At 47.7% G+C, this 141,987-nt stretch overlaps 3 protein-coding genes across 6 annotated transcripts in view; 1 reads left to right on the top strand and 2 right to left on the bottom strand.

Moving 5' to 3' along the window:
- HPRT1 (hypoxanthine phosphoribosyltransferase 1) overlaps nt 1-2,661 on the bottom strand; it is a 22,908-nt gene extending 20,247 nt beyond the window's left edge. The window contains exon 1 of the mRNA XM_087727223.1: nt 2,543-2,661. Coding sequence (XP_087583349.1) covers nt 2,543-2,575 — 33 coding nt within the window. The 5' untranslated portion in view covers nt 2,576-2,661. The remainder of the gene's footprint in view (nt 1-2,542) is intronic.
- Nucleotides 2,662-7,688: 5,027 nt separating this feature from the next.
- Nucleotides 7,689-19,253, bottom strand: PHF6 (PHD finger protein 6). 4 transcript variants are annotated; one of them, XM_087728431.1, is made up of 11 exons: nt 19,071-19,253; nt 15,536-15,722; nt 15,028-15,129; nt 13,541-13,674; nt 13,378-13,421; nt 12,625-12,785; nt 12,366-12,509; nt 11,754-11,858; nt 11,358-11,491; nt 10,657-10,789; nt 7,689-7,872 (listed from the first exon to the last, which is right to left on the bottom strand). In XM_087728431.1, the coding sequence occupies exons 2-10, from the start codon at nt 15,671-15,673 to the stop codon at nt 10,657-10,659; spliced, it is 1,095 nt and encodes a 364-aa protein (XP_087584557.1). In that variant the 5' UTR covers nt 15,674-15,722; nt 19,071-19,253; the 3' UTR covers nt 7,689-7,872. The 4 variants fall into 4 exon arrangements, with proteins under 4 accessions (XP_087584557.1, XP_087584556.1, XP_087584555.1 ...); XM_087728430.1 differs by lacking the exon at nt 7,689-7,872 and adding an exon at nt 8,378-8,671; XM_087728429.1 differs by lacking the exon at nt 7,689-7,872 and adding an exon at nt 8,791-10,263.
- A 34,554-nt stretch (nt 19,254-53,807) lies between these two features.
- On the top strand, nt 53,808-141,293 carry GPC3 (glypican 3). Its single transcript, XM_087727112.1, has 8 exons — nt 53,808-53,958; nt 54,514-54,675; nt 92,606-93,300; nt 105,394-105,527; nt 113,912-114,037; nt 116,870-116,990; nt 123,272-123,428; nt 141,088-141,293. The coding sequence occupies exons 1-8, from the start codon at nt 53,808-53,810 to the stop codon at nt 141,291-141,293; spliced, it is 1,752 nt and encodes a 583-aa protein (XP_087583238.1).
- The last annotated feature ends 694 nt before the right edge of the window (nt 141,294-141,987 follow it).

The following is a 141,987-nucleotide window of genomic DNA, read 5'->3' as shown; positions in this document are numbered from 1 at the left end:
CCGAACCGCAGATAACAGTCAGCTGAAGTAGCCTACAGTACAGCACTCTACCCACGGCGCCACCTCGGCTCTAATAGCGTTTGTTAAGATGTAATGATGTACTTGTTGCTACTTAACCGTATTTTTCGGAGTATAAGATGCACCTTTTCCCCCCACTAAAAGAGGGTGAAAATTTGGGTGCGTCTGATACCCTGAATATAGCTCTACCCAACCCTTTGGCCTCTGTCTCCCAGCAATTTACCTCTTTGCAGCAAATGGGGGCTTTAATAGGCCATAGCAATCCCTGCAGCCTGTAACAGCTGATGATCGGAGAGAAAGTGAAAGTGAAACTTGCTGCTTGCTGGCAAATTCCTAGGAAACAGATTTTTTTTTTCTTGTGCTAATCAGGCTGTTTGCTGCAAGGAGGTAAATCAGTAACTATAAATGCCTACTGAATGTTCAATTTATTAGACTTATTTTTTAAAGGCTGCTTTATTATTATTCTAGACAACTTAACAAAATGAAGAAGCTTTTTAAAACAAATGCTTGATCTGAAGAGGCCCCCAGCTATTGCTTTTAAAATTGCTATTCTTTTAAATAGCAGAGAGTACCGTATACTTCCAGAAAGCACATCAATTTTAACAGCATCTGTACAAGTGCAGTTTGAAATATAACACGACAAACAGTGTATATTCTCTGTGCTGTTTGTTGCAAGGAGGCAAATTGCTAGGAGGCAGAGGCCAAAGGGCTATATTCAGGGTATAAGACGCACCCAAATTTTCACCCTCTTTTAGTGGGGGAAAAGGTGCATCTTATACTCCGAAAAATACAGTAAATATCCACAAGTACATCATTACATCTTAACAAACGCTATTATGTATTCTCCCTTGTTTTCCTCCCCAAAATCTAGGTAGTCTTATACTCTGAAAAATACGGTAGGTGAAAATAGAAATTGAAAAAAAGCTTTTCAAAAAAAATAATAATAAAATAAAAGCAGAGAGTCTGGTTACGATAAATGTCTTCTCCTAACCATTAACCTACTTGCACAAAAGACACAGGATTACTTTTAAAAAAAACAACAACCCTCCACGTTGTTATAGCTGATATTTTTCTCTCCTTATCAATTCTGTCCGAGCAGCGCCAATACTTCCCGTAAGAGTATCTCCCCCACCCCGCCAGTTTAAAATAAAAAAGAGAATAAAATCAAAACAGAACTTCAGAGAGGAAGACCCAGCGGACCGATGAGGAAGCAGCAACGTCCAAGATCTCACATGCGCTCCTGTATTTTCAAAAAAAAAGTTGCTGCCTTATTGGGGTGGGTGGGTGGGTTTGTGATGACCAAGGGGGTCCTCCAGTCTGCCTTTCCTAACTCCTGAAGGTTCGGCTTCCTCACCCAAGCCCCCCCCCCCGGCCCTTTTCCAGGAAGGATGGAACGGGTTTCCCCCGCAAAGCAGAGCCAGGTATCTTCTCTTAAGCCCGGAGCAGGAAATTGCTCATCTCAGCACGTGTCTGATGAATGGAGGCAGTAGAGGCTGTTTGCCAGGGAGGATCCCATCCACCAGGCACACGCCAGCCAGCCAGCGGCTTTCCAGGATTCCGAGCAAGCGGATCTTGGGATCTTTTGTGCAGGGAATCTCTCTCTGTCTCTTTAAAGCATCGCTCTCGTGCTGCCAGGCATGCAAAAAAACCCAAAACTTTTCGAATTTCCCTTTGGTCTCGGGACAAGGGTGGGTGGGATGGGGAGGACGGCCTAGCTGGGCACCTGGGTGGCACCCACCCACCCACTCAACCCCCTTTAAAGGTTGAGGCCTTTAAAAGGACACGCCGACAGAGGGTGGTGGTGGTGGTGATTGGAAAGACTTCTCCTGGCTCCTTCCTAACAAGGTCTCTGGGGTGGGGAAGAGCCCACCTGCCCTCCCTCCCCGGCTGCTTCTTCCTGCAGCTGGCAAAGTGGGGAGGGGGGAGAACCAGAGCCCCTCCTGGCTGTTTGGGGGGGGAAGAGGTCGGATAAGGTCCCCTCTGTGCCCTGTCTGCCCTGAAGGAACCCCCCAGCCCCTTCTGTCAGGGTCTCCTTCTCCCCCCACAAGGGGTTTCTCTGCCCCCCCCAACAAGGGATGCCCTCCCCCCCCACACTGGCAGGGTCTGCCAGGGCACAGAGGTCACTTTGCAGGCCTCCCCCAAAATAGATGGCCCTCTCCTGCTTTCTGCTGACCATCCCGCCCCCCCCCGCCCCTCCCCAGGCCAAGAGGGTGGGCAGGGTCTTTGGGGAGAGGGTGGGGGGGGCAAAAGCAGCAATGAATGGGTGGAGTTGATCCAGAGGCGCTCTGGACATGCCCAGAGACCCTTCGCCAGGGGCTTCGGCCTCCTCCCTCCCGGCTAAAAGGCCTCCCCGCCCCCAGGCGTGGAGGGTGGGTTATCTTACTCTTCCCCCCCCCACCACTACCACCACGAACAGAAAACCCCCCCCGCTTCTTCCGCGCGCCCGGTTGCCAGGCAACGCTGCCAGGACGCCCCCTCCCACCCTCCCTCTCTCTCTCGCCCCCCCCCCCCGCCAGCTCCTCACCACGATGCAACGGCCTCCGCTGTTTCCGGCCATGGCGGCAGGGAAGGCGGCCGCCGCGCTGCTCCTGCCGCCCCGCAAGGAGCCGATGCCGCCGCTGCTTCTGCTCCTCGCCGCGGGGAGGGGTGGGGAGCGGCGGGGAAGGGGGGGGCGGAGGGAGGCGCGCGCCACGCCACGCCCCCCCAGTGGGCGGAGCATGGGGAGGAGGGAAAGGGTGGGGTCGGGGGCGCGCGGACGCCCCTGGCGGGAAACATCCCCCTTGCCTCTCCCCCCCCCCCCCGGGGGTCGGTTGGGCGCGAGGAAAGAGCGGCGGTTCCCGCCCAAAGGTGCTTTTACCTCAGATGAGCCGCTCGGACTGAGACGCCCCGGGTGGCTAAATAAATAAATGTATTATAAATGACAAATGAAATGAGAAATGAAACAAAACGTAGACAACCGGCTGCCTAGATAATGATAGATAGATAGATAGATAGATAGATAGATAGATAGATAGATAGATAGATAGATAGATAGATAGATAGATAGATAGATAGATAGATAGATCAAATTATTATAAAGTATAAATAAAATGAGAAATGAAATATAGACACTGGCTGGATAGATATAAGAAATAAAAAATAAATACGATTCTAAATTATAAATAGAATGAGAAATGAAAAAAAAACCAAGACACCGGCTGCCTAGATAATGATAGATAGATAGATATCGAATTATTATAAATTATAAATAAAATGAGAAATGAAACAAAACATAGACACCGGCTGCTTAGATAATCATAGATAGATCAGATTATTATAAATTGTAAATAAAATGAGAAATGAAATGAAATATAGACCGGCTGGATAGATATAAATAATAAAAAATAAATACGATTATTATAAATATAAATAAAATAGATATCAAATTATTATGAGAAATGAAACAAAACATAAGACACCAGCTGCCTAGATAATGATTGATAGATAGATAGATATAATCAGATTATTATAAATTATAAATAAAATGAGAAATGAAATGAAATAGACACCGGCTGGATAGATATAAATAATAAAAAATAAATAAGATTATTCTAAATTATAAATAAAATGAGAAATGAAACAAAACATAGACACCGGCTGCCTAGATAGATAGATAGATAGATAGATACATACATACATACATACATACATACATACATACATACATACATACATACATAAATACACACACACACACACACACACAGATGGCAGATAAGATAGATAGATATGATAGATTAGATAGATAGATAGATAGATAGATAGATAGATAGATAGATATAAATAGATAGACAGACAGAGAGACAGACAGTATTCTGCAAAAGTTTTAGGCAGGTGTGAAAAAATGCTGTAAACAAAGAATGCTTTCAGAAATATAAATAATGATTGTTTATTTTTGTCAATTTTCAAAACACAAAGTGAGCGAACAAAAGAAAAATCTAAATCAAATCAATATTTTGTGTCACTACCTTTTGCCTTCAAGCCAGTATCCATTCTCATAGGTACTCTTGCACAAAGTCAGGGATTTTGTAGGATTATAGTCAGGTGTATGATCAACCAATTAATACCAAAAAGGTGCTAATGATCATCAATGTCACACCTAGGTTGAAACCCAGTCATGAACTGACACAGAAACAGCTGGGTAGGAGGCGTAAAACTGGGGGAGGAACAGCCAAACTCAGCTACCAAGGTGAGGTTGTGAAAGACAGTTTGATGTCATGGCAAGATCGAGTACAGCAACAAGTCACAAGGTTAGTTATACTGCATCAACAAGGTCTCTCCCATACAAAGATTTCAACGCAGACGGGGGTTTCAAGATGTGCTGTTCAAGCTCTTTTGAAGAAGCACAAAGAAATGGGCAACGTTGAGGATCGTAGACGCAGTGCTCGGCCAAGGAAAACTTAGTGCAGCAAATGAAAGACACATCAAGCTTATTACCCTTCGAAATCGGAAGATGTCCAGCAGTGCCATCGGCTCAGAACTGGCAGAAACCAATGGGACCCAGGTACACTGTCCGGAGAAGCCTGGCCAGAAGTGGCCTTCATGGAAGAGTTGCAGCCAAAAAGCCATACCTCCGACGTGGGAACAAGGCCAAGCGACTAAAGGATGCACGAAAACATAGGAACTGGGGTGCAGAAAAATGGCAGCAGGTGCTCTGGACCGATGAGTCAAAATGGGGAATATTTGGCTGTAGCAGAAGGCAGTGAGTGTGTTCGTCGAAGGGCTGGAGAGCGGTACAGTGGCAACAGTGAAGCACGGTGGAGCTTCCTTGAATGTTTGGGGCTGCGTTTCTGCAAATGGAGTTGGAGATTTGGTCAGGATTAACGGTGTTCTCAATGCTGAGAAATACAGGCGGATACTTATCCATCATGCAGTACCATCAGGGAGGCGTATGATTGGCCCCAAATTTATTCTGCAGCAAGACAACGACCCCCAAGCATACAGCCAAAAGTCATTAAGAACTATCTTCAGCGTCAAGAAGAACAAGAAGTACTGGAAGTGATGGCATGGCCCCCACAGAGCCCTGATCTCAACATCACCGAGTGTGTCTGGGATTACATGAAGAGACAGAAGGATGTGAGAAAGCCTACATCCACAGAAGATCTGTGGTTAGTTCTCCAAGATGTTTGGAACAACCTACCAGCCGAGTTCCTTCAAAAACTGTGTGCAAGTGTACCTAGAAGAATTGCTGCTGTTTTGAAAGCAAAGGGTGGTGTCACCAAATACTTATTTGATTTAGATTTCTCTTTTGTTCATTCACTGCATTTTGTTCATTTATGAACATAAACGTTTAACACTTCCATTTTTTAAAGCATTGTTTATAGCATTTTTTTCACACCTGCCTAAAACTTTTGCACAGTACTGTAGATAGATGATATATATGAATAATAAAAAATAAATACGATTATAAATTATAAATAGAATGAGAAATGTAGATATCAGCTGACTAGATGTCTCTGGCCGACTCTTTCCTTAAACCTGGTTACGCTGAATCCGTGTTTAGGTAAAAAATGTCCCTTAACAATAATGAAATATAGGCAGCCCACTCTTCCCTTTTTCATATAGGCTGGTATGTTTAATTCTGCCCCGTGGTTTTGAAGGTTTGAAATGCTTTCAGGTTTTGTTTTGTTTTTTAAAAAGGATGATTGGAAAAATGTGCCTTTGAGGATAGGGATTTATTTTTATTTGAATCCCTTACAAATAACTCAAGGCAGCGGACATATTTAAACATACCTTCCTCTTCCTATTTTTCTCACAACCACCCTGTGAGGTGGGCTGAGGGGGGGACTGGCCTAAGGTCACCCAGATGGCTTAGCTTTCATGGCTAAGGCAGGACTTGAACTCATGGCCTTGTTTTCTAGCCTGGTGCCTTAACCACCAGGCCATCCTGGCTAGGTTTGCTATCCCCTTTGCCAGTCTCAGGGTCCCGACTAGGTAGCCCTGCTGGAAGATCTCAGAGCTGTTAAGAATTAAAAATCCATTTCATCTATATATTAGTTTGTTCCAGCAAGGTAAACTATGGTCTAGGTGAATAGAGGGCTATGCAATTGGTAGACCGAAGGGTGCAAGCACAACAAAAATCCTTCCAAAGATAGGACTTTTTTTCAAAAAATATGTGTTCTTCTGAATGGCGGATGCCTGGGAATAGTGTCATTTTTTTTAATTTAACAAAAAAGTGTTCAATTGTCCTTCTTTATGACAGACATTTGACCTGTTTCTTGTACTGCCTTTTGCTTTATTCATGCAGAAACCATTGGTACGGCTTGCGCGTGTGTTGCTATGGTTCTCTTGGCGTGTGCTAATTTGCACCCACTTGGGAGAACACCTGTGAGCTGCCAAACCCATTGATCGGGGACTCTGTCCTTTGTTCAGCAGGTAAGACAAGGAGGTCTTGTTAAATATTATCTGTGTTTCTGTTTCCAGTGGTTGCATTGGTAATTCAAGGCCGTTAAGTCAACAGGAGGATGAATCCTACCATCCTTCTAAGTTTAAATTTGCAGAGTTTGCTTGCCCTGAGATTGCTAAACAAATGACTGCGGGGCCTAAAGAGGCAGACTTCTACCTCTCTTTGCAGCCGTCCATGGACGAATATGTATTATATTTACCCAAAGTTCTCTTCCAGATGCCTACCTTAAATAAAGTGGTGATATCCTTCAAATTACTCATGGATACTTGCATCATTGTTATCAGATGTGCTAGATCAGTGGTCTCCAACCTTGGCAACTTTAAGACTTGTGGACTTCAACTCCCAGAGTTCCTCAGCCAGCTTTGCTGGCTGAGGAACTCTGGGAGTTGAAGTCCACAGGTCTTAAAGTTGCCAAGGTTGGAGACCACTGTGCTAGATCATTACTCTTTTATTTCCTAATATATTTTGGCAACTATCTGTTCTAGGTCTTATCTTCATTGTTGTCTGCTCTCTCTTTGTTCTCTGCGTGTATAAATTTGCTTTTGGAGATGTAATAAACTTGTAGTTATCATTGCTTCTGTGCCTTCTAAAGAATAAAAAATGACAGCTTCTATACAGTATGGAATAGAACATACCTTGTGTTTCAAGAGCAAACCCTTGTTCTAATGTGGCTGATAATTCAAAGAAATAAGGAATTGTTTGGAGCATGATGACACATATATTTTCAAAAGATCATTGTTTTTCCAGCAGAATGAAGGCAAGTCAGACTTTGTCTGAAACCCCAAAAAGCCACTTTTCTTTATATGACTGCATTTAAAATAAAACCTGGATTAGTTCTAATCCAGTTTTTTAAAAAATGCAACAAAAGCAGAACTAAAGAGCTTTTTAAGGCATAGCCAAGAATTACAGGTATTTCTGAAACAAGTACAACACTATCATTTGGTCAGAAATAAATCTTGCCATGTTTAGGATGGCGTATTTCAAGTGAGCACAAGATTACACTACATGCCTTATGAGCAGGAACTTCTACCTCACATACTTCTTCATCTGTTGCCTCTTGAGATCAATTTTAGACAATAAACTTTTTAGAAGCAGGGACGATTTTTTTATGCTCCTAAGGAATACACACACACACACACACACACTGATAACACTATACAAATGAATATTTACAATAGTATTGAAGACTTGGTGGGAAATAATAGTCTGTGGAGTGGGTACAGTAGACTAACTTCCATTCTTCTGTAGGGCTCTTTTGTCCTAGAAGCAAAAGTGCTGCTTAGGAGAAGCTATGTTCCGACACAGTTGCTATGACCCCAGTCAAGGAAAGTACAAAAGCAGATTTACATCTGCAGCAGGACTTGATGAGTATAACATGGCTGAATATACAACATGCTGTAGAAAATTCCCTGTTAAGCAAGCAAAAAATAATAATAATACGGGCAATGAACTGAAATAGGACCTCTTCTGAATCCAACAGAATTTACTTACAAAGTTTTACATATGGCTGCAAATGATCGATATTGACATTTTCATCTTTGCATCTTTTTCTCTTGAGTGCTCCTCCATTGCACCCTCAGCAAATAATTTCTAGCAGTGAGTTGGAAGGGAAACCATGTTCTCTATGGCCTAAAAATGACAGCATTTGCATGTAACCAATTTTGCTAGTTCCAGAAAACCAAAAGGCTATTGAGCAGACTCAAGAAAGGACCCTTACAAGTGTTAGGGTGCATTGTGCCTTTCGTTCTGGCAACTGTGGTCTACTCAGAGAACACAGAAAGCAGAGTTACACCTTTTATTGTGAAAGGCCATTTTTGTTTTAAAAGTAAAACATCAGTGATGAAATTCTAATATTATTTCAGGCAAATCATGGAATCTGATCATTTCAACACTTTGCCCTTTTATGAACTTTGCTGTGTGGAAAGCTACTGCAGATAGAAATAAGACTGGAAACAGAATTTCCCATTGAAGTGGCATGTATAACATCACCCCATTTTTAACTAAGTCCACAAGGCAGAGTTTCCATAGCTGTCAGCTTTTCTCGTGCATATCAGAATTAAACAGGAAGTTACAATGAGCGTTCATGGTCTTCACATCCAGAAGAGAAAGAATGTTCTACCGATTAGTCCTTTTAAATAAATGGAATGGAAAAGGGAACTCCCACTGTGGCTTTTTAAGTATGTGAATCAAAGGACAAAGTATAGATGTCTGAGAAATAAAAATGAAAGAGGGTACTGAGATCCTGCGAAAGAAATGCAAAATCTTTACACATTTAAAGACCACAACACAACCCATTTTTTTGAAAAACCGCACAGCCTGCTAAAAAATCTATTTCAGTACAAGTGGCGCCTTTAATTTTGAAAGTTACATTACAAAATAAAAAAAATTGGTCAATGGCATAAGAGCAATTAACATATTTATTTTTATACACAACTTTCCTACTAAACTGCATTCTTCCAGGAAGTTTTCAAACCCAAATGGATTAAATTCCAACTTGAGAGCCTTAGAGGTTCTATGCACAATAGTTGAGTCCCTCAAGACAATGAAATGCATTTTTTTAAAAAAAGCAGACAAAAGGTTAAAAATAAAAAAATAAACAAGACTTCATAAACAAAGATATCACAGAGGGGTTTTTTTTGCAGTGTCAACTGCAAGTGAAAAGTTCTCAGCTTTTCATCCAACTATCAGCCTGTTCCAATCTGCTGCCTTGATCTGACATTTGAGAGATAAGAAAAATATCTGAAGAGTGAAATTGGCAGTTTGCTAACAAGTTTAACTTTGTTTTTAGAATAGTTTGAACCAAAACACCTGAAGCAATTACAAGAAATATCAGGATTCTATGATGTCAAAACTGGGATGTTAAGACTTAACATAATTTCAGCCATCCTTGCAGGTTAATAGCACTCACTGATCTGCCAGGAAACTTTGATGAAATATCAAAACATTCTCATATAGTGGTCACACGACACAAAATAATTACTGACCTCTTACCTCAAAAACAAAAACAAAAAGACAAGACTCGGTGTCTTATTTCATTCTTCTTACAGCATATAGGATCTGCTATATATATATTTGGACAAAACTTGTGTTCTACACAGCACAGAGCACTTGAGGTATGATGTCCAATAGAGGGGATTAAATTCCAAAGTAAGCATTAAGCAGTAACTTGGAAATCTAGGAGAAATGGGCCAGCACTGAACACTCCCAGAAGACAACACCTTGTTTTCAGTTATTCCAGCAACAGGGTTCAAATAAAAGGAGACTGGAAAGAAAGAAAGAGCCATCACAGCCTTTTGGTATAACTCTCAAATCTCACATCTTACAGTCAGCAGCGGCCGGAGAGGTCTGCGGGCAGTAGAGTCCTCCCAAAAGAACCACACCAAAGACTCAAAGCAGGTATCTGGAGCTGAGAATTGCTTTTTGTACATTGGCCGTTTTGCAAAAGGGATCAGTTCATTGCCTTCTGTAATTTGCATGGGAAGGATAAAGGTAAAATGCACACATTCTAACAGCCCTGCTCTCGAAACAGGCACATCCAATTTGCAAGTAAAAACTTCTGACGGTCGCTGTGTTCACAAAGCCACAGAGTGTTTTCCAAATCTGAGAAATTTAATTCCAGGTCTAGGAACAGAATTTACTATTACATCATCTGCCACAGTGTTGACATTGTATAATTTACATCTCATTGATATCGTGTTTCTCCAGGCACTGCAGATTACCTACATAATATTGACATGTGAAACAACTTCTGCTGAAGGCTCATCATACACGTGAACGTTTCTGGCAGTTCAAGGATATTTCTAACAGGCAGTAGAAAAAAAGTTACTAAGCATTAAAAAAGGTTAGTAGTTATGGATGTCTTATTCATTCCCAGTTTAACTCAGTCACTTGAAACCTATTTAATAGATGATGAGGAAAAGATAAATTTTAAAATAGTCGAGAATAAAAGCATGATCGAACATAACAGCAATATTTATTGACCGATGAGTGGAGTCTTCTTTTAGAGTTAGATGAATTTGAGAAATCTCCCCAGTTTTTGTGCCAAGGGGCTCCAGTTTTTTTTAAAAAATAAAACAAAACCAAAAACCACTTATTGGCATATGCTCGGCTTAAAATGTCTTACCACTAACAACAACTACATCAATTGTACAGTGGTAACTCAGGAGGAGGACTGGCAGGTGGCAACTTCATACCTAATTTCCATTGAGCTGCTGCTGCTGAGGAATTGCACTGTGATCAGCTACCGACTTTGCACGGCTTTTATTTTCTCGCTCCTCATCCTCTTCGTCTCGTTCGTCATTTCCACTATGGTTTTTACAATAAAGCCTGGAGGAAATTTGAGAGAGGGATCTGTTATGGCAGTTTAAACAAGGGGCTGACCTGGCAGCCTGTAATCTCAGCCAAGGCACACCCTGGCCTGGATCTCATGCACCAGAGGCTGCTAGGTAACTTGGGTTAGCACATCAATTAATGGCACTTTATTCAACTTCTACTTAGATGAGGCATCTGCTATACATAAGCCCCAGTTCTCAACATCAGCTACCTAGGAAAGGTTCAGTTAACAGCTTGAAAGGAGGAAACACTGATAGTATTGCATTAAAAGCCACATAATGAACTCAGAAACAGTCACAAAAATGCAGCACAGTCTCCTAGACATGTTGTCTCATGTCCTCGAGCGGCCCATGTTTCCTAACCAATCTAAACAAATGTAAGGCAATTTCTAGCAAGTATGCTTTCCAGGCCTTGACCTGAATATACTTCCTGGTTTAGAACTCCTTCAGCCGAATCAGTACACCATTAGTTTTTACCAATGTCCTAGGTTTACAGATTTCTTTAGAAAGAATAATGTAGCTGCCCAGAATCAAATGCACAGAGAGAGATACAACTCACTTACTTGTAAATGCCCCGTGACATGTTTTCAATGTATTTTGCTTTGTCCTGTACTCCACAATGGTAATGGTAAGTCTTGATACAAGCTTTAATTTCACATCCAATCGTAGCGCCAGACTGACTACAGAGGGTACACTTCTGTCATGAAGAGAGAAATAAGAAGAGGATGAGGAGGTGAAGTAAGGCTGGGCCTTTCCTCCAAGCTGAAGGTTATAGGCCCGCACAGGAATAACGGCAAGACTAAAACCTCTGCTTAACCGCCACTGTAACTGGGCCACTCTGGTCATGTGCTCACCGTGAGAAAAAAAGGGGAAAAGGGACTCCTACAGGCATCCCTCAGATCTTTGCATGAGACAAAACAGAGGTGTAACAGGTCAAGTTTCAAACTGAAAGGGCATACCATTCTTTTTCCGCGTTTGATTTCTTGAAGTACAGTTTTAATATCAAAATCACCAAACTCTGCCCTGGAAGTTGTTGTCAGTTGCACAGTACCAGAAGAGAACAGCTGGGAAGAAAAAGAGACACAAGGCTTCAGAAGCACAGCTGAAACTTGGCTGAAGGCAAAAACCAGGGGCAGCTCTCGGACCAGGCGGCTTGACTAGGGAAAGGGGCCCAGAGGGGAAGCCACCCAGATGCTATGCGAGGCTGGAGGGCCCATTTCTTGAGTGCCTCCCAATCTTCTTGGCAACAGTCCTTGGGTCTGACAGGCGCTGAATGCCAAGTGCCCCAAAAGCCTAATTGCTTACCTATTCCCTGCTTGCACCCGAATCAGACACATATGTAACACTAAGCCATCTTTTAAAATTACAATTTTCGAAGAGTTAGAATCATAATGTTCTAATTCAAGGTTAGGGTAATAATTACGGAGCCTAACAAGGACAGATGAAATATTTTGGAAACTGCTGGCTGAGGAACTCTGGGAGTTGAAGTCCACAGGTCTTAAAGTGCCCAGGTTTGATTTAGGACTACCCAGTGAACCAGAAAAAAGGGAAGACACCATTCTATTTCTCACCATGCACTTGTAATGTGCTGCTGCCTTTTTGGCATTGAATATATGAAGCTTCCCTCTAGCTTCATTTTCTTCTTCACCTGCATGACAGAATCCACATTTAGGTTTTGTATCATTGGGGCTGCTTCTGTGGGGTGATCTGTCTCTCTGAAAGAAAAAGACATATAATATGCCAGAAAAACAAATACAGTTTCCAGAGAAGGCAACTGAGAGAGAAAGCCTGGTGCTTCTTTGAAGAGGTTTTAACACACAAACTCCTTACATAAGAACTGCTCTCTACGTCATCTGTGCCGTGCGAAGAGGTTGACCGAGCATCTTCCGACTGCCCTTTAAGGCTTGTCTTTCTGGGCCTTCCTTTGCGCCCCCTTTTCTTGGGAGGAGACGGATCCAGCTCATGTTCATTTAGACCTTCTTCTAAATCTGCTGGAGTGGAAAAAGGTAAAACACAAGAGACAAGGAACTTGAAGGGTTTGACTTGTGATCCAATTCTGTAGACACACTAGAAATTCTGGGGCCCCGTCTCAAAACAGCAGCTCCATTTCACCATTAAAAAGACCGAAGGCTGCTAGGAAGAAGGTTACAACTATCAAAGCAAATCTTTTATTATATCCATCCTGATTTAGAGGTGGGCTATTAATTCCTATATCCCTCTCTCTGCTCACTTCCTGTATTGCCTCTGAGCCAAAAATTAGAAATTGCCAAAGCAACACAATTCCTCTTCCACCTTTCAACATTCCTTGCAAGCACTCCTACACAACCCATTGCTCTTAAAATGGGTTGACTGCAATTCCCATCCCTCCCAATCCATTCAGTTGCTGGGGATTATAGGAACCCTAGCCGAGTGTATCTGAGAGGCATACGGTTTGGGGAAGAACTCTCTAGAAAGGAATTTTAAACTGATTCAAAGACAATGCTTGTTTTCATGACCACTCTAGACACTTTTCACGGAGGGGGAAAAAACCAGAGTGTTTGATCCAGAGAGCTAAGAACCATCACAAACTGTGTATGGCTTTACCTTCAGAATTGTGTGGTGCTTTCTTGTGTTTTCGACATAATATCCTAGGAACAGAACACAAGAGAAAAACCAAGTTACTTAACTATTCTGGGGCTTTAGCTAAGATGGCAACCATTTAAAAAAAACAGTGCTGGATCCCTTCAATTTCATGAGACATACTCACATATATATGCCCTGCGAAGGTTTCTCTCGGATTTGTGCTTGATCATGCAATGCACAATAATAGTGATACGTCTTGTGGCAGGTTTTTACATCACAGCCAATGGTTGCCCCTGGGCAATGGCATAGAGAGCACTTCTGAAAGAAAAAGGATAACTACCCCATTAGGGCTTCTGCTCTCCCGGTGGACAGCAACAGAGGCGGGGTGAGATAACCCGGCCTGCCCTTTAACTGCTATTTTAAAATGAGAGCAGGCAAGGCTCCAGTTACAGCCCCAAAATGAAAAGCGGAAGAGCATCTTCAGAAGCCGGGCAAAAACATTCCACAGCTGACCTTCTACCTAGTAGCTGGGAGATAACCACACTGGACATCCAGCACAATTTAACCTTCTGGGAACTAACTGGCCATGAACCACAAGCCGGGATTTCTAAGCTTCTTCCATCTCCGGACTAATCTTGAATGGGCTGATAACCCAAATCACTGTCTCCAATTCTCAAGGTCTCTTCCACTGAGATGAGAATAGTAGCTCCCACTTCACTGGAATTAACGGCGATGCCACCACTGATTTTGATAGAGCCAAAATTGTACTGCATCTACCATAAGAGACTGACTGTGGGGTACAAAACAAAGCAAATATTCCCCGTCTAAGGGTTTGAACTCTTTTGACAAGACAAAGGACGACGTTTGTGTGCACAAGGTCCCACATTTATCTGCTGGCATCTCTGCTCAGAGGAATCTCAATTTCTGGTCCACAATCTTAAAAAGCCACTGTTACTCAGGGTTCCTAGGCAGCAAGACCACATAGCTTCATGTGTTCATCAGGCATTTCACTGCAGTGTCTCCCCACACATGAGTATATATTAAACGTTCTGCAGCTAGGACTACTGCAAGATTGGTCCACTGCTTATCTGATTTGAACATCATATTAGTGGCAATTTAACTAGAGTCTGCTGATAAATTGTGTAAAATCTCACATGGCCTGGACCCCATTACTTTTATGATTGCCTTTGTCCACGGTCTGCCCTACATTCATAGATCTTCAAGGGGTTGTAATTTGCAGCTCCATCACAGACATATTTAACATCAAGCTTTAATCGTGCCTTTTTGGAGGAGCAACATAGGAGAATAGCTAAAGCTAGCACCTCCCTGCGCACAGTTTGAAACATCTCTCATAAAATGCTCTAAACCACCTAGAGCTCCAGGTACAAATTGACAGCAAATAAAAATTTAAAACAGTCTATCCTTTTCAGAATATCTGATGACTCGAGGAAACCTCTACTTAGGAATTTTCTGTTCTATTGACCATATCACAATACAATACACCCAATTCTTTGAAAAGCAACCACAGAGCTACTTCTAAATAGAAGAACAGCTTAAATATCCATTTCTTCCACATGACTGCTCAGATTAGGGAAGGCTTGTACCAAGACGAGATTTTAACAATGAACATCCCATGTTTAGGTTCTATTACTACCAGCAATGCTAACTTACCAGTTTTGTGCCTCTTTTCATTTCTTTCTGTACATCTTCAATGGAAAAACCTCCAAGACTCTCATTATCAGTGTGTGAAGACACCAGAGCAGACGAGAAAAGCTGGACATACAGAAAAACATTACTTGGAACCTTGTTATGCTCTTGCAGATCGGAATACATTCAATCCATCATAGGTGAGCCCAGTGCAGGAAAGTCTTTGTCACCGTCGCAAAAGCATATGAGACTAGCAAGGCCATCGTTCTGAAATTGCCTTCAATGTAACGGACACAATGGGCAGCCTAGTCCTCCTAGGACTAAGGCAGATGTTAGCTCAGGAATCAGACATAACAGCTGGGCAGAGGTTAAAGTCACATGAACACCAGCTAGGCTAAATCACAACGAAGAAAGGCACACCCTAAAAGCAAGCACAGAGGCTTCTGGGAGAAGAAAGAGGCAAGGAAGAATTGTACACCTCTTTCCTCCTCTGCCACCACCTGCACTGGCCCCCCTCACTTGTGGGACTCACCATACATTTATGATGGGCTGCCACCTTCTGGTTTTCAGAGAGCAACAGCTGCCCACATTCATCTTCTTTGTTGGATCGGCAAAAGCCACACTTGCGCTGCCTCCTGGGGCCCTTCTTCTGCCCAACAGTACCCGACATGGTTTTTTAAAAATGGCTTGAAGGACACCACTTCAATTCTGGCTAAAAGCTAGGAAAAACAACCAACAGAAATGTTACTTTTATTTACGGAAGTGCAGGGAAGCTCCTCAGTATCCCTCATCAAAGCCAGCTTTATCATTAACAGACCTGCATGCTTCCAAAAGTGTCATTCTACAAGGGGGAAAAAAACTGTGACTCAGTGAAAAACAATAATTCTCCAAAGACAACCTGCAAAGACTAGGACTGCAGGAGAGGAGATGTCACGATCTTTGGCCGATGGGAACAAAGCAGCCTTATTTTAAAGTTTTCTTCTTTTCGGAATTTCTGGAAGTGCCCATGGTATCCAAATTCTAGAAAGCGGGAATCTGAAAACGAATGTACTGAATATGGACATTCTTTGCATTCAAAGATAAAGCCGTAAGTAATCGATTTATATACAAGAGGAAGTTGGCTTACTGCCATGTTACAAACATTTTTAAAGGAATAAAAATTAGTGGAAAATTTCTCCCCCAAACAGGAAAAAAAATCAAAGGAAAATCATTCCATATTGCGATGTCCCAACGATGATTATCTGATTTTGGATCCAGGCACATCCAATATGGCTTCATTCAGTTTTCTGGGCGACCCTCCCCATAATAATGCTCTTCGATGGCACATAATTCCATGCCCTCAAAGAGCCTTAGGTCGAGGAAGCCAGCGCATGGCTCTGGTCTTGGTAATAAGGGTACTTGTTTTGAACAGAGATTAATGTTTTTAAAATAACTCTACACAGCCTTAGTTTACTGGCACCAGGTTCTTTCCCAAACCTGTTTTGTGAATGATTTGGGTCATAGCCCAATATATTAGAAGTGTTCCAGATAGCAGAACATGAATACATTCTGATAAAAAAAATAATAATCCAGATATGCATTTGTGGTTTTGGTACTGAAAGCTCATTTGACAAGTTCTGAGCTAACAGTGGTTTAATGCTTCTTTAAAAAAAAAAAAAGCTTAGCAATGTTTTCTTCGCTGTGGCAACACAGCCTCACCATCACTGTGAGATGCATATTAACGTGACGTGAATTCCAGAAATATTTCGCACACAAACCCAAGCCTTACCTTCTCACGCACAGCACCACTCAGCACCCCAGCTAAAGACATCCTAGACTGGGCCCTTCCGTGGGGCCACTAAGCTGAGGACATCCTTCTTGACTTTAGCTTGGGAAAATCAGGGCTGTCTAGGGAAGCAAGACTATATTTGGTGCAAGAGGCTTCCTCATAAGAAGGCAAGCTTGATTCCCCTTCTCCCCCCCCCAAATATCAGCTGCATGGTATGCCCTTCGGGTAGCCTCCACTGCTTTCCGAAATGGATGGTTCCAAAAGCAAGGGAGGGGGGGAGAGAATGGTCCTAAAAAGACAGCTCCACAGCAGCCGGCTTTATTCAGCCCCAAAGGAGGGAGGGCAGCAGTGATGTCACCTAAGCTGAGGGCAAGGAGGGAAATTCAAGAGCTGGTCCACATGCTGGCTCCGTCTGAGCTGCCAGTCAAGCCTTAGCATGTCCCTTTTCCAAGAGATTCACACTTCCTAGATCTCAAGAAGACCAAATACCTGGAGGAATTCCGAGATATTGACTTATAGGCGAGCTTTCAAACACGGGTTTCTTGGATTTGCGACCACAGTTGCAACTGTGGAACCTTTGCCACAATAGATACACTGTACCAACCTCGTTTCAGAAATATAGAGCAAATAGCTAAAAATAATATTGTTCACTCTATAAATAAACACTGTAAAATCTGTTCCTCTACATGGCTGGTTTTGTCATCCCACCCTTAAAATCTCTTTCAGGTCTCTTGATTATTCAGACCATTCACTGCAGTTAGAAGGTAGAAAAGACAGGTGCCCACGGCATCACCTTAGCCTTAAAGACTTGCAGAATACAGGTAATGACAAAGCCAATCCCCCCCCCCAAATATGATGTTGGACACCTAGGTTAACCGTGTGAAGAAAACATTAAATACTGGTGCATACTTTCACACCTATGCAGGTGTACAGGTGGCACCTCAAAGGATTAGCAGGGTCATTTCTTGAATTAACCAGCAATGGGGAGGAAGCCTCAGAAGTCGAATGCCAAGTTGGCACATTATCCAAAGGGCATCTCGATCAGCCCACAGAGCCTGCACATCGCACGCTTTCACCCCTCGCCCCAATTTCTTACGGGCACCCAGACATTAAATCAAAGGCGAGAACTTGGGTCTCTTGTGGGTTTGGACACAATCTTTTGAGAGCCCAACTCCTTCCGTGGTTCCTTCGCAGTCGGAAGGCGATACACTCAACTGAGATGAGAATAAGGCCCCTCTGGCCAGACTCCAGGGACCCCCCCCCCCCGCAAAGGTGGGAAGCGGGAGAGAAGCCCTATGGGGGCAAAGGCACCTCCTCCCTTTGAGCCCTTGAATTACAGAGTTTAGGGGCGACATAAGACCTGGGAGGGGGCCGTGGTAGTAAACCATGGATTCAGAAAGGGCATTCCGCCCCCACCAAAGCCACTGGCACCCCTTCAGCAGGGGAGGCTCCGGTTCAGGAGGGAGCACTGTGGGGAATGCCCTGCACCAGCTGGGCTGGGCGAAGCTGGCCTTTCCCACTAGCTCTGCTGTGTCCTGGCTGGCACTTTCCCACAACTCTCCCATCCGCCACAGGGAGAGCCCACCGGCCCACCTGAGGAGCTGCAGCTGCTGCAGGGCTGCCCCAGGGGCCCAGCTCTGCCAATGGGCCTTTTCCTGGCATCCCCACCTTAGGAGGCCATCCTGTGCCCCTCCTCTCCTCCAGGCTGCCTCCGACACCCCACCCCTCCTGCAAAGGAGCCCCCAGGGAGGCCGGGTGGGGGGGAGGCAGCCTGGAGGAGAGGAGGGGCACAGGATGGCCTCCTAAGGTGGGGATGCCAGGAAAAGGCCCATTGGCAGAGCTGGGCCCCTGGGGCAGCCCTACAGCAGCTGCAGCCTCTCAGGTGGGCCGGTGGGCTCTCCCTGTGGAGGATGGGAGATCGTGGGAAAGTGCCAGCCAGGACACAGCAGAGCCCCCCCCCCACCCGCAAGTAGGTCTCTTCCCCCCAGCTTGGCCTGGAAGCCCCCTGCCCAGGGCCCATCAGCTCCCTCCTCTTGGAGGCAGCGCCCCCTTTCCTTCCGAGGAGCCTCCTGGGCAGGATCGGGCTCCCCACCCCCGGCCCTCTCCCCGGGGCCTGCGGGGACCCCTCCACCCCCAGCAGCAGGAGGGCTGGGCCGGCCTCCCCGCGTGGCCGGGCAGGGTCGGAGCTCCCCGGAAGCGGCGGCCCTTCTCTCTCGGACCCCTGCCCCCCAGGGAAAGGGGGGGAGGGGGGCGGTTTCCATAGCAACCTGCCGGGGTGGCGTCCGGGCGTGGGACTCACCGGGCGGCTCAGGCCGAGGAGGCCGGCGCAACCGGAGGAGGACTCGCGGGAAGCGCCGCTCAGAAGCCGACCGGGACCTCCGCCGCTCGCCCGCTCCCTTTCATTCGGAGGGGCAGCAGGAGAGGCGACGCTGCGCCGCGGAGCCTGACGCCAGCACGCAAGGGACGCACGGCGCGCCGCCAGCGAGCGAGAGAGCGTCGGCCGCGCTACCGGCGTTCTACGTCATCCCGCACGTCGCCCTCCCTCTTCCCCTCCCCTAGCGGACGCCGTCGCTGCGCATGCGCCTAGGGAAAAGGGGAAAGAAGGAAACGCCCCCAAAAGGCAGCGGGGGGGGGGAACGGTCGACGAGGCGCGTGCGCAGAAGGCCGCGCGACGGTTGGGATGAGGCCAACATCCTATCTCGCGTGTGGAAGGAGAGTCGCGCGTGCGCATTTGCTTTCGCTTTCCGGGAAGGGTTGAAGCGGCGCTTCCGCGCAGCCGCATCGAAAAGGAAGTAGGCGCCCCATGAGGCTGCGAAGCAACTGAGCATGCGCGAAGATTCCTCTTGTTAATTTTTTTTTAATCCATTCGGTGTCGGGCTGCTTTCAAACGCGTTCCAATCAGCCGGGAACTTAAATGATGTATTTAAAATATAACGGTATTTATTTTATTGCTTTGAAAAACAAAACACAAAACCACGCGCCCCTTTACATACATATGAAAAGTAATGAAGTCCCGTGGTGCCTGATGCCACACATGCTTGGCGTGCAAACACGTGTCAAGGGAAACTCGGCGCGTTTAAAACTTTTGCGGGCTTTTTGTGCTGCAAAGCCACGCCGTTTCTCGAGCTGCGGAAGGGGCTCCCCCTCCTGGCCGAGCGCGGCCATGACAAGCAGACTCCACACGGGAGAGATCAGTCATCCAAAAGTGCTTTTTCAAGGGGCAACTGGACTTTCTTTGTTTTCTCTTGAAGACGTTTCCCTTCTATCCAAGAAGCTTCTTCCCCACCATCCAGTCAGAGTTGAAGAAGTTGCTTGGATGAGAAGCAAAACGTCTTCAAGGGAAAAATCAGAAAACCCAGTCTCCTCTTGAAGAAGCACTTTTGGGACTCCAGGAGGACTTTCTTCCAGGCTTTTTTGCTGGCTGAGGGATTGAAGTCCACTGTTCTTCGAGTAGCCAAGTTTGAAAAAATGCCTCCTTTATTCTACAGGATTGAAATGCAGGGTAGCCACATAACATGCATTGGATGCAAACCCCCTCCAACTTTCCACCTGATGGCATCTTTCAAAGCAAATCTGGTTTCCCAGCCCTTTGCAAAGGCTGACATGACACACCCAGGCTAACTTCCACCTGCCACCTGGGCTTCGTGACAAGTGGGAACTAGGATTTAATAGGATTTGCTTCCTTATGTTTTACAACCTCGGCTCGGATTGGACAACAAGGATGAGCAAATTTCACCGGTAACCTGAAGTACGGACCTTCGTCTAGACCAGTGTTTCTCAACCTTGGCAACTTGAAGATGTCCGGATTTCAACTCCCAGAATTCCCCAGCCAGCGAATGCTGGCTGGGGAATTCTGGGAGTTGAAGTCCGGACATCTTCAAGTTGCCAAGGTTGAGAAACACTGGTCTAGTGAAGCAGGACCTGCTGGCTTGATAGACAAGGAGGAGCATTTGCAAAATCCAGACTGGGTTTACATGCCCCACTAAACTAAACAAACCACGTTTGAAGGCTCTGAATGCCACAATCTCTCAGCCTAGCCTACCCCACAGGATTGTTGTGTGATGAAAACGAAGTCAGGGAGGAGGGAATTGCTTTTCCTTGAGGGCTTGCATACAAAAACTCTGGTAATTGGTTGGGGGGAAGACAATCGGCATTTTGCAATGGAAAGATTATTGTGCAAAAGCGTGAAGAAGAAGGATGCCTGCTGGTTTTGCAAGCCAGAGTTAATTAACTGCCGTCTTTCTAGCCCACTTGCCACATTCTTTCTATTTCCTCCCCCTCCTCTTCCCCCCCCCCAGACTCCCCAGCTGGGCAACGTTGGAACAAAGCTTTTCCCCCCTCACTCTTCTTGGGGACAAAATGGAAAGCACAGTCGTGGACAGGCTACTGTGACATTTACACACAAACAATGCGGGAGGTTGGTTTTTCGTTGTTTTTAAAAACTTCCCATCTACTCTTGCAGACTTTACTGGGATGAGAATTGTGGTTGTGAAATGAGTCACTGGCAGTTGTTAAGTGAATCGCGTGGTGGGGAACTCTGGGATTCCCTAAGACCAGGGTATCGTTTGCCATCCCTTGCTGTTAAATACACACCAAAACTGCGAAATTGGCCATACGTTTTTCACCATAGTATAAATTTTACGTGGGTGTGCAAATATTCTACTCGGCCCCTCATAGTGATCAAATTATCCCTCCACTATGATTGGAAGAGGCAGAAAACAAGGAATGCGAACGATTGTTGAAATCTTGCAAATGTTTGCCAAACTCACTCCTCTTTCTTGCTTTCCCACCTTTGGGAACCTTTTAAAAGCCAGCCTTTTGCTCTAAAACCTTTCAGGGGCTGGAGACAAAAGGCTGCCCTCCTGCTGACCTTGGAACTGGGTGACCATTCTGCGCCAGAGGGACCAGGCGGGGATGAAGGCAGCCTATTGACCTATTGATGAAGGTGCCCCCCGAGAGGCAGAAGCACACAATGAAACCCCAGCTGCCTTTGTGTCCCGATGTCGGTCAAGAATGGACATCCGACATCCCCTTCCACTCCCTTTGCCTGTCTCGGTACGGCAAAATAAGGAGAGGGTCACAAAAAATCTCTTTTTTGCAATATTGATTCAGGGCAAGAAATGTTCGTTTGCAGCAAGTCAGAGCGAGTTTTAGGCTGCGAAAAAAATACGAGGTGGCTTTTTCCGCGGCATAAAACCTCTAAGAAATAGATTTACAGCAACACTCTGGTGCTTTGAATGGTTTCATTTTGAGAAAGAGGTCTTGGAACTTCGGAGGCTGGCATTCTCTGGGTATGTAAGATTGAAAAGGAAGCCTTTTTTTCCCCCCTTTGTGCCAAAGAAACACAAAGAAGACACTTATTTGTGGAATAAGTCACAATGGAGCTGGAGATATGAAAGCCATCCACTGTGGTTTTTAAACTGCCAAGGACTGGGAACATTTTGTCAGCCGCACTAGGTAGGTATCATGAAATTATATTTGCTAGAACAGTGTTTCTCAACCTTGGCAACTTTAAGTCCTGTGGACTTCAACTCCCAGAATCCCCCAGCCAGCATAGCTGGCTGGGGAATTCTGGGAGTTGAAGTCCACAGGACTTAAAGTCGCCAAGGTTGAGAAACACTGTGCTAGAAGACTAAACTACTTCGTTTGAGATGGGCTCGAATATGGGTAGCCTTCAACTTACTATTAATTTAGCAAATGTTCAAATGGCTCTGAAAAAAAGTGACTTATGACCAGTCTTCACACTTACGGCCATTACAGCCTCCTCAGGGTCATGTGATCAAAATTAGGGTGTTTAGCAACCAACCTGTATTTACAAGTGAGGGGGGGGGCGCGCCCTGAGGTTATGTGATTGCCAGTTGCTCCCTTCCCTGATGGCGACATGGTTTAAAAGCACACCAAAAGTAAAATAAATATTTAAATTTTAATTCTAAAACAGAACTGACTTTGCTTTCGCCCAGAGCGAAAGCAAAAAGTTAATATCTAACAATAGTCACAATAATAACAAAGTTGGGGGGGACACCTTGGTGGTCTTCTAAGTCAATCACCCTGCTCAAGTAGGAGACCTTACACACCAGTCAAATGGTTATCCAACATCTTAAAAACTTCCAGTGTTGGAGCCTTCACAGCTTCTGGAGGCAACTTCTGTTCCACTGGTTGATTGTTCTTAGCATCAGCAAGTTTCTCCTTAATTCTAGCTTGGATCTCTCTTCCTTTGCTTCTTGACCTATTTTCAGGTGGTTTGGAGCATAGATTGACACCCCGCCCCACCCTCTGTGATTGCCCCTCAAATATTGGAAGACTGCGATCATGTTACCCCTTAGTCCTTCCCTCCCTTAAACTGGACGTGCCCAGTTCCTGCATCTGCTCATCTAAAGTCTTTGAGGCCATAAATGTTCCCCTTCTTTGTTCTACAACTTGTTGCTTACTTGGACAGCAGCATAAGAACACGATACATTACAAATGGCTGGTTTTCCTTTTTTTTAATGTGCTTTCTACCCTGCCTGAGCCTCTGTGCGGTTTATAGGCTGTTAGAACTTGTGTGTGTTTGAACCATCCTTGCAAATTACCAAATTCAGGGCTTTTGTGTTCTGCCGGCTCCCCCTCCCTTCCCCCAACCAACCCCCCTTCCCATGCACACTCCCCCCAACCCCCAGCCCCACATTCTTCGTTGCTTACAACAGAAGGATGCACTTTGCTTGACCTTTGAAGCCTCTGACCACTGGGAATTCAAAAGAGCGGAGACACCAAGAGGTACCATTGTCCGGCCACATGAGCTTCTTCCAAGGGGCAAAGCAGCTAGATTCCACAATCAAATCCCTGTTTACTGGAGCATTCCCATGAAAAAAAGCAGGCCAGAGAAATGGGAAGATTCTCCCAAGTTTCTTAAAGATGCAAAATGTCTCTCTCTAAATCCAGGGTAAACAAAAGAAGGGAAGGGAAGGTTGACTGAGTTGTGACTCCACCACCACCACACTCAATTACAAGACACATGGGGGGTGGGGGGAAAGTCCCACATGGTTTGGGGAGAGGTAGTTTCTCAGATCCACAAGCAGGAAAGCCCCCCCTCCCCAAAATCCTTGCTGAAATAATCTTCTGTTGCTCTACCAGAGCTCCCCTCAAATTCTCTGCAACCCTCATCCAGCTAAGCTCAGGAGAACTTGCTTAGAAGAGTCCTTATCTGGTGCACTGGTTCCAGGTAGCCTTCTTAAATCCCATCCAGGGATTTTACTATTCATAAGGATTCCTGAATATTGCATATTAATTTGTGGGGAACCAGTTAAGTTCAAGGAAGAGCAACATGTGGCATGTTTGCAGGGCGAATCAAAGCACAATTTTCCCACGTTGGGGAAAAAAATTGTGAAAGCAGAAGTATGCTTAATGGTATAAAAGTGACATTCTGGCTACAACTTGGAACTCAGTTGCAAAGACAGGGAGAACAAAATATACAAATGATAAACAGCTCAACCACGGCAAACAGCTGAGTTATAATAAACACACACAGTCACAGAAAAAGTGACTCCAACTTTTGAATGTACCCACTTTACACAAAATACAGAATATTGGTTTTTTTTTTAAAGTGAAAAGGTTGTTAAATTGGTTAGAAATGGGCTTATTTTCCAACAAAAATGCAGACTGCAAAATTTTCATAAATTAATGTGCAATGTAAACATATTTGTTACATCCTATCTCTAAATGTCACATCCACATGAATTGCAACAGAATTCTCCCAAAGTTGCACTGATATTCCAAACAAGTGAAAGTAGATGGTACCAAAATATTTAATAACTTTTAATTTTCATCTGCTCATGACAATGTCTGCACACTCATTTGAGGGTGAATCAGAAAAATAACAAGAGCAGGAAAAGGATGCCAAAAAAATCTGTGTGGGAGTTGATTTTTTTTCTTTAGAATGGTCCCTTTTTAGACTGCTCAGAAATTAAAAGCTGAGCAGAAATGTATTAGGGTTTGTGAGGATGATCTTTGTTTCTGGCAAGACTATCCACTCTTCAGTTTCACCACCCTTCAAAAAGTCACTTTTCTCCTCCTCAACTGGGTATTTCAAGAAGTGAGATTCAAATGAAGTCGCAAAAATTATCATCTCCATTTTTTTTCCAGCTAAAGGGTCTGCCTTCACCTTTTGCAGAAATAAAATATCTGTGCTTTCCCCTTGTATAACAGAGGATTTTAATATACAGCATTTAATTTTTCTTGTAAACTTTCTAAGTTACTTGATGAGAGATGAGAGGCTGCGTTCTAAATTATTTATAAGGAATGGGTGAAGAAGAGATGAATCTGTAGCTGTATATTCTAAATGACTGAATTGTTCTATCAATTAAGCTACTGAGATTATCAATCCTTTATTTTCAAAGGTTTTCTGTTCTGGCTGAGTAGTTCTTGAGACACCTTACACGCTAACTATAGCAAATATATATTCCCAATGAGCTTTATCTGATGCTAGTAAATGGAGAAGGATTAGGACACTTCAATTTTGGGATGTTAAAGTTCTCAAGATTCTGGCATCTGGGATTGCATTATTTTTTTCTCTTCTAAGTGATGAGTGAACTCAGATTTGGGTAAATGTGTTTCCAAGAGTTCTTTAGGAACTGGAGAAGAGAAACACACAAGAGCATTTTTGTTCCTGCAGATGTATGAAGGAACAAAATGACATTTCTACCTTGTTCTTTCTCTCTTTAACCCAGAGCCTTTGTTGAAGGAATCTTGAATCTGGGGCTTAAATTGGCCCCTTCTTTTGTCAAATATTCCCAGTGAAAACCCAATCAGGATGCAGTTGCCCGAAACTCTTTGTTCTCACCTAAACTGACTTTAGAGGGTAAAAAGAGAAATTAAAGAGTGGAGAGTAACAGCTAGGGTATTTACATAAACAACATAATTATTTACTGATTTCTTTGGGAATTTTTCCTTCTTCATAAGCTAGAATGAAGAAATGTATTATTTTAGGATGATCTCCCTTCTTTTTAATTCTATTTCCTCCCTTTAAGGAAGTTTTCCTTATCAATTTCAAAATGTAGAAATGTGGAAGGTAGACTTTAAAAATACACTGATTTCAGATTATTAGGATTATTTGAAAGGAGGCCAGCTGCCAAGGCTGCAACTTTCAAAACAGAAAGTAGGCAGTTTTGAGAACTCCACGAGTCCCCACAATTCTTGTTAACAAAGAGATTGTGAGATACTTTTCGCGTTTAATTTCTAATACTTACCGGTAAGATTTATATATAATTCTTTAAGATGCTATCTATGGGCTATGCTGCTTTTGTCCCGTTCCCCCCTTGAAACAATGACTACTAAAAGAAGGGAGAAACCTCTCTGTGGCCACGTTGCACACAGGCATATATATTTTCTTAGCAGCGAAACTCAACAGGTTTATTTTTATTTTTGTCCTTTTAATTTTAAAGATCGCTGGTGCCCATTCCCCCGGCAAAAGGCAGCGCTTTCCTTGCAGGATTCCCCCGCTGCAAAGCTCTCTTCCCAAGGCAGAAAAGCAGATTTCCCCTCGGTGGGAAGGTCGGGGGGGTGGTCTGGGCAGGGGGAGGGAAGGTGATGGGGTTAGCAGCGCTGAGCTTTTAGCCCCAGCCTGACCACAAGGCTGATTTTAAGGGGTGGGGGTTTGCAGGAAGAGGCCACATGCCTTTTGCAGGACCATGGCTGTGCTGGGTTGGGGGGGGGGGCGGAGAGGCCGAGGGTCTCTTGTTCTGCCTTTTGGGGAGAAGGGGGGGGGAGGTCGGAGAGAATAACATGGGCTTTCCAATTGGGGGGGGTCCGAATCAATGCTCCGACTGGGAGGGTTGCAAAATAAAGGAGGGCAAATGAAGTGGCCTCTTTCGTCTTGCAAACGGTGGGTTTTTACGCAGAGGTTGCGCACTCTGCGAGGGATTCCTGGAGAAGAGGAGGCTGAAGGGACAACGGATCCCCTCAGGGGACCCCCGCACATTTGTCTCCGGGGGGGGGGGAGAGGCAGGATCTCTTCGCTTTCCCCCCAGGAACCTTGGGTAGGAAGCGCTTTTCGCCCAAGCGCAATTCGGCTCGATGGAGAGTAAGAGATGGCCAAGCAGTGCGCGCGCCTTTCCTGAGCTTGGTGCCTTAGGATCGGGGCTCGGCCACTTTCGAGCCAAACCTGCGGGGAACTCGGAGTCACTTCGGCTTCCCCCACCCAGGGGGGCTCCAGTCCTCCCCTTCATCCCGAGGCGACCCCAGCCCCCTCCACCCGAAGGCTGCCCGCCCCCTCCAGGCATTTAAAGCGCTGCCCGACCGACCGACCCGAAAGGCGCAGCCGGAGGGAGCTGGGTGTTTGGGGGGGGGGGCTGATCCCGGCCTGCCATTGGCCGAGGCGGAGGGGGCCGCGGCGGCAGGACACAATTAATTATGCTAATGAGCGGGGAGCGGATGTGCGCCCTCCCCCTCCCTTTTTGGGGGCTGGTTGGCGAAAGGGGGACGCCCCGCGCGGTCACATGACCGGCTCTTCGCGCCACTTTCGTAAATCTGCCTTTCCCCCCCCAATTCCAGCCTTTCGCTCCGGAGCTCCAAGGTAACGTCCTGCCCTCGCGCGCTTCTGCCCCGCCGCAGCTCCCGCCGGCCCTCGCCAGACGGGGCGGCGCTGCACCCGGGAGGGCCCGACGGGGATCACAAAGCACCTGTAGGAGTGCGGCCACGCGGGACGGCCCCCGGCTGCGCCTCGCCCCCCTTGCAGCCTCCCCGCGTGGCTGCTCCCCCTCCCCACCCCGAGGCTCCGCGGCAGCGCGGGGCAATTCAGGCCCGGGAGGGTGCGGGGGAGGGCGGTCGGCGGAGCCCCCCGAGACCCCTTCTGGGCTGTGGGCTCCCGGGCATCCGGCGCCTCTCTTTGCAAAAGTTTTGCTGCACGCCGGGGGGGCGCGCCGCTTGCACCCCTTTTGCGCAGAGGGGGGGCGTTGCTGGCGGGGAGGGGGCCCGACGGGGGGCGGGCGCGTGCACGAGGCGGGGCCCGACGGGGGCGGCGCGGGGTCCGGGCCACGTCTCCATTGTTGCGCCCTGCACATGGCGGGGCGGGGCGGGGGCGGCGTGTCTCGGCCCGTCTTCGCTTGCCCGGCAAGGAAGGGCGCGCGGGAGGGGCAGTGCGCATGAGCGCGCCCGCGAGGCACGCCGGGGCTGGTAGTTCCCACGCGGGCACCACGCGCAGGAGGAGGAGGAGGAGGCGCCGCCGCCGCCCCGGGACCCCTCGGGCGACGCTGGCCCGGCCGAGCCCTGCGCCCTGAATCCCAGGGACGCCCCGTCGCCGCCGCTCCGCTCGGGAGCTCCCGCCAAGCGCCTTTGCAAACTTTTGCGGGGCGGCGCCGGGCTGGGGTCCCTCGTGGCGGCGGGACAAAGGGCCCCTCGGAGGGCGGATGGGGGGGGGCGCTCGGCGGACCAAAGCGCCTCCGTAACGCCGCGCGCACTCCCTCCCCCCGGGTCGGGGACATACGGGTGAGTGGGCACAAAGTCCGGACGTCGGGCGGGCCAGGCGGGGGCTTTGCAGCCTTTGGGACCGGGAGGCTGCCCGGGCTTGGCGCGTTTTCGGCTCTTTGAATGGAGGACTCGCTTTCCCAGAATGCTCCCGCCTCCCCTTTCTCTTTAATCGCGGGCGGGAGCGCGCCTCTGCGCGCGCCGCCGGATCCTCCCTTGCACGTGGTGCGCCGTGCAAGTAGCTTGGCGGGAGAGGGGGCGCTCTCCTGCGCGGGGGGCCGAAGGGGCCGCTTCCTCGCGGCGCCCGCGGTCGCCCTCTTGCAAAGCTTCGCTTGCGGGGCGGTTTTGCATGGACCCCTGGCCGGCTCCCTCTTCCCTTTTGCACCCGCGCTTTGAACTTTCCGGGGGGCTTCAGAGCTGCCCAAAAGTTGATTCCTCCCCCCACCCCCCTTTCTCCAGGGGGGAAGAGCGCAAAGTCGCCTTTTTCCCTTTCAGCCCGAATGTGGCCTTTGCAGTTAGGGTCCTTTTTTGCCCCAAGGGGTTGATGGGTGGGGGAGGTTCTCCCTGGGGAGGAGGCTTCCCAAACGCCAGCACAGCAGGGAGGCGGCTGTGGGGAGTTGGGGCCCATTGTGAAAAGGGGACATTTCCCCACGTGGTTTAGGAAGAACAGGTTGAAGGTACTTCTAAGCCTGTTGAAAACCAAGAGTTGAGGGACTCTGTGCTTTCGGGTTCAGAGAAGGTATTTGGGACCCCAGATCTAACTTAATCTTTCACAGCCTCTTCATTTCTACCCACAGAGATGTCCACATCCTTGAGTAGTTAGATGAATATCCAGCCTCTTCTCCAGAAGACCCGAGAGGAGTACGTAGCTTGCCCTCCTCCTCCTCCAGTTCTCCACCCACAAGAACCTGATGAGGTAGGTTGGCTGAGGTAGGAGAAATGACCCCCATGCTTCCATGAGTGGAGGTAGACGTGAAGATGGGTCCCCACTTCCTGGTCTTGCCCTGATCAGTGAGGTTGGTCCATGTTTGTACAGAAGAAGTGAAAGATCTCATGATGTTCTCCTTCCTTCCTTTGAACTTCTCTCCCTCTTGGCACAATTGGTTCTTTGCCCCTTGGTAAGACCTCAAACCCGACTCCAGCGTAATCTTTGAAGAAAGCTCACCTCCAGATTGAATTCATTGGGCCATAGGAGTATTAGAGGATGAGCTGGTGGCCCTCTTCCATAATTAATGTTGCATTTGTCCGTGACCTGTCAAAACCGCGGTCCACTAAAGCGCGCCCGATCAAAGCGCGTACATGACGTCATCAGCAGCGCAACAAATAAAATTAAAAATAAATTAAAATAAAATTAAAGCAAGCCGATTCACATAAAGGTATGGGTTAGGTTTAGGGTTAGGTTTAGGGTTAGGTTTAGGGTTACGTTAAGCGTTAGGGTTAGGTTAAGGGTTAGCGTTAGGTTTAGGGTTAGGTTAAGGGTTAGCGTTAGGTTTAGGGTTAGGTTTGGGTGGGTTAGGCTAAGGTTTTCGCGTTAAATTTTAAATTTACCGCTCACAGCGTGCCGTTTTCGTCGCGCTGTGATGATGTCACGTACACGCTTTCGTCGAGCGCGCTTTAGTCTACCGCGGATTTGTGGTGGAACCCATTTGTCAAGCTTTCCCAAGAATTGGAGTGTTATCAATGAATTCCTCTTATATCATGTATCACATGCTCCTTATTGATATCTGGATCCTGGCCATGTTTTGCAGGATGGAATTGAAAAGCTGTCACATCCCTTCTCCCCCAAATAAAATAGACCAACCTATTTGTGCAACTTAATGGTTAGTTAGTAACCATCCTAGTCTAAGTCTACCTCCTTAAAGGATCTTGATTCCCTTCATCTTGAAGGGGTCAGTTGCGAAACACTGCCTGTAATAGGAATGGCTCATTATCATTTTATTGAGGACTTTGTGAATTAAAGCAATTGGCAGCTAGAAACTCCCAAAGACCTCATGGGGTTTCCCTTGTGTAACCATCCTCTGCTACCAAATGTGATGTTCCCGTGGGTCATCCATGAGGCCAATGTGGAGAAAAGACACGGACACGATCTTTCTCGGGATGGAGTGACCCAGATTGGGGGTCTGAGGGCCCCTTTTATTGAAATAGGACAAAGGCAGGAGGAGCAATAGCATGTGATTAAAAACAGCCTGTAAAAGTACAATTTCTAATCTACTGCTCAGGGAAGTTCTGTCTATATATGGTCAAATCCTGGGCATCATTGGTAGGGCACATCTCAGGATGTTATGTTATGTTATGAACTATCAGGATGTTATGGAGTCTTAGGAGTTTGTTTTCTCCTGTGTGGTTCAGCGTGGCTCTGCATGCCCTGTTATGAACTGGGCCCATGGGTGACCCACACCTACACAAGGAACTATATTACAAGAGAGAAATAGTTTCAACCTCTTTGTGGTCTGTAACCCCTTTGACTGGATTGAGCCGTCTGGAAGCCGAGTGAGGAACCTCAACAGAAACAGGGTTGAATTCAATGAGCTATCAAGTCATACAATGATTGAGATGGTCGGGATGAGTTCTACCATGTTCTGTCGTCACTGTGTTCATTGATGTATGGCATTTCTCTTTGTCCCTGTCCCCTTTTTTGTCCAGCAGCTACTTTTGAAGGGACACGGCAGCTTCTCCTCAGAGGAAACACTCCCGAGCAGTGGCCCTTCGTTGACCAAATGAAGCCGGCCAAGAGCCTCTGGACTTTGAGGCAAGCCATTGGTGGCGCAAAAGTGCTTATAGTGCAGGTAGTCGGAGATCTCTACTGCAGTGTTAGCACTTCAGTGACACAATGGCGCAGTGCACGGGATGGGTTTTCCTGGTGGAGCTCCAGCAGGCTACGGTTGGGCTCAAGGCGTGTCCTCCATCCCAACCGGGAGGCCCGAAGGTTTCTTGTGCTAAGGTGCATCTAGTGCAGTTAGTGAACTAGCTTACAATCTACTGCCCTGAGTGCTCCTTCTGGCACACGGAGCTGGCGTCTGGCCAGGCTTCCTATGGCGTTGCCCTCAGCAGGTAAAAGAGAACGTCTGAGAATGGCCCCTAAGCTTCCATGGGTGAAGGTAGATATGAAGATGGGTCTCACCTCCTGGTCTTAACCCTGATCAGTGAGGTTGGTTCATGTTGTACAGGAGAAGTGAAGGATCCCATGATGTTCTCCTTCTCAGAGGACCTCTCAGCTCCATGTTCTTTTGAAAAAGCATTGTGCTTTCCAGGAAACTGGCAGTAGGGGTGGCTGGAAGGCAGTTACGATGTCCCTTGCTTCAGATTGGGTTCCTGGCCCGGTTAAATCTGACCATGTCCAACTCTACAGCCCTTTCTCCAAGGTCTTGGCTTGAGATCTCAACTCCTACAAAGCTGCTTCGGTTTAAGAGCCGAGGTGGCGCAGTGGTTAAATGCAGCACTGCAGGCTTCTTCAGCTGACTGCAGTTTGGCTGTTCAAATCTCACCGGCTCAAAGGTTGACTCAGCCTTCCATCCTTCCGAGGTGGGTAAAATGAGGACCTGGATTGTTGTTGGGGGCAATGTGCTGACTCTGTAAACCGCTTAGAGAGGGCTGAAAGCCCTATGAAGCGGTATATAAGTCTAACAGCTATTGCTATTAAGCAGGGGTGTCCAACCCGAACCCCTTATGGACTTCAACTCCCAGAATTCCCTCTTCCCTACCAATGTGGCTGGTTGGGGAATTCTGGGAGTTGAAGTCCACAAGTCTTCAATGCGGGTCAGGTTGGATACCCCTGCTTTAAAAGACGCCTCCATTCAGTTGGGTTTGCGCCACAGCAACCAACGTATCCTTGTTGGGTTGCGTGCTTTGGCGGTAGGGGATATTTCACGGGGTGTGTGTGGATTGATGCTCTCCCTTCATGGCAGCTGTTTCTACCCGTGCTGTTGAGAACATGGGGAGATTCAAGTTTCAAGTTTTAATTTTATTTATTAGGCCCGCCCAATCCCGGAGGACTCTGGGTGAGCCAAAGAGTTCAGTATGGAGGAAGGCTGGTTTCATGCCAGCTCTCCATTTCGCTGATAAAACATTGATTTGCCAATCAAGCTATAATTTGATTAGCCATCTTCATAAGCCCTGCGTAAACTTGTAGGCTGCAGAATTGAAATCCACATGTCTTAAAAGATGGGCAGATTTAGAAGATAAAAGTCCATGCAGGTGGCATGCTCGGGGTGGGGTGGGGGAACCTGCTTTATACCGTGGGAGTAATTCAGCACTCGGGAATGAGGCAGGTTTTGGAAAAGGCTTATTCAAGGATGATAATAGTAGAATTGCAAACAGGGACTTCCTTATCTAGCGTACACGATTCCTTCGATTTGCTTTAACTGAAATCTCTTTTCATTCAGTGATGGAAAGACAGCAAAAAGGAGTCGGAAATTAACAGTTTGGCAGAATTCACTCTTTGCAGGTAATTGCTGCAAAGCCCATCAGTGGGAAATGTTGGTGGAGTCCTTTAAACATTCTGGGGAAAAAAATGTCTATAAAATTTCAAGGAATTGGCCAAGATAAAGAGAGAGAAGGAGAAGGGAGGCTGCTAGTTCAGCGGATATTTAAAACTGGTTTTGTCAACCTGTTCTCTCTGGAGGTTTTGGACTGAAATTCCCATGGCTCTCCTTCCAGGATTGGACTGGATTTTGCTCAGAAATTGCTTGAAATCTCGTTTGGAGAGCCAGGATCATGGTCTTGATGCTGTTTACTAGACAAAAGCCCACTTATAACATCCAAAGCTTCCAGATATGGCTCAGACACCTCCTAATTCACTGAAGTATAGGAAGGAGGAAGGGGGCACAGTAGAATCCAACTTGTAAAAATCTGTTCATTAGAGCACCTGTCAATCAACAGCAATAACACTTAGACTTATATACCACTTTACGGTGCTTTACAGCCCTCTCTAAGCAGTTTACAGAGTCAGCCTCTGGCCCCTAAACAATCTGGGTCCTCATTTTACCCACCTTGGAAGGATGGAAGGCTGAGTCAACCTTGAGCTGGTCAGGATCGAACTCCTGACAGTGGGCAGAGTTAGCAATAGCACTTAGACTTATATACTGCTTCACAGTCCTCTACCGCCCTCTCTAAGTGGTTTATAGAGTCAGCCTCTTTCCCCCAACAATCTGGGTCCTCACTTTACCCACCTTGGGAGGATGGAAGGCTGAGTCAACCTTGAGCCTGGTGAGGAACGAACTCCTGGCAGTGGGCAGAATTAGCCTGAAATAGTGCACTGCGTCACTGTAAAGTACCCGTGGTTCGCCTCATGAGGCCAATGTTGAGAAAAGACACAGACACGAGCTTTCCCGGGATGAGGCGACCCAGATTGGGGTCTGGTAGCCCCTTTTATTGAGATAGGACAAAGGCAGGAGGAGCAATCAGCATGTGATTAAAAACAGCCTGTCAAACTACAATTGCTAATCTATTGCTCAGGGAAGTTCTGTCTATATATGGTCAAATCCTGGGCGTCGTTGGGTAAGGCACATCTAGAGCGAACTATCAGGATGTTATGTTATGCACTATCAGGATGTTTATGGAGTTTGTTTTTTCCTGTGTGGTTCAGTGTCATTGCGCATGCCCTGTTATGCACTGGGCCATGGGTGACCGCCACACCTACACAAGGAGTTATGTGACAACACGCCACCATGACTCGTAGTAGTTTTCAGCCTTCCTGGGTAGTTGACTTGCTGTCTACCTGATGAGGACCTACTTTGCTAGACCCAAACTTCTGGCCAAGTCCCCCATCCCCAAAACAATGAAGTTGGTGCCCACTCATCCTTAGCCTGTTCCATCTTCTGGGTTATTAGCGTTCAAAGCATTCAGTGAACATTCTTGGAGAACCTCTACTCGAAGCGCCTCGGAGATGCTCTCCTGGCCCAACCGTCTGCAAGGTGGGGCTGCCCACCCGGTCCATCCTGGCAGTGCCAAAGTGCTCATAGTGCAGGTAGTTGTGGAGCCAAATTCTACTGTAATGTGGGCACTTCCAGTCCTGCCGGATGTTGAGCTCCGTGGCGGCAACCGCGGCATCCTCTTGCTTTTCCCGGAGGGATGATGGCCGAGAAGACTCCGTGCTGACCTACGGTGGGTTTTGCTGGTTTGCATCTCAGCTTGACCTCTGTTGCTGTGCAAATCCATGCAAAACTGACGGTGGGGCAGGTTGTGAGGAGGAAAGGTGGTGTGGGCTGTGGCAGAGGTGCTGGGAGAGAGAGAGTGTGTGTCTGTGTGTCTTTCCCCTTGCAGAGGCGGAAGGAGGAGCTCTTCCTCCCTGGGTTGGGATCAGTTGTATTACTCGGACCTCTGTGAACAGTATTGCACTTGTCCCGGCCTGTGGAGGGCGAGGGGAGGATCGACCCTGCGAGGAGGAGGCAGCAGGGAGGGCGAGCGAGTGGGTTTGCCCTGGCAGGACGCTGTGTGTTGCTGTTGTCGGGTGGATCACGATGCAATTTTGATTAGATTAGCAGGAAGGAAATTGCACGGTATCCATCTGTAAATCGCAGGACCTTTCTGGCTCTGGCGCGTCCCCGGGGGGGAAGCAGAAGCCGTGTGCATAAGGGAAAATCTGGGCACCCTCGAGGAAGGGGTGGGGTGTCCCTTTGCAAAATGAAATAAACTGACTTGGATACCCAAAAAGCTCTGTTTCCTTGCAAACTTCTTTTTTTTAAAAAAAATTTTAGGTCAAATATTTATTTTATTTCTTTAAAAAAAAAACACAAATATTTCATCATTTGTCAATCATTAAGACATTGAAGTACAATTTTTTTTGTGTGTGCCCCTCCCTCCACCCCCCAACCCCCCCTCCTTCCCCCCCCCCCGACTTCCCAGAACCCGTACACGGTATGGATTTTTAACTAACACAGTCTAAAATCTATTGAGAAAAAAGAAATAAAGAAATTAATAACATTCTACATTGACCTTAGCTTCTTCTTGCTGAACTAACTAAACAATTTAAACCATTCCTGATCTTAAGCATAGGCTAACTGGAATTTCTTAGTCCCGTATTTATTTTGTATATAGTCAATCCATTTTTTTCCAGTCTCATTTATATCTCTCATTTGAGTGATCTTTAAGATATGCCGATATTTTAGCCATCTCGGCTAAGTTTGTGACTTTCAATGTCCATTCTTGGATTGTAGGCAAGTCTTCCTTCTTCCAGTATTGCACCACCAATAGTCTTGCTGCTGTTATTAGGTGCAGAATCAAGTTGGTCTCTACCACTGTAAAGTCAGTACATATCCCTAGTAAGAATAACTGAGGAGTAAACTTTATCTTTCTTTTAAATATTTCCAAACTTCTTGAGGTGGATAATGGTGTGAATGAATCAAAGGTGGGGGGTTTTTTCGGTTGGTTCCCTTACTTCCATTCCGAGAGTTTGACCTGGGAATCTCCCCAAGGAAAACGGGAAGCTTCTGCGGGTAATAACGATTCCTTGTTTAATGCCCGTTCAGATTCAAAATCCTGCCTACCACCCGTGGTCACATGACTGCATTTTGGGTGCTTGGCAGCTGGCCTGCCTTTACAGCTGTTGAGGTCCCATAGCCATAAATGCAATGTTATGACTCTCTTCCCCCACAAAAAAACTGCCATTTGCTTCTGATTTCCAGGAAAAAAAGCGAATGATGGATTTGCTTAACGACTGCTGCAAAAAAGGGGTTACAAAATTGGGTGCAGTCACGTGGTGACTTGTTCAATGACCATCTCAGTTTATCATAATTATGGACTCAATTGCCATCCTAAATCAGGGACTACTTGCCAAGTACATAAGTGAAATAAGTAACCTGGTAAACATTTGGGGAAATCATTTATCCCTTCAGGGCCATTAGAGACTACCAAACTTAGTTGTGAGGTCGTGTCCAACCAATCGCGATCCCATGGACGACATTCCTCCAGGCCTTCCTGTCCTCTCCCATCCTCTGGAGTCCATTTAAGCTCACGCCAACTGCTTTCTTGACTCCATCCAGCCACCTCATTCTCTCATTCCCTTCTTTTGCCCTCCATCCTTCCCAGCATGAGGCTCTTCTCCAGGGAGTCCTCATGAGGTGGCCAAAGTCTTTGAGTTTCCTCTTCAGGATCTGGCCTTCTAAAGAGCAGTCCGGGTGGATCTCCTCTAGGACTGACCGGTTGGATGGCCTTGCAGTCCAAGGGACTCAATGCAGGAGTCTTCTTCTCCAGCACCAGAGTTCAGAGGCCTCCATTCTTTGATGCTCACCCTTATGGTCCAACCTTCAACGCATCCATTGCAACTGGGAAAACCGCAGCCTTGACTATGCACAATTTTGTTGGCAGGGGGATGTCTCTGCTTTTTAGTCTGCTGACTAGATTTGCCATAGCTTTCCTCCCCAGGAGCAAACAATACTGGGACAAAACTTTCACTCCAAAGTCTTGTGTACCAATTTTGATGAATTTACAGAATGTTTTTTATTTTTATTCTCTTACATAGCACTTTACGTATACATTCTCATAGTTGTTATTCTTCTATACATTTATCATTCTTATACATTTATTATTTCATTTAATAGGTTATAATATACAATTTGGGTTGCTTTATTTACCATCCCTTCTTCCTGTTGTAACACCACCTCATTTTCCCTTTCTTTTCTCTTTCCCTCCCTTCTCTACTTTCTTCTTCCTCTCCTTCCCCTTCCTTCTTCCCTTGCCTTTCTCCCACTCCTACTCTTCCCCTTCCTACCCTCTCTCCTTCTCTTTTTCTCCCTTCCTTCCTCCTCTCCTTTACCTTCCGTCTTCCCTTCCTTTCCCCTATTCTTCCTCTCCCCCTTCCTACCCTCTCTTCTTTCCCTTCCTTCCTTCCTCCTTGTCTTCCCCTTTCTTCCCTTTCCCCTACTTCTACTCTTCCTCTTCCCCTTCCTACCTTCTCTCCTTCACTTTCTTTCCCTTCCATCCTCCTCTCCTTCCCCTTCCTTCTTCCCTTCCCTTTCTCCTACTTTTCCTCTTCTCCTTCCTACCCTCTCCTTCTCTTTCTCTCCCTCCCTTCCTCCTCCTTCCCCTTTTTCCCTTCCCTTTCTCCTACTTTTCCTTTTCCCCTTCCTACCCTCTCTCCTTCTCTTTCTCTCCCTTCCATCCTCCTCTCCTTCCCCTTCCTTCTTCCCTTCCCTTTCTCCTACTTTTCCTCTTCCCCTTACCTCTCTCTTTCTCTCCCTTCCATCCTCCTCTCCTTCCCCTTCCTTCTTCCCTTGCCTTTCTGAATTTCAAAGCACTTGAGTACCAAGATATCGCTGTAGTTTGGTTTTAGTTTGGATGTAAGCAAACGGATTAACCAGATCATTTTACGGGAGATATTTAATAGGTTAACTATAACCTCCCCCGCTCCCCTCCAGTCAGGCTGTCCTGGGCTAAAACGGGTGTCAGCATGTTGTGTGAACTCTGCCACGGAGTCCCCAGCCAACCCCCTTTCCAGCCTGGCAGGTGTGAACCAGCCAATTAATCAACCAATGACATTTTGGAGGCCTTTCTGGGAGTGGGCTGAGTTAACATAAAAATCTGTTCTCCTGACCATAATAATGAATCTCTCTTCCTGCAACAGATGTTTGACGTTTCACTTGGGGGTTCCAGAAATGTCACATTATTTCTGTTTCGTCGCAACATTTACATTTGCAAATATATTTGCATCTGCAAATGCAGAATTTCCCCTTTTCTTTTTAGCCTGGCCGGGATGAGGAGAGGAGAAGAGCGGGATTCAGTCCGGTCTTTTGTGCACCTAATTATAATTCAGCGTGGCTAAACTAGCCTTGTTTCAGCTACTGTGTTGTGCAATCCCTGTTTGTGTGCTGCTTAGGCTGTGAAAATGGGGTTCAGCTGAACAGAGGGTAGTTCTGTTAACTATGGCTAGTCATGTGGAGACCCAGTACTGAGGGGTCTATTCAAGAATTTGCAGCAGTAACTGGACTATTCATTTTGCATAGTTCACTTCCACGATATGGCTGTGATGTGCGAGCTCGGCTGGTGTGTTCTTTGCAGAGAACGACCTGCAGAACTAAGGTTTAGCTACGTGAATAAACAAACCGTGGTTTGCGATTTTCAAGACCCTGAGCCAGCTGAGCATTGCATTCTCCCCAGCATCCTGCTGACATCTCCAAGCCTCGACTGAAGGACAAAATGCTCTTCGTGCAGAGGATGGAGAGTTCGGAGGCTGCGTCCCATCTTCTGCCGGGGCCTCTGCACTTCTGCTGTGCCCCTCCTGGAATCCAGCTTGCCTTCACCCCTCCAGCCTGGTTGGGCAAAGGTGAGCGGGCAGGACTATTTAACCTGCGATTTCCAGAGATTCAAGTTAGGATCATCCTGGTGGGAAAGATCTCTCTCTCGTGTTCTTTTTCCAGTGAGTGCGGCCGATCAGGGCGTGTAGCCGGAGTTTGAGTCCCAGAAAGGGTACGACCAGCTGATGAGAGCTAAATAACTTGAAATAGATCGATAACTGGTCTCAGTTTATTTCTTTTGTCAGTAAATATAAGTTCCACGCATCTGTGTGTCGCAAAATATCTCCTGCCACGTGAGAAAGTCTCACTTGGAAAGTGCTTGAAATTGTAGTAAAGGAAAGGAGGGAAGGAAGGAAGGTGGCTAGATGGATAAATAGACGGATGGGAAGGAAGGAAAAAGATGAGAGGGTGGGAGGAAGGAAGGAATATAGATAGATAAATAGGGAGATGGAAGGGAAGGTAGATAAATAAATAGCAATAGCAGCTAGACTTATATACCGCTTCATAGGGCTTTCAGCCCTCTCTAAGCAGTTTACAGAGTCAGCATATCGCCCCCAACAATCTGGGTCCTCATTTCACCCACCTCGGAAGGATGGAAGGCTGAGTCAACCTTGAGCCGGTGAGATTTGAACCGCTGAACTGCAGATAACAGTCAGCTAAAGTGGCCTGCAGTACTGCACCCTAACCACTGCGCCACTTCGGCTCAGGTGGATGGAAGGAAGAAGAGGGAACTAAGAATAGAGGATGGGTGGAAGAAAATAGGGAGAATAGAGAGATGGAAATAAGGAAGGAGAGGGACAGAGACGGGAAGGAAATAACATCAAATCAAGATCAAGAGGAGCCCTACATAGCTTAGCACCCGGCATTTGACAATAGACGTTCAATAGTAGTTTCACCTCCAGAGCAAAGCAGAGCTGGCTGGAGAATTCTGGGAGTTGAAGTCCACAAGTCTTAAAGTTGCCAAGTTTGGGAACCCCTGGGATAGGGCAAGGAGATCCTCTGATTGGCCCATCCCTGGCCACTGGAAGAAGCATGTTAAAGTTGTTTTAATGTCTGCGTTTCTCAACCTCAACCACTTGAATGCCTCTCAACCTCATACATCCATGGATTTCAACTCCCAGAATCCTCCAGCCAGGGTAGACTTCAATTCCCAGAATTCTGGGTGTTGGAAGCCCGCACCTCTTAAAGCCTGCCTCCCCCCCCCCAATTCTGCTCTTTCCCTCGCTCAAATGTTTGCACACCTGTTGCAAAGGAGGAAGAGGCCTGTGGCGTTGACACTAACTTTGGAGTTGAAAAGAGGAAGAAGAGGAGGGTGGGAAGCAGGAAATACAGAGGAATTCAGTATCATGTCATAGCTGTGGTTTACACCAGCTAACCAAAATGGGCTTGGCACAACGCATTAAGCTACAAAACCTGGTTTCCGCCAGAGCCAAAACAACCACTAGGTGTCGGTGTCGCTACAAGCCTACTACTCCTGTATAATGTAGTAGTAGAATCCACATTGCAATGCAATAGCACAGTGTTTCTCAACCTAGGCAACTTGAAGATGTCCGGACTTCAACTTCCAGAATTCCCCAGCAGTGGTTAGGACAGTGTTTCTCAACCTTGTCAACTTGAAGATGTCCGGACTTCAACTCCCAGAATTCCCCAGCCAGCAAATGCTGGCTGGGGAATTCTGGGAGTTGAAGTCCGGACATCTTCAAGTGGCCAAGGTTGAGAAACACTGCAATAGCATGTGTAAATATGTGCACTAATTGGCTTTACTTCAGCTAACCAGGATTCAGTTAGGGAAATTTGGTGCAAACCGGTGGATGCAGGATTTTTGGCCCACAGCGTGGAGTTGCAAAGGAACCCCAAAATACCTCGCTTAGCCCAGCACTCGACTCAAAAGCAGCTTATCTGCTGGCATTCCTGTACATCCAGATCCTGCAAATTCCTTTTAATTGAGCAGCCCTTATTCCCGTGAAGACGGGACCCTTTCGTGGCTTTAAAATGTCAACCACACAAAAAAAACAACCAGCTTGTTTCATCTTCATTTCCGTGCCTGGCTTGAATGCAAACGATTCTTCTTCTGACGGGAAGCCAAAGAGAGAGAGAGAGAGAAAGGCGGCATTGGGGAAAATAGCAGGAATATGCGAAAATCCTGGGACTTGCAGGCCGCTGAGTGGAATGAAGAATAGCGTGCGATTGCTATCACTCCTGGATGAGCTGACAGCTCTCTTTCTAGCTGGATTCCCCCGGAAAGCCCAAGATTGCAAGAAGCTTCTGAGAAGTATCGCAATCCCCGGCGCTGTTTTACAAAGAGATTTAACGCCAGGGCTCCCAGCCATGAGCTGCGGGCGGGGTGTTAATGCTGTCGGCGGGTGTGAAATCAGTTTACAAGTTGAGGCTGCACGGATCCTTTTAAAAAGGCACTTGGAGGCAGACTCTGAGAAGGCGGAAAGGCCCTCCAGGCACTTTGGCGGGAGCCTTGAGAGCGAATCCATCCATCATCTTAAGCACTTTGGAAGTCTCTCCAAATCTCCTCGTCCTCTAAATCAGCCTTCTCTCAACCTTGGCGACTTTTAAGGCCCACGGACTTCAACTCCCAGAATTCCCCAGCCAGCTCAGCAGCACTGAGACACAGTGGCTAAGACGCTGAGCTTGTCGATCAGAAAGGTCGGCAACTCAGCGGTTCGAATCCCTAGCGCCGCGTAACGGAGTGAGCTCCCGTGACTTGTCCCAGCTTCTGCCAACCTAGCAGTTCGAAAGCAGGTTAAAAATGCAAGTAGAAAAATAGGAACCACCTTTGGTGGGAAGGGAACAGCGTTCCGTGCGCCTTCGGCATTGAGTCATGCCGGCCACATGACCACGGAGACGTCCTCGGATAGCGCTGGCTCTTCGGCTTTGAAACGGAGATGAGCACCGCCCCCTAGAGTCGGGAATGACTAGCACATATGAGAGGAACCTTTACTTCAACTCCCAGAATTCCCCAGCCAGCTAGATCTATAAGTCCACAGGTCTTAAAGTCGCCGAAGGTTGGGAAACGAATTTAGAAAAAGCCTTCAGAATTGGCTAGGGGAATTCTGGGAATTGAAATCCACAGGTTTTAATGATATCAAGGTTGGACACCCCGATCTAGAAACTGAAGGCTTCCATTAGTTGACTGGGGAATTCTGGGAGTTGAAGTACAGAAGTCTTAGTGGCCAAGGTTTGACACCCCAGGCCCAGGGGTAGATTCCTGCTGATCCTTGAGCATGGATAAGGAATCTTAAAAGAAGATTTAGGGGGGGTCATGATAGCAGTATTCCAGTATTTGAAGAGCTGCCACAAAGAAGAGGGGGGGGCAGCTTATTTTCCAAAGCACTTGCAGGCAGGAAAAAGAAACAATGGATGGAAATTAATCAAGGAGAGAAGCAACCTAGAATTGAGAATCTTCCTGAGGACAATTAACCAGGGGAACAGCTTGCCACCAGAAGTTGTGGATTCTCCATCACTGGAGGTTTTGAAGAAGAAACTGGACAGTCACTTGTCTGACATGGTATAAATTCTCCTGCTTGAGAAGGGGGCTGGACTAGATGACCTCCAAGGTCCCTCCCAGCTCTATTCTATTCTAAATTCGAGAGCGAATAGAGGGCGGCTGGATACAGATGCTTCGCGGGGGGGGGGGAGGGGGCAGACGGCCGGGACCTCCCCATCCTTCTCCGGTGCTCTTTTCCCGACTGGGGAGTCGCGATTCTCCGCACAAGCCCCCACCGGCTCCTGGAAGCCTCCGGGCGCGCCGGGGCTTGGCAGCCGCTGCTGGCAGAGCCTCCCGGTCCTGACCCGGGCAGGTGGAGCCGCCCTTCCCAGGGGCAGTCTACCGCAGAGGGAGCGGCGCTGGCAAGAGCCCCCCCCCCTCTCCCCGCGGAGCCAATGAAGAGCGAGGAAAGTTTGCGGGGAGCCAGTCAGGGCTGGGCGGGGGGCGGCCCGGGCCAATCCCGGCTCGGCTGCTGCTGCTGCTGCCTGGGAGCGGCGGCGGGGCCAGTCTTGCTGGCTGCTCCGGCAGCGGCTGCGGCGGCGTCTGCGCTCCGGCTCCCGCTTGCGCCGCTCGGCCGCCGCCGCCAGACCGCGATGAGCGACGGCGGAGCCGCTGCCGCCGCTGCCCCCGCCTGGCGCCTCTGCGCCCTCCTGGCCGCAGCCCTGCTGGGCGCCCGAGCCGAGCCCACCTGCCAGCGCGTCCGCGAAGCCTTCGGGGCGCTGCAGCCAGGCGCCCGCGGGGTGCTCGAGAGCCCCGGGCCAGGTGAGCCCGCGCAGCCCCGGACGGCTCTCCCGGGGAGGGGGGGAGGCTGCAGCCCCAGAGCCCCGCTCGGCTGCCCGGGGAAAGCGGCGCAGCTGTGGATGCGGCGCCGGGGTTGCGCTCTTCCTCCCTCTTTCCTTCCTTCGCTCCTTCCTTCCTTCCATCCTTCTTCTTTCCGTCCTTCCTTTTTTCCTTCCTTCCTTTCCTTTCATCCCTTTTCTTTCCGTCTGTCCTTCCTTCATTTCCTTCCTTCATTTCCTTCCATCCTTTTTCTTTCTTTCTTTCCTTTTTTTCTTTCCTTCCTTTTTTCTTACCTTCCTTATTTCTTTCCTTCCTTCCTTTTTCTTTCTTTTCTTCCTTTTTTCTTTCCTTCCTTCCTTCCTTCATTTCCTTCCTTCATTTCCTTCCATCCTTTTTCTTTCCTTCCTTCCTTGCTCCCTTCCTTTTTTCTTTCCTTCCATCCTTTTCCCTTCCTTCCTTTTTTCTTTCCTTCCTTCCTTCATTTCCTTCATTTCCTTCCATCCTTTTTCTTTCTTTCCATCCTTTTTTATTTCCTTCCTTTTTTCTTTCCATCCTTTTTTCTTTCCTTCCTTCCTTCATTTCCTTCCATCCTTTTTCTTTCTTTTCTTCCTTTTTTCTTTCCTTCCTTCCTTCCTTCATTTCCTTCCTTCCTTCATTTCCTTCCATCCTTCATTTCCTTCCATCCTTTTTCTTTCTTTCCTTCCTTCCTCCCTTCCTTTTTTCTTTCCTTCCATCCTTTTCTCTTCCTTCCTTCCATTTTTCTTTCCTTCCTTCTTTCATTTCCTTCCAACCTTTCCTCCCTTTCTTCCTTCCTTTCTTTCCTCTCTCCATTCCTTCCTTTTTTCTTTCCTTCCATCCTTTTTCCTCCCTCCCTCCCTCCCTTCGGACTGGCGTCTTTATTTTTCAGGATGATGGATTTGCGCCCGGGCTGACTGTTAATGGGGCTGACCGTTTCCCTCGGCCCGGCCGGTTAACCGAACCGCCGGTTCTCCCTCCCAGCTCGCTCGCTGGGAGCCTCCGGGGGGGACGTTCGGCTTGCTCGCGGTCCCTTTCGCCCTTGCCTTCCTCTCGCGCGCCGTTGGGGTCGAGCTGGGCAGGAGGGGCAGGGATGGAGGGCGAGGGAAAGGGCTGGGCAGCCTCTCGGGATAGAAGGAGACGCGGGTTAGCCGCGCGTCCCGTGTCGTGTGAACGCAGCCCAGAAGCTGCAGGGGTCCCTCTGCGGGCGCGGCACCGGAGTCGGTTGGGTGCTTTGGGGTCTTTGCAGGATCTAGCAGGGTGGGCGCGGGGGGGGTTGGTTCTTCCCTAAAGCATCTGGGTTTGCAGGTAGATTGCTCTGGAATATGGGGGCGCTCCTTAAGTAGGGAGACTTGGGGAGGAATTTTCTTTGATCTCCTGCTCCAATCCTGCAGGTAAGCGTACAGCGGCATGAAGGGCTGGCTAACCAGGGTTAAGACTGTCCTGGTAGACTGCCTAAAACCGGGGTCTCCAACCTCCGTAACTTTTAAGTCTTCAATTCCCAGAATTCCCCAGCCAGCCAGCCAAAAATCTCAGGTTTGCCAAAGCTGATCAGATGCAGGAACTGCCTGGCATGTGCCCCCAGGTGAATAAATTTCTGGCCTGCAGAAGTCTTATTTCTCTCTGCTTATGTACTTGGGGGCTTCCCTGGGGAATGTAACGGTGCTAAATTAGATGTACATTTTTATTTCAAAAGTTAAAGAAAGAGTAAAGCTTGCATAAATCCTCCTCCCTCTCCCCCTTCCCCCCCAGAGGGAGGGGGACAGAGATTGTCTTCCCGAAAAGAAAAGAAAAAAAGATAAGTCATGAGTTATTCTTGCAAAAAAAATTATTACACTATTTAATTTTCTCTCTTTTTTTCTTTAAATGGAAAAAGTCTGCCTGCTACAGATAATCCAGTTGGGACACATGGATTGCTTTGCCAGGCTCCAATGTTCTTTTGAAGTAGGCTTAAAGCAGACTCGTTTTCAGAATTACAAAGTGTTCAAAGATAACGAAAACCAGCGAAAGATTTGAGGAAAATTTAAGATGCCCGGTTGTTTCTGTTCCGTTTGCAACTGTAGCTAAATGCTAACATCTGAATCCCTCCGGCGGCTGTCAGGATAGGTTGGGGTTACAGCTTCCACGATTGCCAGGCAAGGGCGAGAAGGATCCCCTATCGCATCTTGGGCGGGGTACCAATTCGGGGAGGGGACTCGGTTTGGAGAAAGAGGCGGAAACCTCTCATTAAGGCAGTGTTTTTCAACCACTGTGCCGCGGCACACTAGTGTGCCGTGACATAGTGTAAGGTGTGCCGTGGGAAAATTACTTTATATATAGTCAATATAGGCACAGAGTTATTTTTTTTTTAACATTTTCTAATGGTGGTGTGCCTCGTGATTTTTTTCATGAAAAAAGTGTGCCTTTGCACAAAAAAGGTTGAAAAACACTGCATTAAGGGGTGTTTGCAAAGCTAGGATGTGATTCGGCATCTTATCTAGGCAATATGTGCCGAGAAAGAAATTCAGGCTAAAAGGAGAGCTGATTTTATTTTTCTGTTTACGGGGTTGAAGGCAGATTCCTAATGAGAAGGTGGGCATCTCTATCTAAACACAGCTCCCTGGTCTTTTCATGAAATGTATTGTATTGTATTGTATTGTATTGTATTGTATTTAATAGATTTATAGGCCGCCCAATCCCGGAAGACTCCGGGCGGCTTACAGCAAAGAAATAAATTTTTTAAAAATAAAGAGTTAAAACAAAAAGACAGATTAAAACCTCATCATGCACCCAATCTGGTCGGGGCTGGACCTCAGTTATGAGGTCAACAGCCCCAGGCCTGCTGGAATAGCCAGGTTTTGATAGCCTTTCGGAAGGCCATGAGAGTGGGGAGGGTCCGGATCTCTGGGGGTAGCTCGTTCCATAGGGTCGGAGCGGCTACAGAGAAGGCCCTCCTCCGGGGAGCCGCCAGCCGACATTGTCTGGTTGATGGCACCCGAAGAAGGCCCATCCTGTGGGATCTCACCAGCCGTTGGGAGGTATGTGACAGTAGGCGGTCTCGCAGGTATCCAGGTCCTAAGCCATGTAGGGCTTTAAAGGTAATGACCAGCACCTTGAATCGCGTTCGGAGACCAATAGGAAGCCAGTGCAGCTCGCCGAGGATAGGTGTAACGTGGGTGTATCTTGGTACACCCAGTATCGCTCGCGCGGCTGCGTTCTGGACTAGTTGTAGTCTCCGAACACTTGGGAACACAATGGGATCTGGAGAGGTAAGAATTCAAGGAGAGAAAAATCCCTAGAACTGTGATGGTGAACCTGTGGCACGCAGAGCCCCCCCCTCCCCCCCGTGGGCACGCACACCGTCTTCTGGTTTCTGGTGCCCGTGTCTTTGTGAGTGCCGGAGCGCTGGAAAACGGCCTGAAACGGCCAAAACCAACCCAAAAAACAGACCGTTTTTCAGGCTGGTTTTGGGTCTTTTGGGGGCTGTTCTGTGGGCCAGTTTCCAGGCCTGGAAAACAGCCCGGAAAACAGCCGGAAATCAGGCCGGAAAACAGCCCCAAAACAGGCATGCATACTGGCCAGCTGGTTTTCAGGTTTCCAGCACTCCGGCACACGCAAATTCACGCATGTTCCGATTTGGGTTCTCGGTGCCGAGAAGGTTCGCCATCACTGCCCTAGAAGGAAAAGCCAGCGGCATCTCAAATCGGCCTCTCCCAACCCTTGGCCGCTTGGAGATGTGCCAACTTCACCTCCCAGAATTCCCTTGCCAGCTGTGCTGCCAAGGATCGAGAAACACCGATTTAAATGCAGGCGGGAACGTTTGTAAGTGCGAAAAATGGGCTGGTCCATGTTTTTAGTGCCGTTGCAACTTTGAATGGTTACTAAATGAAGTGTTCTTAAATAGAGGACTATTGCTAATTTATATATTGCGCTTCTCTTCTTGCTGGTGGGGATGGGCTCCCATATATATGGAGGGAGGGATGTAGGTAGGTAGGTATATACATAGAGATAGAGATAGATAGGTAGATAGGTAGATAGGTAGATAGGTAGATAGGTAGATAGATGATAGATAGATAGATAGATAGATAGATAGATAGATAGATAGATAGATAGATAGATAGATAGATAGATAGGTAGATAAGTAGATAGGTAGATAGGTAGATAGATAGATATGAGAGGGAGGGAGGGAGGGAGAGAGAGAGAGAGAGAGAGTGAGAGAGAGAGTGAGAGAGAGAGAGAGTGGCTGGTTGGCTGGCTATTTCTCTCTTCCAACTGCTCCTTTCTGGAGATCTCACTGGAGTAATTACATTTTGATGATCGTCTCCTTTCCAGAACGGGCTCCATAAATCCTCCGTAATCAGGGAAGCGTCATGGTGACAGGGTGGCCCAGCTTCCTGTTTATTGCTCGCTCGGTCTCTGCTGCTGCCACCCTTCCTCTGCCTGTCACCTCCGATCTTTTTCTCTCTCCCCCCTCCTCCTCCTCCTCCTCCTCCTCCTCCTCCTCCTCCTCCTCCTCCTCCTCCTCCTCCTCCTCCTCCTCCTCCTCCTCTTCCCTCGCTGGCCACTGACCTCAACTCAACTCAACCCCACTTGTAGTAAAGAGAAGGACCAGGGGAGGACCATGATAGCAGTCTTCCAATATTTGAGGGGCTGCCACAGAGATCAAGCTATTCTCCAAAGCCCCTGAAGGCCAGACAAGGAATAATGGATGGAAACTGACCAAGGAGAGATTCAACCTAGAAATAAGGAGGAACTTTCTGACAGTGAGAACCATCAACCCATGGAACAGAAGTTGCCTTTGGAAGTTGTGGCAGCTTCATCACTGGAGGCTTTCAAGAGGAGCCTGGACTGCCATCTGTCAGAAAGGGTGTAGGCTCTCCTGCTTGGGCAGAGGGTTGGACTAGATGACCTACAAGGTCCCTTCCAACTCTGTTAACCTATCTATTATTGGGAGCCTCGCAAGAGCGTTTGGTCACCTTCCGATTAAGTGGATCGTCTCCAGTTGGCTGGAAGAGAGAACCAGTGTCACCCGACAGAATTTGGACCCGTTGAGGTTGTCCATGTGTGTTTTTTGGGGGTGCCTGCATTCCTGCTTGACCCTTGACCCCTGTTTGATGTCGTTCGCTCAACTGGCAGCAGGGGAAACATCCACTCTGAAATGGGTGGAAAAGAGAAGGAGGCAGGCTGGGCTTCTGGACTGAAATGGGGGCTTGGGGGTCTGTGGGAGGGGTCTTATCTTTGGTGGTCTCCTAGGAAAACCAGCGGCCGGATTGGAAGTGAGGGACAGAACCCAGGCGAATTTGCATTTCAGCATGAACCTCTTTGTCGGTTTGTGAGAGCCGAGGTGGAGCAGTGGTTAAATGCAGCACTGCAGGCCACTTCAGCTGACTGCTAGTTCTGCAGTTCGGCTGTTCAAATCTCACCGGCTCAGGGTTGACTCAGCCTTCCATCCTTCCGAGGTGGGTAAAATGAGGACCCGGATTGTTGTTGGGGGCGATATGCCGACTCTGTAAACCGCTTAGAGAGGGCTGAAAGCCCTATGAAGCGGTATATAAGTCTAACTATTGCTATTGCTATTGTGGAGCACGTTTGCTCAGGATATTACAGGGTAGGCTTCATCCCTGGAAGATTTCAAGAAGAGACTGGATGGCCACCTGTCCAAAATGCTGTAGGGTCTGCTTGGGCTGGGTGGGGTCGGACTAGATGACCTACAGGGTCCCTTCCAACTCTCTTAGTCTAATCTAAGAGGCCCCGATATCCTTGCTATCTAGAAGCATCCTGCCTGTCAAGTTTTCTAGTTGAGATGAGGCCTTCAGGATGGGTGCCTCTACAGACAGTTCCCGGCTTAGAAACTTTCATTTAAGGTCAGTTCAAAAGTTACAAGGGCCTTGGGAAAAAAATGATTTACAACCTGTGCTCGAAGTTGTGACCTTCACCCACCACCTTGTTTGCAATTCGGGACCTCTTATCCACTGGCTGGCATTCACAACCGGTTGTGGCATCCTACAGTCACGAATGTATGTATATATGTACGTATGTAAGGCTGTGGTTTTTCGAGTTGCAATGGATGGCTGTGAAAGTTGGACCTTAAGGAAGGCTGAACGCCAAAGAATGGAGGCCTTTGAACTCTGGTGCTGGAGAAGAAGACTCCTGCATTGAGTCCCTTGGACTGCAAGGCTATCCAACCGGTCAGTCCTAGAGGAGATCAACCCTGACTGCTCTTCAGAAGGCCAGATCCTGAAGAGGAAACTCAAAGACTTTGGCCACCTAATGAGGAGGAAGGACTCCCTGTCCAAACTTTGGAACTTTAAGACTTGTGGACTTCAACTCCCAGAATTCTCTTGGGGAATTCTGGGAGTTGAAGTCCACGAGTCTTAAAGTTGGCTGGGGAATTCTGGGAGTTGAAGTCCACGAGTCTTAAAGTTGGCTGGGGAATTCTGGGAGTTGAAGTCCACGAGTCTTAAAGTTGGCTGGGGAATTCTGGGAGTTGAAGTCCACGAGTCTTAAAGTTGGCTGGGGAATTCTGGGAGTTGAAGTCCACGAGTCTTAAAGTTGGCTGGGGAATTCTGGGAGTTGAAGTCCACGAGTCTTAAAGTTGGCTGGGGAATTCTGGGAGTTGAAGTCCACGAGTCTTAAAGTTGGCTGGGGAATTCTGGGAGTTGAAGTCCACGAGTCTTAAAGTTGGCTGGGAAATTCTGGGAGTTGAATCCACGAGTCTTAAAGTTGGCTGGGGAATTCTGGGAGTTGAAGTCCACAAAGTTGGCTGGGGAATTCTGGGAGTTGAAGTCCACGAATCTTAAAGTTGGCTGGGGAATTCTGGGAGTTGAAGTCCACAAGTCTTAAAGTTCCCAAATTTGGACACCCCTGTGCTAGACTGTTTGTGATGGTTTATTGAAGCTCAAAAGGGTCATTATTTTTAGCTTTTTATCCATGTAGAAGAAAGTCAGAATTTACTTTTCTCGACAACTTTTCCCCTCTTTTTGTCCGCGCTGTCCAGTTTTGCTTTCTCCACGCCCCTCTTTCGTTCCAATTCTTTTTCTTTCTTTTTTTTTATTCGACACCTTTTTGAAACTTTGAAATAAAGTTTTTTTGGGAAAAAAAAAGAATATGGGAAGAAATTCTGCCTCCCACCTGTCTTTGGGCCCCGGCGCAAAAAATCTGCTAAAAGGATGGCATGAAAGCATGGCAGAAAAACATCATAGCTATGTTCTTCTGGCCTCGTTGAATTTCGGTTTGTGTCATGAGACACACAACAAAGGCACAACTCTTAAAGCAGATGTTTGCGGGTGACTTTTATGGAGGAGCCATGAAGCAGCTGCTTGTAAGTGGCTCTTAAAGCCCTCTTTTCTTACGGAGAGAGCACATCAAAAGCCCTTCGCCCCGACACATTTACCGTATTTCGTGGCCATCGCTTCTCCGAGCTGCCACACCAAACCTTTAATCTGTTCCTATTAGGGGATTATGCAGAAGGACGGTCTTATCAATTTTGTGCCAGGGTAGGCTAATGATTGCTCGCTACCGGTTTCCAGCTTCCCAGATAATTTAATTAAAGGAGGCAAGATGGATGCCGCTGTTGTATTTTCCTCGTCGTATTGATAAGACGATTAAATAAATGTCTTACAAGATTACCGTAAAGCAGTTTCATTTCCGTGGCCCGTCGTCCTTCTCTGCATAGCTGTAGTTAATTTGCTGGCATCGTTTCTTTCAGGCGGTCTGGTTATCCTTACAAGCGCACGCTTCTTAAATAATTATTTCTTTCTGGGGGATTTGAGCTAATGTTCTCCCCCCTCTCCCCCCCCCCCACCCGCCCCATAAAATCCAGAAATCTGTTTGGATCTTGTAGGTTTCAGGCTGGGTTGAAAGCTGGCCCGTCATCGGATTTTAACGGGGTGTCTCAGGCTTGGCCACTTGAAGAGGAGTGGACTCCCCAAAATTCCCCAGCCATATTTAATTTAATTTAATTAAAAGTCAGTAAACTGAAGGACCTTGGCCAATGTTTCTCTCTTGGACCTTGGGTGGAAGCAATCAGGGCAAACCATTTGAAACACCTCACCAAGAAAAATGCGGTGTCTCATACAGTTGGCAGCAGATTCGGACAGTGAGGAGGGTTGGGGAGGAACCTGGGCCAGTCCTGGAGTCAGGGGAAGGCTCTGAGGAGGGCTCTGTGTCAGAGGCAGAGAGGGGGCCAGGACTGTCTGACAGTTATCAGCTGCCTTCGGAGTCAGACATCAGTGAGGCAGAATAACAGCTGGAGCCTGTTCCCAGTGAGCGCATGCACAGAGTTTGATTTGGTTTGGTTTATTGGATTTATATGCCACCCTTCTCCCAAGGACTCAGGGCGGCGTACAACATTAAAAAAAACACATATTACAAAAGTTTTAAAAAAAATTAAATCGAATATCCAAAACAAAACCAATTAAAATTAACAATAACATTTTTTAAAAAACAAATCGATTAAAATTAACAATCATCAATAACGATTGCCAGACGAAGGGAAGAGCTAAAGAACAAGGGTCGACTCGGGAGTAAGGCCACAGGTGGACGATGAATGGCCCCTCCCAGAGGGAATCAAAGAAGAGCGAAAGGGGAGTGGAGTTTGCAGGAGACAATTAGTTCCACTTGGGAATCAGTCCACAGGTGGATGGTGAATGGCCCCTCCCAGAGGAAATCAAAGAGGAGCAAAAGGGGAGTGGAGTTTGCAGGAGACAATTAGTTTGCTTCATTGGTTCGTGACTTTCCGAGACTCCTGGCCAAGTTTTGCAAATATCGACCTGGCAGCTCTCCCAGCCAGATAAGGTCTGTGACTGTAAATCCTCCCTTGAAAGACTTTGCTGGAGGTGAATGAGCAGAATTCACAGTCAATTAATAAAAGGGGTTTTTATCGGGACCAGGAGTTGGCTTTAGGCTCTCGGGAAGCCTCGGTCAGAAGAGTCTTCTAGTCCAACCCCCTGTTCAAGCAGGAAACCCTACACCACATCGGTGCCATGAAGTAAGGATCCTTGGATCGGTTTGGTGCCGGTGGGAGGAAGCCACCCGGGAGCGCACAGGGGGCCTCTGCGCACCCGTGGCTCCTTCTGACGTTAGCGCAAGCGATCCTCTTCCTGCCGCCTCTCTCCTCCTTTTGCTCAGCAGTTTTCGGGTCTTCTGGTTTGCTGGGTAATTGAGTTTTCGGCTCGCAATTATTTCAAGACCGTAAGTTGCTCTCTTGATAGCGGAAAAAAATAAAATAAAATAAAATGCTGCTTGCTCTGGAACTCTCGAAACGGTGGGAACTTGCTCCAGGCGGCTCCTTTCCTCTAAGCCAGTGTTTCCCAACCTTGGCAACTTGAAGATGTCTGGACTTCAACTCCCAGAATTCCCCAGCCAGCGAATGCTGGCTGGGGAATTCTGGGAGTTGAAGTCCGGACATCTTCAAGTTGCCAAGGTTGGGAAACACTGCTCTAAGCGACCGTTTGCGGTTCCTATTCTTGGCCGTGGGATTAATTTTAACAACGTTTCCGAAGCGCGGTTTTTGCAAGTCCTTCTCCCCTCCTTCTTCCCTTCCCTCCTCTTCTTTTTTCCCCCTCGCAGTTTCGGGAAGTCTGTTTATGTATTTATGTACGTAATTAAAATAGAATGGGAGCTGTAGACCCTTGCAAATTAGAAGTTGCTCGGCTTTTATGGATGGATATTGGGAGAAGCTGCCTCTTTGGTCTCATGTTGGCTTATCCAGAGCCAGCCAAGAATCATCATCATCATCATCATCCTCCTCCTCCTCCTCCTCCTCCTCCTCCTCCTCCTCCTCCTCCTCCTCCTCCTCCTCCTCCTCCTCCTTTGGGTCCTGGGGATGGTTCAGCAGAAGATTCTTGGGGGGTTGGGATCTGCCTGAAGGCCGTTGGCTCTCTCCTTGATCTGGTTCTCAACTACCCTGCGGGGAACAGAGATGGCGATTGTGTTCAGCTTTCTCTCTTTCTCAGTTTTAAAATCATTAAGCTTAGCAACTGTGGTGATTCACTTAACAATCACCATAAAAAACATCCTTCCTTCCTTCCATTGATCCTTCCATTGATCCATCCATCCATCTATACATTCATCTTTTTCTCTATTGTCCCTCCTACTTCCTTCCTTCTTCCCTCTCTCCCTCCCTCCCCTCCATCCATCCTTTCTCTATTCTCCCTCCTATTTCTTTCTTTCTTTTTTTCTTTCTTTCCTTCTTTCCTTCCTCCCTTCCTCCCTCTCTCCCTCCCTCTCATCCATCCTTTCTCTATTCTCCCTCCTATTTCTTTCTTTCTTTCTTTCTTTCCTTCCTTCCTTCCTTCTTCCCTCTCTCCCTCCCATCCATCCATCCTTTCTCTATTCTCCCTCCTATTTCTTTCTTTCTTTCTTTCTTTCTTTCTTTCTTTCTTTCTTTCTTTCTTTCTTTCTTTCTTTCTTTCTTTCTTTCTTTCTTTCTTTCCTTCCTTCCTTCCTTCCTTCCTTCCTCCCTTCCTCCCTCTCTCCCTCCCATCCATCCATCCATCCATCCATCCACCTACCTATCTAACCTACAATACTGCACTCTAACCACTGTGCCACCACAGCCCTTCCTTCCTCCCTTTCTCTCTCCCATCCATCCATCCATCCATCCATCCATCCATCCATCCTTTCTCTATTTTCTCTCCTATGTCCTTCCTCCCTCCCTTCCATCCATCCATCCATCCATCCATCCATCCATCCATCCTTTCTCTATTTTCTCTCCTATGTCCTTCCTCCCTTCCTCCCTCCCTTCCATCCATTCATCCATCCATCCTTTCTCTATTTTCTCTCCTATTTCCTTCCTTGCTTCCTCCCTCCCTCCCATCATCTATCCATCCTTCCATTCATCCTTTTCTCTATTCTCCCCCCATTTCCTTCCTTTCTTCCTTTCTCCCTCCCACCCTTCACTCTCTTCCTTTCTCTTCTTCCTTCTTCCCTTCCTCCCCACTCCCTTCCTTTCCTTCCTTCTTTCCTTCTTTCCTTCCTCCCTTCCTCCCCCCCCTTCTCCCTCTGTTTCATGGCCCTGGGTTATCTGAGAAGGTCTGGGATGAATGAGTCCGGGGGATTCAGGATCATGTTCCGCAGCCGCCCTCCCTTCTCCCAAATGTCTTCCTTCCAACAGGAAGACAGAGCAATTTTAAGAAGGACCATTAAACAAAGGGATTACCTTGGTGCTCGAGTTCTCTCTGGAGAGTTTTCTGAATTGGATAAAACGCTGAAGAGGGAAAAGGGGGTGTCTTTTGGCTGGCTTACTGGTGCCTCCAGCCTTTTCCTTCTCTTGGCCCAGCGCTAGCAATAGATTGGAGCAATTCAAAAGGAATCTTGTCTGAAGCTGCTGGGCAAGAGGGAGCAGGACAACTTCTGGAGATTTGAGGTGACCTGGAGCAAGACTCTGTAACTTTACTCTTGCTAGAAGTGTTGTCCCCTCCCAGAGGAAATCAAAGAGGAGCGAAAGGGGAGTGGAGTTTGCAGGAGACAATTAGTTCCCTTCATTGGTTCGTGACTCTCCGAGACTCCTTGCCAAGTTTTGCAGATCTCGGCCTGGCAGCTCTCCAAGCCAGATAAGGTCTGTGACTGTAAATCCTCCTTTGAAAGACTTTGCTGGAGGTGAATGGGAGGAATTCACAGGAAATTAATAAAAGGGGTTTTTGTCGGGACCAGGAGTTTGCTTCAGGCTCTTGGGAAGCCTTGGTCAGAACAAGAAGTTTCAGCTCTCTCACTCTCCCACGAAAGTGTTGCCAGATTGGAAGAGAATTCCCCCTGTCCCAAAAGTACATGCTAACCCCCCTCCCTGGTCTCTGTCTTTACAGGGTCAGATTTGCAAATATGCATCCCCAAAGCTCTCACCTGTTGCTCCCGCAAGATGGAGGAACGATACCAAGGCTTGGCTCGCTCCAACATGGAGCAGATTCTCCAGACGGCCAGCATGGATTTGAAATTCCTCATCATGCAGAACGCGGCCATTTTCCAAGGTGGGTGTGCGGAGAGGCTTCATGCCCCGGGGGGGGGGGGGAGCTCGGAGGGTGGCAGGGTGGGTGGGGGTCCTTCGGTTGTGTTGCTGGGTGGGACAACGTGGGAATGACTTGGGAGACAGGAGAAAGAGCCGCTGATGAGGCAATGGTCAGACAAGAGATAGTGGAGCCTGCAGAAGGAACGGCAGCTAAAGTCTCCGATGTGGGGAAGGCGTGTCTTGAAAATTCGCAAAGGTTCCTTTAATTAACTTTACAATAAAATTATGGCTGGTGCCTCCAAGGGTGTTTCTTGTCGGAGCTGCCGTCAGCCTCTGCCTTGCTGCTACTTCGGCTGCCATTAAAACGGGGAGGGGGGGGCGCATGGTATTTGGGAGGGGAATCATTATGTGCTGGAGGAATATTCTAGATGCTGTCTTGACCATCTCATTGCGCATGTGGAGGAAGGGAGTTTCCCGCCAAGGTTAACTGTCCAGCATTCCACCCTGATGATGTTTTTTTGAAGATATCTCCCACCTGACAGTTGGGTGAATTATAATTTGGACTATGGACTGGGGTGCCAAGGGGAGGGGATTGAACTATACCTGATATTCTTTGCTTTCACGCCCAATTAACCAGATTCAGCTTTGCTTCGCTACTGGTCGTTTGTAATTAGTAAACCTGATATTCTTTGCTTTCGCGCCTAATTAACCAGATTCAGCTTTGCTTTGCTACTATTCGTTTGTAATTAGTAAAAGTACACTTGATTTCAAACAAATGGAGTTGAGTGGTTTCTTTCCTGATTATTAAATGAAGCAGCATCTGACAGCTGTCTCATAAGCTGACCTCAGTCTTGCAAGTGTGAAGGCACTTCTCTTCCCCCCTCCCCTTGTCTTCACCACTCAAGAAACTAGGGAGGGTCTCTTCTGATGCTCGCCACACCCATTTTTCTTCCGGGAGTTCAGCTGTCTCTTCTCTAACCGCAGCCTAGCCTGCAGATCTTCCTCCTGTCTTACCAGAGGTGGGTTGCTCCCAGTTCGGCTGAACTCGTAGTGGAATTCAGGCTGGGTCCAGGAACCATCAGCGACCCAGGCCCGCCACCTTCCCCACCCCCCCAAACCGGTCCCCCCGCTGCCGCTGGGCCACCAACATTTTGGATTTTAGTGACTGCGCGTGCGCCGTTCGCTGTAAATTGTTCTGTGCATGCATGAGCGTCCGCCTGACACGTGTGCGGGTTGCAACCGGTAGTAAAAATAGCCGCAACCCTCCCCCCTCAGCGTCTTACGGATCATTACGGATCAAAACGGAGTGAGGTTCGCTGGTTGTTTTGCAAATGGTATCCCGTTAGCGTCTCCCACTTCCCTCCTTGAGTGTCAGGGAACGCGGCTCAACTCCCAGGGTGGAAACATTTGTGCATTGCGTTGAACTGTGTCTTAATCACGGTTTGTGGGCGGCTGCTTTAGGCGCAGGGCTTAGCTGTGGTTTACGGGCTAGAGATCCGGGGCGAATCAAAAGCAGGCAATTCAGGCCACGATATGATGCAGAAACACACTTGACTTTTATGGTTAACAATCCGTCCAGAAGCTGGTTTTGCCGGTGCATTTCAGGGCTATTTTAACCCGGTTAAATATGGATGGTGGGTTCAGAATTGACCCGACCACTTCCAAAATAACGGCACGTTTTTGTATATAAATATAGGGGTGGGGGGAGAGTCCTCGGTAGCAGATGGAGAACCAAACCCAACTCCTCCCCAGCCTCTTATTTTGCGGTGTTTTGCTGCTGCAATCCTGGAAATGCCACGGGGCCTGGAAAAAAAAATCTAATAATCTAATAAAGTTTGCTAAGTGAACACAGTAATGGACACGCCTGGACGGCATCTCGCTAAATGCCAAGCGACTCTCCCCACCGCTCCTCATCAGGAAAAAACAAAAAAGAGGTTTGCTGCAGCTTCAGCAGGGAGAAAATTCAATTTAGCGCAGGAGAGCATCGGTGTGAGTTGGCCCCGTCACTCGAGCGGCCCCCGCGTGGGGCTGATGGAAACGTCCTGGAATGAGTTGTGAAAGGGGCCGGCGCAGCATGCGTGCGCGTCTTACGAATGGGCTCAGTGACATTTCCATACGTGGCATCAAACGCAAGGAGGGAGGAGGGGGGAAGTAGCCAGGCTGACAAGAGCTGTTTTTCAGCAGGCGAGCAAAGACCTTTTCGATTTCGTGGTGGTGCAGCAAAAACAGCTTCCAGTTTAAATGACACAGAGGTGGTGATGATTGGGCCAAGGTCCCTCCACTCACCCACCCACCCAGGAAGAGTTGGTGGAGTGCCTTGATCTTCCATCTGTTTTATCTCTGAGGTGACAGGTCGGGAGCGTCTTCCGTTAAGCCGGGTTCTCAGCCTTGACAGCTTGAAGATGGGTGGACTTCAGCTTCCAGAATTCCCCACCCATCTTCAAGTTGAGAGACCGCCTGCTGCCAATTACCTCCCACAGACCCATTAGATCTCACAGGGTTGGCCTCCTCCGGGTGCCATCTACCAGCCAATGCCACCTGGCTATTACCCGGGGGAGGGCCTTCTCTGTGGCAGCCCCGGCCCTCTGGAATGAACTCCCCGCTGGGATTCGGACCCTCACCTCTCTCCAGGCCTTCCGAAAAGCCGTCAAAACCTGGCTTTGCCGGCAGGCCTGGGGGTGATGAGTTCCCTCCCCTCTCGACATGTATGGTTGTGCGACTGTTGCCTATTTTTAATATTTGTATTTCGTTTTTATGTTCCCCCTTTCCCCCCTTTTGAATTGTTCGCCGCCCTGAGTCCTCCCGGAGAAGGGCAGCATACAAATAATAAAATTCTATTCTATTCTATTCTAAGCTAGCCTGACTGAGGCCATCTTGGAGGCTTCAGTGCGGCCACAATGGGAGAGGGGAATAGAGATAGCTGGGGTTTTGTGGCCGAAACAAAATAGTTTCCCTTGAGAACCAAGGACATTCCCACAGGTGGCTGAAGAGAGGAGGAGTGAAGTTTCCAAGCAACCAGACAGCATCTTGATTGGACCATGTGACTGTTTTGAGAAAGGGGGGAAACCGCCTACTTCTAATTAGGTGAAAATCGTGGGAATTCTTTAGAGTCGGTTTTCACCAGTCTGTGCCAATATGATATAGCCAATAAACTTGTTTCAGGAAACTGCTTACCTCATAGTTCTGTTTGCTATGGATGTGTTACTTGGAATTCTGACATCTTTATTTTACAACACTGTTCTAAAATAAAGGAAATAAAAAGGGAATAGCAAGATCGTCTCTGTTGATACACCGCTTTGTGCCTTAATCTGCTTAAACCCTTTTCATCTATAAATTGGAATTGGTTAGGTTTGTATGATATGCTGTGTCAAGATGCATAAATCTATAGTGGTTTCTGAGCTGGTTAATTCCTTGACCTTCACTTCCTCCTCTTTCTTCCTCCTTCCCTCCCTCTCCTCGCTTCTCGCTTCTCCTCCTCTTCCTCCCTGCTAGCCGATTCTTTTTTTTTCCACAGGTCTTTTTGGTGGAAAGGTGGCTTAGCTGCTCTCCGTTTTCAGTGTACTATAGTGGTTTCTGAGCTGGTTAATTCCTCGACCTTCACTTCCTCCTCTTTCTTCCTCCTTCCCTCCCTCTCCTCGCTTCTCCCTTCTCCTCTTCTTCCTCCCTGCTAGCTGATTCTTTTTTTTTCCACAGGTCTTTTCGGTGGAAAGGTGGCTTAGCTGCTCTCCCTCCCTCCGTTTTCTGTTTATAGTAAGAAAAACGCACGCAGTGTAAGCCAATAAACAAACAGAATTGGGGAGGAGAGAGGCAAAAAACTATAGCTTGCTTTCCCGTGTTCTGTGTAACAGGAGGGTGGAAGGATTTGTTCCTCCAAGACTAACAATATTTTAAGGCCAGATGCAAACGGAAAGTTGTTTTTTTGCTCTCTCTCTCCTCGGTCGGCTGGAAGGAACCCTGAATGCCTGTGTTGTGAGAATGGAAGCAGAGATGAACTTCAGGTGGGCCACAAACTGGTTTGGAGAGATTAGGGGGAAGAAACAGGGCGGCTGAAGTGCCATCTGTTTGTTTGAGGATAGCTTAAAGAGAGTCGGGCAATTCCCATCCAGTCAAATGGCATCTTCCTGCAATGTATTTACTACTTCAGCAGCAGCAACCTCCTGTTTTCTGTAATTACTTCTCAAGGCAAGAATTATCTTCGGCAGTTTTAAGTCTGAATACATTCCGAGTGCTTGGGGGAAACGCTATTAAAAACAAACAAACGCCAAAGTGATTTCGCCAGGCAGCTGCAAACTTCGCCTTTTTTATTTTATTATTATTTATTAAATTTATAGGCCGCCCAATCCCGCAGGACTCTGGGCAGCTTACAAAGCGGAAGGAAAAAGAAAAAGGAAAAAAATAAAAATAAAAAATAATTAGCAGTTAGCAGTTAGACTTATATACCGCTTCATAGGGCTTTCAGCCCCCTCTAAGCGGTTTACAGAGTCAGCATATCGCCCCCAACAACAACCCGGGTCCTCATTTCACCCACCTCGGAAGGATGGAAGGCTGAGTCAACCTTGAGCCGGTGAGATTAGAACCACTGAACTGCAGATAGCAGTCAGCTGAAGTGGCCTGCAGTACTGCACCCTAACCCACCTCGGCTCTGTGAATTTAAAATTCACAGCACAGATTCGTTCTAGTCGGGGCTGGACCTTTCAACAAGGTCAACAGCCCCAGGCCTGCCGGAACAGCCAGGTTTTAACAGCTTTCCTGAAGGCCATGAGAGTGGGCAAGGTCCGGATCTCTGGGGGTAGCTGATTCCAAAGGGCCGGAGCAGCCACAGAGAAGGCTCTCCTCCGGGAGCCCGCCAGCTGACACTGTCCGGCTGACAGCATCCGAAGGAAACCCAATCTGTGGGATCTTATCGGCCGTTGGGAGGTATGTGGCAGTAGGCGGTCTCGCAGATACGCTGGCCCTAAGCCATGTAGGGCTTTAAAGGTAATGACCAACACCTTGAATTGCATCCGGAGACCAATTGGTAGCCAGTGCAGCTCGCGGAGGATAGGTGTAACGTGGGTGTACCTCGGTACACCCAATATCGCTCGCGCGGCCGCATTCTGGGCTAGCTGCAGTCTCCGAACGCTTTTCAAGGGTAGCCCCATGTAGAGAGCCTTACCTTCCAAAGGCGGTCTTGCCACCCTTTCTCTCGGCTGCCCCCTCCTCCGCTGGTGTGCTCTCCCTTCCCTGCCACCTCCACCAACGCTGTGTTTGCTCTGTGGGCTGAAAGGGATTAAAGGAGGAAATAAATTATCTTCTGTCTGTGCCTGCGTATTTTAGAAACGCAGAAGAAGAAACAGTTGGTAAACAGAAAGGAAGCATAGCAAGGCGACCAAGTCAAGGACAAGACGGATTGGTATAAAACAAACACACACACACACACACACGCTGCTGTGATGGGCTTGGCTTTCAAAGCCCCTGCTTTCTGTTTTCAGAGAGAAAGAGAGAGAGAGAGAGAGGGAGAGAGGGAGAGAGAGAGAGATATTAGTTTTTCCTGAGCCATTAAGCTGTCAATACACACTCATTCCATGTCCTTGCTGACGAAACTCAGGCCGTTATTCACCCTACTGACACCTGCCAATGATGGAAGCTCCAGCCAGCCATATGTAATGGTGCCAGGGCCTCCGAAGGAGTCCTATTAATCTCTGCTCAGAAGAAAAGGGCCTCCAAAATTGGCTTCAGCAACAAGGAACAAATCCACACCAAGCTCGTAAGCCAGGCTTTGGTGGGGCTTGAAGAGGGTGCTTGGAAGGGCCCCCCCAGTGTGTAAAACCCAGCCTCCCTCTTTATGTCTGACGCTCAAAAGTCTCCAAGAAATACAGGCACTCCTCATTTTTCCAGCTTCTCTTTTCTGAACGACGCTGGAGAATTAAGGAGAAACTTCCTAACGGCGAAGACGATGAACCAGTGGAACAGCTGGACACCAGAACAGGACAGAATAACAGCCGAAGTGGCGCAGTGGTTATGGTGCAGCACTGCAGGCCGCTTCAGCTGACTGCTATCTGCAGTTCAGCGGTTCTAATCTCACCGGCTCAAGGTTGACTCAGCCCTCCATCCTTCCGAGGTGGGTGAAATGAGGACCCGGATTGTTGGGGGTGATATGCTGACTCTGTAAACCGCTTAGAGAGGGCTGAAAGCCCTATGAAGCGGTATATAAGTCTAACTGCTATTGCTACTGCTATAACAGAGTTGGAAGGGACCTTGTAGGTCATCTAGTCCAACCCCTGCCCAAGCAGGAGATCCTACACCCTTTCTGACCAATGGCAGCCCAGTCTCTTCTTGAAAGCCTCCAGGGATGGAGCTCCCACAACCTCCGAAGGCAACTCCTGTTCCATCGCTGTCAGAAAATGCCTCCTTATTTCCAAGCTGAATCTCTCCCATCCCTTTCCATGCATTTCCACTCTTAAATGAGTCCGTTCAATCAGTTCCCGCCCTGCCTTCCATGCCCTTGATTACGGGGCAACAGCTACAGGTAGTCCTCAACTTACGACGATAAGGGCGTCCAGAATTATGATCATGAGTCAAAATGGTTATAAAGTGAGTCATCGTATAACTGCCCACTTTTACTGGCCCTTTTTTCCTGTTGGTTGCAGGTGATTCACAGACTTGGAGGTTTTTTAAGGGCGGCCACTTGTCTGACATGGTCTAAGGTCTCCTGCTTGAGCTGGGGGTTGGACTAGAGGACCTCCAAGGTCCCTTCTGGCACTCTTCTGATTCTAAAGGGCCCGGTGTCCTTTTCTGGTGCCTCTTCATTTTCCTGGTGACCCTCCTGCAGCAACAGATGGGCCATTTGTTCCCTTGCCCGCTGAAGCTTCCCAGGGAGACTCTGCATGTCCAGCTAATATCGGGTGTACCTAGGTACACCCATGTTACACCCATCCTCCGCGAGCTGCACTGGCTTCCCATCGGTCTCCAAACGCGCTTCAAGGTGCTGGTCGTTACCTTTAAAGCCCTACATGGCTTAGGACCTGGATACCTGCGGGACCGCCTCCTGCCACATACCTCCCAACGACCCATAAGATCTCACAGATTGGGCCTCCTCCGGGTACCGTCGACCGGGCAATGCCGGTTGGCGACTACTCGGGGGAGGTCTTTCTCCGTAGCTGCCCCGGCCCTGTGGAATGATCTACCCGCGGAGATCCGGACCCTTCCCACCCTCTCGGCCTTCCGGAAAGCCATTAAAACCTGGCTGTTCCGGCAGGCCTGGGGCTGTTGACCCCAAAATATGGTCCAGCCCCATTTAGAACGGAGTGCATGGTGTGCTGTTTTTAAATCTATCTTTTCTTTCCCTGTATTTATTTATTTATTTATTTCTGTACTGTAAGCCGCCCGGCGTCCTACGGGATTGGGCGGCATATAAATGTTATTATTAGAGAGCCGAGGTGGCGCAGTGGTTAAATGCAGCACTGCAGGCTACTTCAGCTGACTGCAGTTCTGCAGTTCGGCGGTTCTAATCTCACCGGCTCAGGGTTGACTCAGCCTTCCATCCTTCTGAGGTGGGTAAAATGAGGACCTGGATTGTTGGGGGCAATATGCTGACTCTGTAAATCGCTTAGAGAGGGGTGAAAGCCCTATGAAGCGGTATATAAGTCTAACTGCTATTGCTGTGTAGAGCCGAGGTGGCACAGTGGTTAAATGCAGCACTGCAGGCTACTTCAGCTGACTGCAGTTCAGCAGTTCGGCTGTTCAAATCTCACCGGCTCAAGGTTGACTCAGCCTTCCATCCTTCCGAGGTGGGTAAAATGAGGACCCGGATTGTTGTTGGGGGCAATATGCTGACTCTGTAAACCGCTTAGAGAGGGCTGAAAGCCCTATCAAGCGGTAGATAAGTCTAACTGCTATTGCTATTAAACTTAGAAACTAAGCCCCCCTAGCCCACCCCCAGGGATGAGCCAGCCCGAGTCTGCCCCCCCCCCCGCCATTTCTGCAAAGGGAGCCTTGGGCCAGCCCCCTGTGTGAAAACACACAGGCCCTCAGGCTGGGCAGGGTGTGTTTGTGTGTGTGTGTGTGTGTGTGTGTGTGCCTCTCTTTGTGTGTGTGCATGTTTATCTAAGGTGGAGCCTGGAAGAGATATCTTGGAGGTCGGCTGGCAGGCGCGCCAGGAGCCGCCTAGGGATTGGCAGCTGACCTTCCGTCTGGCTCTCTAATCAAAGCTGTTGAGGGATGCTTGGAATGCCAGAAGGGAAGGGGAGCAGGGATCGCCCAGAGGGGCCTGGGTAGTTTCTGCCTGCCGGAGAGGAGGGGGCATGGAATGAGGGGTGGGGAAGCCACGCCCACCTTCCTCTGCACTGCTTTTGAGACTCTTATTTCTGCAGCTTTATTGCATCCCCCCCAACCCCCTTCGATATGCCAGAACCATTTTGCTCTTTGCACTTTTAGTGTGCAGATTTCCCCAAGGGGGGTGTGTGTCTTTGGCTAGGGGGCTTTTCATGCCCATCTCCCTGTCTCCATTAAGCAGCTCCTGGAGGGAGGGGAGGAAGAACAAGGCTTGAGGTTCTGGTGCCCCTGGGAACATTTTCCAAGTCCACTTCTTCAAATTACTCCAAGCTGCTTTTACTAAATCAAAGGTTCCCAACCTTTTCTACATCCTGCATTTCTACGTAACGCTTCGGATATATTCTCTTACCCCTTACAAAAGTAAATAATGAGATGCATAAAGATAAAGGTTCCCCTCGCGCAAATGTGCTAGTTGTTTCTGACTCTAGGGGGAATGGTGCTCATCTCCGTTTCAAAGCCGAAGAGCCAGCGCTGTCCGAAGACGTCTCCGTGGTCATGTGGCTGGCATGACTCAATGCCGAAGGCGCACGGAACGCTGCTCCCTTCCCACCAAAGGTGGCCCATATTTTTCCACTTGCATTTTTTACGTGCTTTCGAACCGCTAGGTTGCCAGAAGCTGGGACGAATAACGGGAGCTCACTCGGTTATTAGGGATTCGAACTGCTGAACTGCCGAGCTTTCTGATCGACAAGCTCAACATCTTAGTCACTGAGCATCCCTTAATTACATGCATAGAATTATGCATCTGCACTATCATTTTGAAACTTCTAGACTGAAGCTTTGGCACCCCCACCCCCCAAGAATATCGTCTCACCCCCCCACCCCCAGGAGGTTTGAGCACCCCTGGTTGTGAACCCCAGTATTAAACGAAGGCGATGTGAAAGGAAGCCCTCTGATTAAGGAGAGCGTCTCCAGCAGTGGCGGAAGGAACAAAATCCATCCGATGGAGACCCAAGGGAGGTGCTTTTGCTACTGGTTCAGGCGCACCGGTAGCATTTCACCGCTGCTTATGGCCCATCCTATCTGGACGTATGTTGTAATATAATTCCTTGTGTAGGTGTGGGTCACCCATGGCCCAGTTCATAACGGGGCATGCAGAGCCACGCTGAACCACACAGGAGAAAACAAACTCCTAAAACTCCATAACATCCTGATAGTTCATAACATAACATAACATCCTGAGATGTGCCCTACCAATGACGCCCAGGATTTGACCATATATAGACAGAACTTCCCTGAGCAGTAGATTAGAAATTGTACTTTTACAGGCTGTTTTTGCTCACATGCTATTGCTCCTCCTGCCTTTGTCCTATCTCAATAAAAGGGGCTCTCAGACCCCCAATCTGGGTCGCTCCATCCCGAGAAAGATCGTGTCCGTGTCTTTTCTCCACATTGGCCTCATGGACGACCCACGGGAACGTTACAGGCGTAGCCTTCGCTCGCGATCGTTTTTCCGAATTAAAATTCCAAGTTCCTTGCCTGCCGTTCTGTTTCTAAATGACGGGCGGGGTTTTCAAATTGCCGTCTTTAAACTAGCATCTCTCTTTCTCTCTGTGTCGGAAGGCATTCATTAAGTTTTTATTCAGGACCAAATTGAAACGGAGGAGATGAGAGGAACGGGTTGTAAGATTAGAGTTTCCAACTGCAAATCCCCACTTTTAAGTATGTTTTCTAAAGCCTGGATTATGATAAATGGTTTTCCTCCGATGGCTGTCGTGGCTCAATTTATTGCAGCAATTTTGTTACCCCTTTGCAGCCGGATTTGCAAGAGATTGGTGGGGCAAAGTATGAGCCCCCCCCCCCCAGTCTTACTCCGCTTCCTTTTGCTTTTCTCCTCCCGGTTCGAAGTTGCTTGCAAAATTAAATGCAGCTTTTGGCTTAGCAGCTCCGTGAGAACAGGCAACCCTTAGCCTTCAAATGTCAGGATCAACCTTTGCATCTCTGGCTGAAAAGGCTCCGGTTTAAATAAAATTATCCGGAAGGAAGGAAGGAAGGATGGAAGGAAGGAGGTATGGAGGGAGGGAGGGACGGAGGGAAGAAGGAACTAGGGAGAATAGACAAAAGGATGGATGGATGTAACGGATGGGAGGGAGGGAGGAAATGGGAAGGAGACTAGAGAGATGGATGGATGGGAGGAAGGAAGGAAATAGGGAGAATAGAGATGAATGGATGTAATGGATGGGAGAGAGGGAGGAAGGAAATGGGAAGGAGAATAGAGAGATGGATGGAGGGATGGGAGGAAGGAAGGAAATAGGGAGAATAGAGAAAAGGATGGATGAATGGATGTAATGGATGGGAGGGAGGGAGGAAGGAAATGGGAAGGAGAATAGAGAGATGGATGGATAGGAGGGAAAGAGGAAGGAAGGAAATAGGGAGAATAGAGAAAAGGATGGATGGATGTAATGGATGGGAGGGAGGAAGGAAATGGGAAGGAGAATAGAGAGATGGATGAGAGAAAGGAAAGAAGCAAGGAAGGAAATGGAGAATAGAGAAAAGGATGGATGGATGGATGTAATGGATGGGAGGGAAGGAGAAAGGAAATGGGAAGGAGAATAGAGAGATGGATGAATGGATGGATGGGAGGGAGGAAAGAAATAGGGAGAATAGAGAAAAGGATGGATGGATGGGAGGGAGGAAGGAAATGGGAAGGAGAATAGAGAGATGGATGGGAGAAAGGAAGGAAATGGAGAATAGAGAAAAGAATGGATGGATGTAATGGATGGGAGGGAAGGAGAAAAGAAATGGGAAGGAGAATAGAGAGATGAATGCATGGATGGATGTAATGGATGGGAGGAAGGAAGGAAATGGGAGGGAGAATAGAGAGATGGATGGGTGGATGGATGGGAGGAACGAAGAAAGGAAGGAAGAAGGAAAGGCTGTGGTGGCACAGTGGTTAGCGTGCCCTATTGCAGGCTAACTCTGCCCACTGCCAGCAGTTCGATCCTCACAAGGCTCAAGGTTGACCCATCCTTCCATCCTTCCGAGGTGGATAAAATCCAGATTATTGGGCCGCAATAGGCTGACTCTGTAAGCTGCTTAGAGAGGGCTGGAAAGCATAATGAAGCGGTATATAAGTCCGAGTGCTCTTGCTATTTGTGAAGGCGGTTTCATGGCAACGCATTCATCAAATGTCCCAGGATTCTGGTGCTCCGTCTGGGTCCATTTTTTATGTGATCCATGGACATCGGCCAACGTGGCTTTTCCTTTGTCTTCAACCCCAAATCGCTTTTCCTGAGAGCCTTCGGAGAGAGACAAGATCCGTGGCTCTTGGAGACCCTCCCCCCCTCCGAGGTCAAGAGGTGCTTTGATAGGGAAGCTGTGGCCAGAAACATTTCAACCCTTATCAGCCCTTCCTTTAATCAAGCAGGGCCCTGGTCCTTCTCTGCGGCAGGAGCTGATGGTGGGTGGCCCATAATCTCCCCCCCACCCCCAGAAGACCCCCTCTCCTTTGCAAGGGGTACTCAAGATTTTTAGGGCTGGGAATTGCAAGATTCGCGGCTTAAACATCCCAATATAAGTTCCTGCAGCCTGGATTGCTCAGTTTTTGGGCTGAGGGTTGCAAGGGGAATCTTCCTGCAGCCGTGTGTGTGTGTGTGTGTGTGTGTGTGTGTGTGTGTGTGAGAGAGAGAGAGAGAGAGAGAGAGAGAGAGAGAGAGAGAGAGAGAGAGAGAGAGAGAGAGAGAGAGAGAGAGAAAAGCTGCACGGTTCACGGAGAGATGGGAGCCCAGCCCTTGGGTTTCCTTCCCCAAACTGTGGTTAAAATTAAACTACGGCTTAAGGCGGTCTTTAACCCTTCGCTCTTTATAGAACCGCGCAGTTAGTTAGGGCTTTAATTTAGCCGCGTGTGGTTTGCATTTGAATTTCTGCCTTGCTGGTCTTTGCTTTAACACTGTTAGCCGCCTTAACCGGGGGTCTCGTTTTGAGGGGAAAGAAAGCATGCAAACAGAGGGAATACATTTAAATAAATACATATCAATAGGCAAGCTTTGGCTATTTATTTGCCAATTAGGCGCAGACTCTCTTCTGTTTGTTTAACAGCTTTGCTCCGGGATCGGATTTTTAGAGGTGACATGTTTGGGGGGAAACTGCTCGTGTTCTGGAACAATCTCTTCCCTCGTCCTGCACCTGCTGGCTTTTTTAAAAAAGGGCTAAAAATTGGAGTTTTTCCTTGGGCCAGAACGATTGTGGCTAATAATCTGGGCTTCTGAGAGCCAGGCAAGAGCCAAGGTGGCGCAGTGGTTAAATGCAGCACTGCAGGCTACTGCTAGATCAGCAGGTCAGCGGTTCAAATCTCACAGGCTCAGGGTTGACTCAGCCTTCCATCCTTCCGAGGTGGGTAAAATGAGGACCCAGATTGTTGGGGGCGATATGCTGACTCTCTGTAAACCGCTTAGAGAGGCCTGAAAGGCCTATGAAGCGGTATATAAGTCTACTGCTATTGTGTCAGGTGTTCACGGTTTCCAGGTAGTTACGACCCATTCACTTAATGACCATTCATAGTTGCAAGGGCATGAAATAAGGGACTTGTGACCAATGCTCCCATTTACGGCTGTTGCAGCATTCCCCCACAGTCCCAGGGCAGAGGTGGGTTCCTACCAGTTTGCACCAGTTCGGTAGAACCGGTTCATCAAATCTACCAAACCGGTTAGAAGAGATTCCACCAGAAAGCAGGCCACACCTACAGAAGAGGTTCCAAATTTTTTGGAAACCCACCACTGACACACACACACAGACAGACTCACACAGAGAGAGAAAGAGAAAGAGAAAAAAAGGAAGAAAGAAATAAAGAAAGAAAGAAAAAAGAAAGAAAAAGTGAGAGAGAGATGAAAGAAAAAAAGGAAAAAGGGACAGAGAAACAAAAAGAAGGAAAGAGAGAGACACACAGAGAGAGAGAGAGAGAGAGAGAAAGAAAGAAAGAAAGAAAGAAAGAAAGAAAGAACGAAAGAAAACACGTGGCCAGCAAGCCACTCCCACCAGGTCACATGGCAGGCAAGCCACTCCCACAAAGGAGGCCACACCCACAGAGTAGGTTCGAAAATTTTTTGAAACCCACCACTGTCCCAGGGTCAACATTTGGCTTCTTGGTCCCTTGGCAGGGACTTGCTGTCTGGGGGATTCTGGGAGTTGGAATCCACACATCTTCAAACTTTCAAGGTTAAGCCCCAAAGGTGCTTTTTAAGGTGGCAAATGGACCTTCCTTGTTTTTTTCTCCTTTTGAAGAAGTTTCGCTTCGCATCTAAGAAGCTTCCTCAGCTCTGACAGGATGGTGGGGAATGGAAGGACTGAAGAAGCTTCTTGGATGAGAAGCATCTTCAAAAGGAAAAAAACAAGGAAGTCCAGTTGACTCTTGAAAAAGCACCTTCCAGACAACCACGACTGGAGGGAGGAGATTCTCTACAGAGTTTCAAGGTGAAGAAACCTTGGCTCTAACCAGGGATTGTAGCCCAGGATTCTTTCGTCAATCAACCATGGCTAGATAAAAATAAAGGTTCCCCTTGCTAGTCGTTCCTGAGACTCTAGGGGGCGCTGCTCATCTCCGTTTCAAAGCCGAAGAGCCAGCTCTATCCGAAGACGTCTCCGTGGTCATGTGGCCGGCATGACTCAACGCCGAAGTCGCACGGAACGCGGTTCCCTTCCCCACCAAACGTGGTTCCTATTTTTCTACTTGCATTTTTTAACGTGCTTTCGAACTGCTAGGTTGGCAGAAGCTGGGACAAGGAACAGGAGCTCACTCCGTTACGCGGCGCTTGGGATTCGAACCGCCGAACTGCCAACCTTCCTGATCGACAGGCTCGACGTCTTAGCCACTGAGCCCCCCCGCGTCCCCTACTATGGCTAACTCTGATGGGTGAATTCAGGATTGGCGAATGGCTTTTTTTTTGCGGGGGGAATATTCGGTCTCGTTTGGAATACTAAAACTCCGTTTCCACAGTCCTGTTCCTTTCGAAATGCCTAAGGTTGGTGGAGAAGATGCCCCTGGGCCTGCGTTATTATGGGCATGGGGGCACCAACGCTTTTAGCCTGGTTTTGAGACTGACCTTTTTCTGCTCTCCGAAATACCCCGTGTCCGTTTTTTTCCTCCGAAGGAGAAGCAATTCAAAAGGGTCACGGAGCATTAATAGGGAGCCGGTCTCTGATTTCCCTCCACTTCTGCCTTCTGACATTTCCCAAAGTAAATGGTATTTCCAAAGAAAAACAGAAACTTGGCTTTTGCTGGGCAGGAAGAAAAAAAAACCAATTATGTTGGCACTTTCTCTTTCCCCAATTGTGATTTTATTTCCCCCCCCTATCCTCTGTCTTTGGTTCCAGTTTTTTTTCTTTTTGAAAAAGGAGAAAAAAAAAAGGAGAAAAAAGAGAGGGGAAAGATGAATAGGTGACAGGAGCTTTAACGAGGTTTGCATTGGGGTAACAGGAACTAATTAGGGATTGATTATCTCGCCTGGCAGTCCAGAGAGAAACGAATTCATTTCTGCTCGCGAGAAAAGAATGCATCTTTTTCAATTACTCTCGCAAGCCTCTTTTTTAAGAAAAAGAAAAATTCAAGAGTTCCATTTGCATCAATCTTTCCTTTAATCACACTGGACAGGGCTTTTTCATCCCCATTCTGGCTTGACAGCGTTTGAGTGTAGAGCATCCATGTCCAAAGGCAGTGGGTCTGACACCCAGGCCTCGTCAGAGAAGGCAACGAGCTGCATCCTTGTTTATTGTCCAAACCCCCATGGATGCCATTTCTAAAAATGTGTGGACAAGCACTACAGAAAAGCCTTGCGACCCCAGGCTAATGAGAGGCTGTGAGAGAATGAGACGGGGTGTGTATAATACGATTCCCAAGGCTCAATAATTTGAAAAAGCAATTTACTACATCTTTGATCCGGTGCCCGGAAAAGCAAGCGATAGTCTTCTTTTTCATCAGTTAATGACAATTTAACAAGTAGCCAGGTATAATGGATTTAAAGTGGGAGCCGAGGAAACATGAAATTGATGACCTTCTCAATTGGATTAAAAAGAGGAGCTAAGTAGTAAGAAGAAATCTAAGGAACTGGAAGGAGGCGGCAGTGGCTGATGGGACGGTTACTGGAGGCAACTCCATTATTAGCCATAGCAATAGCAATAGCAGTTAGACTTATCTACCGCTTCATGGGGCTTTCAGCCCTCTCTAAGCGGTTTACAGAGTCAGCATATTGCCCCCAACAACAATCCGGGTCCTCATTTTACCCACCTCGGAAGGATGGAAGGCTGAGTCAACCCTGAGCCGGTGAGATTTGAACAGCCGAACTGCAGAACTGCAGTCAGCTGAAGTAGCCTGCAGTGCTGCATTTAACTACTGCGCCACTTCGGCTCTCAGACATAAAGACTAAAAATGCCCATGTATCGGCCCATTTCCATCTCCCGCAGGATGGGAGTAAAACCATATTTGTCGAGAGGTACAATGTCTGTAGGGGACATTGGCTCGGTGGCTAAGACGCTGAACTTGCCAATCACAACGGTCGGCAACTCAGCGGTTCGAATCCCTAGCGCCGCGTAACGGAGTGAGCTCCCGTGACTTGTCCCAGCTTCGGCCAAACTGGCAGTTCGAAAGCACGTAAAAAATGCAAGTAGAAAAATAGGAGCCACCTTTGGTGGGAAGGGAACAACATTCCGTGCCCCTTCGGCGTTGAGTCCTGCTGGCCACATGACCACGGAGACGTCTTCGGACAGCGCTGGCTCTTCGGCTTTGAAACGGAGATGAGCACCGCCCACTAGAGTTGGGAACGATGAACACATATGTGTGAGGGGAACCAGTGCTCTGGTTCTCCGGCGCATGTGGGCATTCTGGTTTGGTCACTCGATGCCGAAAAGGTTTGCCACCCCTGGTGTAGGGTTCCCTGCTTAAGCGAGGGTGGTGGTGTTGGACTAGAAGATCCAGCCCAATTCTGCTCTTCTCTTATTCTCTTCACGCACTGGCTTCCATGGCGGATATCCTGCTGAGCCACATTTCAAAATTTCGCCACACCACGATTGAACAAAACATGGTTTAAGGTCGTGTAGTTGAACATGGCGGGCTCAGCTTCCTTTAGAGGGGGAGTCGTCTTAGGAATTTCAATGGATTTTGCTTGCATAAACGTTTGGCATGGCAATAGCATTCTTTCGAAATGGGCCCCACCCACCCCCCAACCTCAAATCCCTGGGGTACCCGGGCATTTCCAAGATGGCAACGTGTGTGTGTGTGTGTATAGGGGGTCTGCAGCTACTTTCATCTGTAGCTGGATTTATTGGGGGGGGGGAAATCATTTTGATCCCCCTTTCCTCCTTTGCTTGAATTCTCCCCTGCCCCCTGGCAAAGGGGCGGGGAAGGGGGGGGCTCTCTGTGAGCCCAGGGGGCTGAGAGAAGCGAAACCATTAGCCTGGTGTTTAAATGCCGAAGGGTCTCGGTTTCCTTAATGACCCCTTTGGCGCTGGGTGGCGGGGGGGGGGGAGGGGGAGGGAAGCTGAGTGCTTTGCAGCTTTCTAAAGGGGACCCCAGCCCTGATAACATCTTCCTTCGCCTGTTTGGCAGATAAAGTCTCGGGGTGGAATCCAAATGTTAAAAGCCAGCCTGAGATTTCTATCTTGCTGGGAGAAGGGAAGGAGGGAGGGAGTGGAGGGGGGGGGTGTTTGCTGTCTGGGGGTCTTTAACTCTTGGAGCCTTGCAAAGTATTTAATAGGCTTTCGCTGAGTGCTCAGCCAGTGGTCTCCCTCTTCCCACTGCTATGTCTTCAGGGGCGGGGAATGTTTGGGATGTGAGCCTGGGATGTGTTCCCTATCTATCTATCTATCTATCTATCTATCTATCTATCTATCTATCTATCTATCTATCTATCTATCTACATCTATCTGTCTGTCTGTCTGTCTGTCTGTCTGTCTGTCTGTCTCTATCTATCTATCTATCTATCTATCTATCTATCTATCTATCTATCTATCTATCTATCTATCCCTCTATCTATCTCTCTATCTCTATCTCTATTGCTATCTCTCTATATCTATCTATCTATCTATCTATCTATCTATCTATCTATCTATCTATCCATCCATCCATCCCTATCTCTCTCTCTCTCTCTCTATCCATCCATCCATCCATCCACCCACCCACCCACCCACCCACCCACCCACCCACCCACCCACCCATCTATCTATCTATCTATCTATCTATCTATCTATCTATCTATCCCTCCTCCTTCTCCTTCTTTCTCTCTGTAAATAACGTCCTGAGCAGGAACTGATGCTGAACATTAGTGTTGTAATTTGTTAGAAGAAACTTTTTTTTCTTCTAAAAGAAAGAAAGAAAGAAAGGCAGGCATATATTATGGGATGTTCCGAGACCTGCCTCGTAAACTCTCCCCAGAGTTTTTCATTCTGGCCGTGTCTGTGTTAAATGGACCGGATTTTAAGTGCTTTCCCCCTCCCGGCCTCGTTGCAATTGGAACGTGATGGGAGGTCTGTTGCTAAATAATGAAAAGCCGAAGTTTCCTTCCGGGCTGCATTCAATTAAATTGGGCTGAGAGGATGAGCCGCTGTGAACTCCCTGACGGAGTTACCATCTGGGCCCAAGTGCTGAAACAACACTTTCAACAAAAAGCTTTCGCTTTTTCCAAAGGCTCTTTCGCTCTCCCTCAGACAGAAGCAAAATATACCTTGGCAGGAGAAAGAGGCGACGTTGCAAACCCATCGTGGTCTGATCTCAGCTACTTCTCAGAAGCACGATTGGGCCCAAAAGTGGCAGCTTTTAAGACTTGTGGACCTCAAATCCCAGAATTCCCCAGCTGGGAATTCCTCAACTGGGGAATTCTGGGAATTGAAGTCCACAAGTCTTAACAGTTGCCAAGGCTGGAGACCAAATTGCTGTCAGCCTTCTACCATTAAGTTAAGCTGGGATTCGTATTAATGGTGATTTGTTGAATATGCCACAATGGCCATTTCCGTGGCTTCCGTAGCTTCTATTTTCAAGCTGTCCACGGACGGGCTTTTCATGAGCTTCCACGTAGGAATGCAAGCCCCCTCCTTTGTAAGCCAGGTTTCTGTTTTAATGGGTTGTGTGAATCCACTCGCAATGCAGATGGAACTCGACTTACGACTGTAATGGAGCCTGCCAATTGTAGCCATAAGCTGAGAACTTCTTCCTCACCAGATGACCTTAACTCTTTTAATATTTTGGCAGATTTCCTGCTGGTACACATCTGTTGCTTCTGGTGTGGCCACCACAGTCTCTTACATCAGTGTTTCTCAACCTTTGCCGATTGAAGACGCGTGGAACACCCAGAATTCCCCAGCTGGCAAATGTGGACTTCAACTCCCAGAATTCCCCAGCCAGCTGGCTGAGGAATTCTGGGAGCTGAAGTCTAGACTTTTTTCAAGTAACCAAGACTGAGAAACACCGCGGTGTAAAAGAGAGAATTGTACAAACATCTGCTTTCTCATCCCCCTTGGACATTCAGCCTTTCTTGAGAGAAGCCGGCTTCTAATGGCCGCTGGATTTTCGAGGCAATTACCTCTTGGACCCATTAGCGATGACAGCTTTTCCCAGAGAACCATTTCTTGGAAATGCAGGTTCCGGCAAAGCAATTTATTAAGCCCACCCCTTCCATTAACCAGGGAACCTGCTCAAAGGGCCAGGGGAGGTTTGCTCCCCCGGCGGCTTCTCCATAAGATATTTGTCCTTGAAGGAACTCGGAAAGCAAAGGAGGTTCCCAACAGTTGAGCCACGCTCGGTATTTCGCTTAAGAATTGATCCAAAGCCACTTGGGTGTAATTCACAGGAAGTCCCCCTTCATGCACCAGTGAAGAGAAGGACCAGGGGAGACAGGATAGCATTCTTCCAATATTTGAGGGGCTACGATAGAGAGGAGGGGGTCAAGCTATTTTCCAAAGCGGTTCACCGACAAAAGGGCGAACGACAAAACTGCGCCCGACTAAACCGCGTCGCTGACGTCATCAACAGGGCGACAACAGCGCGGAGACAGAAGCACGCTGTAAACCCTAAACCTAAACTTAACCCCTAAACCTAAACCTAACCCTAAACCTAACCCTAAACCTAACCCTAAACCTAACCCTTAACCTAATCCTAACCCTACCCCTACCCCTAACCCTAACCCTAACCCTAACCCTAACCCTTAACCTAACCCTAAACCTAACCCTAACCCTAACCCTTAACCTAACCCTTAACCTAACCCTAAACCTAACCCTTAACCTAACCCTTAACCTAACCCTAAAGCTAACCCTAACCCTAACCCTAACCCTTAACCTAACCCTAAACCTAACCCTAAACCTAACCCTAACCCTAACCCTTAACCTAATCCTAACCCTAACCCTAACCCTTAACCTAACCCTAAACCTAACCCTAAACCTAACCCTTAACCTAACCCTAAAGCTAACCCTAACCCTAACCCTTAACCTAACCCTAACCCTAACCCTAACCCTAACCCTAACCCTAACCCTAACCCTAAACCTAACCCTTACCTTAAGTTGAATCGGCTTTCTTTCAACGCGCTATTTAAAGCGCCCTTCTTTCTCCGCGCTGGCTGTTGTCGCCGCGTCGATGACGTCAGCGACGCGGTTTAGTCGGGCGCGGTTTTGTCGTTCGCCCTTTTGACGGGTCGCGTTCCAAAGCATCCAAACACTAGACAAGGAATAATGGATGGAAACTGACCAAGGAGAGATTCAACCTGGAAATAAGGAGGAATTTCCTGACAGTGAGAGCCATCAACCAAAGGAACAGAAGTTGCCTTCGGAAGTTGTGGGAGCTTCATCCCTGGAGGCTTTCAAGAAGAGACTGGACTGGCATCTGTCAGAAATGGTGTAGGGTCTCCTGCTTGGGTGTGTGTGGGGGTTTCTCACTCAGCCACATAAAGGCTGGGCTCAATTGTGGCCGTATGTTGAGACTACCTGTAATTACATGGACTCTGCATAGATGTTCACTTCGCCTCTGCCACGTTCTCGTCATGCGCTAAAGAAACGATGGGATTCACCCAGGATGGCAAGCTGTGGGCTTCAGCCATACATACACCATGTGAATCCAGCCAATTTGTTCCGTCCAGAAGCTAAGAATTGAGGGCGCTGGGATTCAAGAATTTCAGAGATTTAGGACCACTGTTCCCATCATCCCCTAGCATCGCATCCCGACGCACGTCTGCAGTAGAGCTGCCGGAATTGCTCCCCTCGCTGTGCGTAACGCCCGCCGGCAGCTTCCCGGTTTTTTTTTCGCGGCGTTGATGAAATTTGCAATTACTTTAACTTCATCAATTTGCTTTGCGACGCCCCTGGATGTTTGATGTAGCCACATTTCCCCCCCACCAGAGAGGGATATAAAACCAATGAGCCTTTCACTGTGCTAAGCCTCCCACCGGCGGTCCTGGGAGAGACGGCAAGCGATGCAGGACACGGCGCAGGAAATGCTCTTCCTAATTGTGCGAGAACGAGTGTTGCTGAGATAGCCAACGCTTCTTCCCTCGTGGTCTTCCTCAGCAACGGGCATGCGAGCTTGCTTTTTTTTATTTTGCACTTTCCTCGCAAAGTAAGTGTGTGTGTGTGTGTGTTTGTGTGTGTGTGTGGTTTAGCAGGATCTCTGGATGTGATTGTTGGGAGCCAGGACTTCCTGTTCCTTCAACTGGCGCCTCTCAGGTGAGATGGTGGCGTAGAAATTTAATAAATAAAAAATACATAAAAGCACATGCAAATAGAAATAGAACGACTGTGGCAGAAGAAAGCAGAAGCAGCATCAATATAATAGGTCCCTTGGGTGCAATCCTATCTGGAGCATCATTTGAGCACCCCCGGCATTGACAAAAATCCCCATCGGTCAATTGCACAAGGCAGCTTTCCTTGGGACAGCTGACATCCTGCAAGGAGACCTTTCACCCCAGTGGTGGGTTTCAAAAATTGTTCGAACCTACTCTGTGGGTGTGGCCTCCTTTGTGGGAGTGGCTTGCCACCCATGTGACCGGATGGGAGTGGCTTGCCGCCCATGTGACCGGATATGAAGATGCCGACGACACTTGTCGGAACCACCTTAAATGACCTCACCCACAGCACTGGCATGCATAAGAATAGGATGTCAACTTGTTTTTGAAAAGGCATCTTTGGTTTGCGTTAAAACAACTTCAACACACGCAATGTTCTGATTGCACCACAAACGCAGTAGTCATCCTTACCCTTCACAGAGGCACTGAGTTTTATAAATAGGAGCATGATAGTGTAGAATAATCACATCCAAGGACCAGTGGTGGGTTTCAAAAATTTTTGGAACCTCTTCTGTAGGTGTGGCCTGCTTTCCGGGTCCACTGGTGGAACCTCTTCTAACCGGTTCGGTAGATTTGACGAACCGGTTCTACCGAATAGGTGCGAACTGGTAGGAACCCACCTCTGTTTCACCCCATCAAACATCCACATCCAGCAATCCCAATTTCTTGGGAAGGACTCAGTAGTTAGACCAAAACATGCCAAATCCAGTCTGAACATCTGCCTGATGAGGAAGGAATCACAATAAAATTAAACAACGTTGCCTCTCAAAATCCTGGAAGGGTGACTTGTCTACAGCAGAGGCTCTGGAATAGGTCCCCCCCCCCTCAAGATTTGGACAGCTTCCTCCTTGTCATCCAGAAAAGCTGTGAAGGCCTGGCTGTTCCCCAAGCCTTTGGCCAAAGGGAAGGAGACCCCCTCACTTCATGTTGCTGGCTCTCTTTTCTTGATTTCATTGTCATTTCTTTGAGGGCTGGGAGCTGCCCAGAATCATTGGAAGTGGTCATCTCAAATGTCAAAAGTCCAGCCTCTTTCAGCAAAATCCCTGCTGGGAATTGGGAGTTCAGCAACTCATTCCCCTGTTCCCCAACTTAAAACCACCTTCCCCAGTTGAGTTCCCTCAAAGATGTGATGAACTTCAACGGACAGAAGACCATGCTGGGGATTCTGGTGGGTTGGAGCCCAAACTTCTGGATTTGGAAGAGGAACATAGAGAGTAGCACTTAAGACTTATATACCACTTTACAATGCTTTCACAGCCGTCGCTAAGCAATTCACAGAGTCGGCCTCTTCCCCCCCCAACAATCTGGGTCCTCATTTGACCCGCCGTGGAAGGATGGGAGGCTGAGTCAACCTTGAGCCTGGTGAGATTCGAACTGCCAAATTTCAGTCAGCCGGCAGTCAGCAGACGTCGCTTGCAATACTGCCCTCTCACCACAGCACCACCGTGGCTCAAAAACATGGGCAGACTTGAAGAACAATTTGCTTTCCATTCTGTGGGATCCACTTCCCTTCATTCCACTGGGATCTGAGATGGGAGCATGGTGGCCATGTGAAAAGCCTATGGATTCTGAAGAGAAGGATCTCCAGCTTCACCTACTCATTGAAAGACAAATCTCTTCATCAATCAAGAATTATTTGTAGGCAAGAAAAGGAGCCAATCATCCTGTTTTATTTTCCCGGATGGGACTCCTTTCTTTCCATCCCGACGGTGAGATTGTGCATTTTGTTAATTTCCTGTCGAAACGCGTCTTTTGTAAAGCCAAACGCCGAAGATAAAATGTACCCCTTTTGTTTTGACTGGGGCTGCGCAGTTCCGAATATTCTTGGCTTGTCATAACGGTTTTCCCCAGCAATATTTCTAAATGTCAAGTTAATGTAGTTAGGGAGCTGTGAAAATCACAACCACCCAGTGTGCGATGCGGGCTGCATCTGCTTTCACAACGATGCTCAAGAGTGGAGCCGGAGAAATTCGGCTTTAAGCACCTCCCTTTTTTTTGTGTTTAATAAAAGGAAGAAAATTAGATTCATCATCCATTTGTCTTCCGATTTGTTAGAGCTGCTTCTCAGAAAGAATGTCAGTTTGGCTTAAAAAAGAACGCATCTTCATTTGGGTCCGTGCGTCTCTACTCTGGAGGAGAGAGAGAGAGGAAGGGGGGGGGACAGGCGTCGTGCAGAGCAGGGATGTCAAACTCAATTTCATTGAGGGCCGCATTAGGTGGTGTTTGACCTCGGTGGGGGAGCTGGGATAGGCATGGCCAGCTTGATATTCCTCATATTGGGGGCCCTGAGCGCTCTCCCAGTGAAAATGGAGCTCGGAAGGGCCACCTGTGGCCCCCCACAGAACTCTGTTTTCGCTGGCAGAGGGTTGCAGCTAAAAATGGACCTCGGAGGGCTGCCACAGCCCTCACGAGCTCCGTTTTTTGCTGGCAGAGAGCCAGTTCTAAGCACCTTGAGTTTGACACCCCTGGTGTAAGTTAACGTTGTCCAACCTTGGCTTTAAAGATCTCTGGACTTCAATTCCCAGAATTTGTTGTGGCCCAGCAGGAGCCGTTGGAGCTGCCACCAGACTCCGACAGCGAGGGGCCCTATGAGTCGGCTCTGGAGGATGTGGAGGACTCTGGACAGGGTTCCGACTCCGAGCAGGGCGCAGAGAGGCTGGTTGGCCACCAGGAGGCGCCTGAGCCTTGGACCAGTGGGGAGGAGACAAGGGAGAGTGAGCCGGAAGCCAGCAATGAGTTGTTCCTAGATGCCCAGCTAATAGAGCGTCAGGAACAGTTGGAGATAATTGCACTCAGCTGGTGGTCATTAGGCTCCTCTCCAGACTATAAAAAGGACTGCTTGTGCACACGCCCCTCTTGCAGAAGTCAACGCAGGAACTAATGTTGGAGAACATTATTGTGAGCTTGTCTGTGCCGGTTTGCTGTCAAGGACCTGTCTGTCTGTTAATTAAATGCCGTAACTTATCTTTGGCTCGGAGTGTGCTTTGGTGTGGAACGAGGGGGGTCAGAACAGAATTCCCCAGCCAAGGTAGCCGAAACAGTGGGCCCCAATGTGAATCATCTCTCCCTCTCTCTCTCTGCCCCATATGAGCTACCAGCACTTCTTACTTCTCTTCTGAAATGGATCATTGCCCGGAATTGCAAAGTCACTTTTTAAACTTCTCCAGGGAGACAATTTTGGGCATTCTGGGGAAAGAATTAATCGGCTTGGTCTGTCGCTTGGAATTCAAGGACCTTTTCATTACGTCCTTTTCTTTCAATGTTGCATTCATCTCATCCTCCAATCACAGGGTGTGTGTTTGTGTGTTTGTGTGTGTGTGTGTGTGTGTGTGTGATTGGGGCAAATTTTCAATCTGTCCCGATTGGAGCAACGTCGTCCTTATCTCAGCTTTCATGTCATTAAGGGGGGTGGAGAAAAAAATGGACATCGATCTCGGCCGATCCCACCGCCTGAATCGGGTTGCAGTTTCTCTTCTCGGGTCGGCATATAAATCGATAGAGAAACAAGACGCTTCTAAATTTGAGCCCTACTTCATCCTGTCACTTCTCCGTTGCCAACCCAGGGATGATGGATCAGATCGTCACTTCTGCTGTTGCAAGCAGACATGATTGAATTGTCGATGAAGAGAAATATGCGGCCATTGGAAAGGGAGCTGCCAGCACAATTCCAAAAGCCCAACCGATCAGTTAAAATACTGGGATGATTTTTTTATTATTATTATTACTATTTTTCTCCAGATCCGAGAGAGAGAAAAATAAAGAAACTAGAAAATATGTAAGCTCCAAGCCTTATAAATATACAGGTGGTTTATTTGAAAGGTAGCTATGGGTTGCTTTCAGTGACAAATGGCTAGATCAGTGTTTCCCAAACTTGGCAACTTGAAGATGTCCGGACTTCAACTCCCAGAATTCCCCAGCCAGCGAATGCTGGCTGGGGAATTCTGGGAGTTGAAGTCCGGACATCTTCAAGTTGCCAAGTTTGGGAAACACTGGGCTAGATAAATATTGATGAGACTTAACAGGACAAGGAAATGGAACAAAAGCAGATATTTTTATTTTTCCTCCCTTGTTTGAAGCCAGAAAAGTTCCTAATGGCTTCTTAGGCAATTGGTAGCTTAGATCCGTGTTCTGCAATCTTAGCAACTTTAAGATTTCAACTCCCAGAATCCCCCAGCCAGCCTTGAAGTCCTGAGCTTGGAAAATATTAGGTGGATGGTGGGGTTGAACTTAGATTTGATCCTGCGTTCTGCAAAAACGCTGGAGATCAGCTAAAAGTTTCTGAGGTTGAGAAACTCTGGTTTTAGCTTAAACCAGGGACAAGTTCTGATGTCCAGGTGAGTCGGGTGTGATAGACAAGCGTCTAGAAAGAAGGAATAATTAAGTTCTGCTTTTCCTCACTATTAGATAAAATGAGTTGCAACCCTTTTAAGATGCATTAGACTTTCAGTCCTCCTTACCTCATCTATAACGAAGCTACCACAGAAGATGGCTTGCTTGACCATGTTTTACTGAATAAGCTACCTTTGCAGCCTTAAATCACGATGGAGAAGCCACAGTGACCAAGTTAACAGCTGGCTAAGCCAACATCAACCCAATAAAAGGTGCACTTAGTTTGGTCGATAGTTTAGGTCCATGCTGAGATTTGAGCTAGATCAGATTAACAGAGTCGGAAGGGGCCTTGTAGGTCATCTAGTCCAACCCACAGCCCAAGCAGGAGACCCTACACCATTCCTGACAGATGGCAGTCCAGTCTCTCCTTGAAAGCTTCTGGTGATGACGCTCCCACAACTTCTGAAGGCAATTTTTGTTCCATGGGTTGGTTGGTTCTAACTGTTAGAAAGTTCCTCCTTATTTCCAGGTTGAATCTCTCCTTGGTCAGTTTCCATCCATTGTTCCTTGTCTGGCCTTCGGGTGCTTTGGAGAATAGCTTGACCCCCTCCTCTCTGGGGCAGCCCCTCAAATATGGGAAGACTGCTCTCCTGTCTCCCCTGGTCCTTCACTAGACTAGCCAGGCCCAGTTCCTGCAACCGTTCATCGTTATGTTTTAGCCTCCAGTCCCCTCATCATCCTGGTTGCTCTTCTCTGCACTCTTTCTAGAGTCTCAACATCTTAGCTAGACTAACTTTAAGCCAAATCAGGATTAGGCTGGGATCAGTGAGTAAGGGAGGGACGTATTAATTTTGACTGCTCCATAGGGCAGTGTTTCTCAACCGTGGCAACTTGAAGATGTCCGGACTTTAACTCCCAGAATTCCCCAGCCAGCATTCGCTGGCTGGGGAATTCTGGGAGTTGAAGTCCGGACATCTTCAAGTTGCCAAGGTTGAGAAACACTGCCATAGGGAAATTTTGTGCCCGGCTGACTGTTTATTTAACGCAGACACCACTTCATTTCACACGGTGCTCTTAAGAGCTCCAATCTTGCTATTTTCCCCTTTTCTGACCCCCGTTTCATCAGAAAAATACTGCTAAAGCCTTACACACCCCAGAAATTGTGTTGTTGCCATTTGCAAGTCCTGTCTCTTTCCCCACCTTGGTGCAGTTAGAGGCACTTAGAGGCACTGAAAGTGGGTTGTGGAGTTTTTTTGCAGCTCAGAGTGGATGAAGAGGATAATGGAGGTTGCAGAGATTATTATTATTTTCCCCACCCCAAATCTATCTCCGTGCAGACATGCAGAGTGGCTTTAATTGCAAAATGGGGAAGGCGCCTGTTTGAGAGCAAGCGACTTTCACCGCCTCCAGCTATGCAAAACTGTGCAGTTTTAGCTGCAGTTTTAATTTCCTTTAATTGGTGGGAGGGCAGACCTTTGGACCCCAAAAAGAAAAGACTTCCCATGTTTATTGTTGCAGAAAATGACAGGCGTTAGACTTCTCAGGATACAGGAAAAGTTGATTTGGCAGCCAGGTTCAGAAAGCCAGCCCATGGCTTAGCATTGCAAGTTCTGAACCACCTTCATTATCGAAGCACGCGGTTCCACCACAAATCCGTGAAGCCCTTATCCGCGGAGACATAAGCGCGAAGACTAATTCGCGCCATTCGAAGCACTAAGGAAAAACGCGACCGTACTGTGATGACATAATCGCGGAGGGCAAATCTGCGCATTCCCAAGCACTCAGCATCCTAAACCTAACCCTAAACCTAACCCTAAACCTAACCTTAAACCTAACCCTAACCCTAACCCTAACCCTAACCCTAAACCTAACCCTAACCCTAACCCTAACCCTAACCCTAACCCTAACCCTAACCCTAACCCTAAAACAAACCCCTAAACCTAATCCTAACCCTTACCTTAATCCGCTTTCTGCCGCTGCGCTGTTTTAAAGCGCCCTTCTGTCGCCGCGCTGTTGTCACGGCGGTGATGACGCACGGTGATGACGTCGCGGCTTTAACGACGCGATTTTATCACCGCTATTTTGACGAGCGCGGTTTTGTCGTGCCACGGAAGCACACGTTCTTATACATTCCCAAAAGCATTGCAACACGGAAACACTTAACACATTTCTTAGTGGTTACCTTGAGGAGGAGAAAGCCTTATAAGGAGATGGGGTCTTACTTCTCCTTTTGTTTATGGAGTACGTGTCATTAACGAACTTTAATTGAACCTAGGACTTTTGACATAGGCTTTTGACATCTTGTGGTTAGGCACTGGCTTCCTGTTTCTTTTGCAAGCTGCAACTCTGCCTATGTGGCTTTAATATAGAAGTAAAGGGTCTCTAAGAGGCTGTCCAGCCTGACCCAGTAGGTTTCACACTTAATGTCCAAATCTCACTTTACGTCTGCTTTATGTTTGACGGTTGAATGTTTGAATGTTTATTTAATTTGTATGCCGCCCCACTCCCGAGGGACTTGGGGCGGCTAACAACCGAAGGGCGGAAGGGGATACAAATAGGACAAAAGACAAACGGAGTAAAAACAACAGGAGTCACAACAATTCAAGTGGGGCTGGAAATTCATCAGCCCCAGGCTTACTGGAACAACCAGGTCTTTGTGGCTTTGCGGAAAGCCTGAAGGGTGGTGAGGGTCCGGATCTCCACGGGGAGATCGTTCCAGAGGGCCGGAGCAGCCACAGAGAAGGCCCTCCCCCGGGGATTTGCCAGTCGGCACTGAGCCAAGGTGGCGCGGTGGTTAAATGCAGCACTGCAGGCTGACTGCTAGATCAGCAGTTCAGAGGTTCAAATCTCACCGGCTCAGGGTTGACTCAGCCTTCCATCCTTCCGAGGTGGGTAAAATGAGGACCCGGATTGTTGTTGGGGGCGATATGCTGACTCTGTAAACCGCTTAGAGAGGCCTGAAAGCCCTATGAAGCGGTATATAAGTCTACTGTTATTATTATTATTGGCTGGCGGATGGAATCCGGAGGAGGCCTAATCTGTGTGATCTAATGGGTCTTTGGGAGGTAATTGGCAGCAGGCGGTCTCTCAAGTACCCAGGTCCAATACCATGTAGGGCTTTATAAGTGACGACTAGCACCTTGAAGCGTATCCGGAGACCGATCGGTAGCCAGTGCAGCTCGCGGAGGATAGGTGTAACGTGGGTGTACCGGGGTGCACCCACAATCGCTCGCGCGGCTGCATTCTGGACAAGCTGAAGTCTCCGAATGCTCTTCAAGGGCAGCCCCATGTAGAGCGCGTTACAGTAGTCCAGTCTTGAGGTCAGAAGGGCGTGAGAGACTATTCGAAGGGCCTCCCTGTCCAGGTAGGGTCGCAATGGTGCACCAGGCGAACCTGGGCAAATGCCCCCCTGGTCACAGCCGACAGATGATGTTCTAAAGACAGCTTTATCATAGCAAACTATTGTCATTCCTAGGAATGCCACCCCCCTCGGGGTTTTTTTTCCCCCGCTTTAAGAAAAGTGGTGTAGTTGCATGATTCTGCAACCCTGCAGCCGTCGTAAATACAGAAAGTCCTCAACTTACAACTGCTGATTTAGCGTTGGCTGTTCAAAGTTACAACGTGACTGGAAAATAAGGACTTGTGACAGTTTTTCACAGTTACGACCTTTCCAGTGTCCCCATAACCGCGTGATCAGAGCCGAGGTGATGCAGTGGTTAGGGTGCAGTACTGCAGGCCACCTCAGCTGACTGTTATCTGCAGTTCAGCGGTTCAAATCTCACCGGCTCAGGGTTGACTCAGCCTTCCATCCTTCCGAGGTGGGTGAAATGAGGACCCAGACTGTGGGGGAAATATGCTGACTCTGTAAACCGCTTAGAGAGGGCTGAAAGCTCTATGAAGCGGTATATAAGTCTAACTGCTACTAACTGCTACTGATCAAAATCCAGATGCTTGGCAAAACTGGCTCACATTTATGACGGTTGCAGAATTTGTGATGTTGCAAGAGTTGGGGAATAATAATATTCACTGCCTCTTTTGGCGCAAATGTTACATCCTAGACATGACCTCGTTTCTGCGGGGTTTTCCCAGGGGGGGGAATAGAAATTTCTGTCTGGCTGATGGATCAAGTGTTGGTTTTAGCCTCTTTCTCAATTTCGGTCTCCAGAGGGAATCACAGATCACTCCGATCCATATCATGAGAAGCTAATAGCTCCCTGGAGTTTTCTTGCTTTTTAAAAATCGTGCTCCACCCCCCACCCCATCCAAGGTTTTGCATCTTAAAGGAAAGAGGTTTTCATTCTGTTTCACCCCAAAGGGGGGAAAAAACCCCTATGGATTGATAGCACAATCCTGAATTCACGTTCAAAATCTTGTTGTTGTACAGTTTTTTGACCCTGCAGAAGAACACAATAGAAACATTAAAATACATAACCCGTGTTAAAGCTAATAGAAGATCGTTGGATAATTGGATAGTCTGTCCAAGCCAATTCTTTTTAAATTGCCATATTATTGTAATTTGTAATTTGTAATTTTAATAGATTTGTATGCCGCCCAATCCCGGAGGACTCCGGGCGGCTTATATAAAAGCAATTTTAAAAAATATTACAAAAGATTAAAACACAGAACAGTACAACTTAAAAACAGAAAAACACAACATGCACTCAGTTGTAATGGGGCTGAAGTTCAGTCAAGATCAACAGCCCCAGGCCTGCCGGAACAGCCAGGTCTTAACGGGACTTACGGAAGGCCAGGAGAGTGGGGAGGGTCCGGATCTCAGGGGGTAGATCGTTCCAGAGGGCCGGGGCAGCAACAGAGAAGGCTCTCCCCCGAGGAGCCGCCAGACGACATTGTGTAGTCGACGGCACCCGGAGAAGGCCCGCCCTGTGAGATCTTATCGGACGCTGGGAGGTATGTTGCAGGAGGCTGTCACGGAGATATCCAGGTCCTAGGCCAGTGATGGGCAACCTTTTTGGCGTGGTGTGTCAAAAATCGGCAAAAAATCGAGCATAAGTCGCGTTGTGTGTCACTTCGACAAAAACATAATTTTGCGCAATTTATAGTTGCTGCTAATGGCGCTCACAGTTCCCGTTGGCACTCCGCTGTTCCCTGCTGTGGTGCGGTCGTAACCGACAGTCCCAGGAGTAGACTCTCTGTGCCGGCCTGACTGGAGAGAGGCGCGCACTGTTCCCGCGCTCCTCTCCTGCGGGTCCTCCCTCGCCGCGCTGATGACGTGTGTGCGCACGGCACGCACGCCTTACCAGCAGCCCCTGCGCTCAGAAAGGGGCGGCGGCGATACAGTTAGTGAGTGTGGGCGGGGGAGATCACACATCCCGCCCCCCCCCCCGTTTCTCCAGCACAGATTCTTTCATCCTCGGCGGCCGTGCAGGAACCGAGGATGAATCGCATGAAATCCTGTGCGTGTCACCCCAAATGGCTACGCGTGTCAGCACTGACACGCGTGTCATAGGTTCGCCATCACTGTCCTAGGCCATGTAGGGCTTTATAAGAGCCGAGGTGGCGCAGTGGTTAAATGCAGCACTGCAGGCCACTTCAGCTGACTGCAGTTCTGCAGTTCGCCTGTTCAAATCTCACTGGCTCAGGGTTGACTCAGCCTTCCATCCTTCCGAGGTGGGTGAAATGAGGACCTGGATTGTTGTTGGGGGCAATATGCTGACTCTGTAAACTGCTTAGAGAGGGCTGAAAGCCCTATGAAGCGGTATATAAGTCTAACTGCTATTGCTATTATAGGTAATAACCAGCACCTTGAAGTGTGTCCGGAGATGCTGCGGGTTAGTGAAAAATGCATGGCTTGGAGGAAAGCAGGCCCCATGCATTTAATTTTAAATGCCTCTTCAGGCAGAAGAAGGCTGCACGCTGGCCCCAAACGAAGCTATGGTGGTTGGGTTTATTAAATCTATTAGTAGGTAATTAGTAGGATACTTCTGCTGGCTCTCGGTCCAGTTGCAAAGTCAAGAAAGGAATGAACTTCTCAACTCCAATTATATGCATGGTGACATCACTGCTCTTGTGTGAAATGCGAAGAAACTCAGAATGGGTCTTTCAGTCGCTTTGCGGTTTATAAGAAGAAAAGTCCGCTCTACAACTTCATGGTGCGTGTGTGTGTGTGTCTTTTCAGAATGGGGGGTTGCTCTGGAAGACCTCCAAGGTCCCTTTCAGCTCTATAATTCAAGTTTCCTGCAGTTCCACTAGCCCCTCTCTTGCCACGGCGTGTGGGAATATATTACTTACTTCATGCTCAGTGTTCATCTTTTCTGCTGAAGATTTAAGCGTTTGCTAAGGAAATACACATTTAAAAGAGCATTTCGTAATTCTTGGAGCTGACTTTATCGGGATGGATCAGTATATTCAGCCTAGCATCTCATTTTCCAAGAGTTGTGTCCTGGTCTTATATCCATTAGCATACTAGGTGCAGTCAGAGTTGACAATATTAAATTGTTAATATACCGAGTGCCTTTCATTACATTTCCCGAGAATTTTTTCTCACTTTCTTCTAGCTGCAAAAGGGGAAGAAATCTCTTCGAAATGACATCTCTGTAAAAATGCAGGGATGGCTTTTTTTTTTTTCATTAAAACAAAAAAAAATCTATTACACCAGCCAAAGGTTACAGGCTTTTCTGATAATATGTAATAAAAAAAAAAGAAAAATCCAATAAAAACAGTGGAATGCATTTAAAAAAAAATTTTTTTTTACAGGAAACGAGTTAAAAGGAAGAAATATTTGATCAGTTTTTCGTAAAAGATGAATCATGCCTTGAAATGTTTTTTTTTTCCTCTGGAGGAATGGTTAGTAGCTCCATCCAGCCAAGATGCCCACAGACCCTGATTTAGTCCTTCCGTCTGGTAATTCAATCCTGCAAAAGCAAGAGAATAGCCGTTGCACCCATTTCATTGATTTAAATATTCGTAGACCGAGGCACAATGAGATCGGTATTCAGATTTCAGATTTCAGATTTAGTTTATTTGTATGCCGCCCTTCTCCGGGAGGGACTCAGGGCGGCAAACAACTCAAAAGGGGAAAGGGGATACAAACACAATACATATAATTAAAATACACAAGAGTCATACGGCCATACAAGTCGAGAGGGGAGGGGAACTCATCAACCCCAGGCCTGCCGGCACAGCCAGGTTTTGACGGCTTTCCGGAAGGCCTGGAGAGGGGTGAGGGTCCGAATCTCCGCGGGGAGTTCATTCCAAAGGGCCGGAGCTGCAACAGAGAAGGCCCTCCCCCGGGTAGTAGCCAGATGGCATTGGCTGATGGACGGAACCCGGAGGAGGCCGACCCTGTGCGATCTAATGGGTCTTTGGGAGGTAATTGGCAGCAGGCGGTCTCTCAAGTACCCAGATCCAATACCATGAAGGGCTTTATAAGTTACGACTAGCACTTTGAAGCCTATCCGGAGACCGATCGGTAACCAGTGCAGCTCGCAGAGGATAGGTGTAACGTGGGTGTACCGAGGTGCACCCACAATCGCTCGCGCGGCTGCATTCTGGACGAGTTGTAGTCTCCGAATACTCGGAGTAATCACGCCGGTCTTGATTTTTATCAGAATTTAATTGCAAGTGGTACCTTTTTGGAGTTTTTTCTGCAGATTTTTCAAAATGTTAACTCCAGATCCACTGCCTCGGACTCTGTGTTTGTATTATATTACGAGTTCCTCTTTTCCCCCACCCTGGAAATTGTAAAAATTAATCATGGATCTTCCACCCAGCCTTCCCCATCCTTCCCTGCTCTTAGTTGCAAAGTATGATAATTAAGACATCAGAAAAGCTACATAAAGTTTAATGTGGCAGTGGAGTACGGAGTTAAATTATCTCAGGCTGCATCCATTAATTAAAGAAAAGTTCTACCAGAAATGCTTTTTTCCTCCTTATCTTTAAAAAGTGCATTGCTCTGTTCCAAACTGATTCCCCAGGAGTAGAAAGCCGATGAATAAAATCCCATCGCAATTATTAGAGGATAGAACAGCCTTTAACCTTGATGACAATCTGAATTTTGAAGTTGGGGTGGCTGTCCCAACCAGATAGAAGGGTCCACCTTGAAGTCAAGGAGAGCCACCGTGGAGAAGAGAAGGTGGCCTGAGGACAAGGGCTGGTGGTTGGATGCCTACGTCATGGTTCAAGGCCTCCGTCACTGGTGTGGGTGCGAGGGGGGGGGGTCTTCTACAATTCACCTGGATAAGATAAATATGTTACTGCAGTTTGATGAGAGAATGGTGATGACCAGGCCTGAAAGCAAAGAGTGATGAGGTTTGCAGCACCATGGACAACTCCAAAGAAGCTCTAGCTGTGTTGGGTAAGGAAGAAGACTAGGAGGCTTCTCAAGTTCATGGCTTGTTGAGTTTGTGCAACACTAGAAGTTGTAAACCAAGGTTTCCATAGCACAATGTCTGGATTCCCAGAGTCGGCTCAGCCAAGACTGAAGGAAACCAATCCATGTTGGATGTATTGTGTGACTCTCACCTTTACGTACGGCAGGAGAGAAAGTTGAACCCCTTTCATAGGCGCTGTCTCCGACGTATCCTTGGCATCACCTGGCATGACAAAGTTCCAAATAGGGCACCTGGAATTTCTAGCATGTACATACTATTGAAACAGCGACGTCAACGCTGGCTTGGGCATGTCGTGAGAATGGCCGATGGTCGGATTCCGAAAGATCTCCCGTAGGGAGAATTAGGGCAGGGAAAGTGCCCCAGAGGGAGACCACAGCTGCGGTACAAGGATATCTGCCAGAGGGATCTAAAGGCCTTGGGAGTGGACATCAACAGCTGGGAAACCTTGACCTCTGATCATTCATTTTGGAGGCTACAGACAGCAGCGTGGCCTTCTCCAATTTGAAGAGAGTCTTGTTTGGCAGGATGAGGCAAAGAGGCTGTCCTGGAACCAGCGAAATCTGGGCGCTGGGCAGGGGACAGAATGTATCTGCCCTCAGTGTGGAAGGGATTGCCACTCCTGAATTGGACATTGTAGCCACACCAGATGCTGCGTTAGGACCTCTTTCCAGAACATGATACCATCGTTTTTTGAGACTGAAGGATGCCAGTTGAATTCTCCACATTCTTTTTTTGGAAACTTGAAGGAACGAATTTCTTCTGTAGATGCCTTTTTGGATCAGCCCCCTGTTGTGGCCCAGCAGGAGCCGTTGGAGCTGCCACCAGACTTCGACAGCGATGGGCCCTATGAGTCGGCCCTGGAGGATGTGGAGGACCCTGGACAGGGTTCCGACTCCAAGCAGGGCGCAGAGAGACTGGTTGGCCACCAGGTGGCGCCTGAGCCTTGGACCAGTGGGGAGGAGACAAGGGAGAGTGATCCAGAAACCAGCAGTGAGTTGTTCCTAGATGCACGCCATCGAAGAGCTACTCTGTGTCAAGAACAATTACGCAATTACAGGAAGTAATTGCGCTCAGCTGATGGTCATTAGGCTCCTCTCCAGACTATAAAAAAGACTGCTTTTGACTCACCCTTCTTGCAGAAGTCAATGCTTTGACTAAAGAGAACGTAACTACCTTGGCAGGCTGGATTGCTGCCAAGGGTTGTATGAATTGCTGCCAAGGTTTGTCAGACTTGCTGCCAAGGTCCTTATCTGTTTGTTTTTCTTAGCTTTCAGGCACCGAGATTCTGGTCTTGCTAATTAAAGTACATTCTAGTTAAGCTTGTCTCGGCTTTCGTTACTGGATGGAGGAGGGGGTCAGAACAGCCCCCTTATGGGTTTCTCCACTGTTGTGTAAGTGCTACAGATAATGCGTGTCCTAGAGGGATTTTGAACACTATGTTACGAGATCCCAGGTTTGGGGGAAGAAAGCCAATAACAGCTAAAGAACTGACTATGAATATAACAAACTGTCATCATTGATGGAAAAAATGGCATAAAGTTTAAAGTTCCAATAGAAGATAATTTTGTAGCCCAGGGGTTGAACTGTGTGGTCCCTTAGTTGTTGACTTGCAGACATTTCAATATCCAACTACGTAATGTCATCAGTGTGAGGGAGTGTGGGGTTTTCTCCTTATTTATATACAGTCACTTGCCCTGCTGGTGTGGGAAGAAGCATGGTTTTCTTTTTGATATTTTCTTCATTTTGTTTTCTACTTGACAGTTTGTCTGGGGTTAATCCCCGCTTATCTGGGTCCCGGTTGCCGGATATTGGTTTTTACAGGAGTTTAGCCATCCTGATTATTTGGAATAGAACAGAAATATGAATTTTCAGATGACTATCTTGTTACCTGGCCAAGTAATGAAACCTTTGCAGAGAACCACCGAGCTCAGAGACCACCAAGGACTCCACAACCTTTAAAGTGTCCGATGCATAATCAACTTTATTTTAATGTGCGATGTGCTTCCCTTTAATGACAACCTTCACTGAAAGGTGCTGTGAACACCAGGCACCGCGCTTTTAATCTTGCTAAGTGGCTTAATTTTCAGCTCGCTCTCTCCCATCCGGGGACGATAGAAATAATCTGTAATTCAATCTCAGTTTGGATCTAACGTGAGCTGGGGAACAAGGCAGGGAGAATGCAAACCAGGTTCAATTTTTCATGGGGATCATTTTTAGGGGCTCGGTGTCCCTCCCCCCTCCCCCTCTCTGTCTACCATTCTGTTGAAAGCTGCCCTGCCAGGAAAGGTGAGCCACCTGTCACCTGCTAAAAGTGCTTGTTAAGTTTCCATCCTTTTATTAAAGATGCCCCGGAGGTTTGGAGACCCGAAAGATTGGAGTGGGACTATTTAGCATTCAAAGAAAACGTAATGCCTCCTTCCTGTCACAATCCTTCACCCTGTCTTTTTTTCTTCCCCTTTGCTGTGCTAATTTACAGGCTGGTGGGATTGAGGGTGGAGGGGTTGTGTGTGTGTGGGGGGGGGCAGGCATTCTTTGATCACCTGAGCAGCAAAGGGCTTTGGGTGCTGGGGACCAATTAGTGGGAAATGCTCAAGGCCTGCAGGCAGCTTCAGCCACAGAGAGAAGAATCCATGGCCTTTGGCCCTTGACAGAATTAGAGAACAGCGGAGTTGGAAGGGACCTTGGAGATCTTCTAGTCCAACCCCCTGCTCATGCAGGAGACCTTACACTATTCCATGGTTGTCTGACCTCTTCTTAAAAGCCTTAAAGAAGGTTAAAAACCTTCTTAAAAGATGCGTTGGAGCACCCACAACTTCTGAAGGCAAGTTGTTCTACTGGTTACCGTATTTTTTCGGAGTATAAGACGCACCAAGATTTTGAGAGGCAAATTAAAAAAAGGTTTTTTTTTTTCACTCTGCAGACCTCCCCAAAATGGCCTGGTTTTCATGAAAATGGGCCCATTTTTTTGTCAGAAAAAGAGCATTCATAGCCTTAAGGAGGCTTGTAGAGTGCTCCTGGGGAGGCCCCCCCCCCATGAGCAAAAAACGCCCCGTTTTTTGCTCATTTTTGCCCTCCCCAGCCCCCAGGAGCACTCTGAAAGCCTCCTAAAGGCTATGAATAGCCATTTTTTTTGCAAAGGAGGTGGGGTTTCAGTAGGCTTGATTATTTGAAGGAAAAGGGTGCGTCTTATACTCCAAAAAATACGGCAATTTTTCTCACTGTCAGGAAATTCCTCCTTAGTTGGAGGTTGCTTCTCTCCTTGATTAGTTTCCACCCATTGCTTCTTGTCCTGCCCTCAGGTGCTTTGGGGAATAGCTTGAGTCCCTCTTCTTTGGGGCAGCCCCTCAAATATTAGAACATTGCCCTCATATTTCCCCTAGTCCTTCTTTGAAGGAATATACCCAGTTCCTGCAATCATTCACATACGTTTTAGCCCCCGGACGCCCAATCATCCTTGTGGCTCTTCTCTACACTCTTTCTAGAGTCTCAACATCTTTTTTTTTGTAATTGTGATGTCGTAATTGAGGAGCCGAGGTGGCGCAGTGGTTAGGGTGCAGTACTGCAGGCCACTTCAGCTGACTGCTATCTGCAGTTCGACGGTTCAAATCTCACCGGCTCAAGGTTGACTCAGCCTTCCATCCTTCCGAGGTGGGTGAAATGAGGACCCAGACTGTGGGGGCGATATGCTGGCTCTGTAAACCGCTTAGAGAGGGCTGAAAGCCCTATGAAGCGGTATATAAATCCAACTGCTATTGCTATTGCTATTGCTATTCTCCTTCTCTTTCTCCTTCTCCTTCTCCTTCTTCTTCTTCTTCCTCCTCCTCCTCCTCCTCTTCTTCTTCTTCTTCTTGGCGCAGAAGGTGGCACAGTGGGTAGAGTGCAGTACTGCAGACCACTTCAGCTGACTGTTATCTGCAGTTCAGCGGTTCTAATCTCACCGGCTCAAGGTTGACTCAGCCTTCCATCCTTCCGAGGTGGGTGAAATGAGGACCCGGATTGTTGTTGGGGGCAATATGCTGGCTCTGTAAAACCGCTTAGAGAGGGCTGAAAGCCCTATGAAGCGGTATATAAGTCTAACTGCTGTTGCTATTGCTATTCTCCTGAATTTCTCTGGCTTTTTACATCTTTCTCCCAGGAAATCCTTAAAATTGCTGTTGTGATCGTCTCGCCTGCTGACTTACTAACCAAATCCTCTTTTGCTTTTCAGAAGCCTTTGAAATGGTCGTGCGCCACGCCAGGGACCACACCAGCTCCATGTTCAGCAGCTACTATCGGCACGTGGCTGCCAGGACGTCTAAACTGGCGGGGGAATTCTTCACCGACGTCTCCCTCTACATCTTGGGCTCCGATATCAACGTCAACGACATGGTCAACGAGCTATTCGACAGCTTGTTCCCCTTGGTCTACCCCCACCTGATCCACCCAGGAGCCCCCGACCCTCCCGTGGAGACCCTGGAGTGCCTACGGCTAGCCCGGCGGGACTTGAAGGCATTCGGCCCCTTCCCCAAAATCATGATGACCCAGGTGTCCAAGTCCCTGCAAGTCACCCGGCTCTTCCTCCAGGCGCTCAACCTCGGCATTGAAGTGGTCAACACCACCGATCACCTGAGGTTCAGCAAGGAGTGTGGACGGGCGCTGCTGAAGATGTGGTACTGCCCCCAGTGCCAGGAGCTGCTCCTGGCCAAGCCGTGTGCCGGGTTCTGTGGCGGGGTGTTGCAAGGGTGCTTGGCCAGCGTGGTGCAGATCGACGGTCACTGGCGGGAATATCTCCGCTCTCTGGAAGGCATGGTGAAGGGCATGAAGGGCACCTACGACATAGAACACGTGCTGCTGAACCTCTTCTCTTTGGTTCAGGATGCCATCGGTTACATGCAGAAGAACGCCGGGAAGCTGGTCACCACCGTAAGTTCTTTTACTAGAACCGTTGGTTAGTGCGTGCGGTACTGATGTTACAGGATGTGTCTGTTTGGCTGTCTGTCTACTTATCTACCTATCTACTCTGTTTCTCTCTGAGTCTGTCTGTCTGTCTGTCTGTCTCTCTGTATCTATCTATCTATCTATCTATCTATCTATCTATCTATCTATCTATCATCTATCTATCTATCTATCTATCTATCTATCTATCTATCTATCTATCTATCTATCATCCATCCATGCATCCATCCATCCATCCATCTATCATTATCTCTCTAGTTCTATCCATCCATTCCTCCCCCCTTTCTTTCTTCCTTTCTTTCTTTCTTTCTTTCTTTCTTCCTTCCTATCTATCTATCTATCTATCTATCTATCTATCTATCTATCTATCTATCTATCTATCTATCTATCATCTGTCTATCATCTGTCTATCTATCTATTATCTATCTATCTATTTATCTATCTATATCTATCTATCTATCTATCTATCTATCTATCTATCTATCTATCAATTTCTATCTCTATCCATCCCCCCTCTATCTTTATCTGTCTCTATCTATCTCTATATCTATCTCTATCTTTCTATCTCTTTCTCTATCCATCCATCCATCCATCCATCCTCCCTCTCTCTAGCTCTACCTACATCTATCTATCTATCTATCTATCTATCTATCTATCTATCTATCTATCTATCTATCTATCTATCTATCTATCATCTATCTATCTATCTATCTATCTATCTATCTATCTATCTATCTATCTATCTATCATCGTCTGTCTGTATCTCTATCCATCCCATCTCTATCTCTATCTGTCTCTATCTATCTCTATATCTATATCTATCTGTATATTTCTATCTCTATCCAACCATCCTCCCACCCGCTATCTCTACCTACTTACCTGCCTGCCTGCCTGCCTGCCTGCCTGCCTGCCTGCCTGCCTGCCTACCTACCTACCTACCTACCTACCTACCTACCTACCTACCTATCCTTGGAAAGAAGGCAAGGTGCCTTCCTTCAATGGGGAGAGAAAGTTGGTGGACCATTCATATGACACCGAGAGCCAGGGTTTGCTGCTTTGGCTGATGGGCTTCCATAAATACGTGGCCCAGAAGAGGACATTACTTCTTTAACCCTCTGAAGAAGACTCGGAGGCAGCTGAGATCATCTTGCAGGCCATGCTATGTCAGGGTTATGGACTGTAAAAGGTTCCCAATTTTTCTTTCCCCTGCTCTTAATTTTAAGATGACGGCTTGATCAAGGGAATGCTGGGAGTTGAAATCCACCTGCCTTAAAGTTGGCCAAGTTTGGAAATGCTACTGTAACACGAACGAAGCCATGAAGGGGGTTGATGAAGGATTTCTACCGCTCTCTAATTGCAAGACATTAGCTGCTTTTTGGGGGGGGGGGTGCAGGGGGGGGCGGAGGAAAGGCAGGTGATTTTAAGCAAATGGCTTTTCTGTGCTGGCGTTAATAACTCGTGAACAATTTACTGGTACATTAAAGGTAAACAAAGATTCAAATGAATAACCAGGGGAGAGCCTTGATTAAGACGCCACCGGTAAAGGGAAGCAGGTGCCTCATTGTTCCTTGCAACACAACGTGTTGCAAAAAACCCGCAAGGAAGAAAATGCAACTTCCCCGCAGCCCGTAGAGGACAGTCAGGAAGGCAGCTGACTCCCTTTTCCGAAGAGGCTCAGATCTATTTTGGTCTAAGTGGCTCCCAGGCAAATGGTTGGCAGGAGCAGCTTGGAGTGGGAGGCCTAATAAATAATAATTGCACGCGATGAAATCAATTCAATTTGTACAGGAAGAGGAGAAAAGATGGGTTGATGAGGAGATTGGTCTATTAACCTCTCGGGGAGACGAAGGCAGGAGGTGCCAGGGGCTTAACTCACACTGTGTCAACCAGTAATGGTGTCCTCTTATCTTGACTACCGGTTCAGTAGCGGGAGCGCGCGTGTGATGCTCCATGATGACCTCTTGGTCAATGGGTGGAGCCTCGCGCTGCCGCCATTACCGGTTCGCCCGAATTGGTGTGACCCTACAGAATACCACCTCTGGTGCAGTGGTGGGTTCCAGGCGGTATGGCCCGGTACGGGCGTACCAATGGCAGCTGGGAGCAGTGGTCACCGTACCGGAATGGTGGCTCGTTGGGCCCGGCTGCCCACGTTCCTTACCGCTTTTTGAGGGAAACGGGCCAATTGCGCACACGCGCACAGCTTACGGTGCTTGTGTCACCGCCGAGCAGCAGGAGCGTCGCAGTGTGGTGGCGTGCTCATGTGTTTCCAGCGTGTGTGCCCGAGGTGGACGCCCGGCCCTGTCGCAGCGTACCAGTTGCGACGCGATGTGGAACCCACCAATGCTCTGGTATCAACCTTGCGAGAATATTGCCAATTGTATGATGTGCAAAAATGCACTTTTGTGTGAATTCACTCAGCGTGAACCTGGGCACGGACCCAAGACCAGTTGGGGGGGTGGAAACACACACCCCCGCCCATGGATAAAAAGCTGTTTCCAGAGATCAGCTGCCTTGGTTTGTCGTGTCTGTGAGCCTTCTCCCTTCGTTATGCCGCCATAGTAATTTTTATATCTTGTTATCTCTCGGGTTCAGCTGTTTTGTGTAAAAGACGTGGCAAGGGAAGAAGGTTGGCATAGCTGGCTGCCTCGGGTTCAGTGGCCCTTTTAAATCGATGCTTCTCAGAGGACAGCGTGATGCCACCGCTGAGGTTCCCACGATGTAAGAGGAAGGAGGGGCAGAGTCAAAAGAGGAATCAGCTTAGAATCCCTACATAGTCACAAACTCACCAAGCACAACCTCTCTTGCCCCTTATCTAATGCCAGGAGAGTTCCAATCAGTTAGTTTAGATTCCTGCGCATAGGCGCATTTAGTAATAAATCAATTTATTGCTAATTTGTGGTCCTGGCCTTTTGAACCTGTTGCATTGATGCCTCTCCCCCCCAAAAATTATTTTGGGGAGGTGGGGGGAATGCTTGCATTTAGAAAACAGCTCTTCCTTTTCCTGTTTTTTTCCTTTCTTTTCTGCTTTCCCTTTGATTTGCGGTGTTGTGTTTCTACCCACCCACCCACCCCTTTGACTTCACAATTTCTTGACGCGCATCTTTATTTACGTTTTCCGATTTATTGCTCCACCGCCCAGGGAACGTGAATTACTTAGATATATATAAAAGCATAATAAAGAGGCAAATAAAAGCTGCCTTTTTAAAGAACGCGGTCCCCATTAGGAGACATCCTCGGCCACGGACCGCAGAAAGCATTACGGAAAGAGATCTCTCTCTCGGTGAAGGGCAATAAAAGTGATTTAGAGGGGAGGTCGTGTCCAATCATAACAATTCTCCGCAATTAGGCATTTCTTCCAGCCTGCAGAACTTACTCATCCACCGCTGATTGTGTTAACTGGGACAAAGAAGCAATTGTTAAAGCTCAGGTACGTTCAGCTAGAAATGCCGGAGTCGGCAGTCGCATTTCTGACCCCAATGTCACAGTAACCTACACTGGCGAGATGGACTGTATGAAAAGCCCGTCTCCAGGAAGAATTTAAAGTTCAGCCATTCGGAGGGGGAGCAGTTACTGCGGCCGCATTCTGGATTTTCTGGAAAGGGAAGGAGGAGGGGGGCTGGGAGAAAGAAATTTCAACCTGCCAGCTTCCCCGAAGCGCATGAACTCTTTCATCCGGACCTCTGGGAGAAGATTTGGCCATCAGAAAAAGAACCTTTTGCCCTGCCAGCAAAATCTTTCAGCCTCCCTTCCTCCCCTCCTGCTCACCGCCTAGATATTCTCCAAGGCGAAAAATATTTCAGTCTTTTTCAAGTATTTTCCAAGCCCCCTCCGCCTCCCTGAACAGGGGGATGACATTTTGCAAAAGACTGAAATTGCCTGCAAGCGATGGAGAATCCAGCAATGTTAAACTCACCTGCCCACTTTCTCTGCCTCCCAATACATATAGCAATAGCAATAGCAGTAGACTTATATACCGCTTCATAGGCCTTTCAGGCCTCTCTAAGCGGTTTACAGAGAGTCAGCATATTGCCCCCAACAATCTGGGTCCTCATTTCACCCACCTCGGAAGGATGGAAGGCTGAGTCAACCCTGAGCCGGTGAGATTTGAACCGCTGAACTGCTGATCTAGCAGTAGCCTGCAGTGCTGCATTTAACCACTGTGCCACCTTGGCTCTTACATGCCCTACATGGCATCGGACCTGGGTACCTGAGAGACCGCCTCCTGCCGATTACCTCTCTCAGACCAATTAGATCGCACAGGTTGGGTCTCCTCCGGATTCCATCTGCCAGCCAATGTCGGCTGGCGACTCCCCGGGGGAGAGCCTTCTCTGTTGCAGCTCCAGCCCTCTGGAATGATCTCCCTGTCGAGATCCGGACCCTTACTACCCTCCCGGCCTTCCGCAAAGCCACCAAGTCCTGGCTGTTCCAACAGGCTGGGGGGAGCTGAGAAGCATCTACCTCCACGGAAATTGTGAATGTTGGTTTTGTTTTTAATATGTTGTCTTTCTCTCGTTCCCCCCTTTCCCAACTGAGCCGAGGTGGCGCAGTGGTTAAATGCAGCACTGCAGGCTACTTCAGCTGACTGCAGTTCTGCAGTTCAGCGGTTCTAATCTCACCGGCTCAGGGTTGACTCAGCCTTCCATCCTTCCGAGGTGGGTAAAATGAGGACCCGGATTGTTGTTGGGGGCAATATGCTGACTCTGTAAACCGCTTAGAGAGGGCTGAAAGCCCTATGAAGCGGTATATAAGTCTAACTGCTATTGCTAACTGCTATTTCCCTTGTCTTTTGTGAGCCGCCCGGAGTCCTCCGGGAGTGGGCGGCATACAAGACAAATAAATAATAATAATACAGATAGTCGTAAGTGTTTCTGACCCTTAGCAATTTTAAGTTAACGTGGCCAGGGAATTCTGGGAGTTGAAGACTCCATCCGTACGGGCTGGGGGATTCTGGGAGTTGGAAGTCCACATATCTTTGAAAGTTGCTGAGGTTGAGAAATGCTGCTTTTAAAAGACCAAAAAGAAAAAAAAAGAAAGAAAGCAGGAGGTTAATGGACCCCGAAAGGAGCTTGTGTTTGCTGTTTTTAGATTGGCTGGAAATACATTTAGGGGAGATTTAATCTGATTATGCAGCCTTCCGCGGAGGTTTCGAGAGAAAAGCCGAAAAATGATGCACCGGAAAAAATCATGCACGGCTTTCATATGATAGAATTTGGAAGGGGGCACAGGTAGTTCTCGACTTATGACAGTTCATTTAGTGACCGTTCAAGGTCACGATGCTACTGGGAAAAGTGACTCACGAACCGCTGTTCACACTTAATGACATTGGTAGAAGCATGGTTTTTTCTTTTGGGTATTTTTTAAATTCCATTTTCTACTCGATTGTTTGTCTGGTGTTAATCCCTGCTTATCTGGGTCTCGGTTGCTGGATATTTGCTTTGGCAACTGTCTCGTATTTATGACAGTTGAGACGCGGCAGGGTCGCGTGATCGTGTGACCTTCTGACGAGCAAAACCAACGGGGAAGTCACATTCACTTAACGACCGTGTTACTAACGGAACATCTGCAGTGCCGAACCACTGGCAGGGATGGTAGAAGATGGCTTTTGTCGCCCGTGTCCCCATTGGCCCTCCAAGAGAAATTCAAGCCAGAGGGCATCTTTTTAACAAGCCAGATCTTTGTAATGTGATGGCTCTCTCTCTCTCTCTCTGGGTTGCCCTCATCCCTTGCCTGGCCTGGCTCCAGAGAGGCTCTCAATGGCAAATGCAAATCTAAAACCCCCTTGGGAGCGTTTGCAAAGCTGCGCCAATCTTTTGCAAAAACATGATTACCTCCTTCCGACTCTTAATTAAACGGCCGGAGTTCTCGTTATGCCGAAACTGCTGCCATGTATAAATATGTGCATTTGCTGTGAAGATGCTAATCGAGAGGAAAGAGAGGGAGAAAAGAGGCTTAATTAAGCAGCTCGCGCATCCTCGGCCTCTCCTCCATCGTCCTCCGCTCTCGTTTTACGAGCAGCCACTTGTTCGGGGTCTTATTAAAGTCACAACCGGACAAATTAATGCTCTGTTTCCGAGAATGTTGTTCTTGGCTCCAGTGGCAAGGATCAAAAGCCCAGCGACGGTCTCTAATTGTGCGAATCACCTTAGAAAAAGCGGATCTCGTGACAGGCTCATCCCCGGACAGCTCTGTGAAAATATATATATTTAAAATTCTCGCAAAAAGACATCTGCACATCACGAAGCAACCTGCTGGGAATTAGGCTTCTAATTCTCTGCAGCAGAATTGTAGATTTTCTTTTCTCTCTTTTCACCAAATAATAGATTTAAAAAATGTTTCCCCCTCCCCCAGGTCTGATGTTGGGGTATCAACTTGGCTTGATATCTGTCATCTTATCATTGTTCAAGGCCTGTTTTTCCAAGAAACAGCTGTGAATCGGTGTGATAGAAACGGTTTTCCTTTAAATTGTTCGTGTTTTGTTGGCTTTTCACATTTTGGCAGTGAATTATTTAAAGCCGCTGCAAAATTGAAACACCCAGAGGGCAGGAAATATGTTTTGCTGGTGAGGTCACGTCAGGAAGGTTTACATTTAAACCAATACCTTTCTATCATTTTTTTCTTACTTCTTGTTTTTAAACATCACATATACCCTGTTTCCCCGAAAATAAGACCTCCCCTGAAAATAGACCCGTCCCGAAAATATTGCAACACAACAGCATCTAAGAGGTGACCAAACTCGCCACCTCCTGCAGATCAAAAACAATAAGCCCTCCCCAAAAAATAAACTTATTTTGGGGGTCAAAAGAAAATAAGGCCCTGTCTTGTTTTGGGGAAAACATGGTATTTATTTTTAAAAAATGGTTTCTGAAACGCTCTAACCATGCTGAAAATTACTTTTTAAAAAGTCTTTGTGTCTGGGTATGCATTTGGATCCAGAATTTTCCAGCTTTTTTTTTTTTTTTAACAAATCCACCCCGTGTGATAAAATGACTCTTTATACACCATCATAAATTTGAAGTCTCCTTAACATTCTACATAACGTTTCATGGCGCTATATAATAAAGGTGCCTTCTTTTGTAAACCTCCCCCCCTTTTAAGTTATAGCATCCTATAAATTTTAGTCTTTTCAATCAAGTCCCGTCTGTACATTATAGCCCCCCAAAACAGCTTGACTGGTTTTATCACACCCTCTTTCATTTGTTCTTCCATTTCAAATTCCAGTAAAAAGATACGTATTTTCTCTTATCCCTTGGAAACCAAAAGGATGGCAGGATCTTTAAAACGGTATTTCGTAACTTTGGGGAGTTTAGGATGTATGGAATTCAACTCCCAGAATTCCACCACAAAACCGCGTTTGACTAAAGCGCGCTCGACGAAACCGCGTACCTGACGTCATCACAGCGCGACGAAAAAAGCATGCTGTGAGCGCTAGAGCTAAAATTAACCCCTAAACCTAAACCTAACCCCCCGAAACCTAACCCTAAACCTAATCCTAAACCTAACCTTTAACCTAACCCTAACCCTAACCCTAAACCTAACCCTTAACCTAACGCTAAACCTAACCCTAACCCTTAACCTAACCCTAACCCTTAACCTAACGCTAAACCTAACCCTAACCCTTAACCTAACCCTAACCCTAAACCTAACCCTTAACCTAACCCTAAACCTAACCCTAAACCTAACCCTTAACCTAACGCTAAACCTAACCCTAACCCTTAACCTAACCCTAACCCTAACCCTTAACCTAACCCTAAACCTAACCCTTACCTTAACTTGAATCGGCTTGCTTTCAAAGCGCTTTTTAAGGCGCCCTTTTTTCTCCGCGGTCGCTGTTGTCGCGCTGCTGATGACGTCAGGTACGCGCTTTAATCGGGCGCGATTTAGTGGACCGCAGTTTTGTCGTGCCACGGCTGGGGAATTCTGGAAATTGATGTCCGCACACCTTAAATTTGCTTAAGTTAAAAAAAACAAACACAACTCTGAAAAGATCGTGCAACAAAAATGTGTTGCGGAAACACTTCCTTGATCACATCTTACACTGGCCCCTGATTCTGCTGTTCCCTTTTTAAAATTGCATCCGGGTGTTTGCGTTTTGGCGGAGGAGAAAGCAGGACCCTTGAAAGCAGCCGAGTCGCGTGATTACATCCCTCCGAGAATAATGAACGGTGCCTTTTTCCTTTCCTTTCCTTTCCTTTTGGGTCGATTTAGGCAAAAAGCCATTTTTTTTGCGCTCCCTTCCCTTAAATCAGTATTCTCCAGGCGTGATCCAACTTCCCGAAAGAGGCCAAATCCAGTGAACAACCTGGCAGATTTAAATCTGCACTAAAAGCCCCGGGGAAATTAAGAAGACAAAACATTAGCCACAGACGAAACATTAACATAACATTAGCATTTTGATTACACCTGTAGAAAGGGAACATGGGCCGGGCTAATACTGTTAAAAAGTTTATGTCCTATATACCTCTCCATCCTTCCGGTTTCAGAAATCTTCAGATTTGAATAGCAATAGCAATAGCAATAGCAGTTAGACTTATATACCGCTTCATAGGGCTTTCAGCCCTCTCTAAGCGGTTTACAGAGTCAGCATATTGCCCCCAATAACAATCCGGGTCCTCGTTTCACCCCCCTCGGAAGGATGGAAGGCTGAGTCAACCCTGAGCCGGTGAGATTTGAACCGCCGAACTGCAGTCAGCTGAAGTAGCCTGCAGTGCTGCATTTAACCACTGCGCCACCTCGGCTCTACATAGCAATAGCAGTTAGACTTATATACCGCTTCATAGGGCTTCCAGCCCTCTCTAAGCGGTTTACAGAGTCAGCATATTGCTCCCAATAACAATCCGGGTCCTCATTTTACCCACCTCGGAAGGATGGAAGGTTGAGTCAACCCTGAGCCGGTGAGATTTGAACCGCCGAACTGCAGCCAACAGTCAGCTGAAGTGGCCTGCAGTGCTGCATTTAACCACTGCGCCACCTCGGCTCTCAAGGAAGATTTCCTTGAGTTTTTTTGTTTTGTTTTAAAAGAATAAAAGTAGAATTCCACTAGGATATAGCAGTCCATAGGTGGTTCTTGACTTACAATGTTCATTTAGTGAATATTCGAAGTTACGACGGCACTGGAAAAAAGCATCTTATGAACCATTTTTCACACCTAACGACCGTTGGGGCATCCCCCATGGCCACGTAATTAAAAGACTTAGACTAGAAGACCTCTACGACAGTGGTCACCAACTGGTGGGCCACGAGAAAATGTTGGTGGTCTGCAGAAAAATTATTTGTATTTTTTTATATTACACTAAATCAGGGGTCCTCAAACTACGCCCCCTGGGATGGATATGTGCAATGAACGTTTGTGTTGCTGCAGAGAGTCTCCCCCTTTGGGGTCTTTTTATGGGGGGGGGAGAAATTCCGACTTGGGGTCTCCTTCGGCCTCCTGGTGGGGGGCTTTGGGCGAAGGCTGGAGGGAAGAGCCGCTGGTGGCGAAGAGCCGGAGGGCCTCGTTCCAGTGGGACTGCATCCTGGCCTGGAACTGGCTGACCATCTCAGCCCACTGAGCCTCCAGGCACCAACACCTGGCCTTGCACTGCCACAGGTCTTCCCTCTGCTTGGAAACCCCATGCTCCTAGTCCTCAGGGAGGTGCTTCTGCTGAGCCGTCTTCAGATCCAATTGGAATTGAGCTGTTTTGCCAACTCTTTCTCGTGGTGGCTGCTTAGCTCCAACAGCTGCTTCCTATTGGGGGCCTAAGGAGCTCGGGAGGGCAAGTGAGGAGTGGGTGGGAGGCGAGGGGCCAGTAGAGGCCCCTTTGATATGAGTGACATGGAGTTGGCCACGCCCACCCAGCCGGTCATTAGGCAGATCATATTAGTGGTCCGCGGGATTTAAAATCATGAATTTAGTGGTCCCTGAGGTCCGAAAGGTTGGTGACCCCTCTTTTAGAAGACCTCCAATGTCCCTTCCAACTCTATAATTCCTGTTGGAAGCGTTGGCATTTGGAGCTGGGAAGAGGTTGGTTGGTTCATCAAGGGAGTTTCTCCACAACCAGGTTTTTGCCTCTGGCACTGGGGAGAGTGTTTGTGGGGAGGGGGGGATGCAGAAAAAGAGAGGGAATGTTCTCCCCCTTCCCCAAAAGGCTGCAACTCAAGGGAGGAACGGAGCAGCTGTGTGTGCCAGGTGCCCGAGCGGGTTAGCAAGATCGCAACCCATAATTAAAGCTGAGATTGTGAAACGCAACAGCCAAGGCCTGCTATTTCATGGAGTCAGAAAAAAGTCTGCGCATTCTGGAATGTATTTGCCGAAACACACAATAGGGGGGGATTTGGGAGAGGGGGTCACAAGACGTGAGAGCCTCTTTTAAGAGGGGAGAAAGAGGAGCAGCTACAGGGTAGCAGAAGGGAGACAGAAGAGACAGTGTCCATTTCCTAGGGATGCAGTGAGCATGCTGAATCTGTCATTTCTTCCCCAAACCAGGAATCGGGGTTTGCAATTTCCCTTCCTGCACAATGAACCCTAGTTCATTGGGTTCCACCACAAAACCGCGGTAGACTAAAGCGCGTACGTGACGTCATCACAGCGCGACGAAAACAGCACGCTGTGAGCGGTAAACTTAAAATTACTGCGTAAATCTAAACCTAACCCCCCCAAACCTAACCCTAAACCTAACCCCCCCAAACCTAACCCTAAACCTAACCCTAACCCTAACCCTAAGCCTAACCCTTAACCTAACCCTAAACCTAACCCTAAACCTAACCCTTAACATAACCCTAAACCTAACCCTAAACCTAACCCTAAACCTAACCCTTAACCTAACGCTAAACCTAACGCTAACCCTTAACCTAACCCTAACCCTAACCCTAACGCTTAACATAACCCTAAACCTAATGCTAACCCTTAACCTAACCCTAACCCTTACCTTTATGTGAATCAGCTTGCTTTAATTTAATTTTAATTTTAATTTTATTTATTTTTAATTTTATTTGTCGCGCTGCTGATGACGTCAGGTACGTGCTTTAATCGGGCGCGCTTTAGTGGACCGCGGTTTTGTCGTGCCACGAGTTCATTGCTGCCCTTACAGCCTGGGACTTGGTGAAGCTGTGACTGACCGTTGAATTCACGTAGGGTGGTGGTTTTGCAAACTTGGCAATTTTTAAGATGGGTGGACTTCAACTCCCAGAATTCCCCCAGCCTGCCTCGCTAGAGTATTTGATTTATTTTTAAAATTGTGTCACCGTCCATCTCACTACAAAGCGAGTACAGATGGATGCAACACTATATTTCCACATCCAAGACAGGGTGAAACTTTTAATTGCCCCAAAGCGATTCACAATCTCTAAACCGTACAGGGAAGGGTAAATCTGACTTCAAATTAACTACAAACCTGATTTGGTTTGTGTTGTGGCCCACCAGTGGCCAACAGAGCTGGCAGAAGATTCGGACAGGGAGGAGGGTTGGGGAGGAACCTGGGCCAGTCCTGGAGTCCGGGGAAGGCTCTGATGAAGGCTCTGTGTCAGAGGCAGAGAGAGGGCCAGGGCCGTCTGACAGTTATCAGCTGCCTTCAGAGTCAGACATCATTGAGGCAGACGAACAGCTGGAGCCTGTTCCCAGTGTGCGCATGAGCAGAGTTGCCAGACGAAGGGAACAGCTAAAGAACAAGGGTCGACTTGGGAGTAAGGCCACAGGTGGACGGTGAATGGCCCCTCCCAGAGGAAATAAAAGAGGAGCGAAAGGGGAGTGGAGTTTGCAGGAGACAATTAGTTCGCTTAATTGGTTTGTGACTTTCTGAGACTCCTGGCCAAGTTTTGCAGATCTCGGCCTGGCAGCTCTCCAAGTCAGATAAGGTCTGTGACTATAAATCCTCCTTTGAAAGACTTCTCTGGATGTGAATGAGCAGAACTCACAGTCAATTAATAAAAGGGGTTCTTGTTGGGACAAGGAGTCTGTTTCAGGCTCTTGGGAAGCCTCGCTCAGAACAGTTTGCAGTTTCAAGTCTCACCAGAAAGTGAGTTTGAAACAATCAGGCCTTGAAAAGTTTTGGCATTTCTGATTTCGGTGTTCTTTCTCTCTCACAGATCAGCAAGCTGTGTGGCCCTTCCCAGCAGAGGCAACACCGATCAGCCTGGAACCCCGAAGACCATGTGGCTGACCAGGGGATGATGGGTGTCACTCTAGTGGAACCCCAAGAAACCTTATCAGGTCGAAAGAGGTGGGTTCACAGTTTTGGACTTGGTGGGTGGCCACCAGCCACATAGATTGTTCTCAACTTACAACCGTTCATTTCCTCCTCCTCCTCCTCCTCCTCCTCCTCCTCCTCCTCCTCCTCCTCCTCCTCCGTCTTCGTCTTCTTCTTCATTCTACTCCTCCTCCTCCTTCTCCTTCTCCTCTCTTCTCCTTTTTAATTCTTCTTCTCCTTCTCTCTTTTCTTTCTCTCTCCTCTTATTCTTAATTTTTCTTCTTCTTCTTCTTCTTCTTCTTCTTCTTCTTCTTCTTCTTCTTCTTCATTCTACTCCTCCTCCTCCCTTCTCCTTCTCCTCTCTTCTCCTTTTTGATTCTTCTTCTCCATCTCCTCTCTTCTCTTTCTCCTCTTCTCTTATTCTTAATTTTTCTTCCCCCTCCTCCTCCTCCTCTTCTTCTTCTTCTTCTTCATCATCATCATCTTCTTCTTCTTCTTCTTCATTCTACTCCTCCTCCTCCCTTCTCCTTCTCCTCTCTTCTCCTTTTTGATTCTTCTTCTCCGTCTCCTCTCTTCGCTTTCTCCTCTCCTTCTTAATTCTTCTTCTTCTTCTTCTTCTTCTTCTTCTTCTTCTTCTTCTTCTTCTTCTTCTTCTTCTTCTTCTTCTTCTTCTTCTTTCTCCTTCTCCTTCTCCTCCTCCTCCCATATCCATCATTGGATGTTGGCAATCCTATGTTTATCAACAGCTGCACAAAAAAAGTGGTGCTGAGTTTTGTTCAAACTGGTCACTTACATTTTGAAGCCATCATGATGTTCTTCTTCTGCCTGGACTTCATTTGCTTTCAATCTTTCCCTGGAAGGTTACATCAAGTATGCCGTATTTTTCTGGGTGTCGCATCCCATGTCCAAAATATTCTACCTTTCACTTTTTAAATGGTTTTGATGATCTCCCTTGGCTTTCCCAGGCCTCTTATCCCCTCCTCCTTTCTGGTTTTGTCCGCCCAGTTTATACGTAACAGGCGCCTGTAAATCCACATTTCAAATGTTTCTGGTCTCCTCAAGTGGCTTTCTGTCAGAGACCAACTCTCTAATTTGTAGAGTAGGGTAGAAAGGACATAACATCTGACAAGCCTAAGATTCAACCCTGATTTTCAATCTTAGATTTATGTCGTGGCTGCAGAAGACCTTTTGAAAATAAATGGAGAAATTTCAGTACAGGCCGTATCTGCCCTCCGGTGGAGATGCTGAACCTGGGTTGGGTGTGTGTGTGTGTGTGTGTGTGTGTATCTAACTAGCCGTTGACTTTCGCATTCACTTCCAAACCTAGGGTCAGATCTTCTGGGTGTCAGGGTTCCAAATATCACCCAAAAGTAAACCAGAGTCCAAGGCGAAAGATTCCTCAAAGTTCCCATTTATTAAGAGAACCATGTTATCACATCTGGGGAAACCTGAATCTGAAGACTTCCCGGTTTTCTGCATCCAGTAGAAAGTTCAAGATCTTGCCCCCATACCCACAAGTCCATCCCATGGTCCAATCTCCCACTGCCACGCTGGCAGCTTCCACCCCTCCAGTTCCGGTCAGGTGCAGAGGTGCAGAGACAAAGGATGACCTTGGCTTTCTAGAAAGAATGTTGTTATGGCTACATAGCATCTAACTCCGTACAATCCCATTTTCCCACCATAGAAAATGCATAGTAGAATAATAGAAAGTGCGGCAGGCCAAAGATCCAAAAGAAAAGATGGCCGCAGGCCTGACACTGAGGCTTTGATCCTGGGTCAAACTTTGGAGGGGTGGGGGAGGCAAAAAGAGAACCAGAAATGCCAGCTGGGCATCCTGACTGTGATGAACTTTTCCTGTTTGGATGGGAAGGGGTTTTTTTTTTTTCATCTTGTCTGTTGCTAAGTCAGAAGCAGACGGACGTGCCAAAATACCCATTGTGCATCCTTGGTGTGTAATTAAAGCAGCGGTTTGTGGCCTTCCAGCTCGGAACAAATATAGCAGGAAAGAGTTTTATATATTTATATATATAAAACCTGGCATTTAAACGGTCAGAGAATGTGATCATTAGTGTCAGATGTTCTGGGGGGGGGGAAACAAAGCTGCAATTTTCAGCTCAGAAACAACCCCCCCCCCATGTTCTTCTCCTATCTTCACCCCCATGTGGGTAAAAGGCTTATTTCAACTCACTTTTTCTTTTCCCCCTGGAAAAGATCCCGACTTAATAGCAGAGTAGCGGATTCTGTGATTTGATTGATGGTGTGGGCTGCATCTTCCCGGCCCATCTGTGGTTTTAAGTGGCAGTTTGAAAGAGACCGAGAGCAAGTTTCTTCCAGCCCATCTCGGTTTGAGGGAGGTGCGTTCGGAAGGCTTCCATCTGGTTACGCTGCTGGGATTTATAAAGGGGGAAAAAGAAAAGAGAAAAAAGCCACCCTCAACAGAAATTTTGCTGGAAAATAGGATTGCACGTTATCAGAAAATGCACATTCGAGTCGTGGTTTTCAGCAGCACGGGGGTCCGGATTTGAAGTAGCGGAACACCCGCGCCCCCACCCACCCGCCTGGGGCATTGGAGTGACTTGTCTTGAAGATAAAACTTTAAAGCAGGGGGGTATCTAACCTTGGCAACTTTTTAAGACGTGTGGACTTTCACAACTCCCAGAAATTCCCCAGCCGGCCCAAAGGTGGTCAAATCAGCCACGTTCACGGGGTGTCTTGCTTACTGACCTCAAGACATTACGACCGTCATTCTGGGCTCAATTACAGGCTTAAGTGAGGGCAACCTGTAGCAGAGGTGGGTTCCTACCAGTTCGCACCTATTTCGGTAGAACCGGTTCGTCAAATCTACCGGACCGGTTAGAAGAGGTTCCACCAGTGGACCCGGAAAGCAGGCCACACCTACAGAAGAGGTTCCAAAAAATTTTGAAACCCACCACTGACACACACACACACACACACACACAGACTCACACAGAGAGAGAAAGAGAAAAAGAAAGGAAGGAAGAAAGAAATAAAGAAAAAGTGAGAGAGAGATGAAAGAAAAAAAGAAAAAAGGGACAGAGAGACAAAAGGAAGGAGAGAGAGAGAGAGAGAAAGAAAGAAAGAAAGAAAGAAAACACATGGCCGGCAAGCCACTCCCACAAAGGAAGAGGTTCCAAAAAATTTTGAAAACCACCACTGCCACACACACACTGACACAGAGAGAGAGAGAGAAAGAGAAAGAAAGGAAGAAATAAAGAAAGAAAAAAGAAAGAAAAAAGAAAGAAAAAAGAAAGAAAAAAGAAAGAAAAAAGAAAGAAAAAGTGAGAAAGAGATGAAAGAAAAAAAGAAAAAAGGGACAGAGACAAAAGGAAGGAAAGAGAGAGAGAGAGAGAAAGAGAAAGAAAGGAAGAAGGAAAAAAGAAAGAAAGAAAAAAGAAAGAAAAAGAGTGAGAGAGAGATGAAAGAAAAAAAGAAAAAAGGGACAGAGAGACAAAAGGAAGGAAAGAGAGAGAGAGAAAGAAAGAAAGGAAGGAAGGAAGAAAGAAAGAAAAAGAAAGAAAGAAAGAAAAAAGAAAGAAAGAAAAACTGAGAGAGAGATGAAAGAAAAAAAGAAAAAAGGGACAGAGAGACAAAAGGAAGGAAAGAGAGAGAGAGAGAGAGGGAGAGAGAGAAAGAAAGAAAACACATGGCCGGCAAGCCACTCCCACCAGGTCACATGGCCGGCAAGCCACTCCCACAAAGGAGGCCACACCCACAGAGTAGGTTCGAAATTTTTTTGAAACCCACCACTGGGATGACAAAGAGAAACCTATACTGTTTATTGAAATAGAGAGGGGGAGAGAACGAAGAGGGGGAAAAAGAATTGCAAAGACTTGTGGTTATTTCCCCCCAGTTCTCATAGGATGCACAACTAATTTGTATAATAGTTTACTTCATAGGAGAAAGGATTTACTACCTCGGATTATAAAGGGGTGGGACTGAAAATTTTTAGCAACCGGTTCTCTGCCGAGTGGCTGGGTGGGCGTGTCCATGGTGGGCGTGGCCTACTCAGCCTCCTGTACCATGGCGGGGGAGGGGGGCATTTTCTAGACTTCCGGAACTTCCGGGAGGGCCAGTTTTAGCCCCCCCCAGAGCCTCCATGTGCGCTCTGCACTTACTTGGTATCCGAAACGGTCTGCATGGCGGATCCTGGGAGGGAAGGGGAGGCTGGGCGGGGCCAGCCAGTCCTAGCAACTGTCGGTTCAGCGAACCAGATGTAAAATTAGCAACCGGTTCGCCCGAACCAGTCCGAACCGGCTAAATGCCTCTCCTGCTCAGATAGACAGCCTGCTGGAATAAACAACCAGCAGCAGAGACTGAAGGGGAGGCCAACCAGCTCTGTTTTGCCTCTTGTGGCAAAGTCCTGTCGATGAAGGAACGAATAGAGTGTGTATTTGTTCACGCGTGTGCTTGCACATATCATTTCTATGCTTGCAAAAAAAAAAATAATAATCTGTAAAACGTTCCCTTGCAGCTCTTAAACAGGATGAGTAAAGTTGTCTTGCTGGAATATTCCCCCCCCACTCTTTGCATCCTAAAGACATCCCAAATTTGAGTGTTGGTTTCGTGTTTCTAGGAAAATTCGCTGTCCTTATTTGGCCCCTCGTTTGCATGCTGGCTTGATTAGATCCCGGTTAGTAGCTGGCTTCGTCCAGAGCACCCTCTCCTGGCTGCCGAGGTGCACACCGGGTGCATTTGCTGCGGCTGCTTCCCACGAGGCCAAGACCTTGTTTTATTTATTTCTGAGATTTATGGGTTTCCTGATAGCTAATAGTTGTCAGGAGGTTGTGCTACATAAGCATAAAAATTCGGTCTCCCAGGAATAGAATGCAGCGAAGCTTTTCTCGGTAGGTTTTTCGCCTTCTGTTAAAACGCAGCACAAGCTGAAGGGCTGAAAGGCAATACATAGAGAGAGAGAGACAGACAGAGAGGAAGGGAGAGAGAGAGGGGTGGAGGGAGGAGAGAGAGACAGAGAGGGAGTGAGAGAGAGAGGGGGGAGAGAGAGATGGAGGGGAGGGGGAGAGAGAGAGACAGAGGGAAGGGAGAGAGAGAGGGGTGGAGGGAGGAGAGAGAGACAGAGAGGGAGTGAGAGAGAGAGAGGGGAGAGAGAGAGACGGAGGGAGGGAGAGAGGGGGGAGGGAGAGAGAGACAGAGAGGAAGGGGGAGAGAGGGGGGAGAGAGAGATGGAGGGAGGGAGGGAGAGAGGGGGAGGGAGAGAGAGACAGAGAGGAAGGGAGAGAGCAATAGCAATAGCAATAGCAGTAGACTATATACCGCTTCATAGGGCTTTCAGCCCTCTCTAAGCGGTTTACAGAGAGTCAGCATATTGCCCCCAACAATCCGGGTCCTCATTTCACCCACCTCGGAAGGATGGAAGGCTGAGTCAACCCTGAGCCGGTGAGATTTGAACCGCTGAACTGCTGATCTAGCAGTAGCCTGCAGTGCTGCATTTAACCACTGCGCCGGGAGGGGGAGAGAGATGGAGGGAGGGAGTGAGAGAGAGGGATGGAGGGAGGGAGGGGGAGAGAGAGAGACAGAGAGGAAGGGAGAGAGAGAGGGAGGGGGAGAGAGTGGGAGGGGGAGAGAGAGATGGAGGGAGGGAGAGAGACAGAGAGGGAGGGAGGGAGAGAGAGGGGTGGAAGGGGAAAGAGGGAGGGAGAGAGAGGGGTGGAGGGAAGAGAGAGAGAGAGACAGAGAGGGAGTGAGAGAGAGGGGGGGAGAGAGAGAGACGGAGGGAGGTAGAGAGGGGGAGAGAGAGACAGAGAGAGGAAGGGGGAGAGAGAGGGAGGGGGAGAGAGACGGAGGGGAGGGAGGGAGGGAGGGAGAGAGGGAGGGAGAGAGAGGGGTGGAAGGGGAGAGAGAGACAGAGAGGGAGGGAGAGAGAGGAAGAGGAGAGGGAGGGAGGGGGAGAGAGAGACGGAGGGAGGGAGAGAGGGGGAGAGAGAGACAGAGAGGAAGAGAGACAGAGAGGGGGAGGGGGAGAGACAGGAAGGGAGAGAGAGATGGAGGGAGGGAGAGAGGGGGAGGGGAGAAGAGAGAAGAGAAAGAAGAGAGAGAGAGAGACAGACAGATAGACAGACTAAGGGAAGACAAAAAACATACTTTACTTAGGTGGGCGATACTACAATTTAGTTTGTAGAAGTTAACCATCTTGGGTAGAAATATGCCGGAGAGGATGGCTGCTTTCTTCCACTCATTGTGTATTCGTTGTGTCCTTGACTTACAACCATCCCATTTTGTGACAATTTCAAGTTATAGGTACTTTGAAGAAAGGGACTTAGAACCAGTCATATGGTTCTTAACGGCCGTTATACCATCCCCAGAGTCCTGTGATCAAAATTCCGGTGTTTTTGACAACCAGCGTGTCTTTACAATAGTTGCATCATCCTGGGACCGGTGAATTGGTACCCCAAAGAAATCAGTACCCCACATCTGCAAGATTTCTCCCCGATAACATTTCCATAATTGAGCTTTTTAGCTGGGTGCAAATGCCGTCACTTATCCTTGGCAAATTCTTGCATGCTTTTTCTGCAAAGTGCTTTTTCCGTCCAGAGAGGGAGAAAGTCCAGCGATTGACTGAGAAGTCACTTAGAAAAGTGGCTGGGGACCATGGAACCCAGAATTCTTGTAGATTCTGGGTTCCACGTTCAGGTTGCCCACCAAAACTCCGCAGGTTGAGCGAGCTGCAGAAATCCAGTGCTGTTATATGTCTGCCTGGAATCTTTCTCACTCGTTTTACTATTGCTTATTGCATTATTTTTTTATGATGAATTTTTAATTTCCTGTTGCCTTGATTCCTTCTCTGTCTGGCCAAAATAAAATCACATCAATTCTAGGCTAAGTGGAACAGTAGAGTTTATAAACTCGTTTTTTTCTTGTTTAAATTTTTTATTTCCATTTTCATAACACACACTCACATGTATACTATACATAGCCCATATCATATAGTATTAAATAATAATTACATCAGTTCCTCTTGTCAGCAATGCCCCCAAAATTAAAAACCCATTATAGCTCTTCTGCTCTCCATACACCTCTTTCTTCTACCACCCTCCAACTTTCTATCTTCCCTCCATCATCCTTTTCTACTCTACTTCCCCTCCCTTTCTACTGCTCCTCTCTCTACATCCACTCCTCCTTATCCTTCTCGTCTTCCCCCCTTACTGCGCCCAAGGTGGCGCAGTGGTTAAATGCAGCACTGCAGGCTACTTCAGCTGACTGCAGTTCTGCAGTTCAGCTGTTCAAATCTCACCGGCTCAGGGTTGACTCAGCCTTCCATCCTTCCGAGGTGGGTAAAATGAGGACCCGGATTGTTGTTGGGGGCGATATGCTGACTCTGTAAACCGCTTAGAGAGGGCTGAAAGCCCTATGAAGCGGGATATAAGTCTAACTACTATTGCTATTGCTATTGCTATTGCTTACCCTCTCTCCTATCCTTCTCTTCCCATCTTTCTTCTTTCCCACTCCTCCTCTCCTTGGTGTATTTCCGCTACATGTCAATATGCTTAGCCTATCCTATTTTTAAAGAAAAAGTAGTAATAATAATAGTAATGAGAATATAAAATAAAGGGGGAAAAAAGCAGTATACATGTGGAGTCAAATTACATTGAAATCTAACACATCTCAACTAACCTGACATATATCACTCCCCCCACCCCCCACCCCCAACCTACCCCCCCCCCCCGACTTCCCAGAACCCAATAAACTCATTTTTTTTCATGCAAAAGACTATATCATCCCAGAAGAGTTGGGACAGATTAAATCCCAGATGTCTTTTTTTGGGGGGGGGAAAGGATTGGATTAAAAATATGCTTTCAAACTCCAGGCAGAATTCTTCCATTTTCAACAGTGCTCTAGTGCCACCTAGTGGCAGAGAGCAGCATTATAACACACCATTTGAATATGTGTCTAACAGTGTTTCTCAACCTTGGCAACTTGAAGATGTCCGGACTTCAACTCCCAGAATTCCCCAGCCAGCGAATGCTGGCTGGGGAATTCTGGGAGTTGAAGTCCGGACAACTTCAAGTTGCCAAGGTTGGGAAACACTGGTTCTACCGTATAACTATGGCTCACCTCCGTTTCAAAGCCAAAGAGCCAGCGCTGTCCGAAGACGTCTCCGTGGTCATGTGGCCGGCATGACTCAATGCTGAAGGCGCACGGAACGCTGTTCCTTTCCCACCAAAGGTGGTTCCTATTTTTTTCTACCTGCTTTCTTCGAACTGCTAGGTTGGCAGAAGCTGGGACGAGGAACGGGAGCTCACTCCGTTCTGCAGCGCTAGGGATTCGAACCACTGTACTGCCGACCTTTCCGATCGACAAGGTCATTGTCTTAGCCTCTGAGCCACCGCGTCCCTGTAGCTTTGTTTACAAGTCCTGTTTTGTGTGCTTTTTCCTCGCAGGGAACTTGTCACCAAGCTGCGTGCCCACAGCGGCTTCTACAGCAGTTTGCCAGAATATATCTGCAGCCACACTTCCACAGTGCACAACAACACCTCCTGCTGGAACGGACACGAAGTGGTGGAAAGGTATCTCCACTCTCATCCCTTTCCCCTCCCTCGAATTCCTACAGTTGGCCAAACTTCTGTTTTCCACCAACCCTCCTTTTCAAGGGTGTTAAGCGGGATGTCTGAGAAATAGCAATAGCAATAGCAGTTAGACTTATATACCGCTTCATAGGGCTTCAGCCCTCTCTAAGCGGTTTACAGAGTCAGCATATCGCCCCCAACAACAATCCGGGTCCTCATTTTACCCACCTCGGAAGGATGGAAGGCTGACCCACCTCGGAAGGATGGACGGAGGTATTTTTTGAGCCTCAGGGAGGATGAAAACGGCTTCCCCTGGGCTCCGGAGGTCGGAAACTGACCCATTTCCGGACTTCTTGGAGGCCTGTTTTTTGCCCTCCCAGAGCATCCGTGCAGGTCCTGTACTTACCTGGCATGATGGACAGGCCACATGAAGACTCCTAGGAGGGGTAGGGCAGGGCCAGCCACTTTTTGCAACAACCGGTTCGGAGAATCAGTACGAACCGGCTGAATCTCATCCCTGCCTACATCTGAGGTTCAGTGGAAGCTACTGTCTGCCTGGCATGCTGGCTGGGGAATTCTGGGAGTTGAAGTCCACATATGGAAACACAGGGCTATAAGATCTGGTCGGCCAACATCTGGACCACAATCAAGTGGCAGCAAATCGATACAAAACACCCACCTCTGGAGAGGCTCACAATTGGATAGTTTATGCCTTTGGAAATAAAAATTGTAAAGAGAACATTTCTGAAAAGTTATGTTATATATAACATTATATATATATATATATATATATATATATATATATATATATATATATATATATATATATATATATATATAATATATATATATATATATATATATATATATATATATATATGTCATATTTGTGCTGATAAATAAATAAAGGGAGACTAGTATAGATCTATTTCAAGCTATTTAGCTCTCATCAGCTAGCCATACCCTTGCTGGGAATCGAACCTGTGCTGTAGGCAGATGTGTTAACCATTAAACCACAGGGTTCGTCTCCTTATCAGCTGAGCCAGGGAGAAAGGTATATATTTAAAGTCACAACCCCTGGTATGCCCAAATATGGGAGGAGGCATACTGCTTCCTTTCTCTGTCTATCGGCTCGTCACAAGAGACCATCACGACAGAAAGCCATTATTTTTACTGTTGTCTTTGTTAAATTTGTGTTGCATTTGTGCGGATAAATAAGGGTATGGCTAGCTGATGAGAGCTAAATAGCTTGAAATAGATCTATACTAGTCTCCCTTTATTTATTTATCAGCCCAAATGCAACACACACACACACACACACACACACACACACACACACACACACAAACACACGTGTATATATATTAAAAATAAGTATAAACGACCCAACCTTTGGATGTTGTTGGATGCTCAGGAAGCAAATTAATTAAAGTTACAGTTAGCAAATTACCAACTAGCTTTTTCCCCCCCCCAGCCCCCTTCCTCCCTTTCTTCCTCCCGCCCAGCTCTGCAGTTCCTGGAGCTTCAGCAAAGACTTTGAAGTGATGTTAGGGCAAAAGGAAGAGAATTTGCCCCCTGTGTTTTGCATTCTCCACTTCTTTCTGCCTGGGGTGGTTGTTGTTTCTGCAGCAAAGAAACCGTTTGCTCTGTGCCCAAGCGTGATGGGAGCCGGGCATGAAAGTGCGCCTTTTGCCATGCAACAGGGCCGCAATTCCAGCAGGGGGCAGCAGGAGAACAGCTGCCTGGCCTCCAGACCTTGGCCGGGGTTCAAAGCATGTCCCACTCTTGGTCCACCGAATTGGAGGGGCAGGGCAGGCTGCGGAGGATGGGTTATGAAGTCCAACACAGACTTCAGAAGACCATCCTGCAGTCAGAATAGCTTTAGCTCTGCTTGAGGGACACCAAACCTTTCCGGAGTCCAAGAATTCAGAAAGGATCCTGCTTCAGATGCGAATCTTTTAGAATGGCAGAAGGGTATCAACAAATTTGTATGGGCAGGAAAGAAGCCGAGGGTAAAGATGAAAATAATGCAAGATGTACGTGAGAGGGGAGGATTGAAACTACCTAATTTAAAACTATATTATGATGCAGTGGCATTATCTGTAATTAGTGATTGGACTCATTTGACCAATGATAGAATATTGAATATCGAGGGATACGATCTGGTATATGGTTGGCATGCTTACCTGTTATTCAACAAAAAATTGGATAAGAATTTTAAAAGTCATATTTTAAGAAATGCTTTACTGCGGGTCTGGAAAAAATACCAATATAAATTAAATGACAAGATACCCATGTGGGCAATTCCTAGACACGCAATTGAAAATATGAATACAGCACAAAAACAGGACAGAATTACTTACAGACAGCTTCTCACCTCGGAAAGGGGAGTATTACAATTAAAATCTTTAGAGGTATTAAAAGAGGAGAAGGTAGTTCAAACATGGTTCCAGTATGGGCAATTACAGGCTAGGTGGAAAACAGATCAAAAAATTGGTTTTATCCAAGTTGAGGATAATTTGTTTAAACAAATAAGAGATCAAAGCTTAATGCATATAAAGAGGATATATAATGTATTAATACAGATGGACTCGGAAACAGAATTAGTTAAAGATTGTATGATAAAATGGGCTCAAAATATTGAAGAACCAGAAAGGATCCTGCTTCAAACCCTGGGAAGGTCTGGGAAGGGATCCAGATTTGAAGCTGGCAAAGCCGGCTCTGCTTCCGCACCCACCTGGGGGGCCCCTCCTGGCATCAGGTGCGGGCGAATGCAGAGTGAAACGCGGTGCTCTCCTTTGTGCCCTGATCTTCGGGCTCCTCCCTCCACAGATACAGCCACCCAGCTACCAGGAACGGAGGCCGACCTCACTCCGGACAGCATGAAGCCAAGGCCAAAACTCCCGAGCCGGTCATTAGCCAGATCATTGACAAGCTGAAGCACATCAATCAGGTGAGGGCTGCTGCCTTCTCTTGGAGGGCTGGGTGGGGGGGCAGGATGTGGGGCAGGTGGTTGAGCTGGAGTTGCCAAGGTCAGGGAGAAGGGAGTGGGCTGGGTTGGCACCTGGGGCTGAGCAGTTATGGGGTGTGCCATGTTGACTGCAGATTGACATGCAATTGAGGTTTGAAACCACTGTTCGTGGTTTAGCATTCTGCAGGTTAGTTAGTTTTCCTACCTTCCCTCCTTCCTTCCCTCCTTCCTTCCTTCCTTGCTTGCTTCCTCCCTTCCCTTTCCTCCCTCCCTCCCTTCCACAATTTCCTTCCTCTCTCCCTTTCCATCCTTCCTCCCTCCCTCCCTTCCCTTCCCTTTCTCCCTCCCTCCCTTCCACAATTTCCTCCCTCCCTCCCTTTCCATTTTTTCTCCCTCCCTTTCCATCCTTCCTCCCTTCCCTTTCCTCCCTCCCTTCCACAATTTCTTTCCTCTCTCCCTTTCCATCCTTCCTCCCTTTCCTCTCTCCCTTTCCATCCTTCCTCCCTTCCCTTTCCTCCCTCCCTCCCTTCCACAATTTCCTTCCTCCCTCCCTTTCCATTTTTTCTCCCTCCCTTTCCATCCTTCCTCCCTCCTCCCTCCCTCCCTCTCTTCCCTTTCCTCCCTCCCTTCCACAATTTCCTTCCTCCCTCCCTTTCCATCCACCCACCCTCCCTCCCTCCCTCCCTCCCCTTTCCTCCCTCCCTCTATTAATCGATGTGGGTGATCCCAGTGAAAAAGTTGAGAGTAAAATATGTGGGGAGCTGGAGAAGAGATTGAAAGTCATCTGGTTTGACCTGGAGCTCGTGGCTTTTCCTGCAAGACTAATCTCCAAATGATTTTATTTACGATTATGTCCGGTGTAAACTTCTACCTATTCAAGATTACGCTCTCCAGTTCCAGACCTCCTTCATAATAAGGAGTCCACGCATTTCTTTCCAAATTTAGTCACACACCCCCTCTCCCTAATTGCCCGCCTTGGAGAAAGCCATTAAAATAACCCTGCGAAGCGATTGGGGGGGGGAGGGGCAGGGGTTTATTCCATTTCTAAGTGTGAAGAGAGATAAATGGGGCTGGAGAGAGATGGGAGGGGGGAAGGAGGGGGTTAAAAGAGGGAGATCAAACACCCATCTCCCTAATTTGCAATTCATAAGTCATTTCCAGCGAGGGCTTTGCAGAAAAAGGTGGAATTGAGAGGAGAGGGCTAGAGTTGAGCCGGCTGGGAGGGAAATGCTATCCCCCCCCACTCCGTCTGCACCCCAGAGGTTACACAGAAGTTAAACCTGGGAAATATTTCAAGCCCTCCATATCTCGACAGATCTTTGAGGGGGGGGGGGTCAGCCAAACCCACCCTGCCTGTTAATTTTGCAACACGGTTCCTTCCCTTTTCTGGGCTCTGCCAAGGCGCTAGTCCTCTTGAATTGTGCCCCACACGGGAAGCGGGGCCTGGTGAGATTCGAACTGCCAAATTGCAGTCAGCCGAAGGAGCCCGCAGTAGCGCACTCTAACCACCGCGCCATCTAATGTTCCTTGGAGGCGAAGAAGAGGAAGATGGGCTTCTCCCATCCCTACCGTGAGTGAGCTAGACTGAAACTTGGTCTGGAGCTCCGAAATGTTGGGCAAAGGGCTCTCTAACTGGGTTAAATTTCTTTGCCAGGGTTTGAGATAGAAAAGTCGCTTGGAGCTTAGCTGGGGAGCCCTGTTGCCTCTGTTGTCACCCCCCCCCCTTTGCCAGCTGTCCAGACTGGCGTTTCCTCAACACCTTGGCTCCCCTCTCTTGGATTTCAAAGGGAGCAGATCTCTCTTTGAGGAGCCCCACCACATGTGGGGGCATTTAATCAACCTAACAGGAGTGTGTCAAAAGTAAACAAGGAAAAGTGTGGGGGGGGGGGGCTGGGCATCTTGCAACACCCCGCAGCAATCAACCAACTTCGTTTATCGAGCCCTCGAGTCAGCTCACAGACCGAGGCTTAACCCGGAGGGCTTCCACATCAGCGCCCGGCCTCCACGGCTTATGCAGAAGACCACATGCCAACCTCATGACTGGGGAACATGGTTGAGGGCTTTAAGGGTTGTGGGAGCTCAGCTATTATGGATTATCCAATCAGTCGTGGTTCCCCCCCCCCAAAAAAAAAGAAAATCTATGATGCATGAACTGATCTCACATCCAACCAGCAGAGCCTCCCCACGTATGGCCCCTTTCAGAAGAGTTTTTTGTTTTAAAAAACAATCACAATTCCCACGATCGCTTCCAGAGGTGGGTTCTTACCGGTTCGCACCGGTTCGCTAGAACCGGTTTGTCAAATCTCCTGAACCGGTTAGAAGAGGTTCCACCAGTGGACCCGGAAAGCAGGCCACACCTACAGAAGAGGTTCCAAAAATTATGAAACCCCCCCCCACACACAGACTCACACAGAGAGAGAAAGAGAAAAAGAAAGAAAGGAAGAAAGAAATAAAGAAAAAGTGAGAGAGAGATGAAAGAAAAAAAGGAAAAAGGGACAGAGAGACAAAAGGAAGGAGAGAGAGAGAGAGAGAGAGAGAAAGAAAGAAAGAAAGAAAGAAAGAAAGAAAGAAAGAAAGAAAGAAAGAAAGAAAGAAAGAAAGAAAGAAAGAAAGAAAACACATGGCCGGCAAGCCACTCCCACCAAGTCACATGGCCGGCAAGCCACTCCTACAAAGGAGGCCACACCCACAGAGTGGTTCCCAAAAAAAGAAAAGAAAACCCATGATGCATGAACTGATCTCACATCCAACCAGCAGAGCCTCCCCACGTATGGCCCCTTTCAGAAGAGTTTTTTGTTTAAAAAAAAAAACCACAATTCCCACGATCGCTTCCAGAGGTGGGTTCGCACCGGTTCGCAATAGCAGTAGACTTATATACCGCTTCATAGGGCTTTCAGCCCTCTCTAAGCGGTTTACAGAGAGTCAGCCTCTTGCCCCCAACAATCTGGGTCCTCATTTTACCCACCTCGGAAGGATGGAAGGCTGAGTCAACCCTGAGCCGGTGAGATTTGAACCGCTGAACTGCTGATCTAGCAGTAGCCTGCAGTGCTGCATTTAACCACTGCGCCACCTTGGATCAGTAGAACCGGTTTGTCAAATCTGCCAAACTGGTTAGAAGAGGTTCCACCAGTGGACCCGGAAAGCAGGCCACACCTACAGAAGAGGCTCCAAACATTTTTTGCAACCCACCTTGATCGCTTCCCACCTTGGGAACTGTGGAAGATGGGCAAGAAGATTGGAGATCTCTGGCTAGCAGCTTCTTGAGAAATAACCCCGACCTGTGGATTTTTCAGTTGAAGGAGATCACGAGGAGGAGAAGCAAAGGAATGGAAGATGAGAAGGAAGTCCAATCTTCTCTTGTTCTCTTCTCCATCTCGACCCACCCGTTCCCTCTCTTCCCATCCCCCCCCCGCTTCAGTTCTGCTTGTCGTTTTAACTGGAAAGTCCTTATCAACTTTCCCAACCCTGAACTTTGATTGATGCTCCAAAGTTCTAGAAAAGTATGCCAAGCATCTCAGCGCGATCCTTGGAATGTCTCCTTTTATTAAAATGCCTCTCGGCCGTGCAGACTCAATTAAAGGAGACGTTTCGTGCCTCAGAAGAATATAGAAAAACCCTCGTTCAGAGCCGTCCAGCTATCTCTGCCTTTTCTCTGACCAATTTCAAACCAACCCCCAAGGACTCCAGCGTCCTTTTGAAATTCTCCTTCATCACGCCACCATTGAAGTCACCATCGGCTGGCTTTCTTTTATGTTTAATGTTTGGGTGAGTAGGAGGCTTCCCCTTAGAGTTGATTGAAATGGCACAGTTGCTTTTATTATTCATCAGTGGCTCTCGGTTGACACACACACACACACACAGACACACACACACACCAGCCGAGAGCCACTCGTTGTATTAGCCTCTAAGCCACAAGCTCTCCTCCCTTATCAGCTGAGCCAAGGGAATAAGTAAGTGTTATGTCAAAGCATCTGGTATACCCAAATATGGGAGGGAGCTTGTGGATTCCCTCTTGACATAACCACTTACTTATTCCCTTGGCTCAGCCGATAAGGGAGGAGAGCTTGTGGCTTAGGGGCTAATACAACGAGTGGCTCTCGGTTGACACACACACACACCAACCGAGAGCCACTCCTTGTATTAGCCTCTAAGCCACAAGCTCTCCTCCCTTATCAGCTGAGCCAAGGGAATAAGTAAGTGTTATGTCAAAGCATCTGGTATACCCAAATATGGGAGGGAGCGTATGGATTCCCTCTTGACATAACCACTTACTTATTTCCTTGGCTCAGCCGATAAGGGAGGAGAGCTTGTGGCTTAGAGGCTAATACAACTGCCTAACATGTAAAAACAGCCCAGGTTCAAATCCCAGCAAGGGTACGGCTAGCTGATGAGAGATAAGAGCTGAGGTGGCGCAGTGGTTAAAATGCAGCACTGCAGTTCAGCAGTTTGGCTGTTCAAATCCCACCAGGCTCAAGGTTGACTCAGCCTTCCATCCTTCCGAGGTGGGTAAAATGAGGACCCAGATTGTTGTTGGGGGCAATATGCTGACTCTGTAAAGCGCTTAGAGAGGGCTGAAAGCCCTATGAAGCGGTATAGAAGCCTAACTATTGCTATTGCTATAATGGAGCCGAAAAGGTTCTCCATCACTGTCCCGGTCGTTTGGGGTCGATGTGGAGACAGCTGTGTGTGTCTGTGTGTTCTGTGCGATGACACACACAAGTCCTTGCCCGGACTTGGCTGCCTTGCTTCTGAGTTGTGTGGTCTGCTTCTCCTTCACCGTTTTGGTTTGGCAACCGGGGGTGGGGGGTGGGGGAGAGGCTAGCTCTGCCACTTCAACTCTTGCAGCTGCATAAATGGTCATTAGGCCACAACCTGTTTATTGCGCCCTTCTGCCTGCTGATTATGGCCTTCTCCGGGTGCCACCTCGCCCCGCAGAAGGACGCTGAACCGAAAGAGCAGCTCCCCTTGGTCGCATTTATTTAAAATCAGAGGAAACCGCCAGAGGGAGGTCTGGGTGGGAAGAGAGGAATCCCGGAATCCTAGAATCCGAGGAGCTGAGCGTGGCTTGTAGGTCCAACTCTTGTCTAAGGGGAAACAGTTTGGCCTAGTGGTTAAGGCACCAAGCTGGAAAGCGGGAGGCGGTGAGTTCTAGTTCTGCCTTTTGTCTAGGCTGATGAAAAGCAGGCATAGCGGTGACATGATAGCAGTCTTCCGATATCTCAGGGGCTGCCCCGAAGAAGAGGGAGTCAAGCTATTCTCCAAGGCACCTGAGGGCAGGACAAGAAGCTATGGGTGGAAATTAATCAAGGAGAGAAGCAACTTGGAATTAAGGAGAAATTTCCTGACAGTTAGAACAATTAATCAGTGCGACAACTTGCCTCCAGAAGTTGTGAATGCCCCAACACTGGAAGTCTTTAAGAAGATTGTTGGATAGCCATTTGTCTGAAACGGTAGAGGGTTTCCTGCCTAGGCAGGGGGTTGGACTAGAAGACCTCCAAGGTCCTTTTCAACTGTTCTATTCTATTCTATTCTATTCTATTCATTCTATTCATTCTATTCATTCTATTCATTCTATTCATTCTATTCATTCTATTCTATTCTATTCTATTCTATTCTATTCTATTCTATTCATTCTATTCTATTCTATTCATTCTATTCTATTCTATTCTATTCTATTCTATTCATTCTATTCTATTCTATTCTATTCATTCTATTCATTCTATTCATTCTATTCATTCTATTCATTCTATTCTATTCTATTCTATTCATTCTATTCTATTCTATTCTATTCATTCTATTCATTCTATTCATTCTATTCTATTCATTCTATTCATTCTATTCTATCTATTCTATTCATTCTATTCATTCTATTCATTCTATTCTATTCATTCTATTCATTCTATTCTATTCATTCTATTCTATTCTATTTATTCTATTCTATTTTCTATTCTCTCTCTCTCTCTCTCTCAGTCCATCCTACCTCCCAGGGCTGTTGTTATGGGGAAAATAGGAGGAGGAAGTCGCATGGGATGCGTCCACCGCTTTGAGTTAAAATAATAAAAGCGGGGTGCAAAAAAAGAAAGAAAGGAAGGAAAAATAAAATTGGAGACCCCTTTTTATCCCTCCTGGTGCTCGGAGACCCTCTCTGGGTAAAATAAACCCAGGAGCAGCCAGGATCTCGTCCCTCTGACTGGCTCGGAGCAAGAGAAGGGGCTTTCTGTCCTCCTCTGAAGCCATCTCCCTCTTGACGTGTCTCCTTCCAGCTGCTCAAAGGGACCTCCGCCTCTCGCCGGAAAAATCTGGAGCGCCTTGAAGACGAGGAGGGGGCCGAAAGCGGAGATTGCGATGACGAAGATGCCTGCCACGAGGCTTCTGGGGAGGGCGAATCGAAAGCGAAGAACCAGTTGAGGTTCTTGGCAGGTAATGGGGAATTGGAGTTGGGCCGTGTGAGGGTGGCAGTCAAGATGGGATTGCAGGGAGTCCTCAACCTCCCTTCCTTCTCTTTCCTTTCCTTTCTCCTTCCCTTTTTCCTTTTTCCTCTTTCCTTTCTCCTTCCCTTCCTTCTCTTTCCTTTCCTTTCCTTTCCTTTCTCCTTCCTTTCTCTTCCTTCTCTTTCCTTTCTCCTTCCCTTCCTTCCCTTCTCTATCCTTCCTTTCCTTTTCCTTCCCTTCCTTATCTTTCCTTTCTCTTCCATTCCTTCTCTTTCCTTTCCTTTCCTTTCTCCTTCCCTTCCTTCTCTTTCCTTTCCTTTCCTTTCCTTTCTCCTTCCTTTCTCTTCCTTCTCTTTCCTTTCCTTTCTCCTTCCCTTCCTTCCCTTCTCTATCCTTCCTTTCCTTTTCCTTCCCTTCCTTATCTTTCCTTTCCTTTCTCCTTCCTTTCTCTTCCTTCTCTTTCCTTTCCTTTCTCCTTCCCTTCCTTCTCTTTCCTTTCTCTTCCATTCCTTCTCCTTCCTTTCCTTTCTCAATAGTTTCCCTTTCCTTCCTTCCTTCCTTCCTTCCTTCCTTCCTTCCTTCCTTCCTTCCTTCCTTCCTTCCTTCCTTCCTTCCTTCCTTCCTCTCTCTTTCCTGGCTGACCTCACACATGGTGAATGTTGGACTACCCCACCACCTTCCCTTCTGGGCTCCAAAGCTCCAGCAGTCGCCCATTTCCCACGGCCCCGAAAGCAACTGAACCTGGGAAGAATCGTGTCCTGGGAGCTTTTCAAGTTGAAAGAGGGAAAAATATAGAAAATGTTTCAAAGGGGCCCAGATGCTTCCATCAATTCTCTCCCCTTGATCTGCCACAATTACCTGGCACTTCAGAGTGGAAGCAGAGGGGAGGGGGGGGGCTGCCTGTCAGAGTCTCTTGTCTGTGTGTGAGTGTGTGTGTGTGTGTGAGAGAGAGAGTGTGTTGTGTGTGTGTGTGTTGTGTGTGTTTGAGTGACTGGCAGGCCTGCACATCCTTATTCTCTAAATCAAACACTCTTGAGGATGAAAGGCATGGGGGAAACCAGAGCTGGGGTTACCTTCCTTGGCCTGAGAACCAGGTTGGGAGGAGGATGGGGACACACACACACACACACACACACACACACACACACACACAAACACACAAAGATCCAGTGGGTTTGCTAGGGAGAGTGAAGACCCGGAGAGACCAAAACCGTGATTCGATCTCATGACATTTTCTTCCTTTAATGAGCCGCGGCTGCGGGAAGAAGAGCCGGCCAGCTGGGGGTTGAGCCCCTTTTCGAACTGACTTGGATTTCCCAAGCGAAAAGCTTCCCACCCTTCTTCCCTCCCACTCCCCCACTCCCCCCCCGGCTCCAAGGCTGAGAGAGGAAGAGGAGGGGAAACCGTTGGGCTCTTTGGGGTCACGGAAGAGAATCTTGCGAAATCATCTCTCCCATCTCGGCTGCTGCTCTGCTCCGAATTAGCAGCCTCCCCCGACCTGCAGTTCATTTAGGGGGGGGAGGGGAAGGGAAAAAAAGAGGGTCGCTGGTGGTCCTTTGGGGTGGCTTTTGCAGGCAGTCGGAACAACCGTTGCGGGGGGTTCCGCGGGGAACGTGGTTCGTTGGAGAACGTGGTTGCGGGAGGGCTTGGAGGCACAAGACTGTCCACGTTATTCTGGGGGTTGTGTAAGGAACAGACCCGAATTGATACAGAGGCTTGTTAGTAAAGGGAGAATTTAGAAAATTATGCGTGCTTTTCTTCAGCAGCCTTGGATGGTTGGGATATTCAGCAGGAGGAAGGGAGGAAGGAAGGAAAGAAGGGATTGAAGGAGAGAGGAAGGAAGGGAGAGAAGGAAGGAAGAGAAAAAAGAAGGAAGCGAGGGAGGGAGGGAGGAAGGGAAAGAAAGAGGAAGGGAGGGGAGGGAAGGAAGGAAGAAAGAGAAAGAAGAAGGAAGAGAGTAAAGGAGGAGAGGGAGGAAGAGGAAGGGAGGGAGGAAGGAAGGGAGGAGGATGAAGGGAGAGAGGAAGGAAGAGAAAGAAGAAGGAAGGGAGTGGAGGAGGAAGGGAGAAGGAAGGGAGAGAAAGAGGAAGGGAGGGAGGGAAAGAAGGAAGAGAAAGAAGAAGGAAGAGAGTAAAGGGAGGAAGGAAGAGAGGAAAAGAGGAAGGGAGGGAGGAAGGAAGGAAGGAAAGAAGGGATTGAAGGGAGAGAGGAAGGAAGGGAGAGAAGAAAGGAAGAGAAAGAAGGAAGGGGAATAAAGAAGGGAGGGAGGAGGGAAAGAGGAAGGGAGGGAGGGAAGGAAGAAAGGAAAGAAGGAGGGGAGTGAAGGGGGGAAGGGAAGGGGGAAGGAAGGACGGGAAAGAGGAAGGAAGGAATGAGGGAGGGGAAAAAAGAAGGGGGAAGGGAGGGAAGGAAGGAGAGGGAGGGAAGGAGGGTGAATGAGAGAAAGAAGGATTCTAGTCCTCATTGCTCTAAGCAGAAGGACTGATGCAGGAGACAGAGAGAGAAGAGAAGAGAAAACAAGGGATTAAGCCATCTTCTCAGCACACTTCAGGATCTTGGGGGGGGGAGATTTTATCATCTTTGCCTTTCAAGCAACTAATTTATCGTAAATTTCAGGGCAGTCAACAGCAAAACAAGCTGGCAACAGCAATTAAAACTGACTCATAGCGCTGAAATGGGTGGGTGGGCAGACCCAGAAGACAGAAGAAGAGATTCTCGGGGCCTAATTAGCAGCCGAAGGAATCTGGCTCAGCCTCCTTGGCCAGGGACTTCTACCCCGGAAGTGTCCTGGCCCCAGGTGCCTTTTCTCCAGCCGCCCCTGGCACCCGTGGGTGGGGGTGACGGGGAGAGGACCAGCCCGCTCGGCTACTGAGGCAGGACAGGGTCTTCTGTTGGGCCACGGGGGTTGGATCCCGAACGGATGCTTCTTGCAATGACCGAGATAAAGAACTTTGCAGGCTGCAGCCTTGCCGTTGACGTGGAAAGGAGGACGGGGAGGAAGAACGCCGGAAATCCTGAATTAACTCAATGACTGGAGCATTGTTTCCGTCCCAGCCGACCAGAGAGCAGATCTCCAGGCAGACTTTTCAGCCGGTCGGAAGGGACGGTGTTTACAGCAAACAGAGTCCCAGGGTGCTCCTTCAGGAGTTGTCGGGTTGTGTCACTCATTTCCCCCAGTTGTGTGAATTGGGTTCAATGCCAAATCTGGAGGGCTGTGTGTGGGCCTGCTTACAATCTGGAGGTTCGTCCTGTTTAGGCCTGGAGACATACCAGCGGTGTGAAAAGGCAGGCAGGCGGTTTGTGGTGGGAAGGGCGGGGGGGAGGAGGGGGGGTGAGAGGAGGAAGGGAAAAAAGGAAGAAGAGGAGGAGAGGAAAAGGAGGAAGGGGAGGAGAAGGAGGTGGGGAGGAAGAGGAGAGGAAAAGGAGAAGGAAGAAGAAGGGAGGGGAGAGGAAGAGGAGGAAGAAGGGAGGAGGAGAAGAAAGAAGAGGTGGAGGAGAGGAGCAGGAGGAGGAGGAGAAGGAGAGGAAGAGGAGAAGGAAGAAGAGGGGAGGGGGAGGAAGAGGAGGAAGAAGGGGAGAGGAGAAGAAAGAAGAGGGGGAGAAAGAAGAGGAGGAAAAGGAAGGTGGAGGAGAGGAGCAGGAGGAAGAAGAGAAGGAGAGGAAGAAAAGGAGAGGAAGAGAAAGAAGGGAAAGAGGAGAGGAAAGAAGATCAGAAGAAGAAAAGGAAGAAGAGAAGGAAGAAGAGGTGGAGGCGAGGAGCAGGAGGAAGAAGAGAAGGAGAGGAAGAAAAGGAGAGGAAGAGGAGAAGGAAAAAGAGGGGAGGGGAAGGAAGAGGAGAAAGAAGGGGAGGAGAAGAAGAAGAGCAGAAGAAGAAAAGGAGGAAGAGGAGAAGGAAGAAGAGGTGGAGGCGAGGAGCAGGAGGAAGAAGAGAAAGAGAGGAAGAAAAGGAGAGGAAGAGGAGAAGGAAAAGGAGGGGAGGAGAAGGAAGAAGAGAAAGAAGGGGAGGAGGAGAAGAAAGAAGAGCAGAAGAAGAAAAGGAGGAAGAGAAGGAAGAAGAGGTGGAGGAGAGGAGGAAGAAGAGAAGGAGAGGAAGAGAAGGAAGAAGAAGAGGAGGAGAAAAGGAGGAAGAAGAGCAGAAGAAAGAAGAGGAGGAGAAGAAATTTTGGGGGGTTCCTCGTAGTGTTTTGGATCCCGGGCAAGTTGCAATAGCTGGCTGTTTTTTACAAGATGTTAATTCCACCCCAACAGGGGAGAGAAGCTGAATACAAACACCAAACGGATCCTTTTCCCCTGAAAACCAAAATCCCAGCCTTCTCCTTCCAAAGGTGTTTATCCATTTGCTGAAAAGTTTGTCATCTCCCCCTGGCGTGTGTGTGTTTGTGTATGTTTTTAAAGGAAGAGGACCTCGCTAGGAAATTGGGATTTCTCCGTCCACTTATAAAATGTACCATAAAGAAAAAGAAAACAACTTTTTGCTTTCTTTTCCCTTCCCTTTTTAAGTTTCTTTGGACCACCTCAAGACTTTTCTCGTTTTCTTTGCTTTGAAGGCAGAACTGTGGTTTTTTTTTTTCCTGGTAGAGTTTTCGGTGCCTCTGCATTTGATGTGTTTTTAAACAACTCTGTGGCCCGGTTGTCAGAATTGTGTGGCGAGGGTACAATCCGACTCCCTTTGGGGCCTGTCGGATTCACCTTTTTTTTTTCTTTGCTTTGAAAAAAGGTCTCACGAGGCGCCTTTTTAAACACACCTTTGCAATCGCGGAAGGTTTAATGATTCCACGTCTTTTTGGATTTTGATTTCCACGCCTCTGCTTTTAACTCCCACAATTCCTTACTGTGAACCACCAGCAATGAAAGGCTAAGGTAAAGGTGAAGGTTCCCTTCGCACATATGTCCTAGTCGTTCCTGACTCTAGGGGGCGCTGCTCATCTCTGTTTCAAAGCCGAAGAGCCAGCGCTGTCCGAAGACGTCTCTGTGGTCATGTGGCCGGCATGACTCAATGCCGAAGGCGCACGGAACGCTGTGGTTCCTCTTTTCCACCTGCGTTTTTTACCTGCTCTCGAACTGCTAGGTTGGCAGAAGCTGGGACGAGGAACGGGAGCTCACCCCGTTATGCAGCACTAGGGATTCGAACTGCCGAACTGCCAACCTTCTGATCGATAAGCTCAGCGTCTTAGCTACTGAGCCACCACATCCAAAGAGCCGAGGTGGCGCAGTGGTTAGGGTGCAGTACTGCAGGCCACTTCAGCTGACTGCTATCTGCAGTTTGGCGGTTCAAATCTCACCGGCTCAAGGTTGACTCAGCCTTCCATCCTTCTGAGGTGGGTGAAATGAGGACCCGGATTGTTGGGGGCGATATGCTGACTCTGTAAACCGCTTAGAGAGGGCTGAAAGCCCTATGAAGCGGTATATAAGTCTAACTGCTGCTGCTATTGCTAAGGTTGACTCAGCCTTCCATCCTTCCGAGGTGGGTAAAATGAGGACCCGGATTGTTGGGGGCGATATGCTGACTCTGTAAACTGCTTAGAGAGGGCTGAAAGCCCTATGAAGCGGTAGATAAGTCTAACTGCTATTGCTATTGCTAAATGAAGGCTAGTAGGAAGGTTAATTGAAAACGGTTTCGGTTTTGGGATGCAGAGACTTCTAGACATAATTTTCTTCTCCTTCCAAAGGTGTATATATACCAAAGGTGTGTTTGTGTGTGTGTGTATACACGCTGGTCTTGTTGCATTCAGGTCTTTTCCCGTGTAAGATGAAAAGACCCGAATACAACAAGACCAGCATACCTACACCCGTGAAAACCAACGAAAATAATATATAAATTCTGTTGCCTTTTGCACCTACGAAATGTGAAAATTGAAAAACGCTGCAGGAATAGCCAGCAGTTTGAGAATGTTGAGCCTTGGCCCAGCTCTTCCCAACTTCTCCAGCTAGGCGACAACTACAATGACTATATTCCACTGCTGCCTTGGTATAATGGCAGCGTGAAGACCCTCCCTCTCCCTTGATTCTGCCCCCACCCCATGTCCTTTGCTCCTGTGCCCCGCCTGTGCCAACCCCCCTCGCTCGTGGCCTCCCCCTGGTCCCTATTTCAGGATTCGGGGAGTCCCCCAGGAGTCGGGTGTGAAGAATCTGCCCTTTTTAGCAGCTGTTGCCAAAGGATATTTTTTTTGGGGGGGGGAAGAGGCAGGAGATGTTTTTTCCTGTTTCTATTTGCCATTCTCTCGAGTGGCCCAGTGGGACGTGAACCGCTCTTTGTGGGAAGTTAGTAATATCCTTCCCGCCACATCCACTCCAAGCGGCTTCAGGTGCACTTGATTTGCTCCTACAGCCAATCTTGGATTTTATATCTGGGGCTGCCCTTAGTCTCTGGCCCGAAGATCTTCAGGGGACCCTCAGCCCTGCTCAAAAGTTGCACAAAATTTCAGTGAAGCCATGGAAACGTTTGCCACGTTGCTCTCTCTCCCCCCCCCCCCGTTTTCAGATGTGGTGCACAGGGCACCCCCAAGTGTCTCAGACTTAAGAAAAGAAAACTCCTTCCCACCCCACTGCTCTGAACTCATTGGCCATGGCGGAAGCTTCGGTTAGGATTTTGATTCTCAGTACCTGAAAAAAGGTTTTTTAATTTTTTTACCAATGCATTCATTTATATTATTTGTAAAAACTTTCTAAAACTAATGCAGGCTAAAACACTCTCTGCCTGCCTGCCTATAATCAATCAATCTATCTATCTATTTATCTATAATCTATCTATCTATCTATCTATCTATCTATCTATCTATCTATCTATCTATCTATCTATCTATCATCTGTCTATCTATCATCTATCATCTATCATCTATCATCTATCATCTATCTATCTATCTATCTATCTATCTATCTATCTATCTATCTATCATCTTTCTTTCTTTCTATCTATCTTTCTATCTTTCTTTCTATCTATCTATCTATCTATCATCTATCTTTCTTTCTATCTATCTTTCTATCTTTCTTTCTATCTATCTATCTATCTATCATCTATCTATCTCTATCTATCTCTATCTATCTATCTCTATCTATCTATCTATCTATCTATCTATCTATCATCTATCTATCATCTATCTTTCTTTCTTTCTTTCTATCTATCTTTCTATCTTTCTATCTATCTATCTATCATCTATCTATCTATCTATCATCTGTCTATCTTTCTTTCTTTCTATCTATCTTTCTATCTTTCTTTCTATCTATCTATCTATCATCTATCTATCTCTATCTATCTCTATCTATCTCTATCTATCTATCTATCTATCTATCTATCTATCATCTATCTATCATCTATCTTTCTTTCTTTCTATCTATCTTTCTATCTTTCTATCTATCTATCTATCATCTATCTATCTATCATCTGTCTATCTTTCTTTCTTTCTATCTCTTTCTATCTTTCTATCTATCTATCTATCTATCTATCTATCTATCTATCTATCTATCTATCTATCTATCTATCATCTTTCTTTCTATCTATCTCTATCTATCTATCTATCTATCTATCTATCTATCATCTACCTACCTACCTACCTACCTACCTACCTACCTACCTACCTACCTATCTATCTATCTATCCACCCATCCATCCATCTATATCCTGTCTGTCTGTCTGTCTATCCATCCATCCATCCATCCATCCTCTATCTATCTTCATACATACAGTATAGATAGATATAGATATCGATATTTACAGTATAGATATAGTTATAGATATAGATATAGATATAGATATAGATATAGATATAGATATAGATATAGATATAGATATAGATATATAGACATAGACATATAGATATATACAGTATAGATAGATAGATAGATAGATAGATAGATAGATAGATAGATAGATAGATAGATAGACAGACATAGATATATAAATATATTTTGATACAGTAAACCAGGATGGTCTGCAAATCTAGCTTAGTGTCGCATCCCTTTGTGTTCTGGGCGTCTTGCATCTCTCATGGGGTTTGCAGTGGTTCCTGGTCACAACTGTTAATGGCCGAACTCAGGGTTGGGGGGTCAGTCGAAATGCAAAGCTTCTGGCCTCTTCTGCGCCTCCAATCTCCAGCCTCCCTTCTTCCCAAATAAGAACACAATAAGAGCACAACATCCTTTTTTATGAAAAAGGAAATCTCGATCTGGAAGCTCTCCTGGGATGGACAAGCACAGCTGGTGAAGGCTCATGGCTGGCCAGGTGTTTCGGGAGAGAGAATTCCCAGTGTTTCCCTCTAAGTGAGACTTCCTGGCTGAACAGAACGAAATCTGGGCTTCCTCCCACAGGGCAAATGGGGCCTTGTTTCCTCCATCTCCATCTATGGTCCTTTCTCTTCTCCTCTCCTCCAGCTTTCAGGCTGAGACCTTTCCAGATGTGGGACTTTTGCCATCTCTGGAAATTCACCTTAACCACAGGTTGTTGCGCCAAGCCAAAGACTTGGCTCGGTGTCTTCAAAATGTCTGTTGTCCTTCTCACCCTCTGTCCCTGCCTTTCTGAAGATGCAGATGGAGGAGAAGGGGAGATGATTTCCTCTGCACCAAAAAACAGCTGCCGCAGGAAGAATTTAGAATAACAGAGTTGGAAGGGACCTTGGAGGTCTTCTAGTCCAACCCCCTGCTTAGGCAGGAAACCCCATTCCATTTCAGAGAAATGGCTATCCAACCTCTTCTTAAAGACTTCCAGTGTTGGGGCATTCACAACTTCTGGAGGCAACTTCTGTTCCGCTGATTAATTGTTCTAACTGTCATGAAATTTCTCCTCAGTTCTAAGTTGCTTCTCTCCTTGATTAGTTTCCACCCATTGCTTCTTGTCCTACCCTCAGGTGCTTTGGAGAATAGCTTGACTCCCTCTTCTTTGGGGCAGCCCCTGTGATATTGGAAGACTGCTATCACGTCTCCCCTAGTCCTTCTTTTCATTAAACTAGACCTACCCAGTTCCTGCAACCGTTCTTCATATGTTTTAGCCTCCAGTCCCCTAATCCTCTTTGTTGCTCTTCTCTGCACTCTTTCTAGAGTCTCCACATCTTTTCTACATCGTGGCAACCAAAACTGAATGCCGTATTCCAAGCGTGGCCTTACCAAGGCCTTATAAAGTGGTATTAACCCTTCACGTGATCTTGATTCCATCCCTCTGTTGATGCAGCCTAGAATTGTGTTGGCTTTTTGGGCAGCTGCTGCCCACGGCTGGCTCCTGTTTAAACGATTGTCCACTTAGAGGCAAGGAGGAGAGAAAAAAAAAGGAAGATCTGGGCCTTTGGGCTTCTGTCCTGCTTGGTCCTCCTTGAGACTCCTCAAGCCCCCACCTTGAAAGAAAGACCACCCAGAACTCTCTTTTCTGCCAGCCCCATCTCTACAATCCTGTCTACGCCTGCAGATAAATCCTCAACTTATGACCAAGGGACCCGGATTTCCATTGCTAAAGTGAGGCGGATGTTGAGTGAGTCACGCCGGATTTGATCTAAGAGCCAAGGTGGCGCAGTGGTTAAATGCAGCACTGCAGGCTACTGCTAGATCAGCAGGTCAGCGGTTCAAATCTCACCGGCTCAGGGTTGACTCAGCCTTCCATCCTTCCGAGGTGGGTAAAATGAGGACCCAGATTGTTGGGGGCAATATGCTGACTCTCTGTAAACCGCTTAGAGAGGCCTGAAAGGCCTATGAAGCGGTATATAAGTCTACTGCTATTGCTATTGCTATTTGATCTACCCTTTTTCTTTTGCCCAAATATTTTCTGGGGCCGAGCGTGGCCTTGAACTTGGTTGTCGCTGGTCTAGCTCCTGGTTATCTTTCAGGCCCTTTTGGGGGGGTGCAGATGGGTTCAGAAGAGGATGCGGAACAAATGCTCCTACAGGGGCATTTGGGTACCATCTCCCACATGAGTATTTTGCCTTATCCTTGACCATTGTAGCAATAGCAGTTAGACTTATATACCCGCTTCATAGGGCTTTCAGCCCTCTCTAAGCGGTTTACAGAGTCAGTAAATCACCCCCAACAACAATCCGGGTTCTCATTTTACCCACCTCGGAAGGATGGAAGGCTGAGTCAACCCTGAGCCAGTGAGATTTGAACCGCTGAACTGCAGATAACAGTCAGCTGAAGTGGCCTGCAGTACTGCACCCTAACCACTGCGCCACCTCGGCTCTTATAAAGGAAGCATTGGCAAGGGAATAGGTGGGACTGGCCAGGCTTTGCCAAATTAGCAATAGCAATAGCAGTTAGACTTATATCCCGCTTCCTAGGGCTTTCAGCCCTCTCTAAGCGGTTTACAGAGTCAGCATATCGCCCCCAACAACAATCAGGGTCCTCATTTTACCCACCTCGGAAGGATGGAAGGCTGAGTCAACCTTTGAGCCGGCGAGATTTGAACAGCCGAACTGCAGAACTGCAGTCAGCTGAAGTAGCCTGCAGTGCTGCATTTCACCACTGCGCCACCTCGGCTCCTGGTCCGGGAGTGGTGTTTTTAAAGGAAGCAGAATGAAACGCTGAAGCAAGCATCATGCGTGTAAGGCAAGGCTACAATGCCCCATTTCCTTTCCTGGAAAGTCTCCCTTTTCATGCTCCGGATAATGGGCTCATTACGTGCCCCGCTGCCTGTTGGAAAAAGCCCCTTTTCACCCAGGGCCCAGGCGCGGTTGCCTTCTGCATCTCTCCTCCTTTGTCTCCTCTCGCTTAGGAGAGAAAAAAAAAACCACGTTATTTGGGCTTTAAAAATAACCGCTGCGGAGGAATGGCTAAGCCCCTTTTCATTCAAGAATCTCGACATTATTTCGCTGGTCGAAGTTTGTGTTGGCTGGAAGAGTTAGAGAAGAATGAAGTTTGTGCCCGGCGTGAAAAGCTTCCTCCTTCCCCCCCACTCTCCCTTCCAAAGGCCATTAAGAAATTCCAGATGACGAACTGCTTGGAATGGGGAGGGCGCTTTGAAATGAGCTGGGCTAATTTGGAGCATTCAAGGCGGATCAGAAAGGACTTTTCAAATGGATTGCAGAGAAATCCCCAGGCTGAAAACCTGAAAGTTGGCACTGGTTAAGGTGCATCTTACTTTAGAAATCAACCAAACCAAACCAAGAAAAGTAAGGATATGATTTAGAGACGCGCCAATGAAAGAAATAATTCCGTATAGTAAATCCCAAATAGATTTGACTGCACGGAGTTGGTTTCTTCCTTTCCACTGGGGTTGTTCAAATGGAAGCTGGCAATATCGAGCACGGTAGAATGTCTCACGTAGGCGGCTGGGCTTGATGACCCCTTAGGTCCCTTCTCCCAACTCTTGTGATTCTAGGATGTGAAGAGCCAAGGTGGCGCAGTGGTTAAATGCAGCACTGCAGGCTACTGCTAGATCAGCAGGTCAGCGGTTCAAATCTCACTGGCTCAGGGTTGACTCAGCCTTCCATCCTTCCGAGGTGGGTAAAATGAGGACCCGGATTGTTGGGGGCAATATGCTGACTCTGTAAACCGCTTAGAGAGGCCTGAAAGGCCTATGAAGCGGTATATAAGTCTACTGCTATTGCTATGTGATCACAATACTCTCTCAACTTCCTACCGTCAAAATAAAATCCTTGGAATTGTTATGCAGCTCTTAAAAAAAAAATCCTTCCAATTCTTTGTTCTTTTGTGCATTGTTTAGCCCTCGTCCCACCTGGATTTTAAGATTCTTTTGCAGCTTTAAAGGCCATTATATGTTAATATTAACCCTGTTAATAAGAGCCTGGTTTTCTTCCAGACAGCCTGCATAGAATGGAGGATTATAAGGCGTTCGGTCTTTAGCGTCATGCCCTTAATAGATAATAAGGAAGGAAACATAAAATAAAATAATCTTGAATTCAGTTGCACACCTTTTACGCTGTGCAATCTTTGTATTTTATGGAGATCTTAGGAAAGGTTTATATTATATCACATCAGAGGAGAAGATTTTTGAAGTCCCGTGGCTCTTCCGCCCTGCGGTTCCTCGGTCCAATTATCTCCGTGATTGCGTGGAACTTTTTTTTAATCCTTTTACGCTCAGTTTAAGTGGAAAGTTAGTCTTGCGATTAAGCGGTGTCCTCCAGTAGGGGCCGAGCTACGCTTCCTAACTTCTAGCTCGGGAGCAATGGGAGGTGTAGTCCAAACACCTGGATGGCACTTGTTGGAAAAAGCTGCTTTCCCTCTCTCAGTTTAAATGTTTAATAAATTTATATGCCGCCCAATCCCGAAGGACTCCAGGCGGCTTACATAAAAAGAAAACAATTTAAAAGAATACTAAAAATTTTAAAAAAAATAAAGAGACAAGGCAGTTAAAAAGGCACAACATGCACTCAACCTTGGTGGGGCTGGACCTCATTTAAGAGTTGAGTTGAATTGAATTTATTGCACTTATATGCCGCCCTTTTCCCCAAAGGGGACTCAGGGCGGCTCACAGTCCAAGTCAGGGAAGGGGATGCAGATAAGGGATAAAAAGACGAACAAAACAGTACACAATTTAAAAGCACACAACAACCATACCATTCGAGGGGGGGGGCGAAAGCTCTTTAGCCCCAGGCTTGTTGGAACAGCCAGGTTTTAAGGGCTTTGCGGAAGGCCTGGAGGGTGGTGAGGGTTCGAATCTCCACGGGGAGCTCGTTCCAGAGGGTCGGAGCAGCCACAGAGAAGGCCCTCCTCCGGGTAGTCGCCAGTCAGCATTGGCTGGCGGATGGAATTCGGAGGAGGCCTAATCTGTGGGATCTAATCGGTCTAGTGGAGGTAATTGGCAGCAGGCGGTCTCTCAAGTACCCAGGTCCAACAGCCCCAGGCCTGCCGGAAAAGCCAGGTCTTAATAGACTTTCGGAAGGCCGCGAGAGTGGGGAGAGTCCGGATCTCTGGGGGTAGATCGTTCCATAGGGACGGGGCAGCTACAGAGAAGGCCCTCCCCTGAGGAGCCGCCAAACGACATTGTCTAGTTGACGGCACCCGGAGAAGGCCCATCCTGTTGAGCACATTCTCTTGAGGTTTAAACTCAAGTTTAGAGATGTGTCGGCTCGGTTTTGGCGCCTTTCGGATGACTGGCTCTACAGATCAAGGCGAAGTGAATTCGTCCTCTTTCCTCCCCCCCCCCTTCTCTTCCGTGGATTTCATTCCATCTTATTTTTGCTCGCCTTCTCCCGTTTTTTAAAGCTTGCACGAAAACCAGGATGTGCTTTAACCTTGCCGGTGTCCGTTTCCCACTCCCGTGAACCTACATGAAACCGACGAGCCCATCTGGCCATGCACAGCAGAGGTGGGATTCGGCTGGTTCTCTCCGGTTTGGGCGAACCGGTAGCGGCAGGTGTGGGAGCCTCCGCCCGCCCTGACGTAATACACAAGTACTGTGCACGCATAGAAGTTTGCACCCGCAACAGCCTGGCGGAATTCTGGAAAAAAAAAAAGCAGAAATGCAGGTGACGGACCTCCCGGAATAAGCAGGCGGCTGAAGTTCAGGCTGGCTTTGCCAGGAAGAACCGTTGGCGAGGAAGGGAGCAGGAGTGGGCGCCCGATGCCTCCCTTCACCATGGCAATCTCTCTTGTGACTGCTCCTTCTCAAAGGGGGCGAGGACGCAGCGGGAGTCGGGGGGGGGGGAGCCGCCCAGCACAGCCTGTTCCCGCAGAAGAGAAGCAGAGTCTGCATTGCAAAATAAAATTTAAAAAAAGAAACAAAGTTCCTGTGCCAGAGTTGGGGGCCTGGCGGGGGTTTGTCTTGAAGGCCCCCCGCTTCTGAAGACCAGGGGGGGGGGAACGACACTCGAGATGAATACATCTGTCCACTCAGAGGGTCAAAGGAAATTAATCCTCCTTATTTAGCCTCTCCGGGGGTCTGTGCAAAATGGAAAATAGCAACAGCAATAGCAATAGCAGTGAGACTTATATACCGCTTCATAGGGCTTTCAGCCCTCTCTAAGCGGTTTACAGAGTCAGCCTATTGCCCCCAACAACAATCCGGGTCCTCATTTTACCCACCTCGGAAGGATGGAAGGCTGAGTCAACCCTGAACCGGTGAGATTTGAACAGCCGAACTGCAGAACTGCAGTCAGCTGAAGTAGCCTGCAGTGCTGCATTTAACCACTGCGCCACTTCGGCTCTTAAAAAGGGGAGGGCCTTCCTGTTTTATACCCTGGCCTCTGCTCTGCCACCAGGGGTGGGTTTCAACCGGTTCGCGGTGGTCCCCGCGAACCGGTTGGTCGGCAAACCCGGAAGTAAGTAACCTCCGGGAACGGCGAAGGGCCCGCCTGCCCGCCCGCGCTTCTTACCGGTCTCTGAAGGCTTCTGCGCTTCCACGCAGGCGCATGGCACATACAGCACCTGCACGATTCTCCGTGAGCAGCTGGAGCATCGCGCAGGCGCTAAGATGCATGCGTGAACTGCGCGCGTGCACGAGGACGCCGCCGGCCCCATTCCAACCAAACCGGTTGGAACGGGATAAGCAACCCACCACTGTTTGCCACCATCATTCTGGGCAAAATGGATCTGGAGTCACTCCCCGGACGGCCTTCTGCCTTTTCATCCCCCCTGGTGAAACGCTGGACCTTCACTTGTGAACCGGTGTCCCTCCGCGCCTTCCCTTCCCAAGAGAGAGCGTTCCTGCCATGAAAGTTCAACCCAAATGTGTTTGCCTCCATCTTTTATGTCTTCCTATGGGGAGGATCAGAAGGTGCTGGGCATCAGCTGGGCCACGCCTACCAGTGGTGGGTTTCAAAAGTTGTTCGAACCCACTCTGTGGGTGTGGCCTCCTTTGTGGGAGTGGCTTGCCGCCCATGTGACCGGATATGAAATTATGAATTAGTACTTAGGTTGGTCCAAGTAGCTATTCAGAAACTCTGGCATTGAAGCATGCAAGTCTTAAAGCTGTCAAGTTACAAGACCCTTGCACCCCTAACCCTTTAGGGGAAAAAAACTAGGGGTCTTCAAACCTGACAGCTTTAAGACTTGTGGACTTCAACTCCCAGAATTCCTCCTCCAGTCACGTTGGCTCAGGAACTCTGGCATTGAAGCGTGCAAGTCTTAAAGCTGTCAAGTTACAAGATCCTTGCACCCCTAACCCTTCAGCAGTGGTGGGTTTCAAAAATTTTTGGGACCTCTTCTGTAGGTGTGGCCTGCTTTCCAGGTCCACTCGTAGAACCTCTTCTAACTGGTCCGGTAGATTTGATGAACCGGTTCTACCGAATAGGTGCGAACTGGTAGGAACCCACCTCTGATGCCTACCTAGGTGCAAGGTTCTCACTCAACAGATGTGGGGTTTTTTCTTGTGTGCCAGCCTCCGTTTTCCTTCTGGCTTCCCCAGTGATTGGCTACTTGCCAGCTGAGCACTGCCTGGTTTCTTTGAAGGCCTCAGGCCTCTTGATCAAAAACAGACGTCGAAAGGCAATGAATGGCAGATCTTTGGGGGGATCGGAGAAGCCCTCGGAGGAAGCAACTAGGACAGTTGCATTTCCAACATGGACGTCTCATTCTCTGAATCTAACCGCCAGGTCCCTGTTGGCTTCGGTCGTGACCCGTCAAAACCGCGTTCCACTAAAGCGCGCCCGATTAAAGCGCGTACCTGACGTCATCAGCAGCGCGACAAATACGACCGTGGGGAAAAAAGGGCGCTTTAAAAAGCACTTTTACAGCAAGCCGATTCACATAAAGGTAAGGGTTAGGTTTAGGGTTAGGGTAAGGGTTACGTTAAGCGTTAGGGTTAGGGTTAGGGTTAGGTTAGGGTTAGGTTAAGGGTTAGGTTTAGCATTAGGTTAAGGGTTAGCGTTAGGTTTAGCGTTAGGTTAAGGGTTAGGTATAGGGTTAGGTTTAGGGTTAGGTTAAGGGTTAGGTTTAGGGTTAGGTTAAGGGTTAGGCTTAGGGTTAGGTTAGGGTTAGGCTTAGGGTTAGGTTAGGGTTAGGTTAAGGGTTAGGTTTAGCATTAGGTTAAGGGTTAGCGTTAGGTTTAGCGTTAGGTTAAGGGTTAGGTATAGGGTTAGGTTTAGGGTTAGGTTAAGGGTTAGGTTTAGGGTTAGGTTAAGGGTTAGGCTTAGGGTTAGGTTAGGGTTAGGCTTAGGGTTAGGTTAGGGTTAGGTTAAGGGTTAGGTTTAGCGTTAGGTTAAGGGTTAGCGTTAGGTTTAGGGTTAGGTATAGGGTTAGGTTTAGGGTTAGGTTAAGGGTTAGGCTTAGGGTTAGGTTTAGGGTTAGGTTTGGGGGGGTTAGGGTAAGGTTTTCGCATTATTTTTAAGTTTCCCGCTCACAGCGTGCTGTTTTCGTCGCGCTGTGATGACGTCACGTACGCGCTTTCGTCGAGCGCGCTTTAGTCTACCGCGGTTTTGTGGTGGAACCGGCTTCGGTTCCCATGGATGTTTGGCTCTCAAAAGTTGGACTTCCAGGAGCTCCCAGGACCAAAGGCAGCTCGGAAGGGCTCCTCTCTGGCAAACTGTCTGTGGAGGCATAACTCCAGGGGTCTTTTCCTGGTGGGATGCTCTCCCCCACCCCTTCTTCCTTTGTTGACATGGAAATGGAAGAGACACCTTCGCGGGTTTTCAGCTTCAATCGCTCTCATTCCTCTTGCGTGTCGGAGCAAGCACAGGCTGCTTTGGGTGTGTGTCACACTGCTGTACAGAAAAAAAGAAAGGGGAAAAAAAAAACGTAAACCAGAAGATGTGTATCTCAGCAACCCAACACTCCCTGGTGGCTTTTACCACCCGCCCCACCCCACCCCCCCAAAAAAGAAAAAGAAAAAAACCCATCAAATCTCCTTGAAGCCCCACCTTCCTCCTGCTTGGCAGGGCAGAGAGAAGAGAAACATCATCTGAGGAGCAGAGCTAATGATTGACTCCCGTGTCAGCCGATTATCTAATCTGGAGCACAAGAGGCAGGGCTGGGGAGGGGAGGCATGGATTGTCCCCCACCTTTGGGAAGGGGCTCTTTCTCTTGGGACTGGCCTGCTTCACCACCCATGCTAGAGTTGCCTGCAAGAGCTGCGGAGGAGAATAGAATAGAATAGAATTTTATTATTTGTATGCCGCCCTTCTCTGGGAGGACTCAGGGCGGCGAACAATTCAAGGGGGGGGAAAAAGGGGAACATAAAAAACAAAATACAAATAATAAAAGTAAACAACAGTCGCACAACCATACATGTCGAGAGGGGAGGGGAACTCATCACCCCCAGGCCTGCCGGCAAAGCCAGGTTTTGCGGTTCAAATCTCACTGGCTCAAGGTCGACTCAGCCTTCCATCCTTCCGAGGTGGGTGAAATGAGGACCCGGACTGTGGGGACAAGTTGCTGACTCAATTTGCTAAAAAAGAAATGGTAAACCGCTTAGAGAGGGCTGAAAGCCCTATGAAGCGGTATATAAGTCAAATAAATAAATAAATAAATAGATAAATAGATAAATAGATAAATAGATAAATAGATGAATAGATGAATAGATGAATAGATGAATAGATAAATAACCTCATCTGGTTGTGTTTCCTGAACGCTCTATCTAGGGAGGCTGACTGGTAGCCCCTTTTCAGACTGATAATTTTATTAAAAGGCATTAAATGTTCATAAGCTCTATAGCTTTCCTTCCACGTGACCTTTTCTCTTTCTTTCCTTCCTTCCTTCCTTCCTTCCTTTCCTTCCTTCCTTCCTTCCTTCCTTCCTTCCTTCCTTCCTTCCTTCCTTCCTTCCTTCCTTCCTTCTAGAGCTTGCCTACGACTTGGACAGCGAGGGCACCCCTTCAAACAGGCAGCTGGTGAACCAGCAGAGCCAAGAGACGACGGGGCGCAGCCTCAGCGGCAAGCAACCAGCGCTGAATCTTCCACTCGTGGGCGCTGTCCTCATCTGGTGGCTTTTTCTGATGGCCAACTTCTTCAACTTCAACTGGGCCCTCGGCTGCAATCCGGGCTGAATCCCTTCTCCTTTCGCCTTGTGAAAAACGCCCTGTAAATTCTTTCTTGCCCTTCAGAAGCACTCGGGAAAGAACAACTTTGGAAACAGGACTTTATTATTATTATTTTAAAAGCGAAAAAAAATATCATTTCCTCGTTTGAGGTTTCATATAAGACCCAGTGCTTATATTTTTGAAGAATCCTCGTTCAGTTATTATGGCAAGGGTTAATAATACTCGGTTTGTATCACCTGTGAATTTTGTAAACGTTTTCCCCCTACCCCCCCCCCCCCCCAGTGCTGTTTAGGATGACAAAAGCACACGGCATCCTGAATGGATCGGAATGAGGAAAGTTACTGGATGAAACACCACAGGGCAACTTTTTAAAAATACACTTTGTTGTGAGATCGAAGCCCAACCTGAAGCGGGAGAAAGGAACAGTTCCATAACAGAAAATAAAACGGTTCTGCAGCTTGCAAATTTGTGTTAACACTGGTGGCAAACTTGATGTGAAGATGCCCATGTGAGTGGACTTAACACTGGATCCTTGTTATGAATGAGCTGCGTATTTATGTTTTTTTTTTTTTAAAGCTAGCCAATTTCAGACGCTTCTCAGACAGGACTAATGGCGATTCCTCCCCCCGGTCTGGCTGATGTGAACACGGCAGGGAATGTGCTGTTCCAGGGCGATAGTCCAGCTTCAGAAGATGCCCAG

Source organism: Thamnophis sirtalis, unplaced genomic scaffold, assembly GCF_051295495.1.
Source record: "Thamnophis sirtalis isolate CommonGarterSnake01/CBP01778 unplaced genomic scaffold, rThaSir2_p1.2 scaffold_13, whole genome shotgun sequence".
Classification (NCBI taxonomy): domain Eukaryota; kingdom Metazoa; phylum Chordata; class Lepidosauria; order Squamata; family Natricidae; genus Thamnophis; species Thamnophis sirtalis.
Note: the sequence above shows the minus strand (reverse complement) of the source record. Positions and strands in the feature narration are given on the sequence as shown.

Bases quoted from the DNA above. Each gene is read 5' to 3' on its own strand.
- GPC3 (XM_087727112.1), top strand. From the start codon at position 53,808: ATGTCTTCCTTCCAACAGGAAGACAGAGCAATTTTAAGAAGGACCATT. The intron at 53,959-54,513 runs GTGCCTCCAGCC...CTGTCTTTACAG, and splicing joins GTCTTTTGGCTGGCTTACTG to GGTCAGATTTGCAAATATGC. The intron at 114,038-116,869 runs GTATCTCCACTC...CTCCCTCCACAG, and splicing joins GGACACGAAGTGGTGGAAAG to ATACAGCCACCCAGCTACCA.
- PHF6 (XM_087728431.1), bottom strand. From the start codon at position 15,673: ATGTCGGGTACTGTTGGGCAGAAGAAGGGCCCCAGGAGGCAGCGCAAG. The intron at 13,675-15,027 runs GTAAGTTAGCAT...TTTTTCTTTCAG, and splicing joins TGAAAAGAGGCACAAAACTG to AAGTGCTCTCTATGCCATTG. The intron at 12,786-13,377 runs GTAAAGCCATAC...TTTCCACTCCAG, and splicing joins AGCACCACACAATTCTGAAG to CAGATTTAGAAGAAGGTCTA.